The sequence below is a fragment of the Megalops cyprinoides genome, chromosome 9 (assembly GCF_013368585.1).
Source record: "Megalops cyprinoides isolate fMegCyp1 chromosome 9, fMegCyp1.pri, whole genome shotgun sequence".
In the NCBI taxonomy this organism is placed as follows: Eukaryota; Metazoa; Chordata; class Actinopteri; order Elopiformes; family Megalopidae; genus Megalops; species Megalops cyprinoides.
Window position 1 is genome coordinate 30,342,056 of NC_050591.1, and position 142,071 is coordinate 30,484,126.

The window sequence follows — 142,071 nt, forward strand, 5'->3', positions numbered from 1 at the left end:
AGTGCCGCCCCATCCGCATCACTTAGACGACAAATACTGGGGGATGGGGAACAATACCCCTAATATGACAAGGTCAGTCAGCACCTCATAAATGTCTACACTACATAAAAGCATCCCCAGCCAAAGGAAACCCATGGCTCGTCTTGGTTCCCCTCCCCTCCCCCTGGATTGCCTTTCATATCATGTTTACTCCTCGGCTTGACTCATCACAGGTCCTGTGCCAAAGTTATTTTGTGGTGCAGAGACGGCAGTGTAGCATTTGTGGTAAGGGCAGGGCTCATAACCAAAAGGTTTCTAGTTCAATCCCTGCTGGGGCACTACTGCTGTACCTTTGGGCCAAGTACTTAACCCACAATTGACTCAGTAAATATGGATAATATTCATGGATAATATGTAAAAACTGTAACCTATGTAAGTTGCTCTTGATAAGAGTGTGTGCTAAATGACAATAATATAATGTAATGACTTGTAGCATTGCATTTCAGGAAAAAATGCTCATTAGGTACGATTTCCATATTCATGTCTACGAGGGTCTCGCCTACTATTCCAGAGTAAGAACAAGGGCGGTTTGCATCAGAGGAGAGAACAGTCTCCTCTTGTACAGCTATACTTGTGCAAGTACTTCCATGTTTGGACACTCACTTCAGCCACAAGGCGTCCAGCTGGCATCCAGCCCCATTGATCGTTCTTCCTTGCATGCTTCCTCCATAACTCACAGGTCTTGTGAAAGCGGTCGTGGTGCGAAGCGCGAGGCGCGTGGGTGTAGCTGAACTGTCACTACTCATTCAGCAGGGGCTGACGGTTATGCCTCAACACCTTCATGTAAATGTACGCCTCAGTGGCTGATAGGCTCGGACACATCCCTGTGTGTTACAAGAATTACAGCCAAAATGTGTCATCAGTTTCACCAGTCACATATCTCAGGGATGACAGGCAACCGAACCTAAAGACTCTTAAATCACCCCCAAAGTCAACACGAGATACCACGGCACTTAAAGTCTACACATGTGGACTAATCGCGGCTCCCCCGTGGACGCTTGACGTGAAAAGTCGAACACCGCGCTGAATGCGGTGCATTCTTGCACTTATGACACGACGGCTCACAGAGCACTCTTCAAACCTGAGCTGAACTGAAAAGTGCTTTCATGCAGCTGGTCACACGATATTAATTCTGTCCTCTAAAACCTTTGAGCGAGAGTAGACGGGGAAAAAAAAAGAATATGACAATTCTGGCAAGGGTTGCATCTCTTGGCATGCATCTGACGTCCCGATCAGCTCAGAAAACAAGGTGAAATTCCATAAACCGTGTTCTGCTAATGATCAGATTCATGGTCATCAGCTTCCAGTCAGAGCGGCCTTTGCCTCATGCACAAAGCTGGACCTTGTCTGTCCGCTAAAGGGGAATTTATACACAAGGGAGCCAAGCATGCTAAACAGACAAACACAGTCCTGTACACACAGGGCTCGCTGAGATGTCATGGGAACCGATACCAATCTGCTAAAGAATAAGAGATTTCATCTGTCCCCTGAGTCCAATTTGACTTCCCCCTGCCAATGTCACTTGTTTCAGGCAGAGAAAGAACCTATTTACTGGTGACTTGACCTGGAAGACCTGCCTGGGTCTTGGCAAATGACATAAATCTCTCATAAATCACCCGGTGTTTTATGAGTTAAGATGGTCACCTGTTTCCACAACAGATGAGAACACTGATGTCTGGAACAGTTAAATAAAGACTACAACAAACACAAATCTAAAATACCTCAATGCTACATGTTAAATGTGAAGGATGTGCACCACACAAAGATTGTTCAAGATGAAAGATACACCAGGATGCGAAAAGACGGGGTAAAAATATTCCAAGGAAAACCGAACAAAGCTCTCTTGGTAAGCAGACTGCAGTGCATTATGAGACTATATTTAGTAGACTAAGAGGGAGAGCCATTAGTACTACACAGAATATCAATGGGGAGATAAATATCCACTCATAACAAAAAAATAACCCCAGTAATATAGACAAGGTCACGCTGGTAAAATGAGAAGGCACAAATCCTATTCTATTCAACCATTTCCTGTTAATGCAGCCCATAATGTCTGTGTGTACGACAGAGCGTGTCCTGATAATGAACTCTTTGTGGTTACCTTGCCTTCCCATGGAGACTTTGCTAATTGAAATTAAACACCACAGTCACACACCTTTGGGACATTCGTCGCCAGGCGCGGTTGACTTTTGTTCCCTCCTTCATGTAGATAGACTGACCAGTACAAAACAAGGCTGAAGGATTTGTGCTTGTTCAATCTTATCGTTTCCGTCTCTGAATGCAAACACTTAAACAGGCACTCAGACAGGTTGATAATTCATTTCCTTTCTTTCCTTCAAAGTATTCTGTCTGTATATCAAGGAGATTAAGAATCAAACATGACTACACTCCAAAGTCACTGATAAAAAGGAATCAAATTTTTGATGTTAAATGATTGTGATGTAAATTTTATTACCAGCATTTGCTTTAATTCCGTTTCAGGTATTGCTCACGCTTACTATTTTAATTGCCTATATTGTTTTATTATCTGATTTTAACTGTCTTCTTACTGCCTTACATGACTCAATATCCGAATTATTTCTGTTATCTGGAAAGTGCCATGAGCATCGCACAAGAAAAAGCGAAGTAAGTTTATTATCATCATTATCAAATGGAGTTTAAGAAAGGAAAGCGAGGCTGGGTGAAATAGCGGCAGAGAGAGAACGCTTGGCCAGAGTGACTCATCTGCCACTGGGAGCGTGACGGCTGTTTAATCGCACAGTGGGAGAGACATCGAGGCTTGCCGCGTGCGAGATCGAGCTGGCGGTACCAAAAGACACGGCTCCCGCGCTCAGCTGTCCCCGCCACCTGTCTCTCCCCCATTGTTCCTCTGGGCGTATCGGGCCCTTGGGGGGGGGGGGGGGGGGGGTGAGCCCCAGGGATCAGCACCACTGAAGCAGACAGCTGCTCGTACTCCCTGTGTCACGGCCCGGCAACTTCCTGCCTCCCATCTCTCTCTCCACTGCGCGCAGCGTGATTGGGCAACATAATCACGAAAACCAGGGCTGACAGTGCCAGTTTTTTTATCCTCCAAAGCTGCACAGGGTAACACAACCAGTAACAGCAGCCCTCAAGGGCTAGGCAGTCCTCTTGATCAAGCAGTTTCAAATAAGTTTCAGATAAGCTGAACACCCCCCCGGCCAACTTTGCCCTACAGAATCACCAGAATAAAATGCAAGTGTCTATCTCTCAGAGTGAACCGTTTCCTTTTACTCCCCTGGTAATTGAAAAATTGATGGTGCTGGACTGTCTAATTGATTTTCTCTTTCGGTCCTCTCTTTTTTAATGAGAGGATCTGTGTAATGCACCTGAGACCAGAGCGGACTTCCTTTCCTGTCTTATCTGCTCCCCAGCACATTGGATTTTCCCAGCATGAGCAGAGCTAATCCTTCTGCTCAGATGCATACAAAGATGTATGCATACATACAGACACACACACACACATGCGCGTACACACACACACACACACACACACACAAATGAACACTCAAACTCAGAGATGCACACGCGCTGGAACTCATAAAGACAAGCAAAAACCTATTCATACATGTGTACACAGATTTTGATGCAAGCACGTATATTCACGTGCACATGTACAAATGTACACACCCACACACTCACGCATTCACCAAACTATACACACACACACACACACGCACGTGTGCGCGCGCACACACACGCACACGCATTCACCAAACTATACACACACACACACACACACACACACACACACACACACAACCAGCCCTCACCCAGAGAAGCCAGACTATGACCTTGAACCTGCAGGCAACTGTCTGCCTCCAGCGCAAACAAAGAGAGAAAGAGAAAGAGCCAAAGAGAGAATAGAGAATGGTCAAACAGAACTCAAGGCTGCGCTTTCTTTGTCATGAAATATGAAAACTATGCCAGAAGAATTATCTTATGTCCAAAATTGCCTTTGTCTTTCTTTACAAAATACCATACTTTTCAAGATGGAAATGCCACATCTCACAAATCCAAATTATTACAACATCAGACTGTGTTTTGTCTTCACTTAATTCTGATAATAATCCTTATCAGCTTAACTGAGCATTATGTAAGGGTCCCTTACCTCGTGCGGTGTTGGCTGTCACTTTGCGGTGTGTGTGAAGGCAATAAATCTACACTTGCTGTCAGACGCACTGCCAGTGTGAAATCATAATGAAACGCTGGGACCATCCCACGGGCTGCCGGAGAGACCCCCCCCCCCCACTCCCATCTGCACCACTCCTCCTGCTGCTGCTGGGATGTGGGGGTAAGGGGGGGGGTCCCAGAGCAGAGGCAGTGCTAGCCAAAGCTGAGGTGGTTCAGTGGCTAAGTAACCATGCATTTAACACAGAGTTTGCAGGTTTAATTCCCAAGTGAGGCACTGCTGTTGGACCTTTGAGCAAAATACCTGTATTGATTGAGTAAATATCCAGCTGTAAAACTACATAATGTGTAAAATGGCTGCTTTGGAAGTCATCCTGGAAAGGGTATCAGCTAAGCAAACTAATAAGTATAGTTTGAGATAAAAGACAAAGATAATGCTGATACTGTAAATCAGTAATGTTTTAGGACATAATTTCTATGCTGTGGGTACTATAATAATGACTACATAACAGATTAATAAAATGCTAATATCAACATAAATTGTATTATTTTGGTGAATTAAACAAGACATTAAAGGTTAAATGTTTGTGTGTGTGTGTGTGTGTGTGTGTGTGTGTGTGTGTGTGTGTGTGTGTGTGTATATATATATATATGTATAAAATGTATAATGTATAAAATCCAGTGGAGACAGAGAGAGAAACAAGCTGTAGATCTCAAGTGAAAATTATTATTAAAAAGATCTGAAGTGTGTGGAGAGAGAGGGAGAGAGACTTGACTGCTCTCTACTCTGAGGGGAAAGAGCACAGCTAGAATAGGGAGCATTAGACTGGCAGCAAAACGAGGCTGACAGCTCTGCCCTACCTAAAGTCACTCAAGTGGGGCCGCACTTGACCCGCGTGCACACACACAGCACACGAGGCAGGCTGCTTAGATTCTCTGCCACCCTTTCCATCAGATCAGTCCCCTTCCCAAAAGAGGCAATATTTACAGTACAAATATTTGGAGTTTACAACATTGTGGGAAGCCATTACCAAAGGGAGCCTTGTACTGTTCTGAACCAATGCTGTTCTGTCACCAGATGCTCGGCCTACAGTGATAATTTCAGTTACTAAAATTTGGATCTTGATATAATTCAGTTTTTCTGAGAGTCAATAAGCATTTGAAAATTGACCCCATGGAAGTGTTTGTTGTATTTGGATGAAATAAATGGCCTTTGTGATTCATATTTACTAATGCTTGGCAGGTTCCACCAAAAATTCTCTCTGGGTTTATTTTATCATAGAGCATGCCAAGGTGTCGTTTGACAAAATTAAATTGAAAATACACTTGTACAGGGATTATTCATTTTTGAGATTTTAATGACTCAAAGCCACATGAAAGGGAGAGAATTACCAGGAGCATTGTGGGGTGGGGGTGGGGGGGGGATCACAGTGCAGGTGTGGTCAACTCAGCAGACAAAACGCTTTTCGTGAATGAGTTCTCCTGAAGGCATGTGAAGACAATTATCATTCAAGACAATCATTATTCAAGTGATGATAAGCTTTATTTCAAGCAAAATTCATCAAAGCAACCATATGACTTAGCCGTGAATCACCCATTCATAAAAACCCACCGGCTCTCTTCCACAACCGTGCAACCTGAATAATAAAAGGAATGTCTGTCTTGTAAAAAAAAAAAATAAAAAGTCCAGATCTACCTGAACTGCAGTAATTAGATTCCCATCAAACAGTAACATGAAAGATTGACAGTATTAGTCAGTGTTTCTATTTGCCATGATTTAGACTCATACCCAACCAAAAAAAAAAAGATCAGGTTAAATTTGGTCTAATTATATTTATGCTGAGTATGGCTAAAGTGATAATTCATGATGACAATCGTGGGCCCTCACAAATCACTAAACCCACATTAAACCCCTAAGCACCAGTGGTGCTGCTTCAAATCCCACTGAACCTCTCCTGTGAAGAACTTTCACCCCCAATTTATTGATAAGGCAAGCAGGGCAAATGGTGTAAATAGTTCACAGTAAAGAGACAAAGTTATTTGCCTCTGGGTCCATGAAATGAACAGCAACGGGGTCAAAAAACTACTAATTTCCTCCGCTCAGCCCCTCATTTGTACAACCGCACAACCCTCCGGAGCACGCATTTGGTAAATGCAAGGTCAGGCCCCTAAATCACAGGCCTGGGGGCAGTTTCCACATATAAGTGGTACATACCAGCACTGGGGTGCAATAGGGATAAAAGCAGGACAGGTCATTTCCTTTCCCTGTACCTTCCAGGCTCTTGAACTTGTAACCAGGTACAGCCATCAGGCCGTTGACCTGTAAGGGCATAGCACAGACTGGTCCATGTGGAATGCCAATGTCAGCCCACAGTGATGTGTGAGGAGGGGGGGATATAGCAGAAAATCAAAGAGACTCTGTATTTGTTTACATTACATTACATTGCTGTCATTTAGTAGATGTTCTTATTCAGACCGACTTACATCAGTTACAGTTTTTAAATTTTATCAATTTATACAACTGGATATTTTTCAGAGGCAATTTTGGGTTGAGTGACTTGCCCAAGGGCACAACGACAGTGCCCCAGTTGGGAAACGAACTGGTGACCTTTGGCTTACAAGCCCTTACTCATTACAGATGTGCCACACTGCTGCCTGCTGCTGTTTATTCTTATGAATGTTTAATGCCCAGATAGCTATATTTGAAAGTCTGGAGATAGAATATGTTTAGAAGTTGCAACCAGCCAACTGATGGTAGGGATGAGGAAGGACAGCAAATTGCAGCTGGAGAATGGGACCCATGTCTGCTTACAGCATAGCTGTCAGGCATATAGGTTTTGACTGCGGGGGGTTGTCTCAGAGGTAAACCCCTAGTGCAGCAGTTTCTGCAGAGTCTTACATATATGAATAAAACCGCTGCTCGCCGCTCACACTGAGGGAACTGCGTCGCATGGCTCACGGGGCTTAACGGGACGTGCGGCGCAATCCTCCTCGTACCCGTTGCAATCCCGGATGAGCCTCCAGCGCGCAGCTGTGTCTGCGCCCCCTGGTTCGCATCAGAGCTCGTTTTTCAAGGCTTCCTTTTTACGCAACCGCGGGGCGTGATGGCAGGGGCCTGTGGAATCCCGGCAGCCTGCTCCGACAGATGCGGCCTCCACAGGCTTGGCAGGGTGATATAACGGCAGAGGTATCCAAAGAATGGTACGTGGATCTAAATCAACAGCCCTGGGCTAGCCGAGGGAACGCCTGGGCCTCTTCAATAAACAAGAGGCCCTGATTCCTGAACAACTGCAGACAACACGTGAAAAACACACTCAGGTTCTCTCTCGGGGGGCTTTTCGAGCATGGCTACGTGCAGGTTAGACTGCAGTGCCTGTGAACTCTGTCCTGGAGTACAAAAATATCTGTGTTTCCATCAGTACAGGTGTTAAATGTTTGCACACTGCAGTCTTCCATAATACATACTCTACTACCCTTTCTTAGACCCTCTTAGCTCACATGCTCACTACGTCCAGTTATAGCACACAGCCCGCTGTAATTCAATTTCATTTCATCGCAGGGTAAGAAAACATAACTTAACATTCCACGAAAGTGAAACTCTGACATCTGTCCCACAGGGGTCAATTATAAAACCCCTTAAAAATAACTATGAAAATATCACTGACATTCAGAAGCTCTGACAAAGAATTTTATTTTAAAAGCCATTGTAATGATTTCCTTTAGTTTGCCAAAGTCTTTTTTGTAATTTGACATTTCATTATGACTGGAAGGATTCTGTGAAGGCCTCAGAGATCGTGATATATTTTCTCTGTGAGACAGGGCATTGATGAATCCAGGAATATGATCTATGAAGCTATACACATTTTTCACAAATGTCTTCCTTCAATCTGTAAAAACAAAAGGAGTGTGAAGTTATCCATGACCCTCATGACCCACACAAGCCTGTGCACATTCAAACACAATGACCTACACATGCCAGCATGCACTCAAACAAAAGCCCTTCTCTTCTATCCTGCTGTCAAATGAAAAGAATTGTTACAACTTGCACAAATAGGAAGCAAATTCAAGTCAAACACGAGTTTTACAATTGACCTTGTTCTTAAATTTCAATATCTATCTGCATTATGCAGCTAGGTCCACACTTGCAAGATTATTTTGTATTTGGTAGGCATGCCAAGTTGAAATTCAAAGTATGTTTATGTAATAACTGCTTTTAAACTGTTCAGCAAGGATGACAGCTCAAAATCTATTTTTGCCAGGTATCCGGTTCGAGTGAAAGTGGAAACGAATTACTGACAAACGTCAGGGCTTTTAGCCAGAGAGACTTACAACACACTAATAATGGCACCAAAGTCTTTTCACTCGCTTGCACCTTTGAAGCAACAGTAGTTTGTTTTCTGCCTTGTATGGGCTTAATTAGTAATGAGCCATGTGACCGAGGTTGAGAGACCAAAGGTCCAGAAAAGGAGTGAAATAGACATGCATCTTCTCTAGCAATTAATATTGCACCTTCACCTTCAAGGAGTGTTCCATAATAAACGAAACAGAAATTCTGCAACACTTTTTGTATGTGTAAATAGGACTGCTATTGCAATGATAATCATGACAGTAACATACATATGCTTGCTGACGAAACCTTTAGACTTAACATCTTACTTCACACACTGGTTTGCCAGTTTGAATTTCTGTAGCACTTGTTTGCAGTGGAAAATTAATTATAATTATAGTTATGTTCTGCTGTGGTGTTTGACATGCTATATTGATGTTTCTCCTCCTATTACACTAATTGGCCATCAAGTCCACAGGTCAACCAATTATGTGTGCACGCAAGTTCAGAGGTGCAACATCATTAGCTCAAGGGAGCACCAGTAGAGCATCTAGTCAGCAAACCTTTTACACTTATTTGTAATAAGGTTCACCCTATGCCCCCGTTCAAGGACAAGAATACTTTTGAGCAACATATAAAGACTTTCACAGGAGTGATGTGACTTCTCAGAAAAAAAGTTATGTGAGAACAATGGAATGTGACAAAACAAGGTGATGCAGACATCTGACTCCCACAATGCACAGCAAACCCAAACTGAACTTAGAACACAACATACCACCAAATAGAGAAATGAAAACTATAAAAAGATGGGCAAAGCCACATATGACAAACAAGAAATATATATTTACATATGTGCTTTTGCCATTAGGCAGCCAGGGTATCACATTAACTTTTGCCACTCATGTTCATTGTTGACCACACTTATTGAATTAGATATCAGCAATAATCTATTACTGGCTGAGTACAGTCACATAGAATTGTCATTCAGCATAAATTGTCCAAACAAACTACTCACAAGCTACATATATTTGAGTGGGTAGGGCTGAAAACTCAAATCTTACACCACTACCGATGGTGATAGCTTATTTATGTTTACTGATTTGTCATACTGATGAGTCTTTATTATGACATGATTATGTAACTTGAGCTGGTGACCTCAAAAAAAGTGCAGGTTTCATTAAATTGCTTCATACTGCCATCTACTGGCAAGAGAATGTGGACTTCTCATTATGTAGGTTTTTTTTTTTTTAAACTGTGAATGACAAGTCTACTTTCAACATGTCAGCACTGATGTAAATCAATGGCCCATGGCTAACCCCAACAAGTACAGTGGTTCCAAAGCTCATTCTGCTACCTCAGAAAGGTCTAATGGCTACATTAAATGCTTATTCATCAATTCCTGCTTTCCAAGTGGTCAGTTCATTTTACCTCAGTGTCACTTGTATGGTATGTCAGTGGTATGGCAGTTAGTTGAAAAAATGGGGGTTAGGAATACGATACACGCAAATGGACAGGATGCATAATCTAATAATACAACGATCTATTACATTTCTAAAATGACAACAACTTTTACAACATTTAATATTTAAAAACTGCATTCCTTATATTTAAAACTCTCAAAAGACCAAGGTAGTTGTAGGCAAAGCAATGAAAATATGCACAACTTCATGAGTTTACCACAAGGGGCCATGCTAGATTCAACCAACAGCAGCTTGTGCAGGGAGAACACCATTCACACTCTTGAAACAGCAGGAGGCAGCAGTATACACCTTTTGTTGTGTGCTGCTATCAAAAACCAGTAAAAGAGAAGGCACAAGAGCTATTTGCAAGCATAGCAGAAGGCTCTGGTATACAGAACAGCTATACCATTTATTGCAATACAATATATTTCAGGACATTAGCTATTAAATATGTAGTAGCTTTGAATAATTTATCCTTACCTATGCTCACAAACTTCAGGCACCTTATCGATGTAAATAATATTGAGTCAAGAGTGTATACACGAGGACTGAGGCGTTGTAGTGCCTCATTACTTCCGTATTCAGAGGTAAGACATATTTTCAAGCACTGGCATTGTTTGCTTGGATTCCATCTTCATTGTTCACTGGTGAAAGGATAATATAGGTCATAAACAAAAATGTGGTTAACTGGTTGTGTATCTGAAAAATGAAAAAAAGACACTACTAGAAGTAAACAAAAACACAAGTTCTTTGTTGATGAGCTGGTCCCAGAGGTGACAAAAAGAAACTTAACTTGCCCATACACAATGTAAATAAATTAGATGTTAAATACCTTGCATTGTGTTATTCTTGAGGGAAGAGACAAAAGACCCCAGATTTCCATTCTGTAGCTGCCATGAGTGTCTTACTAAACTAACACACCTTCACACTCAGCACTGAAACAGTCCTGCGAATTAACACTGCTGACAAGCATCGCTGTAATTGGTGATCATCTACAGCTTGTAGTCATTAGCAAGGCATTCAGCGATTTAACAATCGGATGTCACATACATGAAACTGCAGTCATAAACATTATAGGATATGGCAAACTGCCCTCACCAGCAAACGGTGCTATTCTATTGGCATCCTTACACAGACTACTCAAAAAATGTCACTACTGGTATAGGGGCTAATGAGACAGAAATTGCCAATCAGTGCCTCTGTTTTCTGTAGTGCACAGTGAATACTGCAGCAGTGTGATTTGGCAACTGCATAAATGTTGGCGCACACATTTCTAAAACTGAGGAGTCCTAAGATGTGTCACCACCTCATGGTGCAGCTATTATTGTTATTCTGCCTAACACAGCCAATAATCTTCTTGTTTGGCATCCACAGGAGATTTTTAAGTACAGAGATTAACATAAAAAAACCACCTACTCTATCAAGCCTCTTGACTATGTCTCAACACTGGTTGTGCTTGCACTCTTAGTCACAGCAGGTGAGTCTCCGTGGGTGTATAAAATAAATGCGTTTGTACTCTCTAAAGATCAGTGGGTTCCTCTTCTTTCTTTTCCCTCGATGCATCCATGTTGTTGCCGCCACGTCCTTCTCTTTACCCAGGTCTCTCACTGGTACCAGTCAGAAACAGCTGCTGGAACATGCTGCTGAATGGACTTTCTTTTTCATTCGCTGCCTACAGACTGCATGGCTCCTGAACACCAAAAAAAATGAGAATCTGGAGTAGTTTTTGACATACTAGAGAAGGACTTGAAACTGGTGTGTGTGCGGGCAAGAGCTGCTATTGTGGCTAATAAGCACATGACACATTAGAGAATCTTACCCGTTAAGCCAAATCAGGACTTATTTTTTTTTATGGTGCACAAGCCATATGTAAGAAGGGTTACATTCCTTGAATGTGTTCATTTTGTATTTTGTTTGTGTGTAGAATTATTTGTGGTATGGATATGGTACAATGTATGTGCTGTGGTAATGTGACGCATGCAATTACTGAATATTTCATCAATTTGACATTGGCCACAGCATCAAAGTTGCCTCTAAATTTAGTAAATTGGTTGAAATTATCAATGTGAACTTACATTTGTTTTAATTAATCATACTCTGATCACTGTTGCTTGCTTGTTGTCCTGTACATCTTAGGTGAGGCAGCTCGCAGCGACAGTTCACATGCCATACTCAAGAATAACATAATGCAATCATGACGGTTTCCCCCACGTCATGATTTTAAATCAGCGCCCCCCTTTGAAACAAGAACGTTGTGGTAATGACTAAGGGAGAATAAACTCATTCTGGATCCTGCGATGCGGGCACGATCTACCCTCAAGTTAACCTCACAACATGGCGTCCGGTAGAGACAGTACTGCTTATTGGAAAAGAACCGAGAGTAGCCTCACTATTTATTCATGGACGTCAGTCAAGAGTAGACGGTGCGCGGGTCCGCGGATGTATGTACCATACGTGGGCTAAAAGCTTATTAGCTTGACCCATCCTTCTGTCACGATGACTATATAAGATATGCGCAGTGCGTACGCTAAACTGACGCCCGTGAACCAGCAGTTATTATCATGTAAGTTTGTCCACACGGCTGCTTCAAACATGGCGTCACCCTGTACAAGTAAAACAGCCAGTGTACTCTGAAAAGTGTGGGATACGAGAGATAATAAAAGAGAACGTGGATGAGCCAAGAAGCATAAGACATTTTTGCGGCTTCATGTAGTTAGCAAGTTAGCTTTCAGCAAGTTAACTGATGGTGATGTAATACATTTGCTCCACTTGTTTCGTAACGTGCCCCGTGCGTACACTAGATAGAAACACGCATCGGCGTAGGTTAACATACAGCACGTAAATAATAACAACAATGATATACTTTGCAACACAAAACGCACTTTATAAATCATTCGTTCGTTGCAAGGATATAGAGGAGAAAATATTTTTGAAGAGAAACATACGGTACACCCTGCAGAAGATATTTGTGCAAAGTGTGCGAGTAAGTATTCAGCGGTAGACCAGCTAAAGGACTGCACCTATACCGTTCACATGTAGCCTACCTTTGTAATTAGCAGTAGAAATGATATAACTAGTAGACCCTTAGTTCGCGACTTTGTCATAGTGCCCTTTCTTAATTAAGGCAGCGTGTGTCGCAAGACCGTAAATGTTCGCGTATAAACGCAAAAGCAGTAAAGAGTAGGATTTGATAAACGGTCAAACTAATTTAAGCATTTTGTTTCTGCACAGATGAATAATGGGTCAAGAGACCTTCCAGTTGTTCACCACAGCAAATACGTGTGTGATCTCCCGCCAAACCACAGATTTCCCATGGGAAAGTTCCCGAGAGTCCTACACTTCCTGATTAAAGATCAAGTAATATCAGAAAAACAGGTGAGAACAGTTCTGCAATGGAGGTGTATTGAAAATAGCGATTGTCACAGCGGTAAAGAATTGGACACTATACATTGCTTTTGCGTTAAAAGGTATGGACTCCTAGTTTGGCTTCAGAAGAACTGCTGGGCGGTGTGCACACCAAGGAGTACCTGGATAACTTTATACAAGGGAAAATTCCGGAAAAAGAACAGAAGAGAACTGGCTTTCCCTGGAGTGAGGGCATTGTGAGGCGCTGTCGATATGAAACAGGTGGGGAAAACTGAGTGGCTCTGAAAACTGAGTGGATCTGCCTCACTCACCATATCCAAATACATTTACATTTATTTCTCATTTTATTTTTATCCAAAGCAACTTGAAAGTGAGGCAGAGAACCACACAAACACAACCAGTCACAAGCTGCATGACCGAGTTTCAGTAGTTGGCCAGAGAAGGTACAAGCAAGCTGGCAGAGATACGATTGCATTAAATCATACAATTATTTAAAAAAAAAGCCAAGAGGGTGGAAATCGACTCTGTGATCCGTTGCAATGTTGACGTTGAAACCTTGATTGTTGGCTGATTTTGTTTGAACCCAGGAGGTACGGTGCTAGCAGCGGAGATTGCTTTGCAGAGGGGGTTAGCCTGCAGCACAGCCGGAGGGACTCATCATGCTTTCCCGAGCTTTGGGTCTGGATTCTGCCTCCTCAATGACCTGGCTGTGGCGGCAAAACATTGGATGGATGTGTCTCCAACCAGGAGGAAGGTCCTGATCGTGGATCTGGATGTGCATCAGGCATGTACAGCATCCTTCAGATATGATCAGGGTGGCAGTGTAGCATAATGGCAAGGAGCAGGGCTCATAACTGGAAGGTTTCTGGTTCAGCTCCCTGCTGGCACACTGCCGTTGTTCCCTTGAGCGAGGTACTTAATCCAGAATTGCCTCAGTTAATATCCAGCTGTATAAATGGATAACATATTAAAATTGTAACCTATGGGTAAGTTCCTCTGGATAAGAGTGTCTGCTAAATGACAATGTAGTGACAATAATGTATTGATTGCCCAAGCCATCTCAGTTTAAAAAAATCTGAAAACTCCACTATCCCTGTCTGTGGGCTTATTGTTGTGTCACCCAATAGGGGGACGGCACAGCCTACATTTTCAGAGAGGAACCGGATGTTTTCACCTTCTCGGTGCATTGTGGGAAGAACTTCCCGGTGCGCAAACAGCAGAGCGACCTTGATGTCAGCGTGGACGATGGGATGGAGGATAAAGAATACCTTGCAACAGGCATGTAGTTCTAGAATCTCACCCAAACCATCGAGGGCTCATTAATGTTTGTGTTAGTTCCACATCAGCGTCAATCCCTGTAATGTTATAGATGTATAAATTAACTTTGTGCAGTATGTAGGTCATAAGTGCCAAGTGTGTGGCTGGGCAGACACAAAATGCCAAATGAACATCTCAAAATTGCATCTTTAATATATATATTTTTGTTTGTTTTTTATTAATAATAATAATAAACTCTAGGAAAAATATGAGCACAGTACAGGGGTAAGACCTTTAAAGGAAGTCTGAGAGGGTCATGTCAAAGGCAAACTGCACCCTTTCTTACTGTCCTCTTGCAGTCAGTCTACCTTGAATAAGACTGAGTTGTACATTTGGTTTTCGGAGCAGTTCAGGCTCACCTGCCCTGGCTGTTGGAGAGCTTCCATCCTGACCTGGTGCTGTACGACGCAGGCGTGGATCCTCACTGGGAAGACGAGCTAGGTAGACTGAGGCTAACAGACAACGGTGAGTAACAGGGTTCCCTGAGGGGTTTACTTCTCAAACACGCGACTTCACGCATGCCTTTCACAACGCTTAAAACTGTTGGCCTGTCTGCGGGTGTGTGTCGCTGCAGGGCTGTATCAGAGGGACCTGTATGTGATCGATACTGTCGTCAAGAGGGGCATTCCAGTGGCCACAGTGATTGGAGGGGGTTACTCCAGAGACATTGATAGACTGGCACTCAGGCATTCCATAGTCCACAGGGCAGCAACAAAGGTGAGTGTTGCTATGGTTTAAGGGCTAACCTTATGTGACAAGCTGTGAGATTCTTCTTGTGTTTGTGAACCTACAGAATTAGAGGGGTTGCTGTGTCTAGTGCCTTAATGGATATATATGGTATGTTTTTTATTGTTACACTAATTGTGTGTGCTTGGTTGTTCTTTTGTTTCAGGTCTGGAAGCAACAGGGAATGTAACTTACTACCGGTAAATAAATTTACTGCTCCAAGAAGACAAGAGTAAGGTGACCCACTTGGAATCAAAATTAGTATTATATTTATGGGAATGGTTTGCTATATAATGTACAGTATTTGTCTGGAGAGAGCAAGTCAAGTGAATATAATTTCAGACTTGCCTGAACTTTTAACTATCCAGAACATTTTACATGCTGTACACCAGCAAGAAACCATGGCTGTTGTCTCAGGGTGTGAGCTCACAATATTACAACCCACCTGCACTGCAAACCAGCCTATAAGCTAGTGAGCATGTGGAGTGAGGTGAGGTGTAGATTGGTGTGCCGTGAGAAACAAAATCAAAAGAAAAGGAACACTTCTAAATGGAAGTGTTCCCCCCTCTGGTGATACAGAAGTTTTTGGGTGACTCACCATCTCAGCCCGCTGTGGGAGGCACACTGGAGACGTGGTGTCTGACTCCTCAAGTCACAGGGAACACCCATCACTCCTCTTAGGAGTAGGATTTTTCCAGCTGAGTTCACAGTATGACCAGGAAAGTAATATTAGACCAAACCCACCCTCCCCCCCCAAAAAAAACAAGAAATGCAGCCACCAAAAGGAAAAAAAAAGTAGAGGTACGGAAGGGTAACTTGGCTCCACATCCACCTCTTCACCAACTGGATTCTCTGGTCCTCACACAGTATTTGTACAAACAGGAACAGCTTCTTTACAAAACCAGAAATACTGTAGACAAATGATGCTAGTTTCCTCTCCCTACAAACATGTTTCCTAAGTCTGGTCCTTCTCCCCCACTCCTTATATTGTGGAGGTGCCCCCCCCCCCCCCCCAAGGCTGCATAATGACATCAAACACAGCGTACCCAAAGTTAACGCATATGTGAATGAGTGATAGCCTGCATGCAGGAGAATGCCCTGAAGTGAGTTCTAACAGCAAGCGCAACTTTTATGTTAACATTTCGCCACAGGAGTTAGTTACCTCCAAAACGAATCATTGTAACTCAGCTGTAAAAATAAGCATTCTACAATGGTAGTTATCAAACAAAACAAATGTCAGTTGACCTAGATATGCAGAACAGGTTATGCAAGTCTAGATGGTTTAAATCCAGTTTAAACAAGTTAAATTGGCATCATTACTGGATGAGAGGCTGCTATGAACAGTGTCTTAGTGAGGTGTTACACAGTCAGCATGTGTATTCTCACATGTCAACAGTGTTCTCAACCCCATGTCAGCAAGGGCTCACCGAGTGGCTACAGAAAAAGCAAAGACATGAAGAAAATCTCTGAACCTTACCTGTGGCAAACAGACGACTGGCCTGCTATGCTTATTTATATTAGATCAAGCCCTGACAAATATCAGTCTTACAACTGAAATTGGTGTTCTGCCAGTTGTAATTTGCTATTTGGACATACCAGACTTTTTTATTATCATACAGAGGAGTGTCTTGGTTTCTTGCTGTTACAGTTAAGTGAGCCTGCCTCTCCTCCAAAACACACCTCACACTGTCTTTTTTTTATACTTGACATCCTAAAAGCAGTGTGCCAGGTTTTATTTTCACATATCCATTTTAAAATGGTTTTCCACTTGTAAAGTACTGAATACCAGCTACCTCAAGATGGTATGCTTTGACTTGAATATCATTACATGTGGTTATCATTGTGTTCATTGTGGGATTAAAGGAATATTATGATCTGTCATTGCTTACTGAGCATGAACAGTCAATTTAATCCTATAAATGTTTGTCACAAAAAATGCAAAGAATTTGTGCCCAGTTGTGACAACACAAAGGACCTCCTGATTGAAAATCCTGCGCAAATAAAAGGGTGGATGAGATGCGTTGGTTTTCAAGAGAACAGGGTATCGTTTGAATTGACAATTACGTGGAGGTGGCAACCGGATTTGTTGTTTACACTGTACATACAAGAGATCACTGAAAAGAATCATTGCACCATCCACACACTTGGCTTTCCAAAATTTCAGCTCCTTTGTTAATCAGTGCCATGTGTTAAATCGCAGAGCAATCACCATTTTGAAGCAGACTCCTGTTTTGAATGGACATGTTTAAGATAGGTACAGACTCTTCATCCTTCCTATCATGCTCCATCATCATTGGAAAGGCACTGCAACCAAACAAGTCCCTCTGAAAATGTAACTTGCTTCGGGGGCAGAGCACAACAGTAACAGACCACCTTCTGAGCTATACCCTTGCCTTAAGCCAAAAAACACTTTTTAAGTCAGTGTGGCTGAACTTTACTTTTGTACTAATACATGGGATTGAAATGCAAACTGACATTTTGACATGTTATTGACTTTTCTGTAATTTATTTATAGAGAGACAAATTTATTTATCTCTCTCTCCAGGAGTATCTTTTGAGTCGGGAAATGTTTTTTGTAAACACATTTTACTTTTAAATTCTTTTGTCCACACTGCTTAACTGCTCTGACTCAGCGGTTTGCAGCTGAGTTGGCATCCCGGTGTCATACAGTGAACCAGTACACATCAGTGGAGAGAGGAGGGCAAAAACGGAATGGCATTTTCTGGCACTGTGACGGCCTTTGGCTTATTTGTGACAAAACTAGCTTTAAATTCACAAATGAATCAGGTCATAACTGTCAGAGTACCTCTTTTTCAAAAACAAAAAAGGTATTTATTTTGTGAACAGACACAGAATAAAATAAATACAAGCAGATTAAAAGTAAATGGCAAACAAAACTGTTCAAACAACCATTCATGCCAACTGGTAAAAAAAAAAAAAAAATTCTAAAATCCACAAAAGTAACTTTCATCGTAAGTCACTTCTATGCACAAACACAAGTCAGGTTACACAGGCTTCAGAACAATACTGATGTCACATCTGCAGGCAGTGTAAGAGCACAGATATTCACGTTTTGGAGCGAAGACTCAACGTGCAAACTTCTGAGGCTTCGTCAGCAGTGACACATCTACAGAACTTTCTAGTTCTAAAAGGTAACACGGCAGCTGATATGCACGGTATCTACAGTCATCTAAAAGACAAAGTCACACAGTAACTGACAGCTCTCTTAAAAATATATGTACACACACACTTTAAAACCAATTGCTTTTCAGATTGTTCACATTGCTTAGTGCTGGGCAATTGCGTGCAAGTCGAGATGTGTTTTCAGGTAATGGGCAGCTGTTGCATGAGAGGAAAAAAACACTGCTCTACTTCAGGAACATGTTTAACTCTATGATAAACATGACACTGGACAAGGATGCCATCTGGATTGGTTCTCTTTGGCTAAAAAACTAAATCACACAAAACTACGTACATGGACTCGCAACATATACAACTGAAAACACTATTCAGAATGGTGTATGGTTTCATCGTCTTCTCAAATAACAGCTTATCATGGCTACTTGGCAAAGAAAGGCCAGTTTTGTAAAATCTGACCTCTTCTGATAGCAGCATCAAAACTGAAGACAAAACTACTCCCCATGGACCCACCTGAGTGTAGCAGTCTGTCTCCATCTCGAGGAATTTCAAATCAACAGCCCATAATTAATTGCTTCAGGAAAAATCACACAAGTAATAATTGGGAGGGACGTTCTTCTAAAACACAGCTTTTACCTTCCAAGGCAACGCAGTTTGATCATGGTACCTTAAATCAAAAATATAAATAATGAACACTAAAATGACTAAAAACGAATATAAAGTCAAGAAGAAACATGAAATGTTGATTAAAAATAAGCTAAAGGCTTACTCTTAAAAGAACACTGAGCTTTTCTCGCAGGCTTAAATCTTCCACACCTGGACCTTCTCGGCTACCACGCACCAGTTGGCGTGGTCTAGGCAGCTCTGCAGAACGTGGAGCTCTTCCACGTGGGTCTCGATCAGCTCCTGCAGCTCCCCTTCCCTGAACACATGGTAGTACCGCAGGCAGGAGTCCGTGGGCTTTGCCCGGTTCCACCCATTCACCTCCTCGTCTTCCCCAAGACACTCCGAGCTGGCCTGCCGCCGAGGGGGTGTCCCCCGGAGCTCCGCGTCCCCGTCGCCCCTGCCTGTCTCCTCCGGCTTCTCCCTCTGGTGCATGACCAGGTCAGGCAGGGGCACGGAGCCGCACCCGTGGACGATGGTGCCGTAGACGGCCTGCTTTCCCTCGCTCCTCCCCTTCCCGCCCCCCCGCTGGTCCGTCACAGAGCCGAAGACGTCCTCCTCGGAGCTGTTAGCAGAGGAGGAGAAGAGGCTGGACACCTGCTTAATGAGGCCCGCCCCCCGGCCGCGCCGGCATGCCCTCATCCCGTCCCCGTCCCCCACCTGGGCACATGACCCATTCAGCTCCCTGGTGGGGGGCCTGGGTGTGGCCAAGCTCCCGAAATCCAGCACTGAGTCCAGCGACCTGGAGAAGAACCACAGCCTCTGCGACCTCTGGTGGCGGGCACCGGCCGCGTCCTCATCCTCCTCCTCCGCCATGGACGATGTGCTTTTCACTTTCCTGTGCTTGTCACCGTCGCTGCCTGCATCGCCGTGGCCCCCCCCGCTGGGTGCTTTGGCAGCCTGCCTCCGGGATTTGGCGGGGGAGGATGGGGGGTTGGGGTTCCAGGGGATGAAGACGTCCTGCTTCTCGAATTTGCGCCTCTTCTGCTCCATGGCCCACACGTAGATCATGAGCCGGCCCCCCACCCGCAGAGTGCGGGCCATCTCCCTAATCGCTCGGATACGCCGCTCTTTGGTGGACAAATGGTGGATGACTAACAACAGGAAAAAAAAACCCCACAAGGAGCACAATTAACAATGCAAACTCTAAGTGGGTGGTGATTTAGGTTGTTCTGAATCACAGACTAAACAAACGGGACTTTTTCCCCCCAAAATACATTAAGTCTTGCAACAAAAATGCTTTCATAATTTGCTTAAAGAATCTGGTACTGGAAACAAAACCAATAAAGCCATACAGACTCTTTGGAACATGCATGAATACTTCCCACATGGAAACTTACCATGCAACAACTTCTCACAGGCACTAAAACCTGCGATTCCCCTTTGCACAAAAGTGTCATCAGTTTCACCCTGTTGCACCACTGAACAGGAACATGAATAATTCCCACAAGATGTGCCCTGCGTTGCCTGGTGACTCAGCTGCCTCGGCAACAAATGCCCACCGGCCTTGTCCGGGGACTGCTTTTTGTTGGTAACCTGGTAACTCAGCTGTTTTTTTTTCTTTTTTTAACACTTGTTCCTTTAATAAAGGTACATTATCTGCTTAACTGCAAACAGATGACTATGACACACAGCAAATTGATGCTCAATAGCCCTATGTCCCCAAACATAGGGTCTGGGTGAATTATGATCTTGCATCTCCTATGTCACAGTCATGGGCACCAGGCAAAACATAATTTTTTATACAATTTTCCAATTTTCCACACAGGGCTAAGATTTTTATTTATCATTTATTCATTCAACAATGTTGCTTATTTGCCCCTGACCATGACCATCACAGTATCCAGAGCGAAAACAGATCTACCCTTACTGTCCTGTCCAAATTGTATTGTGATTGGATTGTGTTTACAAGATTGCTGTTCAAATTGTTTCATTACTTGGCTGCAGAGGCTAAATCCATTCTAACATCTCTCCACCACCTTGTGAGGCAGTGTATAAGGCAGCCACAAAAGATGTGCATCTGTGCAGACATTTTTCCCCGAAGCGTTTTAAAGCAATGAGCTCTGAGCTTATACGGCAGTGCCATTCTGCACACGTGCTCACTGTGCTTGGATGCCATCTGATATTTGCTCTACAAAGGCAAACTCAGTGTTGTGTAAGCAGATGCACTCAATTACACGGATTTGTGGGTGCGAGGGCAAACGCGATGTGACTTCAAATGGCCGCACCGGAACCGCTGCGGGACAGCGCCCTTTTGACAGTCTAACACCAATGAGGGACACAAGCTTGCTTGGATAGCGATGTCAATGCTTGGAGGGTGATGTCAGTGTTTTTTGACCGTTTAAGGAATATGATCATATCACCCAGAATGTCAGGACATTACGTTACATTACATTATTTGCATTTAACAGCCACTCTTATCCAGAGCGACTTACATCAATTACAGGTTTTTACAATGTTATCCATTCATACAGCTGGATATTTACTGATGCAATTGTGGGTCACGTACCTCGCCCAAGGGTATAGCAGCAGTACCTGTGTGGGGAATCGAACCAGCAACCTTTCGATTTACAAGCCCTGCTCCTTAACCGCTACACTACGTTGCCACCCATAGGATGTGCTATGATCGCTGTGTTTGTCTCTCATGTAGACTGTCCTCTCTCATGTAGACATGTCCTGTACGTACCTGCTATGGACAGAACAGCGTCAAAGCAGCCATCTCTGTACGGCAGCCGCAGCCCGTCGCACACCTGCACCTCGTAGCCTTGGCTGCGTGCTGCATCCACCAGGGGGCGACAGACGTCACAGCCCAGCTTGAATACGTCATCGTTGATGTTGAGGTATTTGCCGTTGCCACAGCCTGCGGTGAAAACCCAGTCAGTGTGTTAGGGAAATCTAAGCCATGCTCATAAAGAGACAGGAAAGGGAAAATGGCAAAGCATTCCCTTCATTGCACTAAATATGTAAACAAACGAAATATACAGACTAAATTAAATAGCAAGTGATTTGCCATTTATGCACTGCTAAAATGCAATTCTATTGTTAGTGTGGTGCTTCAAAAGTCCCCCTACAAATCAAGTAATTCCTTGGAGGTGTTATATCTCCTGTCTCTGTGACTGAGTTCAGAGCTCTCTGTGAATCTGGTGGCTGTGTCAGCACATGCAGCACAGAGGTATCTGTATTACTAAAGGCACCTGGCACTGTGAAAAAGCACATTTGTTATTCAAATGAGAGTAACTGAAATTTTAAACCAGCGGCCGACTGCTGGAGGCAGCACAGAATAAGGCATTCACAAATCACTGAGCTAACCGAGGAGCATGAAATGATCCAACAGGAAATAAAAGGCTTGAGGCAAGCGCTGTGCCGCTTTCTCTGAAGAACATAAAAAAAAGGAAAACAGGTTTAATTTTGGCATGGTGGAAAAAAAAAGTACGGTCCGCCAAGAGCAACGACACACACACACACACACACACACACACACACAACTACCACTGCTTCGTAATGTAAACAGGCAAATCCCAAACTCCCATAATGCCATGTGGGATACAAAACAAGGGACAGAAGACAATATATGACAGTCTGGTAAGACCACACAAGACTACAGTAAGTAAGGAAGCATAGGGCATCGTGGAGGACAGAGGCGAGTACTCAAGAGTAAAGAAAGGCTGAGAGAACGATGGGGCGGTATGGGAGCGAGAGTATGGTAAAATACTGAGAAATGGGGAAGAGTGATGCAGTCAGCTGGGACAGATGCGGAAGCGTGGTGGAGCGTCTATGGCTGTACAAGGCAAGGCAGTGAAAGGTAAATGAACAAGGCAGTATGGGGCTATGAGAGAGTGTGTACTGTAGAGTAGGAGTCTCTTCTGTGAGGTGCTGGGGGAGAGTGAGGTATGGCAGGGTAGAGAGGACAATCAGCCACATACCCACGTCTGCAACAATGCTTCCCGGCTCCTGCTCCAGCAGGAACTGCCGCACCTTGGGCCAGGCCTTGTAGCGGCTGTCGTTGAAGTAGGGCGCGATCCTCTCGTAGACGCTGTGCACGTGCTCCCTCTCCAGAAGGCTGGCGGCCTCCTCCATCGCTGGCACCCCCCGCCCTCCTTCATAAACCGGCCTCGCCCCGTCTCATCCCTAAAACAGACGACGCAACATCAGTGAGGGAGAAATCCACACAACAAAGACAACGCCGCCATTAGATTTAAAGGGACAAAGTGGATTGTTTAAATGAAAGGACAAGGGAGGTCAACAGCGTACAATTGCCCGAGCTGATTTCCTCATTGCCAGGCCACTTCAATGTCCAGATAAAGGCAGGCCGTTAATTACAGCCCATCCTGAGCTGTTTCATCACAAATGGCCGTGGAACACCGGTCTCGCTCTGTGAGCCCGAGGCAGCGCCAGACAGACGTAGGGCATTAATGGAACCCGCTACGGACCCGCACCGCTCGTTTGCTCCCACTCTACGGCCACTCTGGTGTCAGGAGCACGTAAAAATACAAGGTGCTGATTGCCACGCCACTCACTTCCTCTCAGTGGCGGATGTAAATGACCTCCGCAATCACGCCGCCCGCCCGCAGCTCGTTTCCCGGACAGCGTGGCAGACCCCTTATCGTTAATGAACGCCGGCTCCAGTCCTCCCCAGCTCCCCCTCTGATGGCTCCAACGAACCGGCAAAGCAGAGACGATGGGGAATTTATAGCGTCTTCCCTTTCGATGGGGATTTTTTTTCCCTTTCGCTCTCCAGGCAGGCTTGTCAGCTTGCACTGATTAGAATGCAAAGCACTGCTTTTAGCTGTGCTGTTCAGCGCTCCGTTATTCGCAGGTATTATACGATGAGACAGTAATTGCTGGTTCATGACAAATTACAGGGCTTCCATATGTCTTACTCTTCGGAGCAACATCTGCAGAAATAGTTTTAATCATGAATCATTGATATTTTCATAGATTATGCTATGGCTTATTTTTTAAAGACACAGTCAACATTACAGGCTTTTTTGTGGTTTTTATCAAGCACTATAGGTCCATACAGTATATTGCTCTAGTACCAATAACCTGATGAGCTGTGCAGTTCATCATAATAAAACCCATGCACTGAACAGAAATCTCCATCTTTATGAAAGGAACTGAATCAGATGGTTCTGCAAAGTTATATTTACATATTATTTGCTTTGACATTGATGTAATAGGCTATATATATATATATATATATATATATACACACACACACACGCACACACATATATTTTTTCTACACACACACATATATATACACATTATATATATATATATATATATATATATATATATATATATATATAGAGTAATACAACAAATAAAGACTAACATTAGGAAGCAGATCCTTGGCAGTCATGGCCAGGGTCACAGCTGTCCTATACTATTAAGTTTATTCTTATTGCATATTGATAGTTATACCTCTCTACCCATATATATAACCGGGTCTCCAGCTCAGTTTCAGCTACATGCAGTAATTTAGATTTCATACTGGTAAATGAAAAAAACACTGTGACCATGAAAAAGAAATAGAAATGATCTTTGTGTTGCATAAATACATACTAAGTGATTAGCTTCAATGATTTTCCATATAAGCTTACATGAGTGGCATAATCATCTTTACCAAAAGCATCAGTCCAATGAACTGTGAACAGGATTTGTAACCAGACGACTAAATAGCTAGCCATCTCCCTCCACTGACTAGCTATTATGTTATATTGAGCTGACTGCCTCATCAGTAATTACATCACATTTGCTACCAGATGCTTCCAGTGCAAAAAGCATAGCTTACAATCTTAGCATGTTAATCCATTTATACAGCTGGACATTTAATGAGGAACTTCAGGTTAAGTGGCTTGTAAAATCAATGTAAAAGAAAAGAGAGACATCCAGACATAACATGCCTAGTCATTTACTGGACTGACTTCAGACTGGTGTTTTGCCAGTACTGGCCTCAGCCAAAAAAACCAGTCAATACCTGTACATCCCGCTGAATCAATACCGCCTTGAATCCAAACTCTCAGCAATGCTGCTCAGGCAGCAGTTCGAGGAAGTAGTGCCCCTGCTTATAAGCCAAGCTGTGCCCTGCCCCCCCCCCCACAAATTCAGTTTGTGAAAAATATGAAGGATCATGTGGCATAAAAAGGAGCTGTGGTATTTAGGCTCTGTGCCCCCTCTTCACCCCCCAGGAAAAAAAAAAAACTGGAGCCAAAAGCGGATTTTGTTAATCTGCTCAGTCACAGTGTCCCTCCCTTTCACTCTCCTCTTGTGTCTCCACTCAGGGTGGCCACAGCTCACTGTGCACAGCCACACAGTGAAATAAAACGCACTGCCACGGCACTAACATGCCCCCAACAACTAAGCTGGCACAAAAGCGAATCATTTAAAAGAAAGCTCATTAAAAGCTTGATTTTGACCATTTTAGCATACTTTCAGCCGGGCCATGTATGTGACTCGGATTTCGACGCCACTCCGCAGCGATTCGGTGACGTCAAGCTCACACCGAGTGAGACTGCGGCAGCGCTCCATGCGTGTCACTCTCTGCCCTCGAGGACAGCTGCGACTCAGAACGAGAGGAGGAGAGTCAGAGCTGCGAATCAGAGAACGAGAGCCGGAGAGTCTGAGCTGAGAATCAGAGAACGAGAGGATGAGTCTGAGCTGCGACTCAGAGAACGAGAGCAGGAGAGTCAGAGCTGCGACTCAGAGAACGAGAGCAGGAGAGTCAGAGCTGCGACTCAGAGAACGAGAGCAGGAGAGTCAGAGCTGCGACTCAGAGAACGAGAGCAGGAGAGTCAGAGCTGCGACTCAGAGAACGAGAGCAAGAGAGTCAGAGCTGCGACTCAGAGAACGAGAGCAGGAGAGTCAGAGCTGCGACTCAGAGAACGAGAGCAGGAGAGTCAGAGCTGCGACTCAGAGAACGAGAGCCGGAGAGTCAGAGCTGCGAATCAGAACGAGAGGAGGAGAGTCAGAGCTGCGACTCAGAGAACGAGAGGAGGAGAGTCTGAGCTGCGAATCAGAGAACGAGAGGAGGAGAGTCAGAGCTGCGAATCAGAGAACGAGAGCCGGAGAGTCAGAGCTGCGACTCAGAGAACGAGAGGATGAGTCTGAGCTGCGAATCAGAGAACGAGAGCAGGAGAGTCAGAGCTGCGACTCAGAGAACGAGAGCAGGAGAGTCAGTGCAACCCCAGCGCTCTGCCCGAGGACAGCTGCGAATCAGAGAACGAGGGCAGGAGAGTCTGAGCTGTGAATCAGAACGAGAGGAGGAGAGTCTGAGCTGTGAATCAGAGAACAAGAGGATGAGAGTCTGAGCTGCGAATCAGAGAACGAGAGGAGGAGAGTCTGAGCTGTGAATCAGAGAACGAGAGCAGGAGAGACAGTGCAACCCCAGAGCTCTGCCCGAGGACAGCTGCGAATCAGAGAACGAGGGCAGGAGAGTCTGTGCAACCCCAGCGCTCAGTCGGACAGCCCGGAGTAGAGCGCGCTGTGCGGTCCACGTTCCCTGTGCTCACACACAGCACAGCACGCTCAAAACAGGCAGAACACAGGCATCGGAGAGGACTACACACCACTTGCCTGACTGGGGACACGCTGTTGCGGACTGCTGTAAACAGATCCAGCGCAGTCTAAAACATCTGATGTGGCGTCGTACTGGGGGCACCACATTAATGCCAGCTGTCGAAGTCACCTGAACTGTGCCTTTCGCATTGCACTATTACAATTTTTAAAGTATGGTACGTTCCCCAGTCTTTCCTTAAAACGTCAGTGCCTGTTAACGTCTTGGTTGTCATTCTGGGTCAGGCTCCACGTGAAGGGTTGCAGGTCGGACCTCGGGGGCGCCAGGGTTTCGTAAGCACGGCAGGGCGGACTGCAAGCAGAAGCTGTCACTGCTGAATCACATCAACGCATGGGGGAGGGCACCACGTCCTCGAATGTCACCCTGAAAACAAAAAATACGTCTGCCACTCTGCCTCCGGTGGCTGATGTCTGGAATATCATGCTCAACTAAAAGAGTATGCAAACCTGTGCCTGTATGTGTGGCAGTGTAGTATAGTGGTTAAAGAGCAGGACTTGCCACTGAAAGGTTGCTGGTTAGATTACCCATGGGGGCACTGCTGCTCTACCCTTAAACCACAATTGCGTCAGTAAATATCTAGCTGTATAAATGGATAACATTGTAAAAACCTGTAACTGATGTAAGTTGCTCTGGGTAAGGGCGTCTGCTAAATTCCAATAATGTAATGTAATGGAGAAGAGGATCTCGTCTGACACCTGGGAGGATTTCTCATTTAACATTATGCAGATCCGTCCTCCCTCAATTCAGTGCAGGACACCTTCAGAGGCTTCAGAAGCTGAAACATCTGGACAGTCATTACCACCAAGACCGATTCTGGACAGCCTCCCCCGGAAAAGAGGAGCCAAAACAAACCTTTATATAACGTCCCTTGCGATCTGGATTTGAGCAGGGCTGTCAGAGACGAATTCTGCTCAGGATCCCTCTCCATTCACCAAACTGCTCGGCTCAATAGACATTGCATAAGAAGCGGTGAACCTCAGTTGTGCTAAAAGCCAGCTGAATAACAATGGTGGCTAAATTTAGACAGCCAGGCGGATCTGAGAAACAGACACATCTGTCACAAAAAAAACCAAGATAAAGAAGAATACAGCTTAACTCAGCTACCACAGAGCATTTCAAGTTTCTTCACATTTCTCAAGGAAAATGCAGATATCTATTTTTTATGTGAGAAAAAAAACATTAACTGTAAGATCCACACTAATTGAGTATACACTTAAAGTGCATATTAATAACCCACAGCATTATGAAATGCATTACAACATAAATATGCAGTTACATCTAACAGAAAAGATATTAGGGCTGTGTATATCAGTTTGAGATTCAAACATTTTACAGCACTGAACCCTGCTTTTCTTTTCCAAACACTGTACAGAACTTTCATGTTTTGTTTCACATTTTCTTTCATGTAAATAATGACTTCCTTCAAAAAGATCTGCATTCACACAGACTCAGGCAGGTGAAAATGAAAATCAATAAATGATCAGCTATTTTGAGCATGGCTCTGAGGCTATCCCCTACGAATACTGATGAGGTAATAAAAATAAAACTTGATTTTCTTTCCTAGTTTCTTTGTCTACAGCACTTGAATATAGATCCCAGTAATATGTTGGTGATTTCATGGTTGAAAATTAGAATACTTTGTCTCATATTTCTCATGAATTGACACTGAGATTTTATAATGAATGCACACTAGTAACATTGGTGGACAGAATGACTCACATAATCCTCTGAACTGTCTTACAATATCAACATAATATCCACAACATAATAAGAGATAAGTACAGTCTCCCCATCTGACCGAATGAGTAAGACATATTGCAGACTGATTGAAGGATTCAGAGATATCACAAAAGCTGGAGGTGTCCCAGCAGGTGATTAATTGTTCTCTATACAGATTTCAACTGCTTCTGACAGTACTGAATTGAAGTGCCATTCAGCTTGGTTGGCCATTTAACACAAGGATACATGATATGCCAATGTCCATGCTGTAGCAATGAGAGTCTTTTAGTTTACAGTTATAACTGGGACCCTCCAAATATGGGCACATTTAGTGATAAATATCCCCTTTGCAACACTGAAAAATACTGTGGCATGCCCTTAATACTGTGCTTGCAATGACATAACCTTAACAAGCTTAACAAGTGGTATTTGGAACTTTGTGACAAGAACAACTTCATTAAAATCACAGCATCTTTATCTGAATTATGCATTTATACATGGAGGAGGAGATTTCAACAAAAAGCAATGTGGGCCAGAGGTACAGAATCAATTTTACTATCATCTTTGGTTGACTTCCTGCCCATTCAACAGTTACATTAAATGTCTTGAGTTAAACTGCCTCCAAAACTTTGTTTTAGGTGTTTTATTGTCCACTGCCAACAGTTCATGCGTTGTTTTGTGATATGATTATAATAACTGTTTGTTTGGTGCACAGTCATTTCTAATCTGAGATTAAACCAGTTCCTAGCAAAACAGGATATTATGCCTGTGGAGGTGAGGTAAGTGAATGTGGGAATAATAACTAGAGCAGTCACAATGCCAGGGGAAGTAGCTTGCCAGCCTTCGTATTCTGAGTGCCTCATTCATTATCAGCATAAGTACCACAAGACCCTTTCTAGTGGATAAGGCGTTATATCACAAAGCTACCACAAAACCACCTGTGCTTAGCTGAGTGGTACGGGGGAAAACAATACAGAACTACCAATCGAGACACCTTATTTTGTCACCTCCGTGGCGTCCCTCCTGCTTCATAACAATCGGAACCTAAGCATAGTATAGAAATGGCCGTCCCATTATGCAATTCACAATTGCCAAAAAAACCCTCATCCGAATGGCATAGTCTTTAGTAATGGTTTCGTCAACCAGTTCCGCCATCTAAAGACCACAACACCTGCGCGTTCATACAGCCGTGCTTTCCGTCAGCTTTCATCACCGTCTTTTCTGTAGACACGTGGAAACTCAATTGCGCCGGTCGGATATGAATAATTAAAGGAAACGGCTGCACCTGGTTTCCTTCCGACGCTTTTGCATTCAACATCATTTCAGAAATTAAAAGCAGGCTATCAGCAATGATTAATCTCCCAAATGGTGTCCTAGAGATAAGCATACATTACTCCAACACTCTACACTTAAAACGACTGCAAATTTAATTTAGCTCTTAAACGAGTAGCAGACGCTTACTTTTCTCTTTGGAAGACATTAAGATAATACATTAAAGCTGCCTTCTCTTGTGATGGCCCATCAGTTAAATGCTCAGAAAACTTAAATCAGTTGCCATTTTTTGCAAATATTACCTATCCCCTACATACCTTCCTACCCCAAGACTACAAGAACAGCGAACTTAATTTTTACGTCTGAAATACATTAAATGCATTCACACGTTTTCCCTTCATGTTCTCACACGTTTAAGTGTACCACCAGAGTAGATCTGTATACTTGTATCACTACGTTTTGGAGCATAAACAGTTTAACTCATTTTCGGAAAGATAATTAACGCGAAAATGCGTTAGTAAACAATAAATATTTTTAAGCAAAATGCAGTTTACAAGTATAAGAACACTTACCTCCCATTACATAAGAGGCCAGTTGACAGAAAAAAATTACCGTGAGGTAATTTCGCAGTTTTTTCCAAATACTGTAAGTGGAAATAACGGTAACTTTGCTCAGCAGCAAACTTAGTCAAACCCCATGGTTTTACAACGCTCCAGATACGATGGACATTTGTAGATATCCTGTTAGTTTAAGACACGACGTAACCGCGGTATCAGAGACGACAGGGAACAAAACTCGCGTCCTCACGGCTTCATGTAACGTTACCATAAGAGCACAAGTACCACTGTACCTACGGGCGAAGCTCTGGTCAAACACCGGTACCGGTGTGCTGGTTTTGTATGCCTGACCAACCACCGCCCGTCGTATCGAAGAAACGCACTGATAAACCTGGATTGGTATTCCGTTTACGATCAAACAACACACCACATTCAGAGATCCATGGGCGATCGCTATTGGACAGTTCTCTCACATGACTATAATACAATAAAAACACTGTGACATGCTCCTGTTTGAGGAAGGAAAGTGGTTCCTGGCGAGTCGTAGCCCCTGATCCCTGACAGGCGAATTAGATAATCCAATAAATACATGAGATATCGTACATAGAATTATTTATGCGTTAAATCGTCTATATTTCGAAAGACTTAATTATTTATACAAAAAATATTTCCACTTCATCAACCATTTCAGCTTATTAATGGTGATAGTCGGTTGCGCAAACAGGTTAAATTAGAGCAATGATGCCCAGTTGCCCTAGTCCTGAGGATAGCAGCGTAGCCTACCTGTCAATGGGGAGTTCACATAAGGTTTATGATAAATGGCGCGTTTAGTGCACATGGTATTGACTGGTAAGAAAAGGTAATACGTACAGGAATACATTTTAAGAGAATAATTTAGTAAAATAGTTTTCCCATTGCACATTTGCAAGACAAAATATTGAATGTAGACAAAATAATACATTTGATCAAACTCTGAAAGGTTCCTAATAGTCTTTCATATAAAATAACAATAAAGACATTACAAACTACCAAAAATAAAACGTCTCCAATTTGAAATAATACATTAAAATAAATAAAATGCTACAGTATCTGTGTTTCCTCATTTAATCCTATGAAACATTTTTACTAGAAACTTGCAGCTGTTTTTTTTTAATAAAACATGGGGATAAAGTTTTCATGGTGAAAAAAACTCAAATCAAATTGTGGATTCATTTTAACACGAGTCACAGAAATATGTGACACATCCATGTAAAGTCAATGTTCATTAATCAATCACTTTATCATGAACTGATTCACAAATAAATCCATCTTTCCATAGCTAACCTTTTTTGTGCATGTATTTTACTTGTAGGTTCTGCAGCAGCTTTTGGGACGAGTCCTCATGGTTCTGATCCTGATCGTTGTCCTCTGACCTCGCAGATCATTTGGACTAAACTGCCCGGCTAAGTCTGCCCTCAATGTCCTCATTCTGACCTTGGCTGTTTCTGGTTTACTTGGCCAGTCACAGATGGATCCTGTATGGAAAGACATCACAGCAGGAATAAAAGGGGAATTTGGGGGGAAAACTGACCTTCGCACCATCTAGCGCCGTTGTTTCCAAGCACCAAAACAAAACTAGGAAGTTGTTGGTTTTTCTTGCGTTTCTCGGTAATGTATTGTATGTATGATCAGCTTTGTGTCAGAGGGGAAGGGCAGGTCCCAGTCCCCCCAGGGACAGGAAAGTGACAATGGAACAATTTAGTGTGCGGCTGGCTCTTGGGGGCCAGATCAGAGAGGTGGAGTCAACACTTGGCAGGCAGGGGAGCCCGTTGTTAACAATGATGTTTCTGTAAAAGAGGCGCGTGAATGGCGTGCCAAACCCCGGGTGTCTCCGGTTACTCAGCATCCCCACAGGCTTATCTGCATCCCCACATGCAAGCTTAAATCCAGGCACCAGCAGCGTAGAATCACACCTTTTAACATTGCCTAAACATTTCCTAAACTCAAAATAACCAAAGTAAATACAACTTTCATTTAAAATCAGATCATGGCATCCTAGCACCCCTTACGTGAAGTTCAATGTAGTATTATAGACCCTTATAGACCCTAACCATATAACTGAGAGCTATAGTTATAGTAGTATGATTTAGTGACTTATGTACTTATATAAATATACAACTGTTTTATATCTATATGTCTTTATATCTGTTTTATATCTATCTATCTATCTATCTATAATATAAAATATATATAGATAGATAGCTAAATATAGATATATAGATAGATAGATAGATAGATGGTTATATCTTTAACATGTTTATCTGATCACTGATTTTTTTTTCTTGTCTGTACCTGTGCTCTTGTTTTTGCAGCCCAAAGGATATGCGCTGGATGTCGCTGGCCTAGACAGCCTTGTAATTTACTTTGGATAAGAGCATCCACCAAATGAAGAAATAATAATGCAAACAAATAATCTAATCAAAGATGCTTTCCACTGCACAGGAATGATCCAGTGCTCACAGTGAGGACTAATGAAGGACGGTAGTTGTCGGTTAAATGCCACCATCTGCTGGAGACCACTGGAGGTGTGTTCACTGCCGTCTAATCATGCTACTTAATTACTGCAATTAAAAGGCATACATGCTGGTGAAAAATCTCCTAGGAAGAGACAAAATCTAAATGAAGCACTGTGAGAATGCACATATTTTTAAGCCTGCATGCAGGGTAATGGATCGAGCGAGAGCTGGGAGAGGAGGCCAGGGTAGCCCAGTGACATCACTCAGCCTGTGGGTCTCTGTGGGCGTACGCATCTCAGAAGAACACTGTGGGTCACTGACAGAGGAACTCAGAAGGCTGGCTTTGATGGCCTGAAATGTGCAAGCTGACAGGCTGTCACTGTGCTGAGGTCGGCCAGCCAGAGCCGTCACTCCGGATTGACGGTTCAGCCACTGAGCATGCATGTTTTGTGTGCTTCTCCGCGGCAGGTAGATGGTGTCAGTCACATTAACCTCTTTACGTCTTTATTTTCTTTTTTTATAATTTATCTTTCAGGTTATGATTATGAGATGATTCCACCCTATAGCCAGGTGTAATACCTTGGAGCCCAATTGTTGTAGAAATATTGTTTACATACTGTGTGGTGACATACTCTGAGGGTACTAAACCTTGTGCTGAATTTTACTATCAGGGCTTTATGAATGTAATTCTAGACAGATATAAAACCTAGGTACCACATTACATTACATTCATTTAGTCGATGTTCTTATCCAGAGTGATGCCCAGCACAATAGAACACATAGTTACATTAGTAGACCTGCACACTCACATAGAAGTGATGTAGTTCCTCATCCACCCTATTTGCCATGGTAAAGACTGGCTCACCCTTGCATCTCGAGACGACCCAGTTCTCCACCTTGCACAATCCCCCCAGCGTCTTACTTGGGAAGAGTGTTTCCCAAATTTAAAATGACTGAATCATTCTGAATGTTCTGCCTGAGTGCATGTGGAGTAGTTATGGAAGATGTAAAGATGGTTCTGACTTTTTTTCATATTTAATAACCATCAAGAAACAGAGGAACAGGACACACTCAACAAAGCTCGAGGTACTTAGTTTCTTTTCAAAGATTTATTCCCATCTGAGCCAGCAACAATATGAAAATACCAAACCGTTTAACCACCAGGACTTCCTGAAGTCATTGAAGTGATAGGGATTTTTTTTTACTGATACAGATTATTGTGACATTGTGCACAGTGCACCTCTCAGTTACACTTTTTGCTTGACACTGTGACATGGATTTTTTTCAAATTGTTTCACTTTTCATCAAAACCGATTTTGACAACCTCATTGGAAGAATATAAAATGGGAAAATGTCTCATGGGACACTGCTGTTAGTGTCATGAGTGCTGAGAATTTGCTGAATATAATGTCTTCAGTCAGATTGTACTCATAAATTAAATTACCAGCATTAATAACATCATTTAATTTAAGCAGTGGTGTGGGTTTATATGATTTAAATTATACCTGTGAATTTTCAAAGTAAATTATCTTTTTATATTGTCTTAATTTATATTTTATGAAGGGCCTTTTCACAACCAGGCTAGTTTAGTCAAAATCAAACATCTCTAGGACGTATATAAGAGAGATTGAATCATGATTGTGCTCTAAGTCAGAATTACTTGATTCAAAGAGATCTTAAACCTTGAATAACCTGTCATATTCCATTAATAGCAGTTAATCTTTATAAATGTTTCTGCCTAGTGTTTTGACGTCAGAGGTCTTGGACATTTTGTTCAGCCAACAATAAGCAACTGCAATATGCATTTACCTTTCTGTGCCCTGCTTTTCAAAGTAATTCATATTCAGAGTCCTTCCTTATCACGCCTCAGTCCTGATGTACCGGCGAACACTGTGTGTAGGTGTACAGTGACCTGCACGCAAATAGCTTTTTTAGCCAGAATTGGCTTCAGCATAGATTATCTGTCAAAGCCAGTCCTCCAATTTCCTGTTGCCATACTGAAAACAAATAGAAATCAACAAGAACAGTATGTACTGGTATAGATCTCACAGTCACCCCAGGGTGAAGTACCAGGGGAAACCTGCTATTGACTTGCTCTGCCTACAGAAGGTTAAAAGCTGGGCTTCCTAGATCTCTTATCTGTTTGAAAAAACAGTTAAGGTTTAGGGCTCTGTCCTGAGATCAGAAATGCTATAAACATCTCAGCTCCTACCCTAAAGCTATCTCTTGAACTCTGTCAATCAAAATCCCTGTCATACATACTCCAAAGATAGACAAAAGCCTCAGACGTAAGTGACTTTGTATCATTCATGGTACCTTGCAAGAGTGAGTATGCAGAAGCTTTTCCTTATCTTTCAAAAATTAACCAGTTTGAAAGTCTTCCATTATCTGCCTAAATGCGGGGTTTTTTAGTCAAATTTTACTAGTAATGGGGGCACTGGATGAAAAGTAAAATCGAGGTCTGGACAAGCTTTAATCATTAAAGATTCCACCGCACTTATCAAGAGTAAGTGTATTAATTCTGAGTCCTTGTCAAATTCCCCACCTAATCATCCCCCTAGACTTGACTGGTTACACAAACAACTGCATCCCCTGTCCAATTTGATTCCCTATGTCACCACTGTGAAAAAGAGTTCTCAGCTGACCTTGCTGGTTAAATAACGGGTAAACCAGTAAAATAATTTGGGGTAGAGTTAGGAACTACTAGGTAGTACTACTAAGTATTACTAAGGTCCTGGACCTGCTCTCAGAACATCTGAGACAGACATTTCCTGCCGGATCCACACAGCAAGTCACACTGACCAGGCGGAATGGATTAAGACTCCCAGTAAATAAGGAAATATCATAAAAGGCCCATTACAAGAGTGACAGAACCATCTGGTTACTACTTTAAGCAGAGCTAGGAAACATTCGGGCTAATGAACAAATAAATAGCATTATGACAATGTTCCTTAAGATAGACATAAAAATTGCCTGCTATGTCCAGATGGCCTTACGCTCCTGATAAATGTATGAATTACTGTGCTCTGCAGCCTGCTATATTACCGAGGTAGGAACTAGCCTCAGCGAGGGAACATTTGGAAAAACACACATTAATATTGCTCAATTAATGAAAATGTGTGCCTGTCCTCCCCTATCCTGACAGCACAGGTGTGCCAGACAGGAAATGAGCCGATACCTGCGGATGGAGTGTTGCTAGGGAGCACAGGTTTGGACAGCTGGAAGGACAGTGTGTTGTGAATCAGTATCATGAAAACCTTTTATGGTTCCCCTGTAAAACTGGCACGTACAGAATTGTTTACTCAGGTTTTTTTTTCTTGTCATTGCAGTGTCAGGCAGTAACTCCTGCCAGATGAAAACAGCCTTTAAGACATTCTCAAAAAGCAGCAAAACCTAGACACTTCTCACAGAAGGTGCGCCAATTCAGACTAGTGCTAGAGTGAATTCAGATAATCCATAACTTCAATACTTCAAAACTTACTACTAAGTTTAGTATATAAGTATAGAAGCATGGTTAAAAGTTAAGGCACCATAGGGCTCCAGAGTGTCTCACGCAATGACTCCTATCACACAGCACCATTGGACTGCAGGATGACTCACGGCTTGTGAAAGGGACACGATGTGTGGGTTTGCTTGCAAACATTCAGGTCCATGGGGCCAGGTTGCCCTCCGGCTGTACTGCAGCACCCACTAATGCAATACAGCAAACTACAAATTACAACAGAAATACAGCAGGGTTTATATAGAGAATTTTATTGGTTCAGCAGACTGGAAAAAAAAACTGACTGGGGAAGTTCATAAGCCATTTCTCTATGCACTGCTGATATTAAAAACAAATTCTTCCTTGATGTGTTCTTAGTCCATCTAAAACAGATATTAATACTGAAGTGTAAAATTTAACAAATACTTGATTTTTGTATTTCATCTTTAAACCAGTGTTGGACTTTTCCCCTCCCCCCCCCATTTAATTTTTCAACAGAAGCACCTTAGCACTTGCATGATAAAATATACACAAGAGTAAATAAACAGAAATTAGAGAGAAAAATGACACACAATCACATGTAAAAAAAAAAAGAAATTGTAAAATTGTTCATCTCGTTTCATAGTTTATGGAGATACAGAGAAAAAGAACACTGGACAGATACTGCTGAGCTTCACTGGTGAAATATTTTAAAGCTGATAGATAAAAGCTATACAATAACCTCCCCAGCCAGGAGAAAAGAAAAGGACATAAAAGAGACTATTTACAGTTTTTTTTTTTTTATATCTCTACATAGTCAGCGCACATAACGATGTAAAACAATCCACAAGTTATGATAACCGATGTGTGTGGCGAAAGCTTGTGACAGCTGGGACAGCAGACTACAGAGTCTGCAAATGCAAGAGTCCTCAAAGTCCTTTATCCCCTCGTCTCCTCGCCCTGGTCTTCAGCCCGGGGGCCGGACCACCACGGGATCCCCTCTTCCTCTCTCCGTCAAACTTCCCATCTTCCCTCACTCATCTTCTGTCCCTTCTGCCTGTCTTTCGTCGCACCTAAAACAGGAACGAAAATTTCAGACCAGAGAGCAGGTAGGAAATCTTCGGCATCAAACGCTAGCACCAGTTCAGCGTACAGAACACGGTTTTCGTTTCCGGCCGACTTTTATCTGTAATCGGCAGTGGAGTAATTTTAGGCTTGTCTCACCACGGCAACCCCTACTCCTCTGACGTCGTCCGAGCAACACACCAACGCCCAGCGGGTCACAGGGTGCCAAAAGTAGTGTAACAGGAGGACTCTGGCCAAATTACCCACACCGCTCTCCCTGCCGAAACAGAGCCAGCGTGTTCTGCCATAGTGGATGCCCAGTCACTGTCAGTAGACACAGCCAGCTGGTGTTGAACCCGGGCCAGTGAGCGGCTTGCAGAACGAGCCACGCCAAATCTCTGGGACGTTACTGTGTGATTGTGCCGGTGCTGACGGAAACACACTCAGGGGTGGGGGGGTGGGGGGCTCACTCTGGGGGTGGTACTCTCGGCCTCGTCCTCCTCCTGCTGCTCCTCCTCCTCCGCCTCCTCCTCATCCTCCACGCCCTGCTGCGACGTCTCCATCTCGTCCGCCGACTCGTTCTCTTTGCTGGCTGCTGCTCTGGAGCGCCCCCCGCGCCTGGGACAGGGAAGCACAGCGCCAGGTGAACGCACTGTGACCCAGGCCAGCACTCACCTGCACCCGGTCACTTACAACACTGAGCCCTCGCAATGCGTATACGCAGAAATACAGAATCACATTTATACGTTTATGTGAGTCGCACTTTTGAGAGAAAACTATTTTCATATTTTTTTAGAATGGAAATAGGAGGCACTCCCTCTGAAAAGCCTTGCTGACAATGTCAGACTGCTTATGTACAAATAGATAAAATTGTAACCTACTGTATATAAGTTATAAGTAATAATGTAATGTACTGTACTACTATTATTACAAAAGACTGAGCATGAGCCCTTAGATCTTGCTCCACTTTTAAGGCTACGAAAGTATCAACCCTTCACTACAAAGCATGACAAAAACACATTGGCTAGCGTGTACGTGAACGCGTTCAATTCAAACATACGTAGCTATAATGACAGATAACTGCAAATCCTGTTGGCCGAAAGGATAACACCACCATAGTTTTAGAAAGAGCTGTTCTTCTGGAATCTGTTCAAACCCATTTATTAAGAGCTACAGATGAAGACCAAACACAGAATGTGTTAATTGGGCTTTTTTTTACATTACCATATCGTCAAAAATAGCATGACGATATAGAGGGAACATTAAGGCTGTGAATCTGTTTTCTGTATATCACGGAGAACATGATTTTTGGTGAAGAGCAGTTGTCTGTGGTTGTGTAACACACGAGCATTTCAAACCAAATCACCCGCAGAAACATGGCAGCATTCACAATTTATTTATTCACCCCCGACAATAAACAGTTTCCCCTGCCAACAGAGGAACTGTTCTTTCAGTTTTATGAGCTGGCGATTATGAGAAGGAATATTACTTATTCAGTGATAGTCCCCAGAATGAAACTCAGGTGGTGTAAGAATGGCCTAACAGCAGCAGAAACAGGAGTGGGCTTTGCCACTGCAGTGCACCTCTGTATGCCGTGCAAAACCGTGGTCACATATCATGTCGCAGAAAGATGTATCAATGCCGGACCAGACTGCACATTTTTGCAGTTGTATTTCAACAAAAACGTTACGCAAATTACTGAGGTATGGACATTGATGGTTTTTTTTCTTTGTGCATTGGTGAAACGGCAGAAAATATTTTTGGGAAATGGCAGTTTTGAACACACACACGCGCACGCACGCATGCACGGCACGGACGCACACACACCACACACACACGCACTTACACATTTTTCTTGGCTGGCTGCTGAGCTGCTTTGGGTGGCCTCCCTCTTCTTTTCTGGGGAGTTGATTCAACTGATTCATCTGCAGTCTCTGTGGTTTCTACCCTGCAGGGAACCGGAAAAGCCAGGAAATCACAAACCCGTGAAATACGAGATCCAAAAATGATCAAAACTGTGGTGTCCTTCAGTAAGCACAAGACAGCAGGTCAGAGAAAGTAAACGCCATTTAGACCAGAAGAGGCACATTTACTGAAAGCCATTCCGTTTGGATGTCAACACAAGATAAATAGGTAAACATCCAAATATGTAATCATCACTGAACCCAAGCAGGACGTGCGCTGTAACCCTCTACTCACTGGCCTCTCGGGGAGTAATCTAACTGAGAAGCGATGTGCTAAGATGAAAGTGCTTCCATTACGCCAGGCAGGAGGCGTACTGTTTCTCCCACTGATAATGACTGATAGCGGGGACAACCGGAAGACTATTCCAAGTGCACAGCGGCGTATTTAATAAATAGAGGTATTAACAGAAGCCCTGCCGAACACACTATAAAACTAAATCAGATTTCTCTATCTGAGTAATAAGCTTCACAGGGAAACTATAAACAAATATGTTATGGGTGTGGGGACATAAATGATGTCTTGTGCATAAGAGCCAATCAAGATGCAGGCAGTCCCAGACAGTCCGCATTTATAAAAATGGCTCCATAAACTGTAGATCTGCAACATATTTTAACCATGTTAACAAAAACACTGCACGTTTATTTCAGTTAACTTAAACTTGCTGTCTGCATTCAGTTTTTAAATCCAGTAAAATGACCGATAAAAAGGAAGACCACATCAGTGAGTCACACTTCCCAAAGAAAGAGGCAGAAAGAGTAAATTTGGAAGTGAAACACACTATTCTGAATGTCAGACAATGACAACTCCAACACCAATGAAATACAGTAATAGCCAATTCCCTACGTACTCTGGCAGCAATTTTGAAAGATAAGGTTGGAGTAATACAAAGGGTTAGAGGTCAGGTTCCTCTGCAGGCAGCATATATTCACTGACAAGCAGGTTTTACTGTAGAAACTGAGAAATGTTTAGAAGCAGCCTATGAGCCGATGATCAAACTCATAACCAAGTCCATATGAGCCTTGCAGTAATACAGGCTGCAATGAAAGGTTTGCTTGAGCAGCTCAAAGAGAGGTTTGGAAAGGGCTAACAAGGAAAAAAAAAACTCTGTGGTCTAGTTTCCTTTTAGCATTGTACCAAATGTTACAAACAGTTAAGAAATATCCATATATATTACATATGTTAATGAATATTTCAATGATAATCCACGCTAGGTTTTGTAATGCAAGTGGCTGTGCAATAAAATTACAACAATATTACAAAAATATTATCTTTAATTGGAAACACCATTTAATTCTACAGCACCCTTTCAAAAACCATTCAACCTTGCTATGTGAACCAACAGTACGGTGTAGCAGTAAGGAGCAGGGTAAATGAAAGGTTGCTGCTTTGATTCCCCGCTGGGTCACTGCTGTTGTACCATTGGGCAAGATACGTCACCCACAATTGCCTTAGTATCCTGTGTAAATGGATAAAACTGTAACCTGTATTTAAGTGTAAGTCGCTCTGTACAAGTGCATCTGTTAAATGACAATAATGTAATATAATGTACTCTGTGACACTGTCCACATAATAAAAAACATGACTGCACCATGAAAATGTCTGACCACAAGTTCACAGCTTGTGAATGAAATAGTAAAATGGCCATCCTGTGTAGCTGTTCTGCAGAAGTCTTGGGGAAGCTCACGTCAGGTAAGAATACGGGAAAAGCTTTCAACGGCGTACCTGGAGGACTGTTGTGACCTCCTGGGGGTCTTGGCCTGCCTCCCCCCTTTGGGTTTCACCTCCATGTTCTCGCTGTCGCGGTCTTCCTCCTCCTCCTCTTCGTTCGCCTCCTCTTCAGGGGGCGGGACCGCCTTCTTTCGGCCCCTCCTCCCCTTGCCGGGCGTTTCCTCCTTGGGCGTGGCCGTCTTGGGCGGGCGGCCCCTGCGGCCCTTTTTGGGCGGGCTGTTCTGCTCGTCCTCCGTCTCCATGGAGATGTCGTCGATGCGCGTCTCCTCGGCCCACTGGTCCTCGCCGTCGCCGGCGCTGGTGTTGGCTGCCTTCTTGCGGCCGCGTTTGGGCTTGGGGTCCTGGCCGGAGTCCTCGTCCTGACTGGATGCCGCGCCCCGTTTCCGCCCTCTCGGCTTATCGCCGTCCTGCGGGGGGGCAGCAGGGAAAGGAAAAACGAGTGACAAGTGTCATGCGCTGAGGAAGGAGGGACAGTGGGACAGCGCTTATGTACGTCAGTGTGTGCAACGTGTCTTTATCAGGCTTAAAGTTACTTTACAGAAAAGCTTCTGCATGACTCTGTACTACATTTTGACTTCAATTCTTATTCTGTTGTGCTCTTTACAGAAACTCTAGCTCGTAACAGACATGCCAGTATTTGGCACTCACAGGAGTATGAGTTATGAGTATGAATTCTGTTTAATGTGATTTTGTGTGTCTTGTATATATCATTAAATCGTTTAGGTATGTCTGTACAGTTTTGTAATCTATTCTGATTTGCTTCGTGAGGTTCTTATAACCCTGTTTGGGTTTTCTCGCCTCACCTGTCCATCTGATTGGTCTTTCTGGTGTCATTTCATCACCTCCATTTTAAGAAGCGAATAAACTTAAGCTACATTTCAGGGAGTCTCTGCAGGGAGAGCTCTCCGCTGGGCCTCGTACCCTCAGCACGTCAGAGTCGTCCCTCTTGTCGTTCTTCTTCCCTGGCATGGGAGAGCTCTTCATGATGGTGATGGCCTCGTTCTCACTGTGATCTATCTCCGTGCTGTCCATCCTGGAAAACGCAATGCATTCAGGAGCAACAACAGTGAGTGTCGGGCTTGAAATGAGACGTTTACGGTGAATTATGCTTGCACTGTGTGCTGGAGCTTGATGTGAGAAGCTCTAATCAGACTGCACTGCAGCAATGCCCTCAATGTCCAGCATTCACAACTACCCTTATCCATTTTACCAGCCAGGAAATAAGCTGTAAAGAGGGAAAAACAAAGCCATACTTCCCCATAGAGCTTCGTCAAAAAAAGCACTGTGGCAAGCTTGTCACCCTGATAACAGACCAGGCCTGCACCATAATCATCATGATCATCATCATCATCATCTTCATCATCGCCACCACCACCACCACCATCACCATCCCTGACAGGCTCCTGCATTTCTGCTCCTCCCATGACTAGGTGCACCCCTTTCCTTCCTGTATGGCCCTGTACTTCTGGCTCTTTTTAAAGCAGCACCCGCTGTAGGCCAGTGACAACTGGCAGGGCTGCACTCTACAGTGTGGCAGAGAGCAGTCTGGGATCCAGAGGATGCCTCATTATGCCTGGGTCCCAACCTCCAAAAACACAATACACAACTCCTCTTTTTCATTGTGCTGCACACAACATTATTGTTTTTTCCACCGAAGAGTGATTGTACTGCTTCATCCATTGCTTTACTTAAGAAAGCTGGGTGAAACAGAAACAGCCATATCCATAGCTTTCGTAGCTCTTGACTGATGGGACGCAACAGTTAAGACTGAAAATAGTTCCACTTGACCCAAGGTGTGAAACGTTCAGGCTCAACTTCACGCCCACAGGACCTGAAGTGTGGACACACTCATCTTTCTTCCAACAGTTTCTGACTGGCAGCCAGAGGATTATTTCAAAATTGGCTCTTTATCTTGATTTCTATAAATACCGATCCATAAAAATCACCAATTTGTCACTGAAGTGAAATACTAAATTTGGTATTTTCACTCTATTTGCAGATTTAATGAATCACAGCAACAGTTGGCACTGACCAATCATCTAGTTGAGTGCAGTTCGGATCCTAGTTTAGATCCTAATACATATTTTTATATGCAGATAAAAATATTCAACCATATAACAAGTCTGTCTGGAATGACTGTACAAGCCAGCCAAACACGATAAGATCTACAAAGAGGCCCACACAGTTACCACTGAAATGTAGCAGCAAATATTCTCAAGTTGTCAAAGTTGTCAAACTAGACTGACCAATTTCATTTACAGTATCCTTCTCAAAATGCTTGGATGATATTTCTGTTTTGAACCAGCCTGCTGTCACTCTCCTCTGTTGCCATGGAGAGGTATCACTTATGGCAGCTCTTATATTTTACCTTTAAATTAACAGTGTCTCCAGTTTCTACATTATTTGAAAATTGAGTTGAAGCTCTCTTTTCTCTGTCTCACTCACTCACTTTCTTACACACACACACACACACACACACACACACACACAGCTATAAGTCCCACTGGGTCCACGAAAATAGTACAGCTTACATCAGCATCTCACAGTGGACCAGACCAACACCATTTAAACAAGGCAAATCTGTTTTATACCTTTAACAGCAATCTCTCACAAAATCTATACATGTACATGTATATATAGTTAAAATCATGGTGTGATCAATAAATGTGAAATTCATAAAAAACACAAACAGAAATATGAGGAAACGTGACACCATAAAATCCCTTTTCTTACTCAATTCCACCTCTCTTTCCTTTCTGGCTTCCTGGGTAAAAAGTTATGAGCCCTCACTGAAACCTGTTGACCCATGAGAGATCGCTCACCAAAACTCCACCCTGCTGCTGCAGGCCACACCCTCCACTGAAACTCTGCCCCGCCCCCCTTAGACTCACCTTCCTTTGCTGCGGCCGGGGGAGCTGGGGTTGGAGTTGCTGCTGGCGTTGCTGATGGTCTCCATGCGGGATGACTTGGTCTGGAGCTGCTTCCCTGCTGTGGAGAGGGGCTTGTTCACCGCCCCCAGGACATTGGCAGCTTTGGGCTGGGGAGGGAGGGAGGGACGAGAGCGGTCTCAGTGAAAGAGAGGGAAGCACTGGGGACATCACATTACATTATTGTCATTTAGCAAACCCTCTTATCCAGAGCAACTTACACTGGTTACAATTGTTGCAGGTTATCCATTTATACAGCTGGATATTTACAGAGGTGATTGTGGGCTAAGTACCTTGCCCAAGGGTACAGGAGCAGTGCCCCAACAGGGAATTGAACCAGCAACCTTTCTGTTATGAGCCCTGCTCCTTACTACTATGCTACACTGCCACCCCAAGGACAATGACAGGGGTCTGCTGAAAGGGTTCACTGATGGAGAAGTCCAAAGGAAACAGCACAATAACAATTACACTTAGAAGATGTACTACTGTGTGAGGGAAGGGGTAAGAATGACACATACTGGGTTTGGATAACATTCACCGACAGACCAAAAAAAAGTGTCTGCATTGCTAGTGCAGTCAAAGGCTTTTGGAATACTAAAAGCCCCCTACCTTTCCTGGAGTGAAAAAGGATTTCATTTCTGGAGGGAGATAATTTTTCGTATTGCTGAAATTCTGCATACGAGACACAAAAAGAGAATAGTCAATGATCCATCAGGCTCACACTGAATTTGCAAAGAAGGCTGCACTCACCGTGGTTATGTGTACACAAAGGAAGGCAGCAGTGGGGTAAGGCTGGCGCGCACCCTGCATACAGAGCAGCTCAGATGTACACTCCCCACCGCCCATTAATCCCCTCCATCTACTTGCTTTTTGCACCTGTCATATAACTCAATACCATTTTCTCAAGATTTCAGGCATCATCAGCTTGCTTTGACTCGCTTCCAGATTCTTATCAAGATTCAATGTCTTATTGAAATTCTGCTCCAGTGCAAAAATGAAATTCTAATTCAGACTGAATGTGTATTGTCAATTTTGTCATAAGCACTGTATTTCAGCCTCTTTAGAGTGAGTGAATATTTCTACTTCTGCTCATACTATACCATCTCAATTTAGGATATCTGATTTGCATAAATTTTCAAGTACCTTGGTCTTCCATAAACAGGAATATAATGTGCCACCATCAGTGTGGCCCATGGTGGGATATCCCATGAGCCCTTGCAACAGTGCAGCGACATGTACCTTGTCAGGCTGAGTGAAGTAGCGGGCGGGCAGGACGGGGTCTTTGGGGGACTCCAGGCTGTAGGTGGTACTCTTGGAAATGATGATGTTCATGGCTACATCGCATACTGTGTACAGTTTCTGGGTGGTGACACAATCAAACCACAGGCTCCACGTTAATTACAAACGGCCAACTCTTGGGGCAATATCGCAATATGTCAAAGTTACATAATCCACTGTGTCCATTAAGGACAATCAGAGGGGTGAGGACAGGACACACAAGGAAAACAAAAAAAGTAAATGCCAGCAAACTGAGGCTGCGGTGAGACTGTTCAAGTACTTTCACTGCCCGCAGTCAGCTGGTAGCACGCACCTCGTTTATCTTGGGGTCGTTGGGCGCCTGGCCGTCCTTAGTCTGTTTTATGTTCTCCACCATTTTCCTAATGAAGGCATGGCTGTTGTTCTCATTTTTTGCCATCAGGATTTCTAAAACAAACCACAAAGACCTGCGGGTAAAAGGAAGAGATGTACGGAGTAAGCCCTGGGTTACTGCTTGAGGCGCAGTCTGTCTGAGCAACACGCCACACAGTCTCTTATGAAGATCAGTCTCACGTAAGTCCCGCTATTAGGGGCACTAATTTAGCATCAACATAGACCCTGGTCTGTAAATTTAAAAGCTGACATTCTTGATGCACGACTGAATTGCTGCACCTCGGCTCCGCTCAATAAAAACCTGCATACCGCATTAACCTGTCTTTCGAAACAGCTGATTACAAAAGGTCAACAATGGTGTGTATCTGCATCCATTCACCTCCACTGTCGAACCCTGACAGCTCACGGCTGAAAATAGCAGGTCTTTAGAAATGCTTTTAAGGCCTGACGATTGATTAGAGGTTCGGTTAATTAAATGGAGGGCGCACACTTCGCTGCGCTGACCCCCGTGCCGCGAGCAGAACAAAGAGGCACACTCACTCTTTGATGTCCTTCAGCTGCTCGATGTCCTGCACCTTGACGTAATCGGGGTCGTGGACGAGCAGGTGGATCGTGTACGGCACCACGTATTCCGGTAGGAGGGAGAGCAGCTTGTCTGCGTGACGCACGGGAGGAGAAGAAAAAGAAGAGGAAAAAAATGATGAACAAAAAGAAAAAAAAAAGAAAAGAAAAAAAAAATAAATAAACACACTGCAGAAAAAGTGAACACCCACAGAGTCCTGCAGCGGACCAGTGACAGGGAGCAGATGATGAGCTGAAAGAGGCGACAGACATCTAACAAAAGAAGTGAGAGACCTTAGTCAGATTAGCAGAAAGAAAACATGCTCAGCAGGTAGAGGGAAGAGAGGAGGGGAGGGAGGAAAGAGGGGGAGAGGAGAAGAGAAGAGAGCAGGGTGGAGGAGAGCAGACTGAGGAGAAGAGAGAAGAGGAGAGAGAAGAGCAGAGAGAAAAGAGTTGGAGAGAAGAGAGGAGAGAGGGGAAGAGTAGAGAGAGTAAAGTAGGAGAGGAGAGTTGAGAGGCAAGAGCAGGAGGAATGGAGAAGAGAGGAGAGTGGAGAGTAGGAGGAGGAGAAGAGAGAAGCAGAGGAAAGACCAGGAGAGGAGAAGAGAGGAGAGACGAGAAAAGAGAGAGGGGGAGAGGAGAGGAGGGGAGAAAAGAGAAGACATGAGAGTTGGGGGGAGAGGAGAGCAGAGAAGGCAGAAGCCTTGGTGTCCCGGGGCCTCCTCACCGCTGACGGACGCGTGCTGCTTCAGGTACTCCCTGCGGATGTTGATATTCTTGACCAGGCACTGGCGGGCGTGCGCGCGGCGCTCCTTCATGGGGTCTTTGGCGCACAGGGCGAAGATGGCCAGGTACTCCAGCGGCAGCCGCAGCCGGCACAGGCCTTTGTGCAGCTTCTGAGCAAAGGCCTGCCGCACCTGGTAGCACTCGTCCTGCGGAGCCCGGGCCACAAACAGACACGCAGAGTAAAGCTTCAGGAGACGACTACGCTGATTACCAGTGGGATTAACAAACCTGGCAGCGTATCAGGCTCAGCAGGGAGGGCTTAGCCTGCCTTACGCAGATTACGCCAAATTGCGAGTCCAGCCATAAAAGCTAGAGGACGAAAAGACTCACAAAACACCAGAAACAAGGCCTGCAGTGTTCTGTGACATCTAAACAGAACTACTGTGATTTCTGTGTATCTATGGTTAATTTGAATTTTTAATTTTATATAGAAAATTTTGGTGTCCCCGACTGCATTATGTTTTAAAACCTAGTCCAAAAGTCCTCTAAGGAAAACCCAAAGAAAGTCACTTTTGGGTTGAAAATTGGAGAACGTTTTGACATTATAAAAAGCAACCCTTCTCATATTAACAGGAAAATACCTGCTTTGGCCTTTTTGATTAAAACCAGGGAGTGCATCCATTTCTGTGCCCTAAATGGATTCCCATTAGAAAAATCGAATCTGAAGAGAAGTCTTGAGCACCACTTAGCTTCCCTCAGCATGGGTACTTGCTAGTGCTGTGGTGCTGTGGAAACTGTCCCCATTCAGGGTTAGCCATGTAACCAGGCAACAGCTACACTACTTTGGAAAGTAAAGTAACCCTCAATTGTAATTTTACACAGTACACATGGCAGCAATACGCATGCACATGTACATATGCATGTTCTCCTCATTCCTGCTTGCTATCCATCATAGCTACCCATGCTTGTTTTCCATATAATGGTTTTTGTCATAACAAACATACACCTTCTGGTTGCACCCGGGCACAATCATAACATGTTGCAAAAGAAAAAACGTGTTGCAAAGTCTGCAAATGTTTAATCAGCTGCTGTGTACAGGCATATATACACACACTTCAGGAGATGTGGTATCTACTTTTAGCTGACTGAAGTAACTTGATTTTTTAAATTGTTTTGGTTTATGACATTACTCCCCACACAACACCACTTATCTCTGAGAATAGTACGCAACTGTACTCTATCTTCACTAACATCCACTTACAATATCATTACTTTATGACTTTAGAAATAAACTGCCTGCAGTTATTTGGACAACAGCTCATCACTGTGGAAATTCCAGCTGGGGCCAAAGCCTACCAGACATGAGTATAGCACCATGGGTCCCAGGGAAACATTATTTCAACCCTACTGTACACTGCATATGGATGGGCTGACAATAAAATCCCTCTGACTCTGACTCTGATACATAGTCAATACAATACAAGGTAAGAAGAGTGTGGGTGGAGCTGGTGGCCCGGGGCCCTGTATCTTACATTAATGACCAGGGCACAGAGCTGGTACTGTTCCAGGGTGATGATCTCGTGGTAGCAGGGTTCCTGGGCCAGTCTCAGCACGGCACACCCCGCAGCCAGCCGCAGTCGTGACATTTCCGGCTTCCTGAAGGACGCACACACATTTCCCCTTTACAGCCAGCGGTGCTTCAGCATTCTTCCTAATTACACTCTTTAATTATCAGTGAATGCTTCTGGCAAAGCTCCAGCGTTATGCCAATAAAAGTGTGTGCGAAATTAAAAGAGAATTAAAAGGGAAAATAGAAGAGGAAAGACAGAGTTACAAATAGCAGGGGAGACAGGGAGAAAGAGAGAGTGAATTCATGTGTGCACACATGCATTCACACACACACGCACACACACAGAGACACAGACACACTCACACACACGCATACATACACCCACAGACACACGCAAACACACACCCACAGACACACAGATCTCCCTTTCCTGTGCCAGCATGCCTTTCTTACACAGTTGGCCCACTGCCTGTCGAAAGACGGGTTCACACCTGAGCTGGGGTGATAATGAGTGTGGGTGCTATGCCTAACCTGTGACTGAAAGTGTACCTGTAATTGCAGTCTGAATCTTTATTTGCAAGTATGTGTCACCGACCGCATCTTTCTGAACCCTGTACATCTGTATTTGCGGCTATGCGTCACAGAATGCATCTCTAACCGTGCCCTTTGTAAGTGGGTGATCAAACGCTGTGAGCGTCGTGACACGATAGGCCGGTTTCTTTTTCCGTTCATTTCCCCTTTTCATGACACGCTCTCTTTATTCAGCGATGAGTGGAGGGTGAGAACACGCTAAGTGTTGCCTCTGTCGGTCCATGAGCCTTCGCTGTTCCCGTGAAGGGCCGAGCTGTTACTCTCCCCTCTTGTGGCACGGCCCAGGAGGGGGTGGCAGGGCCGCAAGCTGCCGTTTCCCGAGAGGGACGCTGGCGCAAGCCCACATGTCCAACACTCTGCCGAAACTCACGTCACATCCCGTCATCAGTAGACCCCCCCCCCCGAGAGAGCACCCGCTGAAACACCACAGAGAGGTGCTGACCACTGACCACACACACCATCATTAAAATCAGCCCAACAGCTGTCAGAACCCACACAGGTCAATCAAATGCAAGCACAGGGTCTGAAATTAATCTTTTGGTCCACAGCTCAGGGCAGCTGTAGATGGAAAAAAATCCACCAGAATTTTTTCAACAGCCAAAATAATTTATAGTGAATTGAGCTACATTTGAAATGGATTCTGGCAAGCACACATCTCTATGGTAGCAACATAGTATATTATTAGCTGAAACAGCTAGCCAGCAAGATCACGTTACAGCTAAACCTGACAGCTCGACCAGTCATGTTCAGTACTACTACCTAGTTAGTTAGCTAGCCTTAGATTATCCAAGTATATACAGAATTTATGAAGCTGCAATCAAAACTGCTCACACAGCCCCTTAAAATTGAAGAGGGGTCTCTCCTCTTCCAATGGCATGTACTGTTTAGGCCTTCATGGCCTTCAGACTGTTCACTAAGCATAGTTAGTGTCTCTACATATGTAAATCAATATTAGAGCCAGTGACCAAATTTTTGATGTGACAGACATGGTAACTACCTCTCAGACCAAAACTACCCCGTCAATTGCAAATCAAAACATATCCCCATGTGGTAAATGAAGTTGCACTGCACTGTCATATGCAGCTTGTGATTAAACAACCAGTGATTATGGACAGATGACCAACATGGTATTTCACACCTGGAAAATGACAGAGGTCCTGCCTCTTTTAGTAACCAGTCTTCTTTTAGTGAGAAAACAATAGGTACCAGAATGAAAGGGGTGTGTATTTGGGCTTGCTTTTTACAAACATTCTTTGATTAGCTCTTTGGGTTCTTTTATCCAAAAAGCAGTCACCTGACTGGCTCGTGACCCTGCAACCCGCCACAGAGAAAATCTACCTGCATTTGCAGGTGTGAATTTCAGACTCTGCAAACAGGTTCCTTTTTTCAGTTCAGATATCTACCACATGAGGTTTTTCTACCTCTGCCTTTCTGTTAGTATACTGACTATTGACACAGTGCCAAAAAAGGTGTTCTACATCTGTGCCGGACTCTGCATCTCTTAGTATCATGGCTCATGGATCAACTGTCTCAGTCTCAGATAATGCAGGGTGATCAAGATCTCGGGAAGACTAGGATACAAAGATCGCCACCCACAAACTCTCTATGGCCAGACAAGCCACCCTGTTTCACACAAAGAGACAGAGACAGAGGAAGAGAGAGGGGAGGATGTCCTGTCTGTGTGTGCCATGTGGGCGTGTCACGGGCGTGGCCAGCTACCCAATCTTGCCCTGCTCCGTCAGATCGCCATCACTGTTCAGGATGGCCGTCAGCATCCGCAGGGTGGAGTTTCCCGACTTGCTCAGGTTGTTCTTCACCCCCAGCAGCCACCTCACCATCAGCTTGATGCCCTGGATCTGCACAGACAGACAGACAGACAGACAGACGGACGGACGGACGGACGGACAGACAGGTGAGCAGATGGCGAATGGTGGGAGGGTCTGAAGCCGGGGCCAAGACCACACCCACTTCATCAGACAAAGCTCACGGGTCAGAAATCACAGCCTCACAGAGACAGACATACAAAAGTGACCAACTGCCAAACTGCTGAGCACATGCGGGGCAAGAAACATCTCTATACATACCCCATGCCTGTACCCACAATGACACTGACATCTGACTCTTTACAAAAGTTTACTTCTGTACCATGTGACCTTGTATAAGCACGTACAATTAGCTGACAATCTCATATTTCCACACAATAAATGACCTTCCATGTCCACTTTCTTACTGCTTCCTTATTTTGTCTGCTCCTCCCTTTTAATTTTCCTGCTGTCTTACATCATCACAGGACTCAGAGGGAGTGTGCGGGCTCACGCCAACGATGAAAGGCCTGCCTCACCTTCGCCAGAGTTTCCGGAGACACCTCATCATCTGGGACCCACAGCTTGGTTGTCTTCTTACCAGGAAGCTGTGTAAAATGAATATAAAGTCAGCACCACATACAGCGCTTCCCAGTCCTCCCTCAGATGCAATACTTCCAGCTACAGCCTCAGGGAGCACCAAAGCAGACAGTTCTAATTAGAGGAGCCAGTAGCCGGTAAAGCTCAGTGCTGTAGTATAATTTAGAGGCTGCAGCAACCAGGAGTCTTTTGGACAGGAGCCGGGTGGCACTGCCGCAGAGCGTACCCGGTCGTTCATGAGCAGGTCCTTGACGATGAAATTGGCCACTAAGGACTTGAGAGGGGCTGCAAACTGCTCCGGCGCCAGCATGGCCAGGTGGCCCAGGGTGGTGAGCGGCGTGATCAGCTGGTCTGGGTTGGCCGGGTCCAAGCTTTTATGAAGGGGCTGAATGAGAAGGAGTGCCATTAACACTGAGCTTTATATATCGTATATAATAAATGTGTGTGTGTCCTTAATCGGCCAAACGCTGGATGGTGATGTTTCATCCGGAACTTACCTCGAATATCTGTGCAAACTGTGTGTCTCGGTTGGAGAACATGGCGTGGATACAGTGGATTGCATACTTTGCCTGGCGAGGTGGGCCCTTCTTTGCCTTGTGCTGCAGTACCGGCAGCAGGACCCTAGAGGGCGCATGGCAAGAAAACGGGTACACAGTCATTGATCTTCAATGCGCTTCCACTTAAACCGGCAGCATGCAGCCTGTTTCTGCCAAACCGCCTGTGGCTGGGCCTGGTTAGTACTTGGATGGGGGGGATCTCTGACTCACTATGGTCATTAAAGAGCACACTGAACTTGTAGCAAAGAGCATGTGTCTCTCTATGTCTGACCACTTAATCATTCTAGTCAGCTACTGCCGATTGATGTGTCTTCACTACCCATCCCGTTTCCACAGGTGGTCGCTGGAAAAATAAATGAAATCTCAGTGGGCCCACTTGATTAACCAAAGGTTAACAAAATCCCAGAGCCCATTAACGGTCATCTGACTGCAGCTACTGTTCTACCTGTCTTGAATCAAGTATATTTTTTTAAAAAGGCATTAGGACTGGACAGAAGCTCACTCCACACCTCAAAAAGCACCGACTCTCTGACAAAGGGGCCTCAGCCTGGGGATCCCACAGTGTTGACTCCTGCATCCAGCACAAAGCTTACTGAATAAACTACGGGGATTAATGCGTTCGGAGTGCATTTCAGAGATGGTGACGCCGCGGTGCAGAGGCTCTGCAGACACGGGTGCACGCCGGTTGCAGTTGGCGCTTCTGCGGAGAGACACGCACAGCAGCGATGCTGTGTGAGAAAGCCCAGCCAGCCTGGGGCTCACACTCACGATTTGATGTGCGGGAAGCTCTCCTCCATCTTGCTGCCGGTGTTTTTGAAGATCTGGAGCGCCGCCTCGGCCACCTTCTCGTCGTCCATCTTCAGGCAGCCCAGCAGGGACTCGAAGGTCTCGGCCGAGTGGAACGACACCGGGTGGGTGAAGGACAGGACCTGGGGGTAGGAAGGCGGTGGGGTGCAAATTCAGTCACTTCAGCAGGGGTAGGCGCCATCCGTTCTTCAAATTACATAATCATGTCTGAGCCCGGAGCTTGTCTGGGGAGCTTGTCTTCTTAATACTCAAACGGAGATCCCTATTCCAATCTTGCATTCCTTACATAAACGTAGGCATATAATAAAAGTCCACATTCCAGTCAATTCATATTCGGAGGGATAAGACATTTGGTAACATTACAATCAAATATGAATGAAGGAATAATCTGGCAGTAGGAATGAGAGCCCCTCTTTGTCTGGTTAACTCTGAGACACAGTGAATGGGACTCCTGATGGCTCCTTGCTGAAATGATGAGTTTTCATTTGCTTTTACCCTGAATCCCATTTGCTTTCTAGCTCTCCAGTTCTTCCTCGCAGTTACTGTGGAAATCAGTATCATTCTCATAAAAGTGAGATTAAGGGGACTGATATGGTATACACTTTATGAGGAAGATTAGTAAGAGAAAGGAATGAATATAAAATGGAAAGCGCCCTAAATAATTCCTGTTAAATAACGTGCGCTTCACCATTTTGTTCACCCTGCGTAACATGTCTTCATTACGTATGAAAGAGACTGAAGATCAGAGAGCAAGAGCATGACTTTATGCACTAGAGTGTTTTAGTACTAGTCCAAGAATGATAGTGAATAAAAGTGTGTCATTACCTGTGCTGAGGTGTGTGTATAACGCGTGTGAATGTGTGTTACCTTCAGCAGCTCGAGGCCAGCTCGAATGGCCTGCTCAGTAGGAACGCCTTCATCCTCATCGTCTGCTGTGCCGTCTATGGACTTGTTCACCTGCTTGATGAGGGCACTGGGGGGGGTGGGGGGGGGGGAACAGGAATGTCATTCCGAAGCTCACATTCCTCAATTTGTTTATCAGTGGTGATCGGCGCAATGTATTTCTGCAGAGGAAATGTGTTGAAAAAGCCATTCTGGGGCAGGACTGAAAAAAGGAGTGCGTGCTGGACCATGAGGCTTATGACAGTTTTCTAACACCGTATCATGAGGCAATCCTCTCCTACAGGAACGGCCCCACGGGAGCAGCCTCAGGCCCACCTGATGGACTCTGTGTCGATGTGCACGGGGGCGATCCTCTCCAGCAGGAACTTCACCATCTCCAGGAACGGGTTACTGGGCTGTTTGGGACTTCCCAGTTTTTTCGTGATCTCTCTCTGTGGGCAGGGGGAAAACCAAATCCCGAACCATGAATCACTCACAAAACCTTACACAGTGGAAGAAGTGATGGTAAGCCCTCTGTAGGGGTGAGGATGTTCTGCCCAAGAAGGCATGGACTCAAATTCTGTGTGGGACCCTCTGACACACCCTCTCAGGGAAGGGTGTAACCTCAAGCATGCCAGTAAAGTCTGTAAGCAGGCTGAATGTGAGCAATGCAAGTGGGACCGCACAACGGCGTGTCCTAAGCGCATAAACAGCACTGAACAATGCACCGCTCTTACCACGCAGCCCTCCGCCTGCTTGCAGGAACAGGCCGGGCTGACCAGGGTCTCCAGCTGTTTTCGGATTTTCTCGTCCTCCTCTAGGACCTGGGCCAGCTTCTTCACAAAGTCCTGGGCCTTGCCGGGATCCGGCAGGTTTCCTGGTTAATGACAACGGGTTGGATTTACGCATTCGCACATGTGGGTTGTTAAATGAATGAGATGCATTTCAAAAAGGCGAGGTGGCGTATCCCCAAATCTGTGCGTGAAGGACGTACTTGTGATCACCATGACCTTGGAAAACACCGCCTTGCTGCAGGCCTCCGACTAGGGAAAAAAATAATAACAACATTTCACACATAATTAACATTGTTAATAATCTGCAATTAGTTTTGACAGACTGAAGCACTCTGTCTGCTGCTGTGACTGGCTCGGGAGCAGGTGGAACAGCAGCGTTATGGGGGATGGAGCTGGCTCACTTTGGGCTGTTTGACCAGGTCCAGCAGGTCCTTCACATGGTGCCGCAGCATGTTCTGACACTTCCACATTTCATTCAGAGCTCTGCCCCGGGTCAGAGAGAAAAGGGTCAATACATATTCAAAACTGTATCTCTGAGGAAATCAATATTAAAGCTTAAATTAAAAAGCCATGGGTTTGATTTGCTTTGAATTAAGATCAACAATTAATCATTTAAGTTAAACCTTAAAAACTTAAAAAAAAAACAAAAAAAAAAAACACAGGATACACAATCGTCATTTACACATTTAGAGACCTCATGCAAATCAAATGTATTGTATCTTCTTATTTCAGTCTTTAAAGGACACTAGCTTGATTAAACAACTGTAAATATACTACTTTCCTATAAATGTAATATAGTAACTACAGGTAGGTGATTATTACAACCTACATATGAGTTATAGAGAGTAATTCTTGCTTTTCACGTTCTACTGGGCAATAATGAGTAAACTTTTTTTAAATATACGTCCCTGTATAATAACTGCATAACAGCAGCAACAAATCATCAATAAACAATGCAGATTAATTGCTGCTAATGCAGTGGATTGTGCTCACAGCACTTCTGGCTATACAGTACAGTATAAACATCATAACCTTGAGTGGTTGAAGCTGTGATTAAAAGAACACTACAGATTACAGATGAACCGAGGTGAACTCACTTCACAGCGTTAAGGTCTAACGTTGCATACAGGTAATACAGACACTTCATCCTTTCAGCAGTTTCCAGGTTGTGGGGAACCATGTACTGAGCAAAGATCCGCTCGACAAGCAACCTGCCAACACATGGAGGGGAAACTCGGTAAGAGAACACACAGCTGGCTACTGGTGCATCACCTTCTGCTCCCTTCTGGAAACTGTATTTGTTCAGAAGCAAAGAGGTGGATTCCTGGATGCTTAGTGGCCTTCACTGTTCACTGATGATAACACTCAGATTTGGCTGCCCATTGACTATATATTTTTTTTTTTTTTTTAAATGGGTCATTTGGTTTTACACCCTAGAAATTTAACATGCCTGAAGTTTATGGAAGGTGAAGGTGACATTGTGAAAGTTTGTAAATGTCTGGGGAGAAAGAGGCTACCGCTGGACTGTCTTCAGCCTCCTGCAGTTATAGCTAATCAACAGAAACACAGAGAATCATATGCAAATCCTGGTGGTGTTGGTGCCAAATCACCTTTAAAGAATGTTAACACAACAGACAACAGACAATTAACACATCTCTGTACAGAGGCGCTGTATAAACTACAGGAGGCTCAGAGGAAAGCAGGCTGATGATGGGTGCGTTGCTTTTTCTTTATCTGGAAGTGCGCACACGGACACACACACACACGCACGCACACACACACACGCGCACGCACACGCACGCACGCGCACACACACGCACGCACAGACACACACACGCGCACACACACGCACGCACACGTGCACACACGAATACAAATGTGTGCACACATGCACACATACACACACATACAAACATACAGACACAGACTAGCACAAAAACCAACGTATAATACAACACACAGACACACGTATGAAAACAAACTTGCACACACACAGACACACACATGTACATACAAGCACATACAGACACACGCAGATACACACAAACACACTCCACCATTCAGCTCCCCCTTTTCAAACACACAGCCACTGCTTCCACTGAGGGGGAACCACTGCGGTGCGACAAACAAGCTTTCACACCTGTCACAACAAACCAATCTTCAAGCGGCAAATTGACTCTGATCCAGAATATCAATTCCCAATGAAAAAATCTCATTTCCCAGCACACCTACTGTTTAACAGGATGCAATTCTGAATTCCGCTGTACCTCTAAACTACAGCGAGGGCTGTGCCGTGCCTTAAACTTCCACTAAACAAGACAGACCTGGGGCGCCACACTCGAGCATTACACTTCTAACGCTGAATAACCACATTATGCATCACTGACACAGCCAACAGAAACAGCTGGAAAGTTCATGCTCTCTTCCATTACTGGGTGCTCCCATCCCAGCTGAATCTTCTCTGCTCCGTCATTAGCTCTGCTCACACAGGAAGCTTCTAATCTTCCCCCGAACAGACTAATTTAACAGGATTATCCAGTTAAATCTTCAATAAGAAAGGATTACATTTCTTATATCAGTTTTGCCTGTCTTGAGCCTGTGATCTTATCAAGGTGAGACCTGTAACCCTCCCCACTGCTCTCGTTTGTGCAAATGGCATGAGAGAGAGAGAAAGATAGAGAGAGAAAGACAGAGAAAGACAGAGAGAGAGAGAGAGAGAGAGAGAGAGAAAGACAGAGAGAGAGAGAGAGAGAGAGAGAAAGACAGAGAGAGAGAGAGAGAGAGAGAGAGGTAGAGAGACAGAGAAAGATAGAGAAAGAGAGAGAGAGAGAAAGGTAGAGAGAAAGGTAGAGAGACAGAGAAAGATAGAGAAAGAGAGAGAGAGAGACACAGAGACAGAGAGAGAGGTAGAGACAGAGAAAGATAGAGAAAGAGAGAGAGAGAGAGAGGTAGAGAGACAGAGAAAGATAAAGAGAGAGAGAGAGTGAGAGAGAGAGAGAGGTAGAGAGACAGAGAAAGATAGAGACAGAGAGAGAGAGAGAGAGAGAGTGAGAGGTAGAGAGACAGAGAAAGATAGAGAGAGAGATCAGTGTGAGACTGAGCGCAGCGGCGGGCTGCACTTCAATCAAACACACATTCATTCCGCCTCACATAAAAACTGGCAAACGGCACATTCTTCCCCTGCTAGATATCTACAGCGCCAATTCCGCCTGCAGAAAGTACATCTGCAGCTGTATTTAACAGAGACGCTGATAACGGCCCCTCTTTATCGGCGGTGGAAGCACAATCTGAGGGGAGCGTCTCTCTCTTTATTACAGCCAAGGCTGCTCATTGTCGTCACTCCTTCAGAGAGCCATTTGAATTTGAGAGCGATTATGAGCCGCTGTCAAATGAAGATCAGTCTGCTCTGATTTACTGCCAGGGAAAAAAAAAAAAAAAAAAAAAAAAAAAAAATCACCGAATTTGTTCTCCTTTGCAGGCAAAGTGCAATCAAATCCCCCCCCTCCCCCCTTTGGGTTTGCTGTTTTTACCCAGTGACTGACAGGCCAACAGTAACCAGCGGTCTCATCGGTTCCGAGTGAGGCATGACAATCGCACAAGTTTAAATAAAGCGAAGCTTCTCCTGGCCTCCTGCTCCCACCATTAACTGCTAAATCACCAAATTACATTGCAACACCTTGGTAAACTCCTTTTTTATTTTTAAAAGCCATTTTACTTTACTACAAGTTACATACAAGTTAAGTTGTTACTGTTTTTTTCATGAGATCATTATTATTTCTACTTCTACATTCCACCTAAAGGCCCTATTTCTCAACCTTTTCAAAGAACAAGCCAAGAGCAAAACAGAACATAAGCACAGAACCTAATTTTACTCTTTGACAATTTATGTGACTGCTGAATGATATGCCATGTCCTCTCTAGCCCAAAGCAAAGCATTCTTAAGAAGGTAAGAACATAAGACATTAAAGCATTGCTGTAAAGGGGAAAAAAAAAAACACAAAATCCAGCGGGCGTTGTCAGATCATTAGCTGGTCCTCTGCCTTTAAGAGTGTGCACCCAGCCTTGTTTTCACAGACAACAATGAAGAACTGCTTTTTATTTGGTCTCTATTCACCTGCTCCCTAATTAACATTAGGGCTGTGTCCATCTGAATCAGTGAATGATGGGAAGGATTGGGGCCAGTGATGCAGGATGCATCATCAGAACTTATAAAAGACAGAGAGGGGCCAGCCCTGGAGGAGCTCAGACAGCGCTCACCTGTCATCTATGCTGTTCTGGTAGTAGATGTGGAGCAGTTTGTCTTTGATCCAGGAGATCTGCTTGGTGGCCTCTTTCCCAGCCTCCCCCTGCAGCGAGTACTTCTTGTAGATCTGGGCCAGGCCCATCATCGCCTCCTTACGAACCCTCCACTGGGTGGGAGAGGGAGAGAGGGAGAGAGAAGACATACATCTTAAATGAGCGAAATGGATCGATATCTCTAACTAGGACAGAGAGGGGCTTGCAGTCATCTCCGAGTGGGTCAGCACACAGGCTGCTTATATAAGTAATGAAATGGCGTCGCGAGCTGGCTGAGACGCCCAGGAGGGTTTTAACAAAGGCTGAGATCATCAGAGGAGGTCAACGATGTGCTACATCATGTAACAGGACAGACACAGGGAGCACAAAGAGAGAGCAGGCAGGCTGCGTGGGTCCGCTCCATGCGCGGCGATGGCGCTCGGTTAGATTCCTTTGTGTGGGCTCCGTTTGAAAATGCATAGAAAAAAAAAAAAAAAAAAAGCGGAGGAGATATGAGTTATGGTCCAATTTATTCATTTCTGCCTCCTGTTCCCTGGCTGTGAGCATGTTCCCGGGATTCGATTAGAGGGAGAAATGGAGTGTGCGCCGGCCAAGAAATGACAGGGCTGATAGATTTTAGCATGTCCATTCAGGCAGCCCCCCCCGCCACCGTGCCTCGCCCCACCTCACTGCCTGAGCACTGAGCAATTCAACGGCGTTTGAAACGTAACAATTTTTATTCTTAAGCCTGAATGAAACAGCTGCAAATCAGTGTTTTCATCCAGCTGGTTTTCGTCGTTTGCATCTAAAATCTAAAAAAAAAAAATAAATAAAGTTTAGCAATGTAAAGACACTCACACTGCCGTGCTACTGCACAGTTCAGTGGCTTACGGAATGAAGTAGATTAAGGCAGATCAAGTCATACCCATAACAGATGGGATCTACCACGTCACTGCGTGTCAGTATCACGGAGATGGATTGAAACAGTGGCATTGTGTCAAGTGTTCACTGCGATGCATGACTCCCACACATCAGGATGAGCTCAGACTCTACAAAGCATCTACGAGCGGTGACTGGCTGCTGTAACAACCACGACATTAATGACCAATGAGAGCTGAAGACACACCCTCTTGTCTAACGTCCTCTCCCTGACGAAGTTCAGCAGTTGATCGTTGACGAGGGACAGGTCCTTCTTAGCGGCCGTCACAATGGACACGATCACGTCGTGCCGGATGGCCTCCTCTGGGTCATGCGACCTCACTTTCAGGTACTCTGGGAGGATGAAAACACGAACCGATGAAAATTAAGAAAACAGAGTTTTCTAGTGCAGCACTCTCCAGAGGAAGGATGAAACATTACTAAGCAATCCTCCCCATTTCACTCACATCACTGGCTCAGAGAGCATACCTGTGAGGTCTTTGGCCAAGTCAGGGTGGTTCATGAGGCAGTGGCTGGCAAATTTCACACACTCCAATCGGATGGGAACATGGATGTCATTGAACCTGAGAGGAATAAAAACCGGTGCATCAGTTTACACCACAGAATTGGTCACAGCAGATGGCTTTTAGTTTACAATATGCAACACTGAAGACGTACTGCAATGTACACCGTAATAATGAAAATGATGTTTAAGACGATGTGTAACAACAACAAAACTACGCTGACAGGACATAGAACGTTCCCTACCTTCCCAGATAACACTGCCAGAGCGGTTTGTTCTGCGCTGCCAGCTCTGAATCCTTCGCCCCGAACATTTTCGCAAGAAGCTTGACGACCTGCAGGCGCTCGTCGTTGTCGTTACTCTGAAAAGCAGAGCGCATTGTTAACGGTCCGGCTGTGCGCGGAGCCGAGGCACAGCGGGAGCGTGACGGCGCTCGGTAACGGCGAGGCGGAGAGGGCGGGGCGCACCTTGAGCTTGAACTCCAGCTGGGGGAGCACGGACAGCAGCAGGTGGCTGTCGATGTTGTAGAGCTCCAGGATGAGGTCGAAGACGTGCTCCGACAGGTCGCTCACCGACGTCTTCCCCAGCATCAGCACCTGGTTAAAGAACTGAGGGGACAGAGACATGCCCAGTGACCCCCACCTCTCCACCAATCAATGCCAAGCACACAGGACAAATAGAGCCTGAGACAGATAACTCAGCTTAGCCCTTTCTCCACCCAGGCCCTCTCTCTGTTTAGAAGCACAGAAGGTTCCGGCACTGCCAGGGCAAGCGCTTCCAGAGGTTTTAATGAGCACTATGGGGAATAGCAGCAAGGCATGAGCGTGCTGCGTTTTTCCTCGGTGTCGGGGAGACTCCTGTGAGAGACGATGATGAATGCGTTCACGCTGGAACTAACAATAGCCCTGAATCGGAACCTCTGAGAGAACGCTGATGCAGCAGTACTTTGCAGACTGTTCCCCCTCTGCGTGCCAAGAACTGTCCTTGCCAAGTAGTGTCACCTAGGCTTAACGCTCAGGCAGGAGGTTTGCGGGAAAGAGCGATAAGCGCTTATGTAATTCATTAAACACAGATTTTAGTGAAAACAGACCAGTGCACACAGACACGCTCGCGTGCTCTCAGATGGCAGGATGCTGAATACTGTGGGAGTGTCCTTACGGAGACGGGGCAGGGGAGATGTGGCAGTCACTCACGTTGGTAATGTATGGCTCGATAGCCTGGGCTGTCCTCTTCAGCAGGGCCTTGGCCAGGTCGTAAGCCTGCTTGTTCAAGTTCTGCGGAGGGACACAGCAAGAACATTTAACACTGCTGAGAGGCAGAGAGGGGAGGTTATTTTCAGCAACGTCAGCCAGACGCTAAGCGATACCGCACACGATGCCTCTGCTCTCCACGTCTGGCATGGAGCAGCCACGGGGCCCAGCGGCTCAGGAGCTCAGCTTGTAGCCCAAAGGTCGCAGCGTGCATTTCACCCACTCTCAGTTCCTGAAGCTTCTGCATGCCTGCCAGGCCAGGCCTGACAGGCGCAGAGGAGCGGCAGCAGCTGGTAAAGCAGCGGTGCTTACCTTGTGCGCTGGGACCAGGTTGACCAGGACAGTGTCCAGCAGCTCCTGTGACACAGTGTCCCCCTCACAGATAATGGAGCTCATCAGGTCCACCATGTGCATGTGCACCTTCTGGTTGTGACCGTTGCTAAAACGGGGGGTGGGGGTCAGAACAAAGGACACAACTGTATTAAATCTGATCCAGCTGCTTACAGAAATTCATTGCTTTCCAATACAGGTATATGAATACACACAAACACACAAGGTCATTGTTGATTTTAGGCACCACGCACAAGGGTACGTGTGCACTGCTCCAACAGAGATCCCAATAGCCTTGCCTATCTCTCTAATGATTACACCATCCATCCATATTTACATTCATATTTAGTCACTTGCCAGATGCTCTTATCCCTATCCAGAACAAATTTACGAAGTACATCCGACAAGGCCACAAGAACAACAGTACACACAGCGTTACTCTTCTCCCATTGTTGACAGAGGAACGTAAGAGAGGCAGATGTAAGTGTTCAGTCAGCTTAATCAGAAATCTTTTGGTCTTTGCTTTGGCTGCTGCTCTGTGGGCCTGCACTCACTTGATCACTTGGAAAAGCGTTCTGTACAGCTGAGTGAAGATCTCATTGCTGTCCTCCAGCTCGAAGCAGATGTTGTAGGACTTCACCCAGGCTATGTTCTGTTGGATCAGAGATAACCTCATGAACAGGCTGCTTTGACGGAGGAGTGTCAACAGTGTGCACACAAATCGACTCCCCCCCGCCAACACCCACACGTACCTCAAGTAAGTAAAAGTATCTGTTGAACTGGGCACTTTTTGTGTCCTCCAGTCCTTTTAGCTGCCGAGTAATGAACATAAATATATCCTGCAAAACAGAGAAGAGAAAATGTATTCAAAATCTTGCAACCAGAGCTAAAAACCATTAAAGTGAAATACACCTGGAATGGTTAGCTGAATTTGGAACTCCACGTTTACGAATAAAACATTGATCATTCTTATGAGTAAAACATTGACTGTTCTTATGACTGACAAACTGATAATTCTTTTTTTGAACTGAAGCATTGATTGTTCTTACACCTGGAACTTTGACTGGGCTTGTGACTGAAATAGTCATTGCTCCTACAGCTAAAACACCGTGTATTCTTCAGACTGTAACACTGATTACACCAATGACCAAAATGCTCATTGCTTGCATGACTGAAATGCCACGTGTTCTCATGACTGCAACATTGAATATTCTTATGATTGAAATACTGACTGTACCAAATGCTGAAACATTGACTGCACGAAGAACTGAAACATTGACTGCACGAAGAACTGAAACATCGATTGTACTACCGCCTGCAACGCTGACAGCTCTTCTGCCTCGGAACACTGCCTTGTATGCTAATGACTCAGCTCCCTGTGCTCCGACGCCAGGTTATCGGGACTCGCCTTGAGCTTGTCGGGCGAGGTGTAGGGCGCCTCGGGGGCGTAGATTCGGAAGATGTCGGCCAGGCAGCAGGCCACCAGCAGCCTCACGTCCTTGTCCGGGTGCTTGAGGAAGAAGTCGGAGGCCAGGTGCAGCGCCAGGTTGAGGTACAGCTCCTTCTCCTCCTCCGAGTCCTGGTCCATGTCCATGAAGGTCTTCACCACCATCTGTGGGAGAGGTGTGGGAGGACAGAAATGAGCAAGAGAGGTCCCGCGAGGTTGCGCCTCACTGACACAGGCGAGGCAGAGCTGTTAGTCAGACTGATTTGCTGGGGAGCTGAACCTTACAGCCCAGCTTCATTCACCACTAGGGCAATACCTTAAGCTGGACTGAAACATTACAAAAACATAACCGCATACATTCATTTAGCAAAATCAAATAAGACAGTAACAACGTTACATGTTGTTAAAAAAATGTTAAAAAACGTTAAATGATGTTATAAAAATGTAGTCATTGTTTCTCAAAATCTGTAAAAATTCACTTTTTTTTAAAATGATCTCCCTCCCGCTGCGATAAGCTAATGTAATGTGCTTTAGGCAAGAAGGGTTACCCTCAGTGAGAGGTCTGCTATAGACATGAATATCAGAGTGAGGTGACAGTGCCAGCGAACCAGGTCTATTAATAATGTAGCGAATCAATGGTGGCCCTCCAGCGGGGTGCTCTGTGACAGCCTGCCGAAGCCTCAACCTCTATTCCACCGGAGTCGCCCAGGGACAACAGACAGAGCACAATGTTAAATCAGCTGCATGCTGGACACATTCATAACATTTCATTTACATTACACACACACACACACACACACACACACCACTGCTTTGTGCCTGATGAGAAAATGAATAATACATTTAGTGTTCACCTTGAAAGGACGGTGCTGCTCTTCGCACAACTGCCTGCAAGAACACGAGTCTACTGTGGGCATTTTCAAGGGCTGGCTTTCTTAGGTTTATGGCAGCGGGTGAGAGGGACCAACAGGCGCAAAGGCCCCAACATTTAAAGGGAAGCTTTTCTGAAAATGTCAGGTTTAAGCTTTACAGCAGTTCCTAACCTTTACGATAAGCAAGGATACACACTGAAAAGCTTTCCATTTGTGTGAATAATTCAAAACCAAGTTAATGGTGCAGCAACTGGTACAGACATATGTACATACTTGGACAGCTTATATGGAGACTGGATAAAAACTCTCACTGAAAACATTACGAATCAAGTGTCTATTTACCATTCTTGCACTAGAATACATTGGGCCCTGACATTACTGTAGAAGGAAATGGAGAACCCCCCCCCCCCGATCGTTGAAACTGTTCCTTGCTTTTAAATAAAAACAACAATAATAACAACAAAAAAAAAACTTCACACTAGCTTAACATATTAACTCTGTATCTTGCTGACCTCTTGTAATACCTTATGATGTCTACCCTTAACATAGTGATGCACTTATTTGTAAGTCGCTCTGGGTAAGAGCGTCTGCTAAATGATGCAATGTAATGTAATGGATATCCATACCTGTGAGCTTTAAGGTGAGGAACAGCGTATTACACTGTAAGATTTTCAGTGAAAGCTTCCCTTTGAGAGTCTGTATTGGGTGTCATCCGCTCTCGCTCTCACCTTGAGCCTGCGCACCATCTCCTCCTTGGAGATTTTGTCGGAGATCTCCTTGACCCCCGGGGGGTACGTGATCTTGCCATCGGTGGCTCGGGACTTAGAGTGAGCCATGCTCTCAGCTCAGCGCTCCCTGCAGAGAGACACACAGAACAAACACACAGCGTCACAGGACGGCCTGCCTGAGCTGCATCCTCGGCCCTATGCTCACTGGATTCAAGCATCTTAAGTGTACACCACAGGTCTCCGTCGAGAAGCTTAAGAACACAATTAGCAGCATCTGTTTCACTTCACAACGTCTGTTTTTCCTTATTCAGGGTGGAAAGGCAAATTGCAGCCTCGGAGTTGCTAGCGGTAATGTGAGCACATGCTGATTCTGACAGTGGCTGTACCTCACTCATTCCCTAACGCTTTAACACTTATGCTCAGTATGATGCAGCTTGGTGAATTCAATGCTGAGCTGCTGCTTTAGCCTCTGTTTTCCCATTGATGCTGACAGCCGTCAAATTACAGATTCGGAGGAGAGAAAAGCAACGGTGGTCCATTTTCTATTCATCTATTTACTCCCCACAGCCCATCGTCTTTATTGAGTCTGCGAGGTGGAAACACTGCTGCCTCTCTGGGGACGCCCCCCTCTCGGTCGACCCTGCAGTGCCTCCGTCATCCTCAAGGTGTCTCCCTCACACGCTCTTTCTCCCGCTCGGCAGAGAAACGACTCCGCTGTCATGCTTTACCCCACACGAAAAGGGCAGGCTTTAACGGCACACCGCCTGAGATCCCCAGAGTACACGGAGAGTGTCTTTACCCCGCTGCAGCCCCACCAGGAAAAACAGCTCTGCAAGGTTTCCATTAACAACTTCCATTATTTATGGCTAACTCCAAACTGAGTCACTGTTTGCTAAAGTGCTACATTGTCACTATAACATGGTAGGAAAAACAATATGATGGGACACTATATACACATTATTAAACAGAATATATTAACTGAGAATGAATTTCCACTAGTGGAAGAAAACAAGACAATGGAATGAATTCACTATTCTCTTCTGCTCTGTGCGAAGGGCGAGGCGAACTCCATCAGCGAGAGCTATTCTCAGATGACTCAGTTGTCTCCCTGAGGTTCCTGGGGAAAACATCACACAGAAGGAGCGATGAACTGTACCAACACAAAAAAAACGCCCCAAGAGGGCCGGTCTCCTCAGAGCGTCTTCCCCTTTCTCTCACTCCCCCGTTCTCGTTCCCGCTCTCCCTCCGCGAGGTGAAAAATGAGCCTCATTCTCGCTCGCTCAGGCGAGCTCCCAGCAATGCCCCCCCCCACCCCCAACGGGGAATCGTCAACATCAATTTCACATTTCTGCAGCCGCGGATAACCATGTCTGCCAGGCCAATACAAACGATACAGCGCTACATCTCCTGAATATTAACGCGGCGGGAAGGATACCGAGCCCCGGGCTGCTGCGTGTGAGCTGCCCGGCTCTTTCAGGAAGATGCACCCTCATCTTTTTAGGAAAGACCGTGCCCCGGCTCTTTTTGTGAAGAACGTGTCCTGGATCTCGTGCAGGGGCTGTGTCCCCACTCTTTCCTGTAGACCGCCTCCTGCCGAATCTCTGCATGAGCCCTAAGGATGCATAGACCCGTGTCCACAGCGCGGCAGACATCTCCTTGGCTTGTGCAGACCCCCCCCCCCCCCCCCCCACGTCTGGACGCGTACCCAGGGGGAGGCTGCATTGCTGGAACAGGCTGCACTGCCTCCTACAGCAGCCTGCTCCGGGTTACAGCTCTCCCTGAGACGTCTCCACATGCACAGCCAGTGGAGAGTGAATTTACAGCCTTCCCTCCCTGACCCAAACAGCCTTTTCTTTCTCGAACTGATATCACTGAACAAACTCTCACAAACCAAACCACATGAACGGTGCAGCCTGGCCATATATCTGCCAGCATTTCCAGATTTAACCAGGTATAACAGAAGCAGTGATGTTTTTTTTTCCTCAACATTTACATTATGTTATTCAAATTTTACATTCATACATCCATTTTTCATCAGCACAGAGGATATTAAAAAACTGACAACAAAAGGTTCTTTTACATTTTAAAACAGAGGCAGACGCTCCCTGAGCTGCACATGGGTGACACAGGAGGGTCACACACTGGGCAGCAGAAGCTGAAGAGGGCCCAGACCTGGCGTGGCCCCCCAGCGCTCAGAGGACTCTGCCACATCACCAGGAGCACGCTCTCACTGCGCTCCCCTCAGCCTCCCCCGGCCCGAACCGGGAAGAATCCTGAAATATGGGCCTTGGCTGTGGCCTCGGCGGCGCAGGGGGAGAGGGCAGATAGCCAGACCGCTCTGTCTGACCCCCTTTACGGCCCGTAGCTGCCAAACGGTAAACGCAATTAAAATCACCCGGCCCGCTCACGCAAACACACAACATCAAAAAAAAAAAAAGAAAAGAGAAAAAGGCACACATACATACACACACCAAGGGCTAACGAAAACCAAGAAGGCACTCCAAACGCAGCACTGTAGCTACTAGCAAACGGCAGCAGACTCCTTTTGTGGGGGGGGCGGGGGGACTGGCTGATTTTTCGTGCGATCTCACTCAGAGCCCCGACAGGATTTATTTCCATTGTGAGGAGAGCGCGCAGGGGCAGGGGGGGGGGGAAGGGGAATAATCAGGTTACAAATGATAAAGTAGGGTGATTATTCCCCCCCCATTCCTACCAGAAACCAGATTTGCAAACTGTTCCGCCCGGGCCCCAGCAGAACGGCGGCAATTAAAAGTAGCACAACTATAAATAAGGGCCCCGGACCAGCGGAGAGGGCCGAGGAGCTAATCAAGTATTCATTATGACCGCCTCCCCTGCAACCCCCCCCTCCCCAGCTCCTGAGGCCCAGCGATGACAAATGCAAGGGCTCCAGTGCAGAGCTGCATTACAATGAGGTTCAGACCAGCCTCGGCAACCTGCTCCTGCAGCCACTCCGTCTCCCGCGCTCCCCAGAGGGGGCTGGGGTCTGAAACCTGACGTGGGGAGCACTGCGCCGGGATGCTGCACTCATTTCAACTGCAGGGAAAAAAAAAAAATAAATAAGGGGGGGGGGGCTCACCCAACTGTATCAGCTAACGTGCTTAAAACGCACACTGACAATAGGGACGTTTCACGATTAACCGGTTTAATTTTTAATCCTTTAAGGCTGTCTGAATGGTTACATTCTAACAATAATAATCTTATAACACCACTACTAATAATAACAACAAAAGGACATGCTGCATTGCAAATCAAACAGAACCTAAACGTTTGGAATGCGGCACGCAGATTCATGGCAGTGATGTAATCCAACTTCCTGCCCTCCCCCTCCTTGCACCGAAAACAGCTGCTATGTTTTGTGACGTGTCCAATCCATTCCTGTATTAAAATGACAGGAGATTTTCTGCCTGTGGGCACAGTGAGGACGGTTTATGGGTGACCCAATCAGGAGCTGTTTATTGCATCCCTAAATTCTTTCTCCTAATAAAAAAAAGTTTCTGCACTTTATTTAATTTTCATTAATGTCCATTACGCAGGTCTGACTCAAGTACGCATACATAAGCAAAGCTGTAAATAGACATATTTTATGGCCGGCCACCAGGCATGATATGAAAAGAGAATTTTAAATGCAAGTGCTTCAGCGCAAGTATATAGCATATGTCCAAGCTGTATAAACAGATACTAAGTAAACCATGTTGGAACAGCCTGGCACCTGCAAAGCAAATAAACAATGCAAAAAAAATACTGTAGCCACGTTTTAATGGGGCACTAAATTAGCTCACATAAATGTCTCATTGTGACTGTGGGGAAAACAGAACGAGAAAAATTAATCAGCTGTGTTTTTTTTCCTCCCACCTCGTACTGAACAAGGAGGAGAAGATCCCTGTCTCTGTGTGTGTGTCCTGGCCAGGTTCTCCGAGGCTCCTGTGTGTCAGTTCACTCCCACAAACCCACTCCACAGGGACCGAGCCTATGTGGGTCTTGGCTGTTTCATACAGGGTGTGCGTCAATTCACTGAAGTTCCGGCTCGTTCCTGAGGATCCTGCTAGATGGACCTTCGCTGCATGTCAGTTAGAGCCCCTGCGTTCAACTAACCACAAATGTGAATGGGGCGATGAATGCCTTCTTTCCACTAGCTGCAGCTTCAGGAAATACTCCCTGCAATCAAATAATTATTTTCTACAAGACATAAAACATCCAATTATCATACAACTGATCATCTTCTACTGATCGGTTTCTCCACACAAGCAATCAGAACTACTCCAGAATATGTGCTTGGTGTTTTGGTTTTTGAAATCTAGAGTGAGAAAAGTGAAGAAGCAAAAAACAATGCCTCAAAATCTCATGACCCAAAACTTGTCAACTTTATACATATATATTTTGTCAGCTTATGAATTCCCTGAATTCCCCCCTTCCTACTGTTGAACAGTTTGTGAGTTGACAGGGAAAACAACTGGCTGTGTTTCATTGTTTTGTGACAGTTGTCAGAAAAAATATTATACTATTTCCTAAAGCATTCTACAGGAACAGCACATTTTTCACAGTAAAGTGGCTCATTATGGTGATGCTGCTGTTTCTGCTGACTTGAGGCACAGGTAAAGCCTAGTCCACATGTTCTGTGGGCCTCAGCGGATTCAGGGTGAGAGTGAGACTCTCTCATGAAATGTTACCTGGTAACTTCTGCTGTTTCTACTTCTGCTCCGAGATCACTGAAAACTTCGGACTTAAGTAGAAAAACTGCAGCGTAACACCCGGTCTCCGGAGGGTGGCGTTCCAGGCCTGCAAGATGCCAGCGTCCATCTATAGAAAGTTCGCGCCCTTGTGCCAGGCTGCCAGTCAAAGAGCCTTCACAGTAAGAGGAGGCTAATCTCTCCCATATGGCTGGGCTGGACGCCCTCTGCTCCCACTGCCACCAGGAGAGCCTCGGCCTGCCCAAAATGGGGGGCGAGACGCCCCGAACAAACGGCAGCACAGAGGAGCCATTGAGCAGCCGCCACAGGGCGATACAGACCGGCGGTGCCCAGGATGCAGCCGTCGCTCCGGGGCTCCTGGACGCGAGTCAACCTGGGCAGACATTCAAGGATGCCACTCACTTCCTGGCAGGCGCACGTCAGGGGAAAACAGAGAGAGGGAAGCGGGGTGCGTCCAACTGAGAAGCCGTCTCGTGCAGCCTGGGGGCCAGCAAAGTTCAGCACGCTCCTGAACCGAGAAAGGCCCGGGTCAGACCCTCTCAGCTCTTACAGAGGAGACCTTTTCTTCAGCTGGTTCAGTGTTTTAACCGCTGAAGGCGTTTCCCTCCTCACGGCCGGGGAGGGTTCTGAATTTACCACACAGAGTAAAGAGGAGGAGACAAACATGCATGGCAAAACAAGATAAATGCAATCCGCTCTCACAGATGGGCCCTACAGCACTCCTGTAGCTATACAGGGGAATATTAAACAACCGTAACAATATTAAACAACCTTCTGGCTGAACCCTAGCTATATTTACCATGATCCTTTCCAGTCTGTGAAATCCTGCATCGAGCCTTTAAGCTCAACCTGAGCTAGAGGACCATCACTAGCTGTGAACACTATCTATCACTAAGGCATTAGTTACATACATTCAGACTTGTTTGTGTAACAGTAACTTAATTTTTTCTTGTACAACACCTGTCATTTGGCATTTCCCAGCCTGTGCAAGCAATCACTTCCCACCCCTTTCCAAAACTTGGGCCTGAGCCATCTATCTCCTCCCAATACCCGGGGAGAATGCTGAAACTTGCACAGCACAAGTCTGTCACAGCAGCTCAAATGAAGAGAGGGAATTACTGAATACTCCCGGCTCTGAGCTTCTGTCTCTGAGGAGAGCTGACTGCTACCTCTGCGCTGCTCCTTACATTTTTCATCAAAAGACAGTTCAAGCTCTCACTCCTGCAGCTCTTAATCTTGCATTGCTTACCAGTCACTAAATCCCACTAAATGCATATGCGCCTGTATCCGGTGCATGTCACTAAAAACACAGCAAACAAAAAATATGAACAAATAAGACAAAACATTTTCAAAAATGAGACATGTAATGGCATAGTGCAGGCAGCGGTGCGGTTGAATGTTAAAGGTGCTGGGACAGTCTCCAAGCATGGTAATTTAAGACCTATGGGTAATGGTGGCATGTATAACCCAAAAGCACAGACAACACAAATCCCACTTATTTTACTGTAAACAACTTTATGTCATCACATATTAGCGTATGTAAAGTATAGATATTGTTTAAGCCTGAAACCAATGCAGTAGAGGGATCTTCTCAATGCTGATAGATGCTGTAGAAGGCAAATGCATAAAGAAGTGACTGACTGCAGTTTCAGCTGAGTTGACAGCTGGAGCTTCCTTTAGGACGCCAAGCTGTAAAGTTAGCCTGTTGCTCCAAAAAACCCCACATAATACACCAAGCCACCGTAGCAGTTTCTTTGTTAAACAGCAACAATGCTGCACTGAAGGTGCATTTAATAACTTCTGAAAAACAATCTGTACTCCGTAAAACCACAACAAAAAATTCCTTTAGCACCCTAGCTACAGTACCCAAGCTACATGAAACTTGTCTAACATCAGATAAATGTCAGCAAACTAGGCATAATCCATTTAGAGTGTTTCCTGCCTGCACAGTTCTGAGAAATGGTTTGTAATTTAAAGCCAATTCGGCTTGTTGTTCCCCATGACTGAGCAGCCTAAAAGCTAGTGAGGGCAGTGCTATGAGTAACATGCTACTGCAGGACCAGATGCCCCCTCCCCCTTTCCAGGTCAGTCCCTGAACCGTATCACTGCCTGTCAGAAACTCATAACCAGCTCATTATAATCACTATTCAGAATCGTTTTAGGACAAGCCGAAAAAATGCCACTTTCATTCAAATATCAATCACAGATGAAACCTCTCGAGTAATGCCCTGCCGAAATGAATGATTTCCGGGCATTCTAATAATGAACACTGTATTAGATTCTTTATAAGCTCCAACTGTTATAATGATTGTGTCTGTGCAGCCGATTCTAATTTCAGCACAAGATGTCAGACCATTGAGAAACTAACAATAACGGAGCCAGACTGTGGCTCTGACTGTCTCTGACAGAGTGGTCACAAAATGTAATGGCATCAGGTTTTGTGCCACTCTATCAGCTGCGCTTAGCTGTATTTGAATTTGAATGCTTCAGCAGCGCCCGGCTACCAAGTTAAATCAGGGATAATTACCGTGATCTCTGCTAAAAAATACAACAGACAACACGCCATACACATCATATAATCAGTAAATGGCAACATGTGCTTTGATTGGCAGGCGGCATGATTCCCACACACATATACATAAATGTATACGCCAAAGATGTCATGGAGCAAAAAAGGAAGCAAAGGATTTTTTTAAGGAAGTTTTAAGCACCACCAAAAAACCCCCCAAAAAACTGTATAGGTTATTGCAAGAGTTAAGGGTTAATATGCTCCCTGTGCTCAATTTGTGCAACAAAGTTGAGCTGCTTTGTCCACAGCTTTCTCAAGGGTCTCATTATCTGCCAAAGCACTTAACCTCATTAGCTGCCTCCCCAAAAGAGCCTGTCTTCCAAACATGCATTTTTCATGCAACAAAACTTCACTTCCTTTGACCCAAATTTCCTTAAAAATTAATGGGCAACACTGAGATTTCTGTCTGGTGTGCTGTCAAATAGGTCTGTGGAGAAAGTGTCCTGCAAGCATTGTCAAAGAGCAGTTTAATCCTTACTTTCATTCTTTTCAGATGGACTTATATAGATGTAATATGCTACTTAGGTAGCACGGCTATATCCAGGGAACTACACTGCAAGGTGAAGATAACTAATTTGTAAACATGTAAAAAGCATAAACAAAATGCCCAAGTTTCTGAGGGAAATTGAAAGGGGATTTCCAACTTTCAGGGAACCTGACGAAATAAGAAACTCTCACAGAATCAACCGTTACACGACTCAATGCCGCAAAGGACAGAAAGCTATGAATAAATGGCGTGGTTCAGAACTGGTTCGGTTAGAAACCTCAAAGAAACTTTCATTTCAGTTTCACTTTCACTTAGCTGGAGACACACATGGCATCAGCGTGGTTCACGTGTCCTTCTAACCTCTTCACTGCACAGGTTGAGAAATGGCAACTATACCATACCAGGTTCGGACAGTTTTGTTGGACTTTTTTTGCTCATAAACACATTCAGTGAAGGACAATGGGATGGCATGTAATCCTCAACACTGCAACTGAACTCTAGACTCCTCACTCCAGAAGAATCACTCCTGGTTGCCATGACTTCATTGCTAACTCGACCCCAGGGATTAGAAAACATCTGCACACCCACCTAGTGAATATTTAAATGTTCGAATAACGCCTCACTTCATAGTCAGACATTGTAGGCAGAAAAAATTAAGTGTAAGTACTTATTTATCTGTCAGAAACTTTAACAAAGAACATTTCTTTGACATAGATTACAATATTATGACCACGAAATACAGGAAAATTTCACAGACCTGACTTACAGGGATTGGTATGATTAAGGGTGAGTATGCTGTTCTTGGACCAGAGATTGTCGGTTCTCCTCCCCAGAGCTCCTGAATGTGGGCAGTACTTCTGTTTCACGGGTACTTGGTGTATTTTGCGTTGAAACACAGGAACATCAACCTTTGATAAATCTCCTGAGAAGCATACGAGCATATGCCGGGACTTGAAAGAAAGTGCTCTTGGAGTAGCTGGATAACAGTTCAGAGGTTGTCATGACAACCGCAGGAGTTGAGAGAAATTTCGAAAACATGGCGCATTCTGAAAAATCGACCTGTGAGAAGGGCACGGTGCCCTCCTGTTTCGAAAGACTGACCCAGCATGACGATGACAAGAGAAAATGGCTTTTGGCCCTGGCTTTCAGCCACCTTTGTGTTGTCCTTCCGCGCTGTGGCTAAAAAGACACAACCGAAGCAACTGAACTGCTCTGAACTGTGGCTTGGCAACCAGAGACCTTAATCCAGGAAGATAAGACAACTTTCCAGACACTGTCAGGGAGAGGAAAATGGAGATTCCGTGGCAGAGGGCTATCGATTTTAAACTCCTGCTTTTTTATTTTAGCTAATCAGAGAGAAAAAAGACTTTGGATCAGTCTGTACTTATTTCCACTGCAGATGCATTTAACTCACTTAATGGGTAGGCAAATACTTGCTTTTCTCAGTGTAAAGCCACTATAAGCTTTAAAAAAACTTATCACAATATGTTGTATTTTTTATGGAGAACTGTTTTGCTTTTATGCCTTAGAACTTTTGCAATATTTATCCGTTCTGTATGGCAATGGTAACAGAAGAGAAAGTTGCTTTTGCTTAATTTCTAAATAACTAATTGATCACAGTCTGCTGACACGCTCAGAGGGCTCTCTAAATGATTCTTGGTGGAGATAGATAAAAAGCAGAAAAGGCAGCTTTTTTACTCAGCAGGGATTTGCTCTGTTCATTCTGATGAAAAACTCTAGGAAGGCTGGCTTCTGTGCGGAGGAGGAGAGTCAGGAGTCAGATTCTGTGCTTACAGCACAAGGTCCGCACAGCAGGTACTTGAGACATACCACAAAACATACCTTTGCATTTTTTGACTGCAGCTCTCATGTGATTCGTCTGTCCTGCTGATACTCCTAACCAATAATCAATCTGTACTCCTGTGAGTCAGACAGAGCGAACATTTTCATACCATGGGGGGTACCAGTATCAACATTAAGGTAACCTCTAACATCACTGACATGAATATTTATTATCCAGAAGGTCATCAAGGCAACCATCAGCAACTCAGCACAGGAGAGAGCAGCAGGCTCTTTACAGCCGCACTTTCTGCTTGCAGCCTTTCAAATATTGTCTGCTGGAGAACATCGTATGCATCCAATAATTATTTTACTGTATTAAAGATTTAATGGGCTCTGATGGTGGAATGTGGTCAGGTTCAACCATTCAGCTTTCGAAGACTTTCAGAAAAACTGGAAGCAGGCTGATAAAAATCAGGACCAGTCACACAGGCTCAGGTCTCAACTGTAGCACTTTTTCCCAGGAAGTCCTCTCTAAGTAAAAAGGTTGAAGCTACAAAGTTTCACGCTGCCTCGTTCATGCAAAGCTGCAGCTTACTCTTGACTTGTAATCTGTAGAACTGCGTCCTGATCCACAAAAGAAGAGCTTACCCCTCTCATGAAATGTTGCCTGGAGCAAGAGCTCCTCTTTTTTGAAGTAGTGTTACCATTTCACTGGTACTTAGTGAAACCTGGTGACAGCATTTCTTTTTTTTACCTGTACCACCTCAATGCATGCTCTTCACAGGCAAGGCCAATCACGAGTAATCTTCCTGGCTTAACAGTCAACTGCTAGTCAATAGGGCACAGCAATACCTTTCCCAGTGAAAGAAGCAAACCTATTGTTGCTGCCTGGTTGATAAAGTGCTTGTCGTTCATTTTTGGCCTGCTCAGATTTTCAGAACTTCCAAGATATTACAGGCATCTTAGGCCTGTGACCTTCATGGCAGAATAAATGTGGATTTAGTAATAATGCTTTTCGAGGCACAGTTCATTTTGCCTCATAGCCATGCCTCTATTAACTCCCTTCAGATGCTGCTGCACACATCCCGCTTGCAAATGCATGCAGATAACGTTAATCTAATTTTTTCATTACCCCCTCCAGTACCATTAATCTAAAAAAAGAGGCATTTTCATTATTTCATTATTCCAATATGTTGCAAGTTAAGTATTTTTAAACATTAGCAACCGACGTATGGTTTCAATAGAATCTATAATAATTGTATAGGGTCTAGAGCCTATATAGAGTCTATAATAATTTTAAAAATAAACTGTCGAAGTGAATGAGAGCAATCAGAGGAAGTGGTGTTACAGATGAGATGGGACAGTGGGAAGTGTTTATTACTACCCTGTCACACAGTACACAATCAGATCACAGTGAAATGAAAACGAGCACTTCAGGACTGATGGGTTATGTGGTGTTTTTTTAAATCCTTTAAAAAAAGTTCTCTTTTTTTTCCTTTTTCCATTTTCTCCCCAATCTGGAATGGCCAATTCCCCGAATTCTGGAATGTCCAATTTGTCATCATCGATGTTCCGTCCCATTGCACAACCCCCACTGTCAATCTCCGGGAGGGCGTGGACAAGCACGTGCCCTCCTCCGAGACACGCGATGTCAGCCGCTGCTTCTTTTTGCACTGTGGTCCACAAGCTAAGCTAGCACAGACATGAGTCGGGGGAAGACATTTCGTATGCAGCTTTGGCACGTGGACCACAGGCGCTCGCTCGACCAGGAGGTGTCGCTGTTGCGAATGGGACCAAAGCCCCCACCGACGTACCCACCCCTATCCCCGCCGGAACAAAGCCAATATGTTCCGCCTGTGAGCTCCCGGTCCTTTTACTGACTGAGCCACTCAGGAGCCAAAAAGTTGTGTACTCAGGGGCAAGCTCACCCTCGAGGTTCAACTGGCAAAAATGTTCATCTGGCTAAAGGAGGGACAGAGCCTACAATTATCCATCACCAACAAAGTACATCCATCACTGCTTTTGTAAAAAGGCAAATCAGAGTTCCAAAATGACCCATATGATTTTCAGGATGCCAAGCATTTTCAAAACCAGCTTATTTAAACTGAGTATTTCTATCTTTAAACTGAAATGTGCACGTGGCATATATACAACCACAATACATAACACTGAAAGGAAACATACTTCTCTCTTTAAAGGCAACAGCAACATATTAACATGACATTGTTTAATGTCACTATCTACAGTCTTAGGCTGAATACCGTAGCTAACTGTAAAGGATGGAACAACATGATATTGTCAATATTTTTCATATTTTTGACTGCAACTGATAATGACATGAGCTTGTCAAAATTTTCCATCCCCATAAAACACTTTGAGTAGGCTCTCGCATTCCTCTGTTACCCATACCAAGGCATGCAACCAAAGAGCGTATGCAGGTCCAAGATCTTGACTCTCTCAGGCCAGGCCAGAATGAGCATGGCTATAGCGGTATTCAAGAGAGCAATACGAGAATCCCACAAACAGGGGAGCGGAGTCACGTGGAAAAACACAAGAGACGAGACTTCAGCATCACCGTGCTGTCAGCAAACCCCTACACTGGAGGAGCATCTCTGCTCCGAGGCTCAAAGTGTGACGTTCGCCACAGAGCTACCTCTCTGCACGCAGCAGGATCCACCTGCACAGGGGAGAGCGGCGGCAGAGTGCGTTCCGAGACCCACCCACATGGAACCGGCATTTTAAACATTCCGGCAACATGAGTCCCGGGCACCAGGGAGCTCGGTGGGGCGGGGGGGGTTTATCAACAAACTGGGGTCTCGCCTAAAAACAAAGAATGTGGACGTGCTTCTGCTCTTGAATAGGAGTAGCAATATGCAAGTTTACTACTACTACTAACTAACTACTACTCTGGTTTGTTTATGACTACTTTTCACCATCACATACTGTCACATGCCCATGATAGGCCGGCTGTTGATCATATTTATTTTTCACTTGATGAATTTAGTTTTTTTGGCTGTGTCTAATTTCTGCACCATGAAAATGTATACGCCCGTAGCTATTTGACTTTGAAAAAGTATTACACTGTCAAACTTTATTGGACATATTTGAGAATTGAGTCTGGACAATCTCGCCGCAATGCTCAACTTTAAGTTTTATTAATAACAGATTATGTATCATTAACACAAAAGGGCTTACTGTCGCAGCCTTACTAGCTACATAGTACAGACTAGGAATTTTACGTTTGTTAAATTAAATGTTCATACTGTTTTGCGTAGCATCTTTCATAAGTTAGCCCACAGAGCACATTATATATTCTTTCTGTCCAAATTGCAGATGGCTTTCATTTTTTCCACCCAAGCCTCCAAAATTCAGTAAATGATGGACAAATGTTGTTAAATGGAAATCCGGAATGTTCTGCAGTTAAATATTTTCCTGTCGCGTCATCTGGTACATTAACAGCTGGGAAATTAGGACATTTGAAAAACATTACGTAATCTGTAATGCTTCTCCTGATGCCAAAACATAAATAAAACATCTACTGTAGTCCGTGACTTTCCTTTCATGTCAAAGAGACAAATAAATGAATATACGGACTGCAGAACAGCAAGCTCAAACAGCATCCATGCAAAACATGGGGTCAAAGATTAAAGACAACATAAAATGCCCAGGACTGAATCACTGTGGCACAATCACGTTTCTCTTCCAAGGAAACAGAGTAATGATCCACAGCAAATAGCTCAAGAGTAAACACTTATGGGACTCTCTGAAAACAATTCCTAAGCACACTTATGAACCTGTTCATCATGAGCTAAGCAAATGTTTTCTCTGGGAACATCAAGGGAAACACGCATGCCTTGTGGCAGACAGGAGCTTGAACTGTAATCTTCAAGATATGAGAAAGAATTGTTTTTGTTTCAATCAACATCAGGGTTTCCCGGCCTCATTCCTAGTGCTCCACCGAATATGCTGCTTTTTTTTTTTATTCCAGACAATCTTTTGATCAACTCAAGTTACTGAAAATGTGTGTTCTGAGCGTTTCCAGGATTCGGTCTTTCAACTCACTGAACGGAATGCTGGTTTGGCTCATTATCATTCACTCGATATCCGAGCTCGGTTTTCCACAAGCAGGTGTTTCAGTAACCATGTGACCGCACTTTCATCACTTAAGACATCAGTTTTATTCCCCGTGAACATCAGAAGCCCTTCACACGTACCATCAGAATTCGAATGTGGCTCAGTCTGTGCTCAGAATGTGGATACTGAGGCTAGTGTAAAGGGCTAATTGGAGGCATTCATACTCTAGCCCTCTCCCAGAGAGACAGATTGCCAAGCAAATACTGTAGCTCAACCATTCTGGGCAGGACGTACAGCAGTCAACACTCCTCATGATACGGGGCAAGTTACAGTTGGAATCCTGCAATATTAAGACCTAGCTACACAATACACTCACATGGTTACACTTTCCCCAATATCGACGTTTTACTGTTAAAAGGCTATGTTCAGAAAGAACACAGCATCTAAGAAAAGTTAAGTAATAGAAGCTTTGCTTGCTCTTATAGTATACATTTTACAGTATCTAGTTTCCAAACATTAGTGCTGGTGGGGTGGAATAATGAGCATCATGCAGGCAAATATGTATGAAAAAAACCAGACACAAAGCATAATTTTGGCTGCTAATCCTACACAGAATTACCCATTGGGACACCAAACTTAATTTCTCACATCTTTTCCCCAAATACTTAAAGGACACACCACAATGGCAACAATTCAAACACCACTTGTGAAAAACGTCTCAATCAAGTAAGCAAACAGAAGCTTCTTTTCTTAAGGTATTTCCACAGAACATACAAACTTCAGGAAAAAATGAACTCATTAATTATCGAAGAACTGATCCAACTGATTTGTGAATCCTTCACTACTGGATATTCCTTCTTTGTGACACACTTGTATACTTCTGACATAACATGAACTTGGAGGACAGCTCATTGTTAAAACCTACATTCACCTTAAAATCAATTCACAGTTAATTACATTTTGGTAATGAATATTTTCAGGTAAGAGTGTGATATATCCTGACCTACAATATAAAATTCCGGAAGGGGAACATGCTCCAGAAATCCTGATCTACGGGATATGAGCTATTCTGCGTGGGCAGTCTCCAAACCGTTTCACTCCAACGGAGCTACCAAACCAATCTTAGTCGTTAAAAGGTAATTAACCTGCAATTACACGCATGCCCTCGCTTGCATTATTAATCAAACATTGTTTGAACATGGAAACGGGTGAACCTATCTGTCCAACAGCAGGTGCGCATCGATACATTTTACAATTTATGACACAGTCAGCGCGCATATCAGTTTACCCCACTGTGCTGTGTACGGTTTGGGAAACGGCGATTCCTTCAAAAGAATTACTGTAAAGCAAGACTTTTGATAGTCACACGGTTCACTGAAGTGAACAGCACAAACAGCAGATGAGCCGTCTGATTTCACTAACAATTTTAAGTTATGCTAGTGGTTTTGCACCTGTCCGATCCTCTAGATTGGCACAAACAACACTGCAGCTGGCCAGAAAACGTTTCTGCAACCACCTCGGCGTTGTGATGCACATCCATTGCGATAACAAAGCAGGATCCTGGCAATGACAGCCGCTGCCTCAGTTACGATGTTGCAGCTCGCTTGGCGAAAACAGCTTTCGTCGCTGCAACAGTTATACCGTAATCGGTCACGCTCATAGGTTAACTAGCCAGCGTGAAAGCCATTACGAATGTAAATAAGTCTCATTTTCAGTTCTGCACACAGACTTGTACGCTCTTGTACGAGCTAGTAACGTTATATCTGTCAAAGGCGTCGCTAGTTAGCTAGCTGCAACTGTCATGCCTAAACAACTTGCTAACCATATCGCCCACCGGCTGCTATTTACAGTTTTATGGCTAACAATATACGCGAACTACCAAAAATCATAGCATAAAACACACTAGACAAGGCAGCTAGCTACTCGTGATGTCCAGATCATGTAGCTAACGTAATCCTTGCAGCAAGTGAACTCGTAGACTAACGCTGTGCATTTAGACGGGTGAACTGCGGGATAGCCATCCACTACGAAGACGATCAGAGTAAACATAAGTTACCTCACCATGTCTAACTCACCTTTTAAAATGCACGAAACATAACCCACAAGATTAGCAAATGGTGTGATTAACTGGTGTAAGATTAGCTATCGTAAATTAGCATGAACAATGGAAATGTCAAATCAGTCACCCTGTGATGCGTGGAGCGACGCTGTGTTTGTTGTCGGTTATGATAACATAAAAACGTGTTCAGTTAGCAAGCCAACCCTTTGCTGTGTGGTTGAAACAGATTTGCTAACCTAGCCACCTAGGACAAAGCAAAAATCAACAAAATACGACACTACTGTACAGCGGCTCCCTAACGTTAGGCAGCAAGTCAGCCTGATAATGTTAGATTGCACCGAAAACTGGAAGCACTGTACAGTGAAGGAACCGATCCGCAGAAACAACGGAGTTTGTGCTTATGATTTCAGCTTCGCTCAGGCTGGGCTGGGCGAGCACGACTGACCCGTTAGCAAGTCAATGTTTTGCGTATATAACTCGCTAGCTAACTGGCAGACAGTTTTGGCAAAGCAAACCAGCCTTGCCTCCACAAGGCCACTCTGCAAGTACACACAACACGCACCGTTAAAATAAGTGGGGGAAAAAACACCAGCAAGGTTACATTAGCATGGAAAGAAATGATCGAATTTAACCATACATACTATGCGGAATCTAGCAGTCGCGGCACATACTGGGAATCGCTCTCAGTCTATTTTCCCTTTTCTGCGGGAAAGAAATATGAGCCCCGCTCCCAGCACCGCTCTCTCCCCCTGTACAGCAGCCGCTCGCCAGGCGCGGAGCGGACACCACCGCCTGGGACCACATTAGCTGCTTTTATGACTTTTTAACCTGCCGTTTTTCACATCTCCTAGACAAAACGGAGACCCGTCTATAGGAACAAATCTCCTGCTTTTAATTTGCTGCGTTTGGCGTTAATTAATCCTACCTAGTTTGACGAATAGCGGCCAATCGTTCTCCCCTTCTGCAGATCTGGTCCTCCTCCCGGCTTCAAAATGGCGCCAATTTGTCTGTGGCTGCGCCAATCCGGCCTCCCTGCACGGCCAGCAGCGGCTACAGAGCCCCATCTACAGAAACACGCGTGGTTCACGCCTCAAAAAACCTAAAAGTGGTACCACAGCGCCCCCCACAGGATTTTTTGGGGGTGTACCTACTTTTAAAATCGATTTGATTTCGCAGTCGTAATTGATAAAGTTGAGTAATGTAATTCTTGTAAGAACATCGTTCTTATAAAATACTGTTGAATGTATATATGAAGTAAGCATATGATAACGTGGCATATATGGTGGGGAATGCAGACAATATAAGAATGGCACTGTTCATGCGCGGAATCTAATGAAACAAAACTTAATGGGAAGAGGGAAAACCTGAAAAAAGTCTTCGTATGTTAGGGACTCATTTTATTGCTCCAGCAATGGTCATTTTGTCTGGGGCAAGACTGGTAAATTTATGTGTTCCAAATTTCAGATAAATAGGCACTTCAACAAACATTACATGCCTGACACCAATTATCCATCCTGCCATAAAGAGCAATAACACCAGCTTTCAGAAAAGCAGCAATTATATTTGCTTGTGGCAGATATTGTTACGTATATTTGCAGCAAATACTATGTGCAAAATCCCCATGTAGAAAATACAACATTAGTCAGCAAAATGATTCACAGGAGGTTGACATTTAAGCGTTCCATAAAATTTCCAGTTTCCAGCCTGCTCCACCTACACCTCAACAAATGGCTTTTTGGAAATAAAATCAGTACTTTAACAGTTCTACATGAGATAATGACAATGACAACATTTTCATTTTAGGTCAATGCAAAATGGCCTATTTGGCAGCATGTATAAGTTTAAAATGCACTACAAAGTTACATATTAGAAAAAGTACTAAATACAACATCACAGTACATCAATACTTAAAGGAGGTCCCTGAGCAAAAACAGGAATATCAATTCTGCATACAGTCTGGAATAGTGTTTACCATTAATGCCTCCTCTTATACATACTACTGAGGGGAATACAGCTTATGCATTTGGGAAATGTACAATATCTCTCCATGCCCTGCTATTGTTATATTCATGAAGACAAGACAACAATATTCTATTAAACCAAGATACTAAAAACAGTACATGATTGAACAAGCCTATCCAGGGCACTGTCCATCCCACTTACCATTTTTAAACACATGCACAACTGAGGGTTAATAACTATTGTGGCAGCACTAGTAGCTCCACGACAAATAAAACAACTGCTCCTATATTGCCATAATTGTATTTGGTCATTTACTTGTGGGGAAAGTTTTGAATAAGTTTGTTGTCTTGCATACTACTTTGCTGACTTTTCATAGTTACCATAAAAGATGATATTAGAGAACCCTTTCCAGCCCACAATGTTTCAAACTGCCTGTGTTGATTTATTGAACAGAGAGGACAGTGTGGACAAAAATTATATTTAATTTTTAAATTACTGTGAACATCAAAATCTACACATACAAAATATGAAATTACAGTATATACAAACTCATTCTATAAACATTTTGTTGATACTGAAGGCATCATCATGTACTGTCCAAAGCTAGTCTGAGTCCAGGAGTCTCAGGTCAGACAAATAACCTATGAGTGATGCCTCAGCTGCATGCTAGCATCTTTAAAAAATTTCCCAGTTAAAAAATAAAATCAACTACACCACTACTGCATGTCAAAGTAAAATCTATATTAAATTCAAAATAAGGCATCCAACAACAACCTCAAAGAAGGGATTTAATATCATTTTTCACTGCCCAAACTCGGTTGCATCTCTCTCTATGCCATGTCAGCTTGCCGCTGTTAAAAATAGCCATCTGTATTTTCGGTGAATATGTGAAGGTATAACTGCCTCGGGGTCGCTTCCAGCACCATTGGAGAGGGACTGATACAATGGTGAGGGGGGGAGAGTAGGGTTACTGGCCATAGACACAACAGTGGGTAGAGTGTGCATTCATTGAGCAGGCGTTTTTCTGCACTTGAGCAGGAATCAGGGCGTGTGCATTCTTGTCATACACTCGCCAGCGTACAGTGGCTTTTCTATACAAGTCCCTCAGAGCACTACAGGAAAGCTAGCACCGATTGGAGGATTTATTGCATCTCACGAAGAACAAGTTAACAATTTACAATTCTCAGAACAGCCCAGCAACACCGAAACGGAAAAAAAAAAACACTGCTGAGCTACGCTTGTAGCTGAAGCTCGGCTAGTGTAAACATGGTATAATACAAGCAAGACATTTTTATTCTTTCACAGAATACAAGCAATCTATGGGAACAAACCACTGCCTAAGGGTGACACAGGAAGGTGTTGATTGCTTAATTGTATTTTGAACTCACTGAATAATGTATACATCTTCGAGTTGCACTCTTGAGAGAACACAGCTTACACACTGTTCCTGTTCTGAAAAATAAGTGCAAAAGTAGTCAACGCCATATACCTAAAAAGAAATCCCCTTAGATAGCAGGGGAAATGCAGAGATTTAGGTACATTCTGTGGCTGAGAATTCTTCTAATTATTTGGCAACACATTCTAGCAATGGCATACACCTTTTATTAAATTAAAAATGAAGTGTGCACCACAGTTTCAACTTTAAATAGCTTAAAAAAGCCTGTAAAAGTTTTTTTGCCCTTCACAATGAGAAAAGCACTTTCCTAACAATTGCATTTTTAAGACCTCACCTTCTCTATATGGCTGTATGTGTGTTATCCAGTATTGGCATTATCTGTCAGTATTGCCGAGTTGGTAAATTCTACTTGAATAGTATATGAGTGTAAGCGGTCTCCCTACACCCAAAACACAAAGCCCTGGGCTACATCAGTGGTGAGACTGAAGACAAAAAAATGGTTTCCTTTTTTGTTAGCATTCCAAGTATGGCCTATTGTCTTTGCATTTGATCTACAGTCATCTGCTGCATTTGGTACCATTGGGTATTTGCTTTACAGTTGTCAGTTGTATTTGATATAGTTGAGTATTTAATATGCAGTCATCTACTGCGCTTGATTTGGGTGGGCATTTGATTTACAGTTTTCCAATGTGTTTGGTATGGATAGATGTTGGATATATTTGCACTGACAGTAGCTCCCTTTACTTGTTGGTTCCATATGTCTTCCCTGTACAGGTAGACCATCAGAAATGGACACTTGCAACGTCTCTGTTCCCGTAGTTCCAGATGTAGTTCTAGTTTTGATGTTTTGTATGTATTTCTATATATCACTTAAAAACATCGAAATCATGTAGAAAAATAAACTCCTTGTGAGCATATCTGTGAGCAGTTTATGCACGCTGACAATCTTAATATTTAGAAACTGAGTGAAAAGGTAACAGTGGCCTTGATATCCTGACACTTGGAATAAAGTAACCCTGAGATTTGACTGAATTTATCTAAGTGGGTTCAGAATCCATTGCAAAACCTGTCAGAGCACCAACTTTGATTATTAGTTTTCTTTCAAAACTATGCAGAGCACCAGATGTGCCATGTATATACCTTCTCCACACACACTAGCAAATGACTCAAATTCAGAGAGAGAGAAAAAAAATACAGTTAGAACAGAGAATGAGTCTTCCCACTCTCTGTGGTGGATGTGGTATACAACTCTTTACAGCTGTGAGAGATTGGTTTCTGCCCAGCAGTGTCACAATGCAGTGTCACAATGACCGATAGAACCTTTGCAGTGTCGTATGTGCAGAAATTTAACAGCATGACATCACTGAATTGCACAGGGGGCAAATCCCACACATCTCCACCACTCAAGAGACATTACTTCAAGCTGCAAAAAAGTGTTCTTTCAACAGCAATTTAAAATGGCCTTTTCTGTACAAAACTTTTTGGTGCAACTTCTGGTGTCTGTACAGGCTAAAAATTAACCATAAAATGAAGATTTAAAAATTTGTATCAAGGTAGAAAACACTGGCATCTTCAGTTGAAATAGAAAAGAAGGGCTCCCGAGTGGGTCAGGCAGCTAAAGCTCTTCCCATACAGCACAGGTTCAGCACCAATAGTGCCATCTGGCGACAGTGTCAAGGGACCCTGGGGGCAGAACGAAGTGAGATAAGGGGGATTGGTGGACCTTGGTCCCCCCACAGCACCAGGTAATGTCTGTGTGTATTGGAGGATTACACCTGCTACACACCATGGAGTTTTCCATAGTGAAAAATGCTTAATGTACAACCGGCACTTCCAAACTAGGTGAAAAAGGGAAAAAAAAAATTAAAAAAGAGATCAAAAGTCAAATGTCAACAGCAGCTGAGCTGCATTTGTGAGTATTTCACTGCCATCACGTGGCTGGAGAGTAGCATTGAGGAGCAGCGTTCAATGCATGGACTGTCAGCCAAGCTGGTGTCAGGACCCAGGGGAGTGGGCAGTGTCACTCTACCTCGGTAGGTGCTGTGCTGGCGGCCGCTCTGAACTTTTATGAGGTGGATCTCGAGAGTTCAGAACAATGTCCACAGACATGGGCAGCTCAAATCGCTCCAGCATCTGTGCTATTTTCTGCCGGGAGACACCATGTTTGTTCCTCCTGATTGGATGGAAGAAAAGGGTGTTAACATAACCATGTGATTACAACCATTTGGGTGCAGAGGTGTTTTTCTGGATCAGAAATAAAACACACAGTGTGAAATACACCACCACAGCACATTTAATTGGAGACACTTCTTATTTTGGAAATCACCAAAGATGATACATGAACCAAAAGTCAATTTCACAAGTGTGTGTGGGTTTGTATTAATAGTCATGGAATCCTTAGAAACTACTTGGTACTAAGAGCCTATTCACAAGAGATGAGTTTTGCTGATGTCCCCATCCTACTTCCCTAACCATTCAAAGAAATACCTACCTAAAGATTGTCTTTACCTCAGTGCCACATGAATAACACCACTGTACAGTCACTGCACAAAATCTAGTTTCATTTTATGCAGCACTGGAATCCATACCTGGATTTTGTAGTTTTGAGTTTAGAAGAAAAAAACCTTGAAATGAATGCTTGAAGAGGTGTGTGTAAATCTGCAATGTTAATCTACACTGTTTCTAGAGAGCACAGCATCAGTTACAGATTCTTACTTCTCTAACTCCACGGGATCCAGTTTCCAGCTGGTGTCGGGTTCACAGAATTCAACATTATATCCTCTCTGTAAGGCCTACAGAGACACCAGGAAAACAGGTCAGCAGTTACAGGATGATGTAAGCATATCCATGTGACACATTTCAACGTTATTCCATGATCCTTGAAGCCTAATGTTTGGAGTGAGTGGGGCACACCTTTCTGCAGGCATGCATCATTTTAAGTTGTTCTGTGCCTGAATTTTGACAACTGGACATAATATAAGCTGCAAAAATGGAAGCAAACCGACAACTTGAACAAGGATTCTATTTTATTTTTATTTTATTTATTTTTGACTGCTTATTCCCTGGGGGAATACCACAGCTAGATCAAGTGGAGGATGTATATAGTATCTTTCTGGATATATATCTAGATGCACAATATCCCCATGAACAATATAGTTAAAAAAGGGACATGATTTTACAGAAATTTGAGGGGCAAACTCACCATTTTCACATAAGGCTTCATTTCCCAAGCTTGAATGTTAGTATTATCAATAATTACAGGAGAGCGACCGTCATCCATTGCTTCTCTAGCTGTGGAAGTAACAACAATATATGTCAATTCAGATGTGAAATGTACAAAATCTCTTACCACAGTTAGTCCAGTTTAAAAAAAATGAAGTATGAAAATTACTTATGAAACCAAACCAAAAAAAAACCACTCAGGGGAGCCTACTCACTGACAAGCAATAACTACACAATTAATTACTCAAGACCAAATGTTAAGAGTTTACTTTTGAGTTAACATTTGAAGTATGCATTTCCACAGATGCTGATAAGAGTGATACTGTCCAGAAGTGCGGTGCCGTCATACCTCGGTTCTGGTTCCAGTCATGTGCATGTCCAAGAAGGGAGGGGTCATAGGCGTAGCCATCAACCTGGGAGAAGTAGTCATCAGTGCTGAGAATCAACCCATTGGGACCCGAGGACAGCAACTTCCTACAGAGAAACACAGACACATACTGCTGTCCAAAGGTTGTAAACACAGACTTACTCCTTACACTTTAAGAAAAAAGTAGTGTGTAAGCAAAAGTCAGTGCAAGTCAATCCTGGAAATCCCATAACCCCATGGTTTTATCAGCAATTATGTTATTTTGCAACCCACTGATCTACTCTGGCTGATAACTTCATCGAGACTGTTTGGCTAATAAATTTAAATGGAATAATAATGCTCAGTCTGCATGATACTAATGCTTTATTTTTGAATACTGCAAATGTTCACCTTATCAAGCAGATTTGTTAGACTGATGAAAAAACGACCAACCAAAGGATAACCCAAGGTCTGTTACCTACACTTCTGTTACCTACACTTCCCTAACACTTTAGACAAAAGGATGAACAGTTTGGGGAGCCTGATTGGATAAAGATATATTGTTATCTTATATTCATTACCATAGAAATCACATTTTATTTTTATCACCTGTACATACACTTTTGCCTGTAATATTCTTGCAGCGCAATCCAAGCATTCCCTGACAACTCACTTGGCCAGTGTGGACTTCCCCGACCCCGGCACTCCCCTCATCAGGATCAGAACCAGAAGGGAGTTAGGACGATAGTCACAGTCTGAGCCTGGTGGCCAGAGACCTTCCTCCTCCTGGTGACGCTGTGGGCGGGGTTCCGATGCTGAATCATAATTCTGATGCCATTCAGAGCCCCCATAAGGCTGAGACCAGCCTCCTTCTCTACAGTCGGAGACACTAGTGTCATGGCTCTCTCTGCGGTAATCAAAGTCATTCGGGGGATAGGGGGGGCCACCATAGCCCTGAGAGGCATCGTAACCCCCTGAACTATCATAACCTGGATACCCAGAGTCTGCTGGGAAGTGTGAATCCTCCCACTGACAATGGTTTCCATTCTCACGATAGTCATAATATTCATTCATTTCTGGCCTGAAATCTGGAGGGTAGAAAGATCCAGGGGGTGGAGGGGGAGGGAGGGGACCAGGTGGCCGATGGTAGGGAGGTCTATGGAAGCTGTGGTAAGGGGGACCCTGCGGATCCCCGAAACCCTGAGGGTACTGCCATTGGTCTGGGTAGAAAGGTGGGTCAGGCCCGCCCCAGCCTGGCCCTTGTTGAAAGTTGGGTCTGTGTCTCTTGGGGCGCCAGTTATCACGGTGGTGGTACCGGTACGGACGAGACCCACGCGAAGACCCGGTGTCTCTGCTGGTATTAAAACGTTCTTCCTCCGGCCAGGGCGGGTTTTGTGGTTGACGTGATTCAGAGTCTCTCTTCCCACTGTTGGCACTACCGTCAAGGCAGTCCCCCGATTCAGTCTCCTCAAGCTCTTTGTAAAACTCACTCAGTTTGTCCTCTATGTCCACTTCAGGTGCTGGCTCAGACTCTACTGGCCGACACACAGGCCCAATAAATGCAGTGCTGGTGATCCCCAAATCTTTCATAACAATATTTCGGTCCTTCTGCTCTGGCTTCTCCTGGTTCTCATCGCAGACAGAGGGAACGACCTCTGTGTCTTCTGCTGAGAGGCTGCTGTTTGTTCCATCACCTGTGCAATTCACAGGGGAAATGTGGCCCTGAAATGAACCTTGACCTTGTTGGGGGCAGTCACCCCTTTCAGGGTACTGCAAGCCCCCGGCTCCATCCTCTGCTGTGACTTCAGTCCCTTTTACCTGGCTTGTGCTCCCTCTCTCAGCCTCACATGTAAGGCTCTGTGGATTTGTTTCCACATCAGATGATATCTGCTTGTGCTGGATTGAGCCTTTGGCTTCTCCCTCTTCGGTTCCAGAAGTGGGTTTACCAGTTTCAATCTCTGGCATCTACAAAGAGGGACAATCAACAATTGTGTCATCAACAATCAATGGATTTGATCACAAAGGAGTTCTACTGACACCACCCCCTTTTCATTCACTCATTAAAAACACTGGAAATTTAAACATACTGGTTAAATTTACCAACACTGTTACTGTAGCCTAGCCGGATGATCGGATGATCACGTTTTTACAGCCTGGAAAGGATTGCAATTTAAACTGAAGGCATTTCCTTACAGTGTAACAAGGATGCAAGTTGTAAGGACGTATCTGCCTGGCGCAACTAATTTCATGGAAGTAAGAATGAATAACATGATATTGGAGCCGCGCTGGAAAAGCCTCTTCAGCCTTCAGAAAACATTGAAAGGGAACGGTTTTATCAGATTCACTAAGTAGCTCTTAAAGGGGCCGCAGTTTATATTTAGCTACTTACCATTAAAGGGTTGCTAACATGCTAGCTCCAGACGACGGCTGTAGCCAGCTGGCTAACATTGGAACTATCCCGCAAAAGGGAAATCACGCTGGCTTTTCCATACATATGACTGGTTCGTAGTATAAACTACACTGTCACTCTGTCTAGAAACATCGCTTCTGTTTGCAGGGTTTTTTCCACTATTTGCGTGAATAGTAACCTCGCACCGTCAGGTAGCCACTTGCAGGTCTGTTAGCTAGCTATCTAGTTAGTTGTGATTCAACAAACATAGACTGGCATGCAAAACATAACGTACAATATTGTTTGAACTGGCATTGGACAAATGACTAGATAATGTAACTAGATAAACAGCGACAACTTTTAACCAGCTAAAGTTATGCTGATTATTATGGCTAACGCTAGCTGGCTAACCAATGTTTCAAAATGAGTATGCTATTTATTTCTAAGCAAATTCTCAAATATAAATAAATACATATAAAATATATCACAGTGGAAATACGTGTCCTGGTTATTGATTTGCTTACCATAACGTGTTTGAAAGTAGCACATTATGTAAATATTTTAGCTTCAGCATCCAAACTGCCGCCATAGCCCCGCACCGGAAGTAAACAGCTAGGAGACGAAACGTCATGTGACCACTAAGGACGTCGAAACAAGCTTACGTCACAAACACATAATCACAGACACATTTGTGGACTACTGATGAATGTATTTCGCGCATTTATGGCAGTCTGTGAATGGGAAGCAAACGGAAAAAATTGACATATTTAATTGTCTTATTTATACCAGAGGATATCATCATGGCTTTCCCCCATCACCCCACATTCCAGTGAGTCTTCAGTGGGCATGAGTAACAACTTTGACAACTGAGGCTGTTCTGTGGTGCAGCTCCACCAGCCTCCAGCTCACCAGATGGTCACAGATGGCTCTGGAAGAGTGCAGGGTCACGCTATGAACACAAAGTGATGTGCAATGTCAGACTGGACACCTGAAGGCTAACGCAGTGTGCATGACCATTTTGGGCTTTCTGAGCGCTGCAGGGTTAAGATATCACTCGACCACACTGTGTGCAGTGTCACAGTACCGCCAGCTGTCCTGTGGCTGCCTACAAAAATAGCCATGACCACATATTCTCATAATTCAATGGCAGCGTGGAGGTGTGTGTCTGTAATTAATAACTGAAATCAATCACAAGAGAACGATGATTTTGAAAGATATATTTATTTCTACAGTATTTTTAATATAACGTATATACACATATTGCAAGTTATGAAATTTCACGTCTAGTAGTTCTGAGAAAAGAAATTCAACATGACAGAACACCAGAGCATTTTGAGGCATGTGACAGTTTCTGTCATTTTTTGTCCCCGCATTTGGCTCTGTCCTGCTTGCCAAGTGCCTGTGAAGTCACTTTGCTCATATGCCACTGTGACATTGTCTCCATAAGCAGGATGTCAGGGGGGAACGGCCTGTGCTGCATGTCTGTCACCTGGAACTGTCACCTGGCCCCCCAGCCGTCCAGCAGGGCCTGCGTGTTGATCATGGCCAGCTCCTCATCGTTCACCCATTCCCCGTCCTCTGGGGGAGGGACACGCTGTGCGGCCGGGGTCCGTTTTCGACTCGTAGGTTGGGGCGTCTCACATCTCCGTGGGGGATTGAAGGTCTTCTTCACGGACGGAGAGGCAGTCGTCCAAACTGGGCTGAGAGGAGGAGGAGAAGGGATGCGGGACAGGAAGTCCAGGCCTCTCTTCCTCTTCAGGCTTTTAGGGTCCCTGTTATCTGAGGTGCTGACAAGAAGAGGGGGCTTTCGACTGACAGGGGTGAACAGCCCTGATGTACGCAGTGACTGCTGGGGGGTCTGCCCAACCACCTGTAAGTAAAACATGGGATTGTGCACTCAGTGCATAGTAATGCTCCACAAACTTTATGTAAGTTTGATATATGAACAGGAATATAAATATAAGTCCATTTGATTGTCACCATAAAATTAAGTAAATAAATAAGACATCAACACTTTTGCCAAGTTCTCTTACATCAGCTCTCCTACTTACCATTTTTGGAGATGGACTCACTTCTCTTGAAGAGAGCAGAGAACGTGGACCATTTGATTGAATTAAGTCAGATAGCTTCTCCTCTGCCATCTCAAAGAAGTGCTCATTGGCCTGTTAATGCAGTCACAAAGAAGAAGTTTAGCATGCAGGGCAAACCTGTACAGATCTCTGGTTGGGCAGTCATCTGGTGCAATCTGGTATATTTCAACCTTGAGAGCACAAAATATGTAAAGTAGCCATTTTCTTTAGTGGAAGATGTACAGTTCAGGAGAAGCTTGCCACAGACACATTTCATGCAGCTCTGTCTTTGGAGGGAGAGTCTGCAGCAGTACCTGGACTATGGCTCTGAGGCGTGCACAGGCCTCCTGCAGGTAAGCCTCTTTAGGCTTGGTGGAGAAGACGGAAAGTTCGCCTGCGTACAGGGCAGGTATGGGCTTGGACGGCTGGTGCTGAAGCTGCAGGTTGCTTATTGCCAGCAAGGCCTGAGGCTTCACCAGATCCTCTATAGTCAGCTGAGCCAGGCTGCTGCTGCTTCGCACAGATACAAAGTCCTGCTGCTCATCCATCAGGTGCAGCACCGGGGAAGGACCTGCAGCGAGAACGGCTTAGTCACTTCACCCCAAAGCATGGTCCAAATAATGTCTTCCCCGCATATACTTAAAAATACATAAAGTGGGTAGAAAGCAAATGGCCATAAAAGCAATGGGCTAGAAAACCCCAGCTTCCTCTGCCAAGTTAAAGTGGAAAATGTATTAAATAAAAAATAAAATTGTTAAAATATTATACCCCTATACTTTTCGTAACCTCATATTTTAGAAAACTGCTGCCTTGGTAGGACTCACCATGCCTGTCAGCAATGGAGATCACACATCCAACGATGTCTACTTCTCCACAGAGAGGACGGAACCCTGGATCCCGGAGGGTTCTGAAGCTCACAGACACTCTGGGCTGGAACAGCTCAGGCAGGCTCTCTGGAGGGGCCTGTGATGGAAACAACTGCGTGGATATTCTGAAGCATCTATGTCTTGGGAGGCAGCGGAGTTGTCAAGATTGAAAACTTGGGTAGGCATTAATTTCTCTGGAGGAAATGGCAAAGCTCTGACTGAAACTGTATAAAAACAAAGCGTTCTAAATGCACGATAATCATCTCATCACAATTTTCACAGGGATTTCTATACAAGAACCATATACAAGGCCTGACAAGGCTCACAGGCCTGTGAGTTAGGCCAACCATATGTTGGAATCCTGGGTGTATATTTAGCACACACAGTCAACTGTCCATCCCCTTATTTTAGTCTTATTTTTCCAACATCACTTACTGTTTTTTACAGGTTTAGTAGAAGGCAGAGGTCTGGAGTTACCCATGCACAAGCAGAATGGAAACAAGCATACAGGGCAACCCATTACTTTCAACAAAACATTCAAACACAAAGAAACTGGATGCAGTTATTCCTTAATATGTTAGGGTTATATTTAATTTATTTCCTCAATCAAAGCCGTAGTCATGGCTTAAATATCAATCCACAAGCCACATTAGACCTGCAGATGCTAAATATGAATTCCTAAAATCCTGGAGGAAGAGATTTAGAGTAGGCATACAAGTAGAACAATATGGTTGTAATTACTGTGAAGTTACATGATTGAAGGTCTAGTAGTTGGCCATGGGTATTCAGATTACACTCATTTCCATCTTCAGTAAAATTTCCTCTTCCTCAAATTACTTAAAAATTCTTAGCTAAGTTTATTGGAAGTTTATTGGAAAAGGACAGTGAATATTCTGGCCTTCTCCATTTGACCACATGAATGTCTTGCATACTTACAAAGCAAGAAAACAGGAGCGATTGCTGATACCTTAATTTGTTCAAACTTTGTTTTCTTCGTGGCAGTGAGCTGGACGGCAGCTTTGCCAGCTCGTTTCTTGCCCTCGGATGTGGCCAGCTGGTAGACCCTGTACCTGCTGCCCTCCTTCAGCAAGGACCGTAACTCCATCGAGGGTCGCCAGATGTTCAGCAGACACACTGGAGAATTGTGGGAGAACGGACGGCAGGCAGGGTCAGAGGTGTGCTTCTGAGCTTTGGAGGCAGCTTTTAGCTCCTGAATGAGTATTCCCCTGACCAGCTAAACATACTGCGATTCAAACAGTAAAACTAACGGAACAAGCAGGCATGCTAACGACGCTAGCAAGCTCACCTCTGCTGCTCTGCTGATCGCTGCCGTCGCACACGCTCAGTTTCCACACGGGTGTGACCTCCCTGTTGGAGCACACCCCCTCACCCTCCTGGGCCTCCTCCAGGGCCCTGCGGAACTGCTCCTGAAGCCGGGCCTGCCGCTCCTGCCCCAGGGACTGTCTGTAACTGCCCAGTATGGCCAGCTGCTGCTCACTCAGGCACGACTGCAACACGCAAACAACAGCCTTTATACTCCGTTTTTGTTTTATTTAAATGACTATTCGCCACGGTTAAAAAAAAAGGCATCTTCAGTGCTCACTCCATCTCTAAATAAATATATACATAAATATATAACTTTTTATTTTAAAAAGTGTGCTTAGTAGTTGTATAACTCATAGGTGAATTGCAATCAGTAGCCCTGGCTGTCAGTTAACTTTTATAAGATACTTTCCTGGAAAATACTAAGTAATGACATCACTGGCAAATATGAAGGGTAAGAGATTTCTTCAGCTAATACATATCTTCAATACACCTGCAATTTAAGCCTTTATACTCATGGATATACAATGTGTCCAATGTTCAGTTGTTTTTTTTTCTCTCCTGTTAATTTCAAATTTCTAGGAGGTGAAAATAATGAGTTTCGATGCCTGTATAATTGCCTATCAATAAACCCAAAGTGTAGCACTCTGATCTGGTTTGAAATTTCACCAAATTTAAGGTGCCACTGAACAGTCTCTCTGTCCTTCTTCACCTCAAAGTAAACTGGGTCACTCTCCACAGCTTCATAAAGCTCCTCTCCGTCTCGCAATGCCTCGATCTCGCACAGACTCATCCTCCGTCTCCTTTTCTTGGTTTTGCTCTCAGCTGCAAGAGAAATCTCATTACTACCCGGTCAGTCTGGTGCCATTAGATTCCATAATGAGGTTACACCACAGGACATAACTGTGATGTGACTTACCTTCCTGATCCTTCTCAAACTGGGCCTGGATCTTCGCAAACAGGACTTCCATAGCTTTGTGCTTGCTATCACTGTGTCTCTGGGCTTCTCTCTCTTCAGCGCGGTCGTTACGGAACACAAAGACTCCACCTGGCTTCTTTTCCATCCACTGCAATACAGGTATCACCATGTTACCAACATCTCTCTTTTCAAACAAACTCTTCAGAGCAGCTGACTTTTTCCTGTCAACTTTATCAACTTTATGAAAGTGAACATGCCTGGGTTGGGTAGCTTCTCAACACAACCACATCCACGCATCCCACCAGCCCTCCACTGCTGTACAGAGAGGAGAGGGGGAGGCGGAAAGGTCGAGGGTCACGGTGGAACCCCAGCTTGGTGTCCCATCGAGCTGGTCTGGTGCTGTTTGCTGAAATCTGAATCAACAGGGGTAAACAGATCAACAATGAACTAATATAAGGTCTTACAGTCACTTTATGAGACACAGCGTGAGGGTGAAACCCACCTTGAGCATGAGGGATTCAGGTGCCTCCAGAGGGGGGCAGGCGTCCTGGGACCCCACCAGCTCGGCCCCGTGGGTCACCACCTTCCCGCCGACCGTCAGCTGGCCCTTCTGCAGCATGGCCGTCAGCGGGGCGTCCAGCAGGGCCTTGATGGAGTACCAGCCGTCGGTGACCCAGATGACCCCGTTCGGCGAGCCCGCCCTGGCCGCTGTGCCCGGGGACGCCTTGCTCTCGGGCTGGACCGGTTTGGTGAGGGTGGAGCCGGTTGAGGCGATGCCACACACACAGAGCACCAGGGTCTTGGCGGGCGTGTCGTCTCTCTCCATGATCTTCCTCAGAGCCGGCCTCCGGCTGTGGTCCACCTCCACGTCATACCTAACGCCAATCAAAGCCAATTTACCACCAACAGCTTTTTCAACATAAAAGGATTTACTATTCCTTCACGGGACAAAACTAACTTAGACCTTCCTTCAATGTTTTTAGAAATACTCCTTCAGAGTAAATAAAAACACAAGGCATACCTGTACTTGAGCTGCAGCAGCACCTGCTCTGGGGTGAGACCCTGGCTGCCCATCACCTCAGGGAAGGACCGCTCCAAGGAGGCCCGTTTCCACACCACCCACCGGTAGTGATTGTACAGCCAGGCCTCACTGATCAGTTTAGGGTCCACACCGGGGGTGTCACACAGGGCCCTGAAGAAGAGGACCAGGCACAGGGTTGAATTATGGACACCTAATGATAAACATTGAAATACAGATCTAGTGACTAATGTATGGCACTATATCTGGTTTCTCTTGTCTAGTCAGGTTGCACAAGTTAACTTGTGGTAGGGTTTGAAGTGTTATGCTCACACACTGATTTGGAAGTGTTGTTAGCCTGGTCTAACACTGTTGTTTATTCAGTTTGAATGGATACACTTCTGTCCTTTTGTGCTGGAAGTTGCTCAGGATAAGAGCTTCTGCTAAAGGAATGTAATGTAATTTTTATGTACTATACTTTGTAGTCAGACATTATACACTATCTGATGTTGTAATGGCAATGTGTATTTTGATAAAATACTGTGCTCTGTGGGTACATTTGATAGAGAACATGATAACTGAATGTCTGAAGACCAAAGCTAAGCATTTCAGCCTGCCTCTAATGATAGCTTCATCTCTGCCTACATTACAGTGCTCAGGCCATTACCCAACCACCCACCATCTCCACTCATTAATAGGAAAATTCCATTTACAGGCACTCCACAGCAGAACAAGCACCCACGAGCGCTCCCAAAGAGATGCTTTCGGTTGGAACAAAACGCATTACATCACAATGCCTGCCCATTTAAACGGGTACCTGTAGAACTCCTCCTTCCCCGCCGTGCCGTCGTTGCTGGGTATCAGCCAGCCCCCGTCGGCCAGTTGGACTCCGCCCGCCTCTGTCAGCACCTCCTCTCTGAAGAAGTCCCTGCAGCGGAAGCGGAATGACTCCGCGCTGGCGCTGCTGATCCCGGACACTCCGCGGTGGACCCCGTATTTATAGAGCTGGGAATAGAATAATTAAAACAAGGTCATAAACATATTCTCCATTAGGTATGGGTGCGAATACATCATTCAGCAGGAAATAAAACTGATGACTTGACTCACTGTGATCAGGGCCCCATGGTCCTTATCTTAGAGTAGATGGGGTGCTATGATGTTCTGGCATAATGACCAAGCTGGCCATCTAATCATCCTTCAGTTAGATCAACTATTCAATTAAATCCCTCCCATTGCATATGAGTTAATGAAAGGTGAGAGTTACAAAACTGCAGGTCTGCATCACACTGCATCACTAGTGGGTGTTATGTATTGATTGAGGTGAGCTCATAACCCCATGGGGTGGTGGATATACTTGAACAGAGAGGGTGTGTGTGGGCCCAAAAGCCTGGTTTTAAAACGTGCGCGTACCTCTTCCTGGGTGTGACGGACTGGGCAGGCCCCTCCAACAGCACTCCTCAGAGACACCCTGGTAACCCCTGAGGTCTTGGCAAGGAACAGACTCCCCGGCTGGGGCCTGACGGTCTGTCGCTTCTTCTTCCTGATCCTCATGTCCTGCATGTCTCGCGCCAGCTGAAGGTTCTCAATCATCCGCTCCGTGTCTGCAAACATCCAGCACATCTTCACATCACAACGCTGCCTGGAGTCTACAATAATGGCCAGCTACTCAGATAGTTAGGTGTGCCTCTTCAACCTAATGTCTCAGATCTGTGTTCAACTTGAATGGATACAGCTATGTTCTACTGTACTGGAAGTTGCTCTTGATAAGAGCATCTGCCAAATGAATGTTATATAATGTAATGTAGTTAACAGCGGGGGCACAAAAGGACTGTACTGTAATTCCGTGACATGATTTTTTAGATTCTTCTCTCTCATGGAACAGAATGTAACCAGATCATATTAGAGCATGAACACCAGTAAACATTATTTTCTAGTTATGACACTCCCTAAAATGAAATCCTTACTTACTTGTATATGATCCTGGCCACAAACATTTTTCATGTATCTATATATCATTATGATTTTCACATACAGAGAAAAGAATTGATTTTACAGAAGCCGTTGTAATAACCCCTGCAAAATTACCTGAGCTGCCAGCCTCATGATGAAGAGGTGAGGCAGGTGCCAGCGTGGTCTTCTTGCTCTCCGCTTCCCTTTCTTCAGGGACACCTCCCCTGACAATGCCCTGCCCACTGCTGTCATCACAAGTGTTGTCCAACATGTCACCGCAGGTGACTGAGACCTGAACGGACACCTTGCTGTCACCGCCTGGGTTAGTCGCAGAATCTGAATTTTTCTTAAAAGGGGGAGTGAACACACTGGGCGTAGCAGGAGCCTCAGGCAGGCAGGGTGGTGTCTGCCCACCATGGCTGCTGCCCGTTTTTCTGAACGGAGGGACAAAGACACTGGGAGTTCTCCCAGACTGTGGTGGCACACTGGCTCTCTGGGCCTCGGGTTTGGCACACTTCCGAAAAGGGGGCACAAAAACGGCCCCGGCCCTGGGATTCGCTGGCTTGCCGTCCCGAAGGAACGAGTCTGGAGCGACAACATGTGGTTCTGACTTTCTCAGCCTCTGGTCCAAGGCACCCTTTTTATCACTGTAGAGCAGAAGAAACACTAATGTAATTCATAAACAACACTGTAATCATACAACCTGTTAATCCAGGATCTGGAATCAACTTGTGGTCAGTGTGAAACTCACCCAAAGGGTCGAGTAACATTAGGTTGAAGAGGCACACCATACTTGAAGACTCTCCTGTCTCTTAGTGTAACTGAAACAAACATGTAAAGATTAATATACAGCCATTCCTAAGAAATATATTCAGTCCACGGCTATTGCACAAATTAAAAAAAGAGTTTAGCACCATTTGGGCTGCTTTTCACCGGAGCCAGTGCAGTGGTTTTTCCACAATCTGATGTTCGGTCAAAGTCTTCCAGAAGTCTTCTTTTGAGCGGAGGCTGCCCTGTTGAGATGAAAATCAAATGAAATAAATTATGACCAATACAGGTCACTCCTAAAGCAGCAAGATTACACGACCCTCAAGCAGCAACATTAGATTGCCATCTGCTGGAAGATGGTGGTAGCACCAGTGATTTCTTTATTTTAAACCTACTTTAGTTTTATTTTTCCACAGATTATCATTGAAATGTATCTGAAGGTAACTTGAACTGTGTTTCAACATGATTTTGCAAGGCAATTTGAAACAACCTAAAAAGGTTCTGGGTTTTCCTGAAGCACTGCTCATAACCTTGGAAAATGTTCCAAAACAAAAAAAAGCCTCTAATCTGCGAGCGTACCTTTTAAATCGGAATCCTCTGATTTGGGCCTTTTTCCACCTCCTCCGCTCCTCTCAGCATCCGGCTGGTGAGGCGGTTCCCCTGGCGCCCCCTGGTGGCCCTGCTCACCCAAGTCCTCGTCCTCTAGCAGGGCCCTGGTGCACGCCACAGCCTCTTGCTCAAAGTACCTCTGCTGGGTGACCGTGCAGTCACTGAACCCCGGCAATCGCAAGTTCAAGATGGAGGAACTTTCCTGAGTAGCCCCGCCTACATTACTCTGCATCATCTCCCAGGCCTCTAGCTCCACAGCGGCCTTTCTGGGAGCACAGCGCTCCTGACCCGGGGCTGCACCACTGGGGCACATGCCGGCCTTTATATTCTCTTGAGATATTTTGTGAACTCTGGCCTGGTCTTGACTAAATGCTCCTTGTGAAATTCCCTTGTAGCTGCTTTGAGCAACAGATTGTTCAACTTTGTCCAACTTCTCAAGCACAGCTGTAGTGCTCTGGAGGACTTTTTCTGACATTGGCACAGCCTTCGCATCCGCTGCATGGTCACCAGAACTGCCTTTTTCTGGATTGTGATGGGTAGAACTGCTTTCCAATTCAACAGTGTCCACCTTAATTTCAGCACCTATTGCAGTGTCTGAACTATCACCACAGTCTTTGAATTTAGCCTTTGCCACTTCAAGGGCTTCAAATGAAACAGATACCTGATTGCCACTAGCTGTGCTGAAACCAAAATTGTACTTCGCTGGATTATTGAAAGTGCTGTTTCCCCTGTTCAAGTGCTTGCCCTTAGTCTCAGCTCTGATTTTATTACCAGGACAGTCTTTTAATGCAGGCGCTGTTTTGCAAAGCACCGTTGCTGAACTGGATGGTCCTTTCTCACTCACAGTACTAAAGCCACCAGTGCTTACACATAGAGGGTTCTGGGTTGAACCAGCTGTGCAATCCAACTTGAATTGTTTTCCGGAATCTCCGCTTTCAGCCTCACAGCATTCATTTAGAAGAGCCTTAGCTTTCAAAAGGGCCTTCTTGGACACCGACACCCTCATACCTCTTGCGGTGGTGAACCCACAATTGCCTTTGTCCAGATCATTATGGCCGGCGCTGGAATCTGTACTTACGGCCTCCCCTTTCATTGTGCCTCTGATTTCATGTGATGAAGTGTCATCACAGTCTCTGAATAGAGCTTTTGCTTCCTGAAGGGCCTTTGCCGAAACGGCAACCCCTTTCCCACTGGCTGTGCTAAAACTGCAGCTGTTTCCATGCTGTAGTTCCTGAGCTGAACCCCTTGTAAATTCCAGTCTACCAGATTCCGTGTGGTGTTTTTCACCACATTCATTCAGAAGAGCATTCGCCCTCCGGAGGGCGCTCTCAGACACGGACACCCTCTTGCCACCAGCCGTGCTGAACCCACATCTGATTTTCCCCTGATTACCGTGGCTGGTATGATGAAAATTTGCATCTGCCATACCCTCTTTCACTTCAGCACTGACTGCAGTGTCCACGGTGTCGTCACGGTTTCCAAACATAGCTCTCACTTCAGCAAGACACTCTGCCGAAACGGACACCTCCTTACCACTAGCAGAGGTGAAACCGTGACTGCTCTGCGCCAAATTAGCCAGACTAGCCCTGATTTTCCCCCCGATATGTTTGCCTTGCACTGTTCTGTTCATTTCGCTCTCGGGTGCATCATCGCAGTTTTTGAAAAAAGCCTTTGCCTGCTCAAGAGCCTTCTGTGGAATAGACACCCCTTTACCGCTGGCCAATTTAAAACCACCACTGTTGTTATCCTGAGGACTGAGAGAGGAAATATGTGTATTGCTTGCCTTGGAATTCTCAGGTTCTGGATGGTCTATTTCTGCACATTCTTGTAAAAGACTTCTTGCATAGTGAAGGGCCTTTTTGGACACAGTCACCTTCTTACCACCAGCAGTGCTGAAGCCGCAATTACCCTGAGGGTTGCAAGATGAAATATTTTCACTGCCGACATCTGAGGCAGCTGTGGTTTGGCACACTCCTGAATTATCACGTTCATTTGAGGTGGTTTTGGCTTCCAAAACTGCTTCTCCAGAAAGCCGTGCTGTGTTTACACTTGCTGTGATACAACCTGCAATATTTTCACTGTTCGGGTTGAGAGTGTTTCTTGCTCTGGAATGTGCAATGTTTATATCATTTTCCATGTGCACGGCATCAGGTTTACTACCAACATAATCCTCACACGACATTTCTTCAGCAACATGTGCTTCGTTCCCATTATAACATTTCTCAGCTGTGGTTTCAGTTCTGCAGGCAGTGGTGAGAGCACACTTTGTCTGTGGTTCTTTGTTTCTGATTAAAGAGTCCTTCCCCTCTCGCTTGTCCACACGACAGCCTCCTCCTTTTGCACTTTCCCGACTCTCCTCTAAATCTGCAAACATTTCCCTCGCTTTGCTCAAAAGCCTTTCTGAAACATTCACAGCAGTGCCTCGGGCAGTTCTGAAACCAACACACTGCTGAGCGATGGGCCTGCCATTTGAATGGTTCTCATCAGACATTTCTGACTTCTTAACTTCACCCTTGCCACTCTCAAAATAGTCTTTTGTGCAAATTGCCTGGGGTCTCTTTAAAATTGCTCTGTTGGCGGAGGCCGTTTCTCCCCCTGCCAGCTGAAGGGCAGCTATGGGAGGTGGGCATTTAGGTGAAGTATCCTCAGTCACTGTGCTAGGAGGGTATGGGGATAAACTCACCAGAGGCTTGCTTCCTGCTTCTTTTAAAATGTCACCCGCATTCTGTGAGTCAATACATATTTCCTCTGAAGTTTTGGAAGTGGACGAAATTCCAGATACTCCACAAGGGAGACTTGGGCCATGACTAACACTGCCCCCCTTGATTATTTTGGAATCAGAAGACGACCCAATCTGACTTGTAACATCTGGCAAAAGGTCATTTTTAGGCTCATTAATCTCAGAATTCTGGTTAACAGTATTAATCTTAGGAGTATTAGATGTCACGCGAGTGTCTGGAATGTTATGCTGGCCTCTTGTCACTTTGCTGTGGCTGCCAGTTCTTTGCACCTGGGTGAAAGAACCACGTCGTGGATCCAAAGGTGTTGCGTTTGCATCCACATCAGGCACAAGGTTTCCTGATGGAGCACAACTAACATCTAAATCGTCAAAAACTTTTGAGGCCCTTTTAAGAATTTCACTTGACACAGTGATTTTCTTTCCACTAGCAGAGGAGAAAGCTACAAAGCTTCCAGAATCAGAATAATCCTCAGGGATCAGGGTGTTTCTTGGGTGCTCAAGATGCAAACTGTCTGTATATTTATCATACTTTTCAGCCAAATGTGGACTCAGGATATCCACAGCTTTACTGTTAAGGCAAGATTCTTGCCCATTTAGCTTGCAGTTTGGATTGACCGTCTTTGTGTCAGGTATGACTGTACCAGCTCTCTGTTTTCTTAGTGCGTGCTTCTCACAGTCAGAGCTGAAACTGTCATCAAAGTCTATGCCTGAAAGGAAATCGGGATCGACTTCTTTATCGGAAGGATGGTCAGACTGAACAACATCAGGGGCAGCGCTTGTGGTCAGCTTTACCTGCTTAAACTGTGTGAACTCAAACTGGCTGTCCGCCTCCTCTAAAAGACTGCACAGTTCTGTAACATCAGCCCTCTGTGAGGCTGTCAGGAACCCATAAGTGTCAGCGCATTTGGGCTCAGAGGAGAGTGAGGAAAGCACAGGTGGAGCAGTATGTCCTGCTGAGCTTTTGGACACCCGACTTTCCTCTTTAGATCCTGCAGTGCCTTTAATATTACTGCGGTCCTTTCTTGTTGAAAGCTTCCCCGGGAGATCTTCCTCTTCAATATCTTCAAACAACCGCTTGGCTTTCAGCAGGTTTTCCGAGGACAAATGTATGGTGCTGTTGGAGGCTGTTTTGAAGCCAGTGAAACTGGATATAGGAGAACACCCACTGAGAGAAGTCAGGGAGTTGTTGATCTGCTGATGGGAACTTGCTTTAGCTGAAGATCTGCAGGACTGCCTTACCACCACGTTCATACCCCCTGGATTTTTTGTAGTGTTGCACAGGCTCTTGTGGTTCCTTTCTGTGGGCTTGGACTCTTGGGGTTGTTTCTGCTTAGAAACGGGAGTTTTGCTCAGGCTACCTTCAGAAACCTCATCTAGCAACATTTTGGCCTTTTGTATTGCTTCCTGAGGCAGGGAGATCACTCTGTTACTGGCAGTCTTAAAGCCAAAATGCAGATGACTGTCAGCCCCTTTGCTGGTTGTAGAAATGTCAGGTGATCCAGGAATCTGTGTGACATCAGATAAAGTGGTGTGGTAGCCGCTGTCGCGTCTTTGACTCTCACACGTTAAGGCTGTCCTCCTTACGTTAGACACGCCGACAAGGCTGCACATTTCAGCAGCTTCAGCTGATTGACTGAGGATGGTAGTGCTGCTGCCGGGACAACTGGTAGTCAGAACATCATGGTGATCACTTAAAGACAGTTTTTCTTTTGGCTCTGGCCAGAGTGGCAAAGGTTCCAATGGCAGCTTCCCGTTCCTCGATCTGGCTTCACCAAAACATGCTGTTCCTGGAAATCTCTTCTCAGCACCACTGCAGACAGAGTCAGTGCTGCTGCTAGGTGTTTTGCCAGGATTCCCATCTTGGCTGTAATGCTCTTCAAACGCAGCTGAAAGCTGGGACGTATGACAGAGCTCATTTTCTGTGTTTGATGCTGTTGGAACAGCCTCCTCTATGGTTGCACTATTTTGCTGCTCACATGCACTTTTGCAATCCAAGCTGTCTTTGGAGGCATCTTCACTTGCTCTTTCACGTGACAACACAGTACCTCCGTACGATTTCCCATTCAGCAATTCTCCAGGATATGGAGCTGCAGGTGCAGGAATGGCGTGGCCGTAGGCTGTCGTGTTGTGTTTCGCATTCCTAGTAGGATGTGGGCTTTGCACAGAATACACAAATTTCCTGGGAGGTTTCCTGGTGGCGATCACTGCAGGAGAGCTTTCCCCTCCAGACCTTGGCAACTGAAGACCCAGCAGTGCATCCTGGCTCTTAACACTGGAGAGATGATTCATCCTTCCACTCCCTGCTATGCTGTCTTTGGCAGAACGCTGGCTGTGCTTTGATTCATGTACGTGGTCACTGAGTTGTTGTGCGTTTGTGGGGAGGTCCCCAAATCCGTCCCTCTTAGAACCCACTGCCCTTCGGCCTGGAAAGGCAGTGCAAGGGGTACAAGTGTTCTCTTCTTGTGGCTTTGTAATACTGTCCCTAGGCGAGGGGACAGGATCACATTCGCCTGGTGCAGTGACTGACCCTACCTCCTCCAAAGGCTGGACTTCATCACTCTTTTCCAGGCTTTCCAATATGGTTGTGCCTGGCTGCTTATCTGTTACCTCCTCTTTCGGTAGTGCAGTGTCCCTGTCTGAGCAAGAAAGAGCAGCATTACCAGTGCTTTCCAGATTGGTGTCTGAAATGTCAGACAAAGTCAATGGAGTCCACTGAGTGATCCCACAGTCCTGGGTTTCCAGGGAACTCCCTCTTTGAGGAGCAGAGGCAAAGGCTTCCATTCCATTCTGTGTTCCACCTGCTGCCACGGCGACAGGTTCCTCAGAGCATCCATTCCCCAGCGTTGTGGGTGGAGTCAGCGCCACGTCCCTGGGCGAGCCCGCCTGCCTCCTCCTGCCCCTCTCCTTGGCTCTCACCCTCCGCAAAGCCGAACCGCTGTCTCCGAAGAAGATGGAGAGGGCGTCCTCGGCTCCGTCGAGCACGCTGGCCACCGTGCTGCGCACCTCTCCGTCCTGGATTGCATCTGGCAGCGTCTGCCTCCACAAACCGTTCCTCTCGTTCACTGGCGTGAGTCCAGTGTCATCAGTCTTTTTCATCAGACTGTCTGACTGGCTATTCACTTCTGTTGACAAAATGCAGAAAAAACAATGAACATTCTATATCCAAGCTCTGGTCTAGAACAGCCATGCAAAAACATAGCTGATTTCTAAATGTACTGTAAAACTGCACACATGAAATTATGTGAACTAAGAACTAAATAATTGTCACGGTTTTACCAACCATTTTCCCCATCTTGTTTGCCAGCTGAATCACCAGTTTGTTCTTATCAGCTACTGGGGAAGGAGGCAAAATGGCTCTGAGATGCTGTTATTTGGTCATTATTTTAAGTGAGTTACACCTCCAGAAGCCTTTTTAGGTGCCATGTACATGCCTGACCAGGAGGGGTGAAGCATGAGCCAGGCTGTACCTTCATAACAGGCTGAGCCTCCTTGTTTAGCTGTATTTCATATAGCTGTATTTCGTATAGCATTTCCAAGAGGGTGGAAAATCTTTATAATTTAATAATTACTCCACAGTCTTAGTGTTTGTCTTTTAAAAACTTACTTTTCACTCAAAAGTTGAAACAATGTTTATAACTTTCAAAATATATGAAAATACATTTACAGCTACGAGAGGAAATAGGAAGGGGTAATATAATGATAAAATAATCTTACAATAATAAGATAATATTTAGAGCAAAACAAAAAAAAAACATGAGAAGGGACAGACCATGATCAATCAAGGTAAACTGTCACACCTAGCTCATATTTTAACACTGCCCCATTACATGCTACTGAATTCAGATCAAAGACATTGTACATGATATAATATTCAGTGTTGGATAGGCCTTGTTAAAACCTGTAGAAAACCCAGGAAATGAAAGAGTCTTAATCAGTCAAGGGAATGCTACTCACCGGACTGTTGAAAAGAGGGGCTGTTGTGCTTTTCTGTTGATCGTTCAGTGATTTCAAATAATTTTGATGCTGAAGGGAACAGCTTTCGAACAAACTGAAATTAAAAAGATCAGAAAAATTAAACTAGGACAATACAGGCAGCATGTCAAAGCAGATCAATAACCGGGCAATTTAGAAAGCTGTGTTCCCTCATTATACTGCAAACTCAAACATCAAGGGATTGCTATAACACCTCGAGCCTGAGATTCATTTTCCATTAATTATAAAGCTTGCATGGCTTTGTTTCAATAAACACGGGTAAACAACAAACTGATATAATTAACTGTCATGTTACTCTTCCCTTTGAAGCAGCAGTCACACTTAGAAAAATACAATTTGTTACATAGCAAAAAAACTAATTTGGATTTTGTTAAAGTAGACAGTTATTTGTTCATATTGTACAGTTATTTCTTTTTCCACACATATTGTTCATTCACTTGTATTGGAGATAACATGCAGCTGAAGTAAGTTTCCTCTTGTGAATCAATAATTGGCATATTCAATCACGAATAAGCATAGATAACATACCCCCATTAAAAGAAAAAAAAAGGAAAGACAAGTAATTCAAGCCATAATCATAAACCAATCTCAGCACACTGTAAGCACCATAGAGACTTTATAATCCAGTGTCCAAATGTGAATCCCATCAGAGGTGTTACAATGAAGGAGCACTGAATGCAGAAATGAATGCAACTTCTCTCATTTTCATGAACTGTTTTAATACAATGTAAAATAATAAATGCAGCCCTTTACATTGCAGAACCACTCCAACAGTAACTTACAATAACACGTTTGTCTCCAGAGGGGGTTACTGAGCAGATGCTGTCCTCCTTCTTAGCTACAATGAAGAACAAAGGAATATGACAATCTCACAGTGTAGCGAAGGGCGAGAGCAGTCACCCCACCGTGCACAACCATGCGACTTTGACCGCGACGCCAAAGAGCCAGGCTCCTTGGTATGGCAGTCAGAGCACATACTCAACCGTAGTGACGGCACTCCGTCACACACAGTAACATAGGACTGCTCCTTCATAACTCAAACAATGACTTGCCCTTACTGAGAATGATGGTGGGTGACATGACTTCCGGGGTGTTCAGGGAGCTGGTCCAGGACACATCAGGGTCTATCTGAGCACCAAGGCTTTCAGAAATACGTTTGGCTGAAACTCCCTGCGCGAAAACAAAATTACAAATTTTCTACTGCTGGGAAATAAAGAATCTCAATATCTACCTGAAATAATATTTCATGTTTTTTTTTCCCTGAAATAAAAGGAAATTACTGTACTTACACATTGGCTTTTTGGTGTGTCTGATAACCCTTAGTTGAAGGAGGGAGGAAACAAATCACAGATTTGAATCAGTTCAATTAACTTGCAACCAAAAAGGCTGCAGATTGAGTGCAGTGAAAAAGACAACTTGAATCCCAGCAGTTAACGTGGATTAACTTGGCAGTAACACTGAACTTACCAAACCAATCCATAGGCTGTTGTGTCCTGCAGTGTCTATTGGCAGCTTGGCTGCAAAATAAAAAGCACCGATTGTCTATGACACACACCAAATCACTAGATCACACGAATCAAGTGTACACGCTGCATTTTATTCAGCCTATTTAGAGTTACACTGTCTAGAAGTCTAATAACATTAAGTCTAGATGCACAGTACTTTCAGTGTCTTCCCACCACACACAGAATGAGACACACAATTACCTCTCTTTTCCAGATCCAAATAAACAAGGGCTTGTATCAACCCAGGGTAATGTTTTTGATCCTCCAGCACCTCCTGTGAATTGCAGTAAAAACAAGGAGTGAATAATATTCTGATACATCTGCATGCCATACTAATTACACAGTGAGCTAATGTACACTGCACCTCAGGAAGACAGCCTGATATAAACATGAACTACCTCTGTCAGTAAAGTGGAGCTCCTCATCCTGAGTCAGGGGTTCAGGTGACTGAGCTGTTTGGCACTTGAAGATCTTGGGAGTGGAGGATATCTGGCTGTCTGTGGCTGGTTTGTCCAGCGGCACTTTGAAAGCATCCTCTTGTGCACACGACCCTCGAGGGGTCTGTGGCCCTTCAACCAAGGCGTCGTTCCCTGTCCCTGTGGAGGCTTTTGCGGTCAGCTCCTCGAACCAGTTTGGATGAAGCGGCCCTAGCTCTTCAGAGAGAAAGAGGTGGCGTACACAAGCAAAGCAAAAAATGTCAGTGATATGATATTATAAAACCTATTGATCTCAACAGCGTTGTAGCACAGTAGTTAAGAGACTGGGAACAAAAGTGAACATTAAGTCAGGGCACTGCTGTTTTACAGCTAGGTACTAGGTACTGCTGCTAAACAAATAACGTGGCTGAAAATGTTCAGCGATGATTAAAAAATATCACACATTGCCATCTCCAAGTGTGATCCCAGGCGTCGGAGGATTACAGTCTGTGAGTAGTTTATATAACCTTACATACATGATCTTAACGATACATATTTTACCACTGACAGCGTCTCACCTTGAACAACGCGATGTCTGAAGACTTCAAACATGTTCAAAGCTGTTCTTGAATCCACGCCACTTTCATAAAACCCAGTCATGTTCGCAAATTCTTAGCCTTTGAATGAAGTTAATTAAATCCACGTTTAGTTTGGAGGTGCAATGTAGTTACCAAACACATTAACATTATACAGTTATTTCTTGTGCTAAAACAATGAATTAATTTTGACGAACCTGTAGCTAGCGAGTCTAGCTACAGCCACTCACTACTCACTACAAGGTAGCGAGCCAGCCAGCTAACGTTAGCTGACAGGTAAAAGCTCGCCATAAATTAAACAAACTCCATGTCCACCTAGTTACCCACCACTCCACGTTCTTGACAGAGCTGACAACATCTACGTGGAATATAGCTAGCCTGCGAAAATCATAATCAATCAATGGTAGCTAGCCATCTAGCCAGGCGACCTTCAAAATTTGCATCCACAGCGAAATATCGAGATGACTAGATCGCTAAAATGTACAAACGTCGAGATACTGAGAAGCTAATGCCGACGAAAGGCGAAGACAATTACCTTCTTCATATCGCCGCAGAAACAGTGGTACATCCGAGTACTTTTTGAGAGTGTGTCACAGCAGACGACGTTTTCGATATTTTGGACTTTCTCCTTCCTCCCAGCTATGGTTTACAATACCCGCGCTACGCGAGCCCGACGGAAAGGGGAGGCTTTCCAGCCAATCAGACGCTGCCTTCGTCACTATGGGCGGGATAAAGAGCTACGTGAACGAGCACGCTCGAGGCGTGAAGTGCATGGCACAGTAACATTTTTTATCCTGGAGTTGAAGCAAGGTGAAATCACAGATGTTTAACTGTGTATAAAGGTGCGATAGGTAACGTTAGAGTTTGCTAGTGAGAAGTACAGATTGTGATATTTATTTTAAAACGTGCAAGTAAGCAGTAACGGGACTGTCATCATACCTTCATAACACAAACACCTTGCGTGCAGTTAAACCTACCTCTTCTAAAGTTTAAATTCTTTTAGTTAGCACGCCACGCACGGCAGATGAATATGCAAAGGTTTGTGCTGTCACCCTATCATCACAATTTTACACTTTCACTCTTTCTTCTTACCGGCAAAACACTTTCTGGTACTTTCAGGTGGGGTTCCTAACGTTGCAGTCAAGCTCTGGCAGCGTGTTGCGCTAGGCCTAAAAAGTAGCGGCAAAATAGCTACTGTAGCTGAAATAAACTAGATGGGTAACACTAAATTGCAATCACTCAGTTGTTGTATTACCTTTTATCTGAACTCAGACACTGTACTAATAGTAAAAACAAGGCCAGTAATTTAGTGAATGAAGCAGGAGATATGAGAAATCTAAATGACAGTTGTGCCTTATGATTTTGTATGTAACCCAACACGAAAAATGATCCCTAGTGACATGATTTCATACAACATACCAATACTATTAATAAACAATAATTATATTATTATTAATATTATTCTTATTATTATGCTGTGTGTAAATAATGTTGTGGAAATGTATGACTACTATGCAAAAATTTGTGTTCAGTTCACTAACATTTTTTTATTATGAGATTTACACAGCAAAGTTCTTTCTAAATTATTAATTGCTAGATTTCTTTGGAGTTTATCATCTCGCACGACCTTGGGAATGACTGCTTGGAAAATTCACACATAAATACATCAACATAAAACACTGGTGTAAAATTTGTAGTAAATAAGAAACATTTTGCTGACTGGTATTTGCAATTTTTATTTTGTTACATAAGTGTACAGAACACCAACCAAAATTACTTCACAAAAGCGGTAAAAGTATTTACAAGGTGAAAAACCTACATTGATACTCCTTATGGAAGCTTTAAAAAGTGTGCAATATTCCTTTTTTACATGCACACAATTTCTGTTGTTTTGACAGCAAATTAAAAAATAAAATCTTATCAGCATGAGCAAAGCTCCCTTTGCACTATATACAAATGCGTCTCTGTTAAAATATGAATTTTATATTCATAAATACTTCTAATACATTTCATCGTACATAAAGTATGCATGCTTGGCAGTTTTAACAGACAGAACATGAACATTTGTTTTCATCCTATAAAACTACTAAGTTTCAATGCATGTTGCTTTCATTATAATATAAATAACAACTCTAAAAGCAAAATAACTACACAGTAGAAAGCAAACACCAGTAAAAAGTATCATGACCAATCTCTTAAGTGACAGATGACCAATGACGGTATCCAGTTCTTTGAGACAGTAGCTTTGAAATATTGTCAAAGTAGTTCTGTATATATGCATATTTCTTTGCATTACAGTGTTCAAAGGATGGTAGTCTGATTACAGTTTGGTTCACAAAAACACAGGCTCTCAGCTTTGAACCAAGCAACGAAAAAATAATATTCAGCATCATTTCGCCTGTTAACTCCATTCCTCAGATTTTCAAGTAGCCAAAAGCACTAGAATTCAAAAACATTCTTTCAATGGTACAGTAAAAGTCTTTCACTTGAGTGAAGCATTGCACATTTTCCCCAAACATTTAAAATAGCAAACATCTGCAGAAGAAGAATAAGTTAATATAACTTTGGTATGTCCTTTGTTAGGTGTGGAAGTTCTTGAACTCAGTAGCAAGTGGTCGCCCTTATGGCCGCCGCTCTGTGATGTCATCCTCAAATATTAGTGCAATAGAAGCAAAGGTTCTTTTTTCGTTACGCTAGAAAACAAGTCTTGTGCCGCTTTCACCTCTCCACGGCACCGCTGCACACCTGAAGACCTGAAAAAAGTGTCCAGAAGCCCCTCTGAGCTAAGCAGTGTCAGAACAGCGTGCCCCAGTTTCTCCGCGTTAGAGGCGAGCTTTCGGAGACCTCCGCCAGGGTAGCAGCAGTACACCCAGACGGGAGCAGGTTCTTGGGCCCGGTGCCCCGCTCCTGTCAGAGGGTTGTGCCGGACACGTTGGAGTCTGGGAGGAAGGTCGCGATGACCCGGTAGCCCTGGGCCCGGCGGATCATGTCCCGGATCTCTCCGTTGAGCTCCATCAGCTTGATGCAGATCTCAGACAGGTCCTGCTTGGAGCCCACCAGCGCGAAGGTGCCCGTCTGTCCCAGGGTCTGGTGCCGAAAGTAGATGTTCAGCAGGGTTTGGACCTCGTCCTCGGAGCTGCCGCCAAAGATGTCGTTGGGCCACATTCTCCTGCAGAGGGGGAAACGATCAGAATGCCAACCACAGTGTCAGAGAACAAGACTGTGTATGAAGGCAGAACTATGGCTAAAAGAGAAATGGCTATCAATGCACGCAGGCCAGTAAACCATAGCACAATCTAATAAAATGTTGGATGAGTTCTGGTTGGTTTTTAAAAATAAAATTCAGACAGATTTTCCCATGTTCTCTCTTGCCCAGCACTGCCAGTACTGAGGTTCATACCAGAGCTTGTGTAGGAGTTGAGTGTCTCTATGTTGTCCTTTGTACAAACACTGGAGAATTTAATATAAATATTATGTTATGTTATATTTATCCAAATATTTAAAATATGTTACATTTATATTTATCCAAATATAAGAGTTTTGTGGGAGTATATTATGAGTTCTGTGGGTTTTTTCAAGGTTAAACTTATATGAAAATGTCACTCTGTGACACAGTGCTGCTGTTGTGAGACCAGCACAGAGAAGGGCTATCAGACACCGGTGTACAGAGTGAATCCGCCTGTCTCGCACCTGCACTCCCGGATGTAGCGTATGGCGGTTGCGAACTCGTTGCTCTTCAGGCCTTCCAGGATAGCCTGCACGGCCGCCTCAGAGGAGCTGAAGGTGGGCTCGGCCGGGGGGCTGTCCTGGGCGGCCGGGTCGCTGGTCACCGAGGCCGCCGCTGCCTTCAGGCTGGTCTTCAGGTCACTCAGCTCGCGGGACATGTTCAACAGCTGCAGGCAAGAGGGCAGACAGACAGAGACAGGTCACACAGGGTGACGGCGACTGTCACTCGGTGACGGTTACCACAGCAACAGGTGGTGGTCTGCAGCAAGGCCTATTTCTGGTAAGCTGAGAAACACAAGTTCCTCTTTCTATACTTACGAATGCACAGTACCACTCTCCTTGTGGTATTGCTGCTTAAAATAAACTTTGGTGAAGAAAAAAACATCCCTTACATTAGAACTGTTCCAGTTTGGAATTGATTAAAACTGTTGTTTTTAAATTAGCTAGTTGCTAATTTGAAGCTAATAACAAATTTATTATTCTTTAGCTCTGTTACGAAAACATGGTTTGCTTAGGAAACCACGGCCCAGTGTTATTATCTGTAAACCGGATGTCTCAATTTGCTTGTGCTTCGTGGTTCAGAGAGATACTGAGGGTTGGGGGGGGGGGGGGTTGGGGGGGGGGGCTGTTGCAGGAGTGTCCACTTACCTCTGGAACAGAGCTGATGGCATGAACCTGACCAATCAGCTTACAGTAGGACTGAAACAACAGCAGCAGCTGAAAGTGGAGCTTGTAGAGTCTTTGACACAGCTCCAGTTGCTAGATGGGTAAGATGCACACAAAGACCTGCGTCAGCAGCCACTTTCAATTTACATCAGCACTTTAAACGCAAGTGTTCTCTTATCACAATGACCATCAAAAATGGAATCTTAACATGTTTAATATCGCTATTCGCATTTCCCAGCCAACTGTTTAATTAAGTTGAGGTGGTTTACCAGTTCAACGATCACAGTTTTTTCTACAAAACAGACGAATGATACACCACTTAATTACCAATGAACTGCAATTCTGCATATGCACTATAAACTTTCAGTTTCACTCTTTTTTATCTTCAGCGAGGGGAAAAATTGTACGCTTATTTCAAATGAACACAATAACCAATTCCTCAAAAGAAATAATTACTGATACTCAATCAAACAGTGATTAATGTGTTAGTAAGGTTAATAGCAAGCCAAGTTAATAGCAAGCAAGATCTTCAGTTCCAGATCACACTGTAAGTGAACTGGGTGTCTCTATCGCACAACAGAACTGAATCAGAACAGAACTAGGGCTCTGAAAATCAGCTCCAATCCAAACTGCACTGGTGCTGTATACCTGCAAAGATCCCACTGTGACTGGGTCTCTTTCATCTGAGAAACTGCTTGCACAGCTCAGCAAGAGGCATAATTAGGAACTACAATGCACTGTGAGTCGCCTTGGATCAATGCAACCGCAAATTGAACAAAATAACCTCGCCACGTAAAAGTGCAGCTTAACACAGTATTTTGTCTTGGAGTGGGAAATATTCCCCTTTCTTTCGTGCACTGAAATGGCGACTGACAGGAGAGAGAGAAAAAAAATCATTTTTGTTTAACTTACTGCCAGAGATTCCATTTGCTACACAGCAAGCATGTCACAGGACAAGAGAGTGGTGAGAAGAAGAAAATATAGAGTAAAATCAATGAAAAAGCATGCAGCCGGCAGCAGTCCCATTCAGAAGACAACAGTACTTGCAGTGGTCATAAAATGGTTTCATTTTATTGGTACATGCAAGGAGAGAGAAATGGGGAGACAGGACAGAGATGGGGAAAAGGACAGAAAAGAGAAAGGCAGACAGAGAAAGACTGAGACGGGCTGTGACACAGAGAAAAGGAGGTAGCTGCAGCGTTAAAAACTCACAGAGAGCCCCTTGCGTGAGTCTTTCTCAAGCCAAGCAAGAAAGCAGTAGTGCCTTGTCTCTTCCATGAATGCACAGGTACTCTGCTGGGACTCTGTACACCTGCTTTAGCTCAACACTTTTCAGATCACCATTTCCCAGGATGGAGAATTGTCTGTTGTCCAATGAGAATTTGCGTTTCAAAGTTCATTAGGAATATTATTATTCTCACTAATAATATTATCATTATTATCACCTGCCCAATGGGGCTATTTTTGTTCGCGCATCTGCTCTCTAGCCCAGCAGAGTTCAAAGTTTCAGGAGTGGAATGGGGGAGTGGGGGGGAGAGTCAGTGTGACATGTGAGTTGTCCAAACAAGCTCAAAGCCAAGAATCAGAGGTACAGAGAAAGATGAAAGACTTTCACTCACTGAGCTACCGGAGAGTGATTGATAGGGAGAGATGTGAAAGATCAATTGAAATGGAATCTGAAGTAATCTGAGGTAATCTGCCATGACATCACTGTTCTTTCACATACTGCATAAGAGCAAAGGAGGTCTGCTGGTTGGGTGACCAGGAAGGGTGATTCTCAAGTGCTTTTCAAATTAGAAAGCAAAACATACTACTGACATAAATTAACATAAATGAAAGCACTGACTTACTTAACTGTGTTCCCTCATATCAATACAGGTCAGTGTTAGATTTTTTGTACTGACTCCCTCTTGGTACGATATAGCTAATCATTGTCATTACATAACAGTGGCCCTGTTAGTATGGAGCTTTGAGCAAATTAGCCAAGCACTGACGACTAACCCTATTTACTTGTAGTACTGTCCTCTCAGACTGTTTACTACATTTTAACGTGCAATTAAATGCAGATACTTCAATGCCACAGGCAGCACTGCTTTGTCCAGAGAGCTCACAGTTCAGGTGCACAGTGGATGACTTGGTTGGACAGGTGAATGATTGCCTACCTTTTCCTCCGACTCCCCAGGCTGACAGGTGATCAGTGCATCCCTGGATCCCCGGGGGAAGGTGGCCTTGCAGTTCTGCAACCACTGGAGGGAGAGGGAGAAGGGCAGGTGAGAGAGGGAGCGCGTTATTCTCAACACAGACGGCAGGGAACGAAACTCACAGACCGTCAACTGTGTGCAGGCTAGGAATAATTCATAAAAGACGACGACTATATTTTCATGCCAGTGTTTTAAATAAAATAACAATGGATTTTATGCCTCAGCAGTCCAACATTAATATTTCCTGATGATTATCATGATTAATTGCCTCTAGTGAGATCTTGATTGCTAACATCAATCACAGGCATTTCATTGTAACTACTGGGGCGGCTAGAGAGAGGCCAGCCATACAGAGATGCAAGGGGTCACAGTAGCTGTTGGGCATTAAACTACACATGTATTCCGGGCTTACAGATATGGCAGCTTCCTTCCTGTTGTTGTAAGTGTCCAGGTACTCCTGTAGCTCCAGAACACTGAACTTCATCTTCTCCAGCAGCCCGTAGGAAATGATCTGCGAAGTGAAAACAGTCGAATGGTTTCTATTCTCACAAAGCCACGACATGGCCCACGGAACCTCATCAGCTGCACCGTTTAAAAATGTGCATTACGACACGACACGACAACTGTTTCCTCATTCTTGGGGAAAAAAAGGCCGAATAATGTACTCACAGTGTCTGCGTCCACAAACAGCGTGGGGCATTCCGAACACAACGTCAGCATCTGGGCGGACCTCACAAACTTTGATCCTATTCCCCGGAGGCCATCGCCAAGGTAACCCGCAGCGTCACAGGTCAAGGAGCAGAATTTGTTCTGAATACTCTGGAAGGCAGAACATTTTTGAACAAATTTAGCTCCAGACACTCCGGGTCTGCAGGCCTATTCCTCTCCGTGTCAGCACGCTTTCAGCTTTGTGCAACGAGCTGGACAAAACCAGGTTAATGAATCACCTTATAATTACGAGGAAAGGAGTCCTAACAGCGTGACTCCTTCTGGCCGACATGAACTCTTGAAAAGCATTATGTGAAAGAACAGAAAATAACACAAACAACCCCAACTACTTCTGCTGGGTACAATTTAACAATAATTCAGCCCCAAAAACCTTCCACCATGACTGTCTGTCTGTCACCCAGAACGGCACCCCCTTGTGGCAGTGGCAGGCGTTACCTGGAAGAGGGAGGAGAAGACGTGGAAGGTGTAGACGGCGCAAGACCCGTCCGAGTCGGACACCAGCTGGTTGATGTGGCTTCGCCAGGCCTCTTCGGCGTCGTCACACACGGCGGGCTGAAACGCCGCCAGGATGGCGGAGAAGAAAGGGGAGGGCAGCTCGTCTCTCTCCTCCTCCCCGAGACTGCAGAGAACATGTGAACAGCAACACGCGAGCATCATGAGATCACACAGCAAATACAGCAGCGGCGTTGCTACAATACAACAGCACTTTCACATAGAAAATATTTCTTTTGTATATTCAGTAATGACCCAACAGAAACGTGAAGCTGTTCTGTGTAGCCTGGTGGTAAGCAGCGGCAATGTGGCGTAATAGTAAGGAGCTGGGCTCGTTACTAAAAGGTTGCTGGTTCAATTCCGTGCTGAGGCACAGCTGCGGTACCCTTGGGCAAGGTACTTAACCCAGAATTGCCTCGGTAAATATCCAGCTGTATAAATGGATAACATGTAAAAAAATGTAATCTATGTATGTCGCTCCGGATAAGGGCGTCTGCTAAAATGACTGTAATGTCAGCTAATGTAACGTAACGTAATGTAATGTAATGTAACTCAGATGAACTCATCCAGTATTACCCCCGGCAGGATCCGAACCCACACCCCGTGGCTTGTGTCCGTACCTGGGCAGACAGCTGGGATCCAGGTCCAGCTCCCCTTTGTCGTCACCGTGCACCGCATCCAGCGCAAAGCTGTCCCCGCAGTCGAAGACAGGGGGCAGCTCGCTGATGGAGAGCGAGAGCTCGTCCTCGTGGACGTTGGTGTCCTCGTCTTCTGCTGACGCCTCAGCCTGAAAGGACGAGACGTACCGTCTCAGTGTCAGGGGAGGTGGGACCGCAGGATCAATACATGCACACTACCTGCTGCTCGAACAGCATCAGCAGCTAACGGCTGAAACTGCAGGCTCAGTCTACAATCCTACACAACAAAGCACTCTCGAAAACTATTCCACTACGCAGTGCGTAAAAACATTCATAAAATGTATAAAGAACACATTATCACGACTTAAAATACTGTGATAACATGCTGTATCACCGATACACTCCAGAGTTTTTGATAAACTCACAGACAACTACTATAAATATAAGATATGGTTACACTGACCTTTGCAAAGTACAGACAATCCTTGTGGGGTTTTAATTTTGTTTTCTTTTTTGTTTTTTTTTGTGCATTCAGGAATGCACAAAGGTTGCCAATTCAGAAATGTCTGCAGGCCAGAGCTGAACATTCTTGGCCACGTGCACTCAGAATTGGGCTAAGGGCAATGTGTACACCTCCTCGTCTCCCACATGCCAAGAGCATTCTGTTTTGCACACAGCTGCCCACATCAAAGATGTACACATTGCCATTATTGAAAGAGTGAGAGAAAGCCCCTCCCTGTAGCCACCAAAGACCCACAAAGCCCAGAGAACAGAGAGAGTAAATCTAAGGCCTCACGCACACAGAGACGTTTAAATGAGAGAATGCGCATAAGGCACAAAAGCTCTAAGTAAGCGTTGAAGCGTTTTGCTGCGGCATGCAACTACTCTAAAGCCCGGAAAGGCTGGGTCCTGCCACAGCCCTTTCCGGAGAGAAATACTTTTTAAAACACTTGACTGAAATTAACTTTCATCTACAGCTCCTCCCCCTACCCCATACATACACATACGCACTCATACACACGCTCTGAGAGATCTCTGTAAGACAGGCCAGGACAGGCCACTCTTATTTGGCAGCGTTGGCAAAGAATTCTAGAATGGAGGTGCGATAGGAGTAGGAAGGAGGCTGCCCCCACAGCTCTGACACCCTGAACCCCTTATTCACCCGTTGGTTCGAGTCTTCTGGTAGAGAGACCTCGAAACTGGGAGTTCTGGTGTTTAGGGAGTGAGGGTCGGCCGAGGTGGCGTCAAAGGAAGTGGACAGAGAGTCCACGTTATTGGCTTCATCGGAAGGAGAGAGGTTCATGATCTGCAACGAGACACAGTCATCCTTTCAGTCTTCCTATTTTACACGCGCCCGCTCTCACGCGTATGCGCGCGCACACTCACACGTGCACACATAGACAGACACACACACACACATGCACGCGCACAGACATAACTGACATTACGCAGAGAGTTGATTTTCAGAAATAAACGGTCCCTGCTACCGTAACACAGCACTGATCTAATAACCCTGTGGTAGTAGAGAAACAGTAGATTGGAAGTTCAGTGCTGTTCATCACTCTTGATTCCCTTAAGGACAGTGGCGAGCAGTCCGAGCAGGAAACCCCGCAGTGTTTTTGTGATGTCTGAGAAACAGGAAAAGCACTGCACAGCATTGTAGGAGACAGGCGCTGAGCCCAGCGGTTAGTAGCACAGCGGCGTGAGAATATAGCGCTGACCGCCGGGGCCTTGGGACAGACACGGGGCAGCGAGGCTGATCAGGGAGTACCAGGGAGCGGGAACACAGCTAGGAATGCACGGATTTAACATCCACCCCCTGAGATCCCACAGCCCTCCGACTCACCATAGCCAGTGAACAGAACTGAGCTTAGCCTAATACAGATCTCAAAAACACCACAACTTTCTGCCCCACCCGGAGTAACATTCCTTGTTGAAGTTCCAAACATCTTAATAAGAGATCAGTTCATATCTACTCCCCCCCCTGCCCCCCCCGCCCCCTAAGAAAGAGAGGTAGCCGGTGAGACTTACGAGCTGCGAGCGGGAGAGGAACTGGCTGGCGGCGAGCGACTCTTCCTCTGACGACTCGTCCGAGTCCTCGCGCGCTATCTGGCCGATGCTGGGCGTGCTGCCGGCGCGCTGGCCCTCCTCCAGCAGCAGCAGCTCGACCTTGTCCAGGCTGTCCATCGAGCGCCGGCGCACGCCCCAGTTAAAGTTATCCACGCTCTCGCCCTGCAAGACAGCACAGCGCTCAGGAAACCCCCCACGCCGGGCGCAAACACGGGGGGCCCGACCCCCCTCTAACCCCCGCTAACCCCCTCTAACCCCTCCCCCAGCCTCCTCCCCTAAGTTGGGACACGGGTGCTTCCAGGTCGGGTCACATAGTGCCAGTCACATGCACAAAAAAAGAGTTTTCAAGGCAACCTGATCAAGGTGCATAGGTACATATCAGACATTAACGGATAGCAGATGGGGGGGTGGGGGTGGGTTGACTTGTCTGGCTAGTTAAATATTTACATTTCCTATTACATGGAATCTCACCGCAGTCCCGATTTGTGTGCCAAATGACTCTTCATCAGGACACGAACCCTGAGATGTCAGCAAGCTTCCACATTCCACAACATCTGCATCTTAAACAAGCCAGTTTCCGTGGTGACGAGCTTTACTGTTAGACACCGATGGGGGTTGTGGGGGGGGGGGGGGGGGGGTGGGTTCAGTGCATACTCTCGTTATCTTAGTATGGGATCATTGATTTAAACACCTAATTATATTTAAATGCCCAATATCTACAAAACAGTGGGCAGAACTGAGTAAAAAAATTAAGGAAAGTCTCTCATTGAATACCATTCTACACACTGAAAGCAACAACCACCAGACTAGCTTTCACAGTAGCTTTCACTTCCTACTTAACATCATAAAAGTCAAAAAGCACATTTTAACTGCACTCCATAAAGTCTGGCTTCCTCTGATCCCATCTTCAGGAAACAGGCCATAAACACGTCAGATCTGATGCCTCAGCAGAAACTAGAGACTTGTTATCGGATTGTGCTGGAGAAGATGGAATTTCAGAGGAGAGGGGCAGACATGCTGACACCGATAAGCAGGACGTTCCGGGTCTGAAAGCCTGTCAGAGTGAGGGATGCTCCCACAGAGGGAGGCTGGGGGGCGCGCCTCAGACTGAGGCTCCTCCTGCTGATATCATCCCTGCGCTCCTGGGAGGTGTGGACCCTGCGGACCCTGCGAGCTGTCTGATAACACGCGACTTCAGCATTCTGATTCGCTAACACCCACAAACACGCGAAACCCGGCACATCCCTACAAAATCACATCAGCATGTACAGAGGAGAAGAATTAAGCGTGCAGTCACAGATTATCAGGAACAGGCGCTACAGGATTCTGAGAGCGTCCATGCACCAATGTAATATCAGATGTCTGCGTAGCAACTTAACTGGATCAGTTAGACCCTATCAGTTATTTAGTCCATAAACAGTTCTTCCAAACTTCATAAGAAACTTGATGATTTAGAGACTATCATCAATGATTAGCTGTGAGATTTCAGAGGAGAACCCCTGGGACTTAAGTTGAGGTTGAGGTGCTAAATATTAAACACCAGTGATCGGGTTCTGTGGAAGCTTGTGACGCACGGCGAGATGCGTTTCCATGGACGCCTGTTACACACGTGACTGCTGCATGAAGGATTAACTGTGTACAAAGCTAAGACCTCAGCCCCATCCACACTCAAGCAACTGTGCACAGACAGGCAGACTGGGTGATCCTGGTTACAGGGGGCTTGTGTTGACATGCACCTGGCCTGTGACTATTAGTGTATCACGGTAACTCTTATCCTCCGTTCACGGTACGCTACCAGACTCTCAAACCTCATTAGGCTGCAACAAAAACAAAAAGCGATGCCCAAAGCACGGGGTACGAGCATGCACGGGATGATCACGTGTCGCCGCGGCGACTGCACGCCCGGGAAAGACGGCAGAGCACAGCTGCACACCCTCTAAGCTTTTGCAACATGGCTGCACTTACCTGGAGCTCCTACAGTAGGCGGCACAGACAAAAACAGAGAAAGAGACCACATTACACGCTGGATTACAGAGATGCAATGAAGGCAGGGTATGCAGATAAGAACTATGTTGACAAGGCAAGCAGAGGAGACAATGATGCTCCCAGCATGCTGGGAATATTCTTAAGTCTACACAGACTTTCCTTTCCAGAGCTTTCCTGGCTTTTTTGTCTTTGCCTTGTATCCTGGGGTTACGTGGATACAGCACCGATAGCAAGGAACACCTAGCCGCTCTCCTCCTTTATGATACAATTTAACACGGGCATCTCCATGGTGATATGGGGATTCTAACTGAATCGTGCACATCAAAGCATTATGGTATGGCAACATGTAAAAGAATGCTTCATTGATGATGCTGCTTGTTGTAAATCTGTGCATTTCCCTGCAAGAGCTTTGGTTCCTGCTAAAGTCTTCATGCCCTTGTTTATAGTGTGGGCATGTGGGACAGCTGTCACCACTAGCCCTTGGTCCGTGCGAGCACGGCCTGAAAGAGGGCCTCACCTCTCCGTCCTCCAGCTCCACGTCCAGGAAGTCGAAGTCCCGGAAGACGCGGAACTGCTGCTCCGAGGTGGTGTCGTCCATGTTGTCCGGCTCACGCGTGCCGTCCTCCGACGACACCAGGCTGGGCTGGTGCTCGATCAGGTCCAGCTCCCCGCAGGACGAGAAAATCACCTGCGAAGGGAACACCGTCATCATCGTAATCCTTCATCTCCATAATTGACATCCTCATCATCATCATCGCCAAGATACTTGTCACTAACATCATTATTACAGTCACTGTCATCATCACGATCAGTGTCACATTCATAATCATTGCCATAATCGTTACCGTATTCACCATCATAGTCCTGTTGACTGGTGAAACTTAATAGGGAAGGCAAAGCTGGGTGACCTTCACTTACAGAAATACGACTATTTCCCACAACCCATGCTTATCTTTTGAGTTTATTCAGTTGTTTATATTTATTTCTTTTATAACCCCTGCATAACGTAGAGCGCAGAAGGTATCCATCTGCCAGATCGATCAGATGTGCAGTAATCTTCTACATGACATCTCACACACAAGTGTAAGTCCTGCAGTGGAAGTCACATGACAGAGTCAACACATAAAGCTAATTAGGGCTGCATTCCTCAGTGCTCCTCCCTGATTCGTCTTATCTTTGCATGACTTCACCATGCACAAATACGGGCTCCTATACGGAAGACTCTCACGAAGCTGTCAGGCCCCAAACAATCGCAGTCGGGGAATCCCTGAGTTACGCCACTGATCTTGGACACAGCTGTCACAGTCAAATTCAACCTCACCTCACCTCTGCTTCCTAATTTCCCAACATCAATCGGAATGACCCCCGTCGTTAAGACTGCGGCCTGGGACTAAGGCTACAGATATAATCCTTATCCAGAGCACTGAGTCCTCCCCAAAAATAGCTCTCTCCAACACTCTGCTAATTCCAGCTCAGACTGCTTCGGTGAGGCAGAGGCTGGGAGATACAGAGCGGTGAGGGAAACAAAGGGGGTATGGTGCCCTGCAAAGTCAAATCCAGACCAAATCCCCTCAACTATTGTAGATCAGTTGATGAAATCTATTATTATTACTATTACGGGCAGGTAACGTTCCAGCGAGCTGCTGTTCATCTGAGTATAGCTGGTGGCTTAACACGATCATTTATGAATATTTCTTCATGGATAAGTATTAAGTGAATCGTTCCCTTACCGATGGGTTTTTGGTGAGCCCCACTTCCTGTCCGCACAGTGAGAGCACATTCACCAGCTTTTCGCGAGTTCTCTTCTGCAGAGAGAAAGTAAATTATGGAAGAAATTTTAAGTGTGAGAGCTCAGGGACAGACACATCACATACCCAGTGCACTCAACCAGTTCCTGAAATCTGCTAAAAGACTTTTCTGGACTGATTCCAGCCTTGATCTTAACAAAAGCGCTTCTGAATAATTTACGCTAGCTTCCTGACAAAACAAACAGAAAGCAACACTTGGACCAGTAATGTGAACTGAAAACTTTGACCTCTGTTTCTCTCAGCTGTTTACTCTTTCTTTGATCCCACGCCTGTTTTATCCACCTGCCTGACCCTCACCTGCGACAACTGCGGCCTCTTCCAGCTGACGGGCACCAGCACGTTGTTGGTGCTTGACCCTGAGGAGGTGGAGGAGGTGCTGCGGGTCACCGCTACGGCCTGGATCTTGCCGTCCCGCCCGGGGGACCCTTGCAGGTCATCGTACCTTCTGCCGATCACCGGCGTCTGCCAGGGGAGGACACACACACAAAGAGGGCACGCGGTGAGTCACACCAAGCAGAAGGGACGCTTGCCCCCCATCCCCGCCCCTAATCCACAGACTATTCCTCACGGCCGCCCTCGTCCCGACTGCCCGACTCTTTCTCACGGACACGCCTCGTCAGAGTTTCAGCACCTGCTGGGAGCTGGTAAACGCTGTCCAATTGGGTTTGCCCCCTTTCAGGAACAAGGAAGAAACCCCAAACCCTGAAGTTCCTCAGCCAATCTACTCAAACTCCCTCTGCTCCTGGTCACAGAACTCAGGTCAAAAAATGTTGTGGAGGAATTAGCCAGAGAAACAGGAGATCGGGTCACGCTTCTTCAGTAGCTGTAATGTTTTGGCTGGTTCCTTTCCAGCCCAGTCTGAACTGTCAGTGATTCAGATACAAAGGGCTGCGGCGTGAGTGACATCATTTCCTGGAATTCATAAGCCACACAAACAGCCCAGTGTTCGGTTCCCACACATTCACGAGCCGGTATCTCTCACATATTTTTTTTTTCCCCAAAGTCCTTTTAGATGTCGTCCCTTTTATGTTATCGGTTTTTATCCTTAAAATTCAAACAAAGTGCCTGAATTAGTCCTGTAAGAATTTCAGGTCTTTTCTGTGGCGGTAAAAAAGGCAGGAAAGACACATTTCCTTTCCAAAAAGGAATAAATCAACCCGTAGACTAAACAACGCTCACAGCACCACGCCTAGCAGAGAGAAAAACAACCCCAACAAAACAGCCAGTGTTTGGTGGTTTGCGTCTGCCTCTCTAACACAGGGCAGATCGCTCCCTTTGAGCTCTCGCTCTCGCTCAGAGACGTGGAGGGAGACGTGCAGGGCAGAGGCTCGTGAGTGTCCCACCTCCGAGATGTCGAAGTGGAAGTCCAGGGTCTTCCCGGGCAGGGCCTTGGAGGAGCCGTCCCAAACGCGCGTCACATCGAGGTGGGACAGGTCGCCGTGCGGGTAGGACGGCAGCACCAGGCTGGCGGAGCGAGACACCACCAACTTCAGGATGTTCAGAGCTTCCTTCCAGTGTACGGTCTGGAACAAGACACACGCGCGCACACGCATACACACACACATACACACATGCACACACACACGTACACACACACACATGCACACGCACACATGCACGTACACACATACACGTGCACAAGCACACATACACACACACACATGTACACATGCACACACGCACATACATGTACGCGCACACACACACACACACACACACACACACGCACACACGCACAAACAGAAAACTTCTGTAAGTCTTTTTTAAGTTATTCCAGCTGGCTGCCAAATATAAAGGTCTGTAAAAAAAAAAAGTTTAACACGAGCTCTCGAGACTACTTCTTATATAACATACATACCCTAGCCCTTTACGCAAACCCTTTAACATGAGCCTCACATACGTCACTTCTTCACAGGCAGTTTCAGTAGGCCCACCGTAAAACGCTCATTAGGGGTCGAAGAGGGGGGAAAATTTACTGTGCTGTTACTGTGAGGCTGGGCTGGACACCTCCAGAGAGTGGACAGCAGCCAAAGAGACAGACTGTTTATAGAGTTGTGCTGGGTGTGCCTTTGAATTTATTGTTCAGACGCAAGGTCATGTGTTTTTTTTTTTTTTTTTGACAAAAAAAAAAAAAAAATCAGAGAGGGTTCACTCCCACTCCGTCTGTTTAGAAAGAGCAGGGGAAACAAGGGTAACCAGGAAGTCCAAACACTCCCCGCCGCTGAGCTCCCCTTTCTGCTGTGAGAGCCGTGTAAACAGGTAGTCTGGCTGAATGATAGGTTCACCATAGTTACCAAAAAAAAATCAGAGTTTTGATAGACCGTGGCAGATCCCTGCTAATAACCCTGGTTATGTAACTGTGAGACACGCCCGTGGCACTGCGCCTAGCTCAGATACCCTCCCTCACACAGCCGCTCCCTGCGGAAGCCTTCCTCACAGAGCGGCCGCTATATACTCATCACTGGCCCTTTCTTCTCACACAAGACCCTCTTTGACTGGCAAATGCAGGTCTGCTTTACACCCCTGCTTTATGTTAAGGTTCCAGTCAGCTTTTCTGAGTTCACACTGAGAGGTTTAAATATAGTTGATTCTGCAAGGAACTGACTTGTGAAATGTCTGCCTTCGACTATATAAATAGGGTAGTGGGACAGGAGTGACACGAGAGAAATGTTGCCAGACCTATTAAGATGAGTAGCATTACTCAGAGCTAATAGATTCGTGAGCCCTGATTTTCCAGCCCCACACTGAAACAGGAGGACAAGTTACCTGTGTGCCTGAGGGTGTGCTTCTCACCTGGACAAACTTCTCGATGGTCTTCAGCACCTCCATGTTGAAGGGCTTGACCTGGATCCCGCTGAGGTCCATGTGACTCAGCAGGCTGTAGATAATTTGCAAGAGGGACTGTTGCATGCTGGGAAGGCCCTTCTCCAACAACTGCCAAACAAAGACGAGAACTCTCAGTACAGAGCATCTCAATCTATATGGTACAAAGCTACAGGAACAACAGCAAGAGGGCTAATGCTGCCGTGGTGACACACACCTCTGCCATGTAGGTGACCATGTTGAGGGTGATGTCGAAGAAGGCCTCGTGCAGATAGCGGCACACCACGTTGACCCAGGAAAAGGAGTCGCGCGTGTAGGAGTGCGTTTTATACAGCGTCATCACGTGGGCCAGGTTGGACAGTTTGGTGTTCTTCTCTTCCAGGCATACCTAATCAGCCAGACAACACACAGACTCAAACCCCATGATTCATCAAGAGCGGTCAGACCACCTTCCGAGCTTCAGGCTCTGGCCATGCTGAGCCAAACAATCTAACATTAAACAGACTCCAAAAGCAGACCGCTATCGTAATTTCAACAGTCGTGATAAAGTGAACACTAAGCGCTGAGAATGTGTGGCATACCTGAGCTATTCTCTCAGCGACGTCCTTACAGAACTGGGTGGGGCTGTCGAAGTGCTGGACCAGATGAGGGAGCAGACACAGTACATTCAAAGGGAACCCTGCAACACAGAGAAGGGAGCGCGGTGAGCGCGGCGCCAATATGTCCACACGGTGTTCCAGAGGTCCGCCTCTTTACACAAACAAAAATCAAATACACTTCCACTTCCTCTTCCTGTTTGTCTGCTCTTATTTCTGTCCGACTCCAGCCTCCCATGAAGCCTACTTCACATGACCCTTCTCCACTCCACAATCCTGCTGCACCCCCCCATACCTGTTATCTCTTACTGATGTATATGCTGCTTGAAGGACGTCTCTAGGCAGCAGAGAGCAGGTGCTTTACCTGCCCATAGCTGTTCTCTCTTACTGATGTATATGCTGTATGCTGACCATCTCTAGGCAGCAGAGAGCAGGTGCTTTACCTGCCCATAGCTGTTCTCTCTTACTGATGTATATGCTGTATGCTGACCATCTCTAGGCAGCAGAGAGCAGGTGCTTTACCTGCCCATAGCTGTTCTCTCTTACTGATGTATATGCTGTATGCTGACCATCTCTAGGCAGCAGAGAGCAGGTGCTTTATCTGCCCATAGCTGGTCCCTCTTACTGATATATAAGCTGTATGAGAGTCATCTCCTCACAGGAAAGAGGGGGTGCTCTACCTGCCCATAGCTGCTCCCTCTTACTGACATATAAGCTGTATGAGAGTCATCTCCTCACAGGAAAGAGGGGATGCTCTACCTGCCCATAGCTGCTCCCTCTTACTGACATATAAGCTGTATGAGAGTCATCTCCTCACAGGAAAGAGGGGGTGCTCTACCTGCCCATAGCTGCTCCCTCTTACTGACATATAAGCTGTATGAGAGTCATCTCCTCACAGGAAAGAGGGGGTGCTCTACCTGCCCATAGCTGCTCCCTCTTACTGACATATAAGCTGTATGAGAGTAATCTCCTCACAGGAAAGAGGGGGTGCTCTACCTGCCCATAGCTGCTCCCTCTTACTGACATATAAGCTGTATGAGAGTCATCTCCTCACAGGAAAGAGGGGGTGCTCTACCTGCCCATAGCTGCTCCCTCTTACTGATATATAAGCTGCATGTAGTACATCTCCTTGCAGGAGAGAGGGAGTGTTGTACCTATGGCCTGCGAGGTGTCCACCACCGGCACGCGGGAGACAGGGGTGAGCTGGCTGAAGATCTGCAGGGTGAGGTCGGTGGTGGCGGCGGAGGTGAAGCCCTTGAGCATCAGCTGCTGCAGCCCGGTGAAGCTGCTCCACTGCAGCTGGGCCCGCAGCTTCTCCAGCTTGTCCCGGTTCTCCTGCTTGTCCAGCGGCACGTGGGCCAGCAGCTTGTGCAGCAGCCGCAGAGACATCTGGTACTCGAACTCGAAGTCCGACTCCATGAGCGACACGGCCACCCAGAAGATGGTGGCCAGCAGGTTGGCGGGGTGGTTGACGTTGGCCGGGTCGGCGACGTTGTCCTTGGAGGCGGACGAGCTGCGGGTCTTGGCCAGCCCTCCCTGGTGCGTGCAGGCCTGGATCCGGTCCAGAGTGGCACTGCGGGGAGGGTCGGACGACCGGTCCGCCTCGCCGAACTTCTTGGGCACCGAGTAGCTCCGCTGGTGCCGGCTGCGCTCCGCCGTTCCCGTGGAGACCCCCTGGACCAGGTTCAGCTGCCCCGTGCTCTTCCTGTTCGACGTCAGCTTCCCGTTGGTCATGAGGTCCGGCGAGGCCACCCTGGATTACAACACACAGAGAGGGTTAACCCCTCGGCTCCTGGGATGATAAACTCAACACAACAAACACTTTCTCCGAGCACGTGTTTCGATTGGACGTGCCTTGTTAACACTGCCATCAGGTCGTTGTTCTTGAGACAGTCGGCCAAGTTGTCCACCACAGACTCCAAGGTGAGCAGGATCTCCATCACATAGCCCTGGAGGAGTGCAGATACAGAGCGGTCAGACACAAAGCTCCAGAGACAAGGTGGCACGCTAAACCACGCAGCTCTCTGCATTTCGGAAGGGGGTTTTCCGCACCTGCACCTCGTCCCCGTGCTCCCCCACCACCTCCACCAGGCGGGACAGCAGGTCAGAGACGGCGTGCGCGGACAGGGGCTGCCGCAGGGCTCGGAAGATTTGGAAGGAGCGGCCGGCGTAGTGGCGGGAGGAGCTGCAAAGGGCCGTCTGCAGAGCCACGTCACTCAGCTGCTGCTCCAGGTAGAAGTCTGGGGAAACAAGCCCACAAACAGACGCAGGGAAAGGGCCTTTAGAAGAACACACTGGAATACAGAGAGCAGCTCACAGGCTGCAGGCTGATCAAACATCACTGTAGAGCCTACGGTGTAAATGCCAAAATCTCACTGGGTAAATTCATTATAAACTTGACTCTAATCGTTATAAGCCATTATAACTAGCATTTAATAACTGCATCTTTTTCATCACACAAAACCTGCATATGGCCCGCTTGGATCTGGTAAAGCAGTTTCTTTGACTGGTGCAGTGCAGTTACAGGGTGGGAGTGTGCACATCAGGAGGACTTGGATTGGTCACCTGATTTGGACTCCTTGAACACAGACACCACGTGACGCAGGAAGTTGGCCAGCTGCTCTGTGCTTCTTGTGTTCTGGTTCTTGGGCGTGATGTCCTCGTGGCACCACAGGGGTCCGAACGCCCTGAGCAATGACATCACAGTACACCATGCACTGTTCCACCATGGATTGTGTGGTTAGCGTGATGGAATAGGTTCAGCTGTTAATCACCGTTCCCCGGTATGACTGTAAAGCACTGCACTGCACTGCATTCTGGGAATTCTTCTGCATTGCCTACTGGGGAGTGAGGTCAACTACAGCTTACAGCTCATTCTAAATCACCAGGTGAAAACTACATATTCCATAAAGCCTTGTATTGTTGCACAGGCACTGGTAGCTAAACCAACACAATACCTGCACTGAAACAGCATTTCTTATAAGGTAATGTACCACTGATTGACCTATAACTGAATGAAAGAGAAAACAAGCTGGGCCATTTTGGGATTAGGCCTCAAACTAGTATGCAAAGTAATTGCTTTTAATTAGGAAAAATGGAATCACAGACATGACAAAGAAGAGCTTATGCAGAAAAGCTCTCAGCTCTGAGTGAGACTCCCACTTTAATGACATCCTTCAGCAAGGAGGCATTAGGATTTGATAAAAAAAAAAAAATTGCGCAGCAGATGCCACTTAAGCAGGTAAGACGAGAGACGCGTCCCATCATCAAAATAAAGTTCTGTTGGCAGGATCCACCTTTAATTCGGTACGTATGGATGATTACACACACTGAACACTAGGTGGCGTTTGAGAATCTGGGCCCTCTCTCTTTTTATGTAAGTCCCAGCGCCGGTCTCCTTATCTCCCAGCGACGCATGCCTCCGGCTCCGGCTCTGGCTGTTCGCCGCGGTCGCAGACGTTAGCATGAGGCTGGATGTCATTCCTCAGCTATAAATAAGCAGCGGTATGAGGAGCAGAGGCAGCTCTGCGGGGACTGAGTCAGCTTGGGCCGGGGCCTAAAAGCCAGTCAGCCACTTCAGTCTCTCTTCTGACGTGTTTATATACTACCATACCTACTTCATTTACTTATTTACTTTTATATTTATATTCTACTTATATATTTTACTCATCTAAATGTCAGTTTATGTGTTATTAGAATACTCATTAAAAGCTGTTAGCTGCACTGAAATACTGTATACAATGATATATGCAAGCACAAAAACTGATTGGTAAGAAAATGATAGATGAGAAGTCACGGGTGTCTCTGAGAAAACAGGGTGAGAAGAATGGAGTTGAACAGAGTAGAACAGCGGACTGATCACTGGACTGAGGCTGGGGAAGCAGTGTTGCATAGTGGTAAGGATCAGGACTCACAACCGAAAGGTTGCCAGTTTGATTCCCTGCTGGGGCACTGCTGTTGTATCCTTGGGCAAGGCACCTAACCAATAAACGCCTCAGCAAAATATACAGCTGTATAAATGGACAACATGTACAAATTGTAACCTATGTAAGCTGCTCTGGATAAGAGCGTCTGCTAAATGTCCGTAATGTAATGCAATGTAATGGAATGGTACCTGGTGGTGAGGAACTCTATGAGCTTGTTGGTCTTCTCGTCGGACTCTGTGGAGCTCTCCAGCTCATCCACGTCCTGGGAAATCTGTGGCAGGTTGCCACTGCTGCCTCCGAGGCTGATGCTGGACGAGGTGGAGGAGGAGCTGAGGCCCGAGTCTGGCACCGGAGAGGCCTGGCACTCCCGCAGGAAGTCGAAGCCTCCTGGAAAGGAAGTAAAGGGTGAGACGGAGACGGGGCAGTTTCAGTTCTGAGGCCGCTGTGAAACGCTGCGGTTTCAGCGAGACGGTTTGAGATGGAGGGAGGTGTGGCAGTGGATGTGTCAGGGCTTTCATTAATGCCAAATGCACCTTCAGAGTCGGCGCGCGCCTGCTGAGAAGATGTGAAGGGGGACATTATACCGCCCGATGAGGGAGAGGATATTCCAGGTAAGAGCCGTCTCCCGGGAACACTCTGAAAGCTCATTTAAATGCATGCACTTCACTGCACTGCAATGTCAACAATATGAACCTTGTTAAGCCCGGCAGAGTTATCGAGAGGGAAGAAAGAATCTCTTGTACAGTAAGGATCAGTCATGACATGTGGTACAACAAACTCTATACCAACAAATACCCTCACCCCCCCACCCCCCACCTCTCCTTGCCAGCAAATCCTGGCCCTTGCAGACGGCCCCTTTTGGGCAAGATAATAAAAATAGCAGATTGGAATGCTTTAATCAGGAACTTTGATGTTCTCTGTACATATGATTATTTTTGGCAAAGCCTCTGAATGTTTTCTTTGGAGATAACAAATCGCCCTTTCACTCGAAAGGAATCCGAGCCCTGTCTCTCTGCTGGTGACTTTAACAGCTCTGTCAAAAGAGCGCACTGTGTCACACTTACAACACCCGTCGTGTAAAGTGCCCCCTTGGGAGTTCCTGTCACATTACCCTCTTCACTTGTTTTCTGTTTTGATTAATGCGTGAGGTAAAGTTCATCTTTCATGTTTGGGTACGACCAATGCCGTGTTGACAGGCGCAGCTATTTTCTATTTGTAAAGACTGAACGGCTTACAAGCCTAAACCTCCAGCAACAGCAAGACTGCCCAGCTGAATGTGCAGTCCCGACACCACAGAACAAAAACAAGAGCCAGCTGCAGACACTGTAAACCAGAGGTGCCAAATCTCATTCTTCTGTTATCTTAAACAACTGACAATCCTGACCAGAGGAAAAGACCTATTGTCGTGATGAAGAGAGCAGACAGACAGCGCAGCACCAGAATGGAGATCTCGGCAGTGTAGCACAGCGGTAAAGAGCAGGGCTTGTAACCGACAGGTTGCCGGTTCAATTCCGTGCTGGGCCACTGCTGTCATACCCTTGGGCAAGGTACTTAACAAACAATTGCCTTGGTAAATATCCAGCTGTATGAATGGATAACACGTTAAAAAAAATTGTACTCCATGTAAGTCGCAATGGCTAAGAGCGTCTGCCAAACGACAATAATGTAATGTAATGTAATGTAATCTCTTGGACAGTAGCTGGCTGTAGAGTCCCCTGGTCCCCCCGGCCAGGAGCTCACCTGTGTAGAGGTACTCAGGCTGGTAGCTGGACCTGGCCGTCAGGGTCTTGCTGTCACTCATCTCCCGGGTGAGTAGGAGGACGGAGGCGATGACCTGGAAGTTGTTGTTGCAGGAGAGGGCGATGAGGAGGTGGAGGAGGAGCCGCTTGCTGTGTTCGAACACCTCTGGCCGGTAGTGGTCCAAACCTGTCAGGTTCCCATGGAGACAGGACAGCGGTCCATCAGTTTTTGGCTCATGGGAGCCAACAACAAAGTTAACCGCCAACAAGTAAATTAGTAGGCGCGAACGTGCGTCACGTCTTTTAATGCTAAAATGTTCGGCATATTTCAGGCGGGAGATAAGGCATCAGTTCAATTTTGAAAGGAACGTGGAAAACGCCAAGGTAGCATTAAGCTGACACAAAGAGGTGTGGGAGACTCCGGCTTAGGCGGACCAGGGCATGCCTTCCCCACCTGCTCTTGTTGCTGGACACATTTTTCACATTTTTTTGCTTCTTTTTCTCTTGTGTGGCATATCACACAGGTCTCCTGGAAACCTCAGTTACAGCAGAGAATGCCTCTATTCACTCTACTGTACTGTCATTCCACGCTTCACTTCCTCACAGTGGGAACCACCATGCACATATGGAATTAGACACAGTCTAAAACAACCCCCGAGAACTGATTACGGCCTTTAGTTAATTTTGTCAGGGGTCTCTAAGGTTCAAATCAAACCAATCTAATAACGAAATGAAACAACAGGTGGTCTTCTGACTACCAGAGTTGGTGTCGTATGACTTTAACATCTTGATGTTACTTTACTTAACCAACCATAGTGCAACAGAAACATGAATCTCTTACACCTCATAGAAAAACAACCAGCATTCACAACAGAGCTCTGTGAATGAATCTCTCAGTTGGAATAGGTTGACACTATTCACTAGAGGAAATGAAAAGATTATAATTAATGTTCACAGTTTCAACAAAAGGATTGTAAAACAAATACTCTCTTCGACAGCTCAACACAGCTACATTTAAGCAGACCTATGCAATTACTCAGGGTTAGGCTCCATGTTCAGTGTGAGGAATAACATGTTTTCAAACAGCTGTATACAAGTGATGCATTTTGCAGTATCTTAAAAATTCCATGTACATGATCCACAGGTAGCAGGCTGGCAAACCTAGAGAATAAGAGTCTTCTCATTCACGTATTACGCTGTATGCCAAGAAAGACGTATGCGCGTGTGTGTGTGTATGCGTGTGTGTGTGTATGCGTGTGTGTGCGTGTGTGTGTGTATGCGTGTGTGTGTGTGTGTGTGTGTGTGTGTGTGTGTGTGTGTGTATGCGTGTGTGTGTGTGTGTGTGTGTGTGTGTGTGTGCGTGTGTGTGTGTATGCGTGTGTGTGTGTATGCGTGTGTGTGTGTGTGTGTGTGTGTGTGTGTGTGTGTATGCGTGTGTGTGTGTGTGTGTGTGTGTGTGTGTGTGTGTGTATGCGTGTGTGTGTGTGTGTGTGTGTGTGTGTGTGTATGCGTGTGTGTGTGTATGCGTGCGTGTGTGTATGCGTGCGTGTGTGTATGCGTGTGTGTGCGTGTGTGTGTGTGTATGCGTGTGTGTGTGTGTGTGTGTGTGTGTGTGTGTGTGTGTGTGTGTGTGTGTGCGTGTGTGTGTGTGTGTATGCGTGTGTGCGTGTGTGTGTGTGCGTGTGTGTGTGCATTCCTGTCCTGTTGGGGCCGCAGGGCAGGGATAGAGGGACGAGACGTACCCAGGAAGAGGGCATGGAGCAGCAGGGCAAGGTGCAGAGCCCAGTCCTCCCTCACGCTGTGGTCCACCACCATCTCCGTCATGAAGATCACCGCGATGTTGCACCTACAGCAACGGCACCGAGCTTTCGTCAGCGCTGTCTCTGCTGCGGCTGGCACCAAGAGCTGCCATCTTTTGAGGCCACTGTGTCAAACCACTTCAGGCAGTGCAGGCTGACTGACAGGGATATCAGCTCACTGTGTCACAATCATTTGTTGTTATCATTATTAAGAACGGATGAATAAGTACCAGTAACTAGCCACAATGTGCATTATGACTGAAGATTATGACTGATTTTGACTGAAGTCCTGAAGTGGCCTCAGCGATGGTCATTAGCTAAAGGGCAAAGCCTCTATTCAGTTCCAATCAGTACAGTTATATGGATTAATGGTGTTTACCAAACACTAGGATGCACAGCACAGTATAACAGTCAGGAGAAAAATACATCCAAGCAGCTGAAAAGAACAATGCAATGTAGATTACTTTTGTGTCTCATATTGCTCCAGTTGCTTCAGGCAGAAGCTCTCCATGTCTGACCATGCCAGAGTCTTTTTGATTGACGCCCAGCGTAAACAGACAATGCAGTAAAAAGAATGTGCGGCTTGACGGAATGTTTCAATGGAGTCCTTCCCAGAATGGACTGACGAAAGCGCGTCACATGGCCAAACATACCAACGGCCTGCCTCCCTTTCGCCGCCGTTTGCCTTGGAAAGGTCACAACAAGAAGGCGTGAACAAATAAGATCTGTGGTCGACAAAGGACGTCGGCTGTTTATTGCCGATGAGCTCATCCACTGGAATGAAATGAACCGGAATGCTTGAGTGGTGTATCGTCTCACTGGTGACCAATTCAGTAAATGAGAGCAGCCTGTTACAATAATGCTCATGAGACTGTGGTCAACAACCATAAAGTCCTACCCAATCCACCTATAGACAGTTGTGTCATGGTGCTATCAATGAGTGGTTGACTGTTTTTGCCCAAAACTCTGTCCTTTCATGAAATGCAACAAGATGAGACATGTTGAGCATGAGACCACTTTTGCTCTCAGTGGTACTGGAAATATGGCTCGCCCAGGAAACACATTTAAATGTATGTCACTATCTCTGCCTTTTCGTGAAACAATCTTTTTGGCAAGAGAGTGCAGTGCTTTGTTGTTTAACTGATCGAAGCAAACTATGCATAGCTAAAAGACATGCTGGTAGCGTACGCGCCACGATCTGACTGATAAGAGCCGGGTGATGCGTCGTGATATTATAAGCGCATGGTTACATAATCTACAGGAACTGATTAGACGCAAATCAAAGGGAGCAGATGTGTCAGTGAGGTGCGCCTCTGCGTTCTCTCACGTTAACAACCTACATATCAAACATGCCTCACTCACACAGTAACACAAAACGGTTACTACAGCAACAGCGAAACAGTGAGGCACCACTAATTATGGGGTAGGTCAATCCTTTTTTTTCTTTAAGAAGAGCTGGAGGATTCAGAATGAAGCACCTGACTCACAAGCTCTGTCAGTGTGTCAGAGATTTTTTTTTTCTTAAATGTTGACACAAGTTGTACACTTGTATAATACACTGGTATGTGACATAAGAGGGAGCACCTTGTCAAACATGGCCCCAGAGTCTACCCTTTGTTTCTAGGAAACATTCTGAGGGATGGAGACCAGGTAAGGGCTCGAAGTTCTCACCTGTGCAGGGGTCCCCTGGGGGTGATGGTCTCGGGCAGGTAGTCCACCAGCGGGGCCCAGCATCCTCCGTTGACCGGCATGGGCAGAGGTTGCGGCTGATTGGTCTCCAGCACAGTCATCAGCCAACCGGCGTAAGGTGGCAGCGGGTCATCTGGAGGCAATGAGAACAGAGGTCACATGACCCTACATGAAACCGCGACAACCATCCCGCGAATGCACGAAATGCCCTCCTCGCATGTTTGTGACTTAACTGAGAGGAATAATGTCAGAGTGGACAGGCTTTGCTTGTATGCGAGCTGACATGTCTGTACGGCTTGTCAGTCTCATGGGGACGTTGATGTCATAGCGAAACAATATGTGCAGATTCCAAACACACATGAGATTGCGCCTGCTAATTACAGACATTCCTGCAAGAGATAAAGGCAGGCTGTCACGCCCCTGACGATGACTTTGATTTCAATGTACAGCAGACGGCCCAGTTTCAGATGCTGTTCAGTTTTCCACACTGGTGCTAACTACCCCTCTGCACAATACAGAGCTGCTTTAAGGTCACTGCCATTGGCTCAGATGCCCTCACCACGGCAGCCTGTGTCTCTGCTCCGCCTCTCACAGTGGATCCAGCCAATCAGGAGAAACACAGTACACCCCATACCAATTCTACAGACCCCGCTTGGCCCACGGTCTCCCGGTTATGCCCTCAGGCTCGTGCCTCGTCACCGCTGTGGCGACTGCATCCGGGTGGAGAGGGCCGGTACTCACTCTTCTCCTCATCGTAGGAGCCTCCAGAGCTGTTGCTGTAGCGGGACTCCAGCCGTGCGTGGGCCTTCATCATGCTGAGCCTTTGGGTTTGCAATGAAACAACTTATATTAACTTATATATACATACATCTATTCATTAACAAAAATCACTTTTAAATTCATGTTTAATGCTGGCAAAAGCCACACATTTATTGCATGTCATGGACAGAGTGTGTAAAATTTCTGCGAAAATGATTAGATTAGATCGCTGAAATATTTGATGTTGAATTTCACCAGTTTGAACACGAAGCTGGTGCAAGGTTTAAGTATTATGTGACTACCGTTGCGCAATAATATTAGTGGTAGCGTAGTATTATTAGTATCATATACTATTATTTATTATTGTTTATTTATTTATTCACGCTACCCTGAATATGATAAAGGGTTTGAAGGCCTACCTCTCCTCGTTCTCTCTGGCCATTTTCGTTTCATCGGTGTCCGGGAAACTCTCCTGGCCAACGACTACAGTGTTGCTGCTGGATGTAGTACCTGGACAAACAAAGAAGCAATCGCATTCAGAAGCCGAAACTGACAGCATGCGTATTTCACAGCACAATGCACAGTTAAAATAAAGCCACTGTGGTATTTTGTCTCAAGGTTATCTGAGCAATTTGTCAGACCCTCATTTACAAATGCTTGACGTGACAGGAGGCTTATAAAAGGACAAATTTATTAACAGCTTTAAATCTCAAGATTTCAAGAGCCAAATAAAACCACTTAAAGGACACATTTAATCAAGGTAAGGATTTCGAGCCCTACGCTCAGCTGTTTTAGTTAATATGAAAAGATCAATGTCTTGTAATCTTACGCTGCCGAGAAACAAGGCAATATAATCTGCTCAAAGAAAGGATCAGAGACTGCGCTGTGTATTGTATCCAAAACGGGTTTCAATCCAAACTGTAGACCTCCATAAACACTCAAAGCTCAAAAAACAGAACGCAGATGACACAACCTTCACTTCCAAATTCAGTTTAAGATATCATATCTAGATTGACAACTGACCTAACTGCAGTACCTGGGGTATCACCTGCAGGGGCTGGACTCACCTGCGACAGGTGGGCTCACCTGTAGCACCTGCAAGAGGCCTGTTGTGTGTGAGCTTACCTGAGGCAGCTGCGGAGGTCTTGCTGCTGGCAGCAAAGCGGTAGAATGGAGGGTTGTCACAGTGCTGCACCACCGGGTTTACCGGGTCAGTCTGCTGCAGCTCGAACAGAAGCTCCTCCATCGTCTGGATGGTGTTGTTCCGACACAAGTAGATCACCACTTTCTTAATCTAAACCAGGACAAACCCGGGAGAGCAAACGCTGTGATAACAAGCACAGATCCAAGCTGCACTCCTTTTCTGGGGTTAAATAACTTTGGTCCTGTGTACTGCTCCAGTTTACTGACTGATGGTGACGAGCCAATTAGATCTCATTAAACCGCAACACCATCCATTATCATAGACAGAAAAGGCAGTGGGACCAATTTATTCAATGTGACCTTTATGTTTGCCTTCATCCATAGTCTACAAGCTTCTTTTTTGTTCTCTCTCTTTCTTTCCCATCGCTCTTAGCAGGCAAAGGGTTACTCTTTTTCTGTGCCTGGTTAATTAACGCCATAAATTTGGGAAAACATCCTCTGCAGCTCACTGTGGTCTGTACGGAAACCCACGAAAGACTTGGGAAACAGGCCCTCTGCAGCAGCCTCTCCCCCATGGTACTCACGTAGGGCAGAAGCACAGTGTCGCTGCTCACTCCACACAGGCTGATGAGGAACTGCAGCGTGGTCCTCAGGTTGTTGCTCCACTTGTCGTTGCTGACCAGGGCGTTCCAGGCGTTCTCCATCTCCGGGCCCGGCACATCGTCGCCGTACTGCCGGGAAAGAGACACAACACGGTCCTGAGTGCAGTTTGACTTCTATTTCGAAATAAGAGTCAGTCTAAGACACTACCAGTTTCTTTAGGTTAGTTTCACTTCTACTACAAAATAAGAGCGAGGAAAAGACACACCACAATCACGTCAGACAAGACAACAACTCACCACATAACGAGGAAACCCACAAACAGGAAATTAAAGGAGTAAAACAGAACTGGCACAAGGCAAATAAGTATTACCACCAAGTATTATTACGCCCTTATTACGCCACAGATGACCAGAGATTTCAGCAGATGATTCAGCGTTTGGCGTGTACCTTGGCGGTCATGAACATGAGGTTGTTGAGGACCAGCGAGGTGGCCTGCAGGGAGCCCCAGCCGCTGCCCCTGAGCTGGTGGGAGAGCCCCAGGCTCTCGGCCCGGTTGCGGGACTCCTCGGGGGTGCAGGGTCCTGAGACCGGAGGGAGCAGGCCGGCGTCCACCAGCTCGATGTTGTGCAGCCAGGGCAGGAGGTAAGTCAGCATGATCTGGCGCCCGTTCGTGTGGGTGGTGGGGAACCTTTGGCTGACCTCTGCAGGCGAGAGGGAGACAACGGACAAGTGTGAGCACTGGGAGCGCACAAGAGCCACACCATGACCTCTCCCGCCAGCTTAACAATGGGGTCTGTTTACGCACCCGCACCCGGCACTGTGTGTTTTTAACTACGACTCGGAAAGCGCGCACTGACTGGAGATGGTGTTGTGAGCGAGACACCTCCGTATCCCTTCTGCCTCCACACAGAGGGGAGCAGAGGGCGCGCGCTTTTGTTTTTGTTCTTAATTTCTCTGGGCAGCTTGCTGGCGCGGCCTCAGACTTCCCGTGTCGCCATGGTGACGAGCAGTGGGAGTCTCTCTTTGGCTAATTGGCCGTTGGGGCGTGCGGAGGCCCAGCGGCTCTGAGACGCAGCGTCACAGGAAGAGCCGCGGCCGCGGAGACGACAACAAGCAAAAACCAGGAGCCCGGGGAGGATCCAGCAACGGGAGAAAACAGGGAGGCGGCACTTCCATACTGAGGGATCAGCCCTGTCTTCTTTGCATGCTGATTACTGGAAAAACACAGTTGAATAAGAGGAAAAAAAAGTCCGCTAGTAAGAAGTCAGAGCTGTGGCTAATCCCCCGCTCGACCAGAAGCTGACCGTTTTACATTTTCTCAGCAGGCAATCAGATCCAGGGAGACTCAAATTCTTTTTTTTAAATGTTATCCATTTATACAGCTGGACATTTACTGAGGCAATTTGGGTTAAGTACCTTGCCCAAGGGCACAACAGCAGTGGTCCCCCTGGGAACCAAACCAGCTACCCTTGAGTTATGAGCCCTGCTCCTTACCCCACGCCACACTGCTGCCCAACTGTGACCAGCCCTGACTTTTATTGCACAAACACAGCCATATAATCACTGCTTTGTCCCCGGGGGGGGCGCAGGAAGTCATTGGAGGAATGTTGTTAAGTGCAAAGGAATCACAACAAACTGGCACGCTCAGCCTTTAAAATCAGTCATCTTGCTAAGTTTGGACACACCTGATTAAGATAATGGGAAACATGCATGCAAAGACATTTTGATGTAAAGACTTATTCTTAAATGCTTGAAATTTGTTCGTCTGACAAATATAAATAGTGAAGTTGATGCCAATGTATGAATTTCTTTCAAAAAATTAATTTTACAAAATATTTTTGGCTACTTTTAAGAATGTAAAACATAAGATAGAAGTTTTGATTTGTTTAAAACTTTTTGGTCACTGCATAATTCCGTTTGTGTTATTTCATAGTTTTGATGTCTTTACTATTATTCTAAAATGTGGGCAATAGTAAAAAAAAAGAAAAACCCTTCTATGAGTAGGTGTGTCCACACTTTTGACTGGTACTGTATGTTGAAGTCATTTTAAATGCTTGTCTACATGTAGGTGCGGGATAATGGCTGAGGCAATCACATGGCAACATTACATTACATTATTGGCATTTAGCAGAGACCCTTACCCAGAGGGACTTACATCAGTTACAGGTTTTTACAATGTTATCCATTTATGCAGCTGGGTATTTACTGACGCAATTGTGGGTTAAGTGCTTTGCCCAAGGGTACAGCAGCAGCGCCCCCCAGGAGAATCGAACCAGCAACCCACTATGCTACACTGCTGTCATTCGGTACTGCAGGCAAACCCAAGGGGCACGGTGGCACACCAGGCACACGTCAGCACACCCTGACCTGAGAAGAGAGGCAGTGTGAGCTCAGGGTACATCCTGGCGAGCTGGGCAGACAGCTGGGACAGGGAGACGCTGTAGAGGGGCGGCAGCGGCCCGTGGGTCCCATACAGGATGCTGCTGGGCTTCTGCTCCGCCATCTTTTTGGAGTACACAAACAGCTTGGCTTCCAGGATCTGCGTGACAGCGAAAGAGAAAGAGAGAGCATACATTCAGGACACATCATTAAACAAGTATAATAAACCACAGTGATCTGAACATCTACTTGCTGATACTGTGTTTTTTTTTACATACCTGCATTAGCTGCATGGATATTTCATAGATTTCCCTGTTGGTGTCTGAAGCCTTGAAGAGCACCAAGTTCAACAGGGTCACAATGTCACAGGGGTAGTTTCTGGAAATAAAATATTAACAACACATTGCAAATATTATTATCACATAACAGAGCATTTCAGATGCAGACTGAGCATATTGTCAGTGATGAATATTTGTAAGGGCACTTCTCAGAATGAACCAGGGTAAAATGAGTGTTAAACTAGAGAGAATTTGCTAGAGGACTGCAACATTAACCTTTATGTACTTAACAATTATAACGCTACACTGAGCTTTGCATTTGTAAATAAATAACAAGAAGCAACACATCTGATCTCTGAAGAACTGCCACCTCCACTGTGAGCCTATTAGCAAGGAGGACTCTTTGAAGTCTTGTTCTCTAATTAGTCGCTGTTCCTGATTAATGTGGAACTTATTAATCTCCAAAAAGATCTGGTACAATTTATTTTTGGACTCATAACATGTGAAATGATGACCTCCTTCCACTGAGAAGCTTATGCGAGTAAATAATTTGGATAAAAACTCTTTAAGTACATTTCTGGCAGGCTTGTGACTAAGAGGACATTTAATTTATTTCAAAGTATTAAAAAAGTTTGGTTACATGAAGAAAGTAAACTTATATTAGTGCATCAGTCTGAATAATTGCGAGCCTGTGTGTGCATGTGTGTGCATGTGTGTGTGTGTGAGCATATGTGTGTGTGTGTGTGTGTGTGTGTTTGCGTGCATGTGTGTGTGAGAGTGTGTGTGCACGTGTTTGTGTGTGTGTGCGCGCATCTGTGTGTATGTGTGTGTGTGCGTGTGTGTGTGCGCGCATCTGTGTGTATGTGTGTGTGCGTGTGTGTGTGCATGCGTGTGTGTGCGCGCATCTGTGTGTATGTGTGTGTGTGCGTGCGTGTGTGTGCGCGCATCTGTGTGTATGTGCGTGTTTGTGTGTGTCTCTGTGTGTCTGATAGCTCATACACTAGAGGGAACCACAGCCAGAGTCAATACCTGCTCCCACAGACAGTGGCTATGGCCTTGAAGCAGCCGGAAGCGAGCTGGTAGGATCCGGTGAAGCAGCGGTCCACGGCCCAGTTGAACAGGTTCACCTGGTCTGGGTTCAGCTCCAGCAGCAGGATGACCACCTCGCAGCCAAGCTGGTGCACCTTGTGTATCGGAGGGACAAGAGCAATCTAAACCAACAGCATAACTGTTTACCTTTGGAATAGCTGTGAAAATGGAAAAGGACATCAGAAGATGTCCTGTTCCACATTAGTCCTTCATTACATGACAGTCATGATGAACTGCCCGTACGTCCAGGTTCAGGTGCTATAGGTGAAATGTTTCCAACAGAACCTACAGGAATTCAGTCCCCATGGAAAATACAGCTGGTGTCATCCC

The 142,071-nt window shown here is 45.3% G+C and overlaps 6 protein-coding genes across 11 annotated transcripts in view; 1 reads left to right on the top strand and 5 right to left on the bottom strand.

Moving 5' to 3' along the window:
* Positions 1-12,592: 12,592 nt before the first annotated feature.
* Positions 12,593-15,627, top strand: hdac12 (histone deacetylase 12). Its single transcript, XM_036537829.1, has 8 exons — positions 12,593-12,958; positions 13,207-13,350; positions 13,443-13,602; positions 13,929-14,125; positions 14,469-14,619; positions 15,007-15,123; positions 15,233-15,375; positions 15,551-15,627. Exons 1-8 carry the CDS (start codon positions 12,830-12,832, stop codon positions 15,572-15,574), a joined length of 1,065 nt encoding a protein of 354 aa, XP_036393722.1. The 5' UTR covers positions 12,593-12,829; the 3' UTR covers positions 15,575-15,627.
* Positions 15,628-18,432: 2,805 nt separating this feature from the next.
* Positions 18,433-30,726, bottom strand: trmt9b (tRNA methyltransferase 9B). Of its 4 annotated transcripts, XM_036537237.1 has the most exons (5): positions 30,328-30,726; positions 23,109-23,313; positions 21,872-22,045; positions 19,292-20,279; positions 18,433-19,189 (listed from the first exon to the last, which is right to left on the bottom strand). In XM_036537237.1, the coding sequence occupies exons 2-4, from the start codon at positions 23,260-23,262 to the stop codon at positions 19,324-19,326; spliced, it is 1,284 nt and encodes a 427-aa protein (XP_036393130.1). In that variant the 5' UTR covers positions 23,263-23,313; positions 30,328-30,726; the 3' UTR covers positions 18,433-19,189; positions 19,292-19,323. The 4 variants fall into 4 exon arrangements, with proteins under 4 accessions (XP_036393130.1, XP_036393129.1, XP_036393127.1 ...); XM_036537236.1 differs by having other exon boundaries at positions 18,433-20,279; positions 30,606-30,726; XM_036537234.1 differs by having other exon boundaries at positions 18,433-20,279.
* An 8,448-nt stretch (positions 30,727-39,174) lies between these two features.
* On the bottom strand, positions 39,175-81,510 carry pds5b (PDS5 cohesin associated factor B). Its single transcript, XM_036536720.1, has 33 exons — positions 81,441-81,510; positions 64,836-64,962; positions 63,197-63,400; positions 62,541-62,627; positions 62,343-62,440; positions 61,771-61,897; positions 61,402-61,482; positions 60,676-60,816; positions 60,454-60,569; positions 60,175-60,269; positions 59,894-60,039; positions 58,750-58,901; positions 55,590-55,703; positions 54,894-54,975; positions 54,693-54,741; positions 54,436-54,575; positions 54,035-54,150; positions 53,684-53,789; positions 52,778-52,938; positions 51,950-52,073; positions 51,679-51,837; positions 51,392-51,460; positions 50,770-50,906; positions 48,422-48,545; positions 46,891-47,095; positions 46,143-46,257; positions 45,544-45,676; positions 45,192-45,311; positions 44,562-44,624; positions 43,917-44,062; positions 41,947-42,058; positions 41,020-41,432; positions 39,175-39,280 (listed from the first exon to the last, which is right to left on the bottom strand). The coding sequence occupies exons 2-33, from the start codon at positions 64,941-64,943 to the stop codon at positions 39,175-39,177; spliced, it is 4,149 nt and encodes a 1,382-aa protein (XP_036392613.1). The 5' UTR covers positions 64,944-64,962; positions 81,441-81,510.
* A 4,357-nt stretch (positions 81,511-85,867) lies between these two features.
* On the bottom strand, positions 85,868-90,432 carry n4bp2l2 (NEDD4 binding protein 2-like 2). Its single transcript, XM_036537078.1, has 6 exons — positions 90,355-90,432; positions 88,115-89,406; positions 87,445-87,569; positions 87,076-87,164; positions 86,589-86,665; positions 85,868-86,046 (listed from the first exon to the last, which is right to left on the bottom strand). The coding sequence occupies exons 1-6, from the start codon at positions 90,355-90,357 to the stop codon at positions 85,899-85,901; spliced, it is 1,734 nt and encodes a 577-aa protein (XP_036392971.1). The 5' UTR covers positions 90,358-90,432; the 3' UTR covers positions 85,868-85,898.
* Positions 90,433-91,328: 896 nt separating this feature from the next.
* brca2 (BRCA2 DNA repair associated) lies at positions 91,329-108,618 on the bottom strand. The gene is made up of 27 exons (XM_036537698.1): positions 108,585-108,618; positions 107,989-108,243; positions 107,553-107,602; positions 107,144-107,255; positions 106,868-106,923; positions 106,047-106,140; positions 104,753-105,214; positions 103,677-103,755; positions 102,734-103,236; positions 100,298-101,308; positions 99,323-99,646; positions 98,887-98,988; positions 98,727-98,790; positions 98,111-98,409; positions 97,436-97,626; positions 96,843-97,030; positions 96,029-96,199; positions 95,510-95,882; positions 95,265-95,420; positions 95,008-95,155; positions 94,801-94,913; positions 94,072-94,273; positions 93,733-93,899; positions 92,724-92,862; positions 92,214-92,470; positions 91,864-91,992; positions 91,329-91,688 (listed from the first exon to the last, which is right to left on the bottom strand). The coding sequence occupies exons 1-27, from the start codon at positions 108,616-108,618 to the stop codon at positions 91,329-91,331; spliced, it is 6,039 nt and encodes a 2,012-aa protein (XP_036393591.1).
* A 1,709-nt stretch (positions 108,619-110,327) lies between these two features.
* The window catches only part of LOC118783039 (protein furry homolog), an 82,367-nt gene continuing 50,623 nt past the window's right edge, over positions 110,328-142,071 (bottom strand). Inside the window, exons 29-63 of one of the 3 annotated variants that reach the window (XM_036536701.1) lie at positions 141,682-141,836; positions 140,653-140,752; positions 140,363-140,534; positions 138,443-138,696; positions 137,977-138,123; positions 137,375-137,543; positions 136,669-136,759; positions 136,232-136,311; positions 135,473-135,623; positions 133,745-133,848; positions 132,004-132,189; positions 130,452-130,650; positions 128,903-129,024; positions 128,390-128,577; positions 128,192-128,286; positions 127,492-128,090; positions 126,323-126,420; positions 125,959-126,129; positions 125,712-125,852; positions 124,262-124,441; positions 123,216-123,380; positions 122,841-122,915; positions 121,628-121,798; positions 121,090-121,098; positions 119,086-119,286; positions 118,217-118,360; positions 117,037-117,203; positions 116,360-116,543; positions 115,865-116,014; positions 115,608-115,706; positions 115,157-115,240; positions 113,907-113,924; positions 112,977-113,087; positions 112,293-112,495; positions 110,328-111,771 (exon numbers count right to left, since the gene is read on the bottom strand). In XM_036536701.1, coding sequence (XP_036392594.1) covers positions 111,513-111,771; positions 112,293-112,495; positions 112,977-113,087; positions 113,907-113,924; positions 115,157-115,240; positions 115,608-115,706; positions 115,865-116,014; positions 116,360-116,543; positions 117,037-117,203; positions 118,217-118,360; positions 119,086-119,286; positions 121,090-121,098; positions 121,628-121,798; positions 122,841-122,915; positions 123,216-123,380; positions 124,262-124,441; positions 125,712-125,852; positions 125,959-126,129; positions 126,323-126,420; positions 127,492-128,090; positions 128,192-128,286; positions 128,390-128,577; positions 128,903-129,024; positions 130,452-130,650; positions 132,004-132,189; positions 133,745-133,848; positions 135,473-135,623; positions 136,232-136,311; positions 136,669-136,759; positions 137,375-137,543; positions 137,977-138,123; positions 138,443-138,696; positions 140,363-140,534; positions 140,653-140,752; positions 141,682-141,836 — 5,442 coding nt within the window. In that variant the 3' untranslated portion in view covers positions 110,328-111,512. Of the gene's footprint in view, positions 111,772-112,292; positions 112,496-112,976; positions 113,088-113,906; positions 113,925-115,156; positions 115,241-115,607; positions 115,707-115,864; positions 116,015-116,359; positions 116,544-117,036; positions 117,204-118,216; positions 118,361-119,085; positions 119,287-121,089; positions 121,099-121,627; positions 121,799-122,840; positions 122,916-123,215; positions 123,381-124,261; positions 124,442-125,684; positions 125,853-125,958; positions 126,130-126,322; positions 126,421-127,491; positions 128,091-128,191; positions 128,287-128,389; positions 128,578-128,902; positions 129,025-130,451; positions 130,651-132,003; positions 132,190-133,744; positions 133,849-135,472; positions 135,624-136,231; positions 136,312-136,668; positions 136,760-137,374; positions 137,544-137,976; positions 138,124-138,442; positions 138,697-140,362; positions 140,535-140,652; positions 140,753-141,681; positions 141,837-142,071 lie in introns of all 3 variants that reach the window. The other 2 variants (XM_036536702.1, XM_036536700.1) reach the window with 2 other exon arrangements.

What these genes read in the sequence shown, in the direction of transcription:
- hdac12 (XM_036537829.1), top strand. Translation starts at nt 12,830, where the DNA reads ATGATATACTTTGCAACACAAAACGCACTTTATAAATCATTCGTTCGT. An exon ending in ACTGAGGCTAACAGACAACG is followed by an intron (nt 15,124 to 15,232) that starts GTGAGTAACAGG and finishes GTGTCGCTGCAG; the next exon opens with GGCTGTATCAGAGGGACCTG. An exon ending in TCCACAGGGCAGCAACAAAG is followed by an intron (nt 15,376 to 15,550) that starts GTGAGTGTTGCT and finishes CTTTTGTTTCAG; the next exon opens with GTCTGGAAGCAACAGGGAAT.
- brca2 (XM_036537698.1), bottom strand. Translation starts at nt 108,618, where the DNA reads ATGTTTGAAGTCTTCAGACATCGCGTTGTTCAAG. An exon ending in GAAAAGCAGCCCAAATGGTG is followed by an intron (nt 98,791 to 98,886) that starts CTAAACTCTTTT and finishes TTTCAGTTACAC; the next exon opens with TAAGAGACAGGAGAGTCTTC. An exon ending in TGAGAAGCTACCCAACCCAG is followed by an intron (nt 95,156 to 95,264) that starts GCATGTTCACTT and finishes CCTGTATTGCAG; the next exon opens with TGGATGGAAAAGAAGCCAGG.
- trmt9b (XM_036537236.1), bottom strand. Translation starts at nt 23,262, where the DNA reads ATGGAGGAGGCCGCCAGCCTTCTGGAGAGGGAGCACGTGCACAGCGTC. An exon ending in AAGCATTGTTGCAGACGTGG is followed by an intron (nt 22,046 to 23,108) that starts GTATGTGGCTGA and finishes TTTTCACCGCAG; the next exon opens with GCTGTGGCAACGGCAAATAC. An exon ending in CGCTGTTCTGTCCATAGCAG is followed by an intron (nt 20,280 to 21,871) that starts GTACGTACAGGA and finishes TCCTGTTGTTAG; the next exon opens with TCATCCACCATTTGTCCACC.
- pds5b (XM_036536720.1), bottom strand. Translation starts at nt 64,943, where the DNA reads ATGGCTCACTCTAAGTCCCGAGCCACCGATGGCAAGATCACGTACCCC. An exon ending in TGGCAGTGTTATCTGGGAAG is followed by an intron (nt 60,270 to 60,453) that starts GTAGGGAACGTT and finishes TATTCCTCTCAG; the next exon opens with GTTCAATGACATCCATGTTC. An exon ending in TTAGACCTTAACGCTGTGAA is followed by an intron (nt 54,976 to 55,589) that starts GTGAGTTCACCT and finishes GACCCGGGGCAG; the next exon opens with AGCTCTGAATGAAATGTGGA.
- n4bp2l2 (XM_036537078.1), bottom strand. An exon ending in GGGAAGTCCACACTGGCCAA is followed by an intron (nt 87,570 to 88,114) that starts GTGAGTTGTCAG and finishes GTTTCTCTGTAG; the next exon opens with GAAGTTGCTGTCCTCGGGTC. An exon ending in GATCCCGTGGAGTTAGAGAA is followed by an intron (nt 86,047 to 86,588) that starts GTAAGAATCTGT and finishes CCATCCAATCAG; the next exon opens with GAGGAACAAACATGGTGTCT.